General features: G+C 34.3%; 5 protein-coding genes and 1 pseudogene across 13 annotated transcripts; 2 read left to right on the forward strand and 4 right to left on the reverse strand.

Annotated features, from left to right (window-relative positions):
• Positions 1-294: 294 nt before the first annotated feature.
• On the forward strand, positions 295-1,129 carry LOC124831091 (uncharacterized). The gene is made up of 2 exons (XM_047304982.1): positions 295-357; positions 422-1,129. Exons 1-2 carry the CDS (start codon positions 295-297, stop codon positions 1,127-1,129), a joined length of 771 nt encoding a protein of 256 aa, XP_047160938.1.
• A 28,361-nt stretch (positions 1,130-29,490) lies between these two features.
• LOC124831086 (uncharacterized) lies at positions 29,491-38,047 on the reverse strand. Of its 9 annotated transcripts, none has more exons than XM_047304977.2 (14): positions 37,524-38,036; positions 36,465-36,600; positions 33,838-34,007; positions 33,469-33,562; positions 32,976-33,054; positions 32,788-32,825; positions 32,332-32,384; positions 32,138-32,240; positions 31,945-32,043; positions 31,782-31,844; positions 31,205-31,426; positions 31,049-31,096; positions 30,187-30,243; positions 29,491-30,106 (listed from the first exon to the last, which is right to left on the reverse strand). In XM_047304977.2, the coding sequence occupies exons 1-14, from the start codon at positions 37,928-37,930 to the stop codon at positions 30,020-30,022; spliced, it is 1,656 nt and encodes a 551-aa protein (XP_047160933.1). In that variant the 5' UTR covers positions 37,931-38,036; the 3' UTR covers positions 29,491-30,019. The 9 variants fall into 9 exon arrangements, 8 of the variants coding, with proteins under 8 accessions (XP_047160933.1, XP_087955702.1, XP_047160932.1 ...); XM_088099576.1 differs by having other exon boundaries at positions 31,797-31,844; positions 32,788-32,828; XM_047304976.2 differs by having other exon boundaries at positions 32,788-32,828.
• Positions 38,048-45,638: 7,591 nt separating this feature from the next.
• On the reverse strand, positions 45,639-48,302 carry LOC148192335 (21 kDa protein-like; annotated as a pseudogene).
• Positions 48,303-52,960: 4,658 nt separating this feature from the next.
• LOC124831093 (E3 ubiquitin-protein ligase RGLG4-like) lies at positions 52,961-71,090 on the reverse strand. The gene is made up of 11 exons (XM_088098943.1): positions 70,748-71,090; positions 65,294-65,378; positions 64,956-65,096; positions 64,756-64,869; positions 60,523-60,620; positions 60,374-60,447; positions 59,961-60,066; positions 59,755-59,882; positions 59,441-59,567; positions 53,656-53,712; positions 52,961-53,574 (listed from the first exon to the last, which is right to left on the reverse strand). Exons 1-11 carry the CDS (start codon positions 70,952-70,954, stop codon positions 53,488-53,490), a joined length of 1,224 nt encoding a protein of 407 aa, XP_087955069.1. The 5' UTR covers positions 70,955-71,090; the 3' UTR covers positions 52,961-53,487.
• Positions 71,091-101,924: 30,834 nt separating this feature from the next.
• Positions 101,925-107,179, reverse strand: LOC124831088 (uncharacterized). The gene is made up of 10 exons (XM_047304979.2): positions 106,806-107,179; positions 106,111-106,202; positions 105,844-105,951; positions 104,403-104,485; positions 103,815-103,948; positions 103,423-103,472; positions 103,086-103,178; positions 102,541-102,632; positions 102,210-102,316; positions 101,925-102,112 (listed from the first exon to the last, which is right to left on the reverse strand). The coding sequence occupies exons 1-10, from the start codon at positions 107,013-107,015 to the stop codon at positions 102,071-102,073; spliced, it is 1,011 nt and encodes a 336-aa protein (XP_047160935.1). The 5' UTR covers positions 107,016-107,179; the 3' UTR covers positions 101,925-102,070.
• Positions 107,180-108,413: 1,234 nt separating this feature from the next.
• LOC124848950 (uncharacterized) lies at positions 108,414-108,908 on the forward strand. The gene has a single exon (XM_088098384.1). It carries the CDS (start codon positions 108,504-108,506, stop codon positions 108,810-108,812), a length of 309 nt encoding a protein of 102 aa, XP_087954510.1. The 5' UTR covers positions 108,414-108,503; the 3' UTR covers positions 108,813-108,908.
• The last annotated feature ends 35,271 nt before the right edge of the window (positions 108,909-144,179 follow it).

The following is a 144,179-nucleotide window of genomic DNA, read 5'->3' on the forward strand; positions in this document are numbered from 1 at the left end:
AAGCAAAAACGAAAATTTGATGCTTTAATGAATAAACAAATAAGGCAAAATAAAAACCATTTAGTCTAATAAATAAATAGAATAAACTTATAAAACTTTCATCATTTTCAATTTCTATCATAACGATATTAAGGACTTGTGATTTCCGCCTATTTTTAGCATGCATCATTTTTTGCATTTTCACATATCTAGTTTTCATCTAATTCAAATTAATAAAAACAGTATAAAGTTAAATAAAAATCAACGGCGAGACTTCCACGACATCCTTATAGGACTCGAGCGAACTCTGAGGCTATGGAAGTTTGGGAAGAAGAACGTGAAGCTGTAAAGGCCGATATTAGCCAACTAAAGGATCAGGTCGGTCAAATCTTGGGAGGCTTTGAAAGCCATAAAAACTATAGGAGAGACTTCATTTGTAAAGGCAGATGATAATGCTCACCCTCCAGTACATAACGCTGTGGGAACACAATTCACATTTCCAATGTATGGTTTACCACTAGGTTACACACCGCCTATTGGAGATCATGCAGAGGCAGAGCACACTTCTTTGGTTTTTCCCACAACCAGCAGCGTACTCCAAATTAGTAGCCAGGGGCCTATCCACACGACCGAGACAAAGCCGAATGAAACGTCCAAGCTTCCCCACATAATTTTCGCACAAGATGCTGCTTTGCTCACAAATGTAGAAGGAACAAAAGGTAAACTTGTAATTCTAGAAGACAGACTAAGAGCCATAGAGGGGTTTGAAAGTTACGGGTTTGGTGACGTCGCAAGGTTGAGTCTGGCCCCAGGGATGACAATTCCACACAAGTTTAAGGTGTCAAAATTCGAGAAGTACAAGGGTAACACATGCCCTAAGAACCATTTGACCATGTATTGTCGAAAAATGGCTGCCTACGTTGACGACGATAAATTACTTATCCATTTCTTTCAAGATAGTTTGGCTGAAGCAGCGTTGAGTTGGTATACGCATCTGGAATCCTCTCATATCGGGTCTTGGACAAATTTGGCGGATGCCTTTGTAAACATGCATGTCGCGCCAGACAGGTTACAATTGCACCACATGCCAAAGAAAGAGGAAGAGTCTTTTAAAGAATACGCGCAACGATGGAGAGACCTGGCAGCGTAGGTTGAACCACCTCTATATGACAAGGAGATGGTTGCAATGTTTTTAAGCACACTACAACCACCTTTTTATGAGCATATGATTGGCAGTGTGTCTTCCAATTTCGCTGATATCATCATCATAGGCGAAATAATCGAAATCGAACTGAAAAGTGGGAAAATTATATCTCAAGCCACCACTCCGAAGAAATTTGTTTTTAATCCGAGGAAAGAGAAAGAAGGGGGAGTGCATGCAACATCAGCAATACCCATGTGGGGAGGTCAAACGCCTACACATGGCTATCAACCAAGCCCGAGTTATCCTCCTTATGTGAACAATACAATGTCTGGTCCCCAAATGAGACCTCGACAACCAGGATATTATCAACCACAACAGGCTTTGAATAATGCCAGGGGCACTGGATCCAGCTTAGGTCCAGATCAGAATGTTGGTCAAAGTGCTTATCCTAGGAGGAACCAATTGAAAATTTTCACTCTCATTCCTATGACATATACAGATTTGTTACCTCATCTCCTTAAGAAGGGTTTGGCCGCTATTCGTCCAATGAAACCCTTACAACCTCCATACCCTAAAAGTTTTGATGCAAGTGCGAGATGCGATTTTCACGGGGGAGCCATTGGCCATTTGACCGAAGGATGCACCTCTCTTAAATTCAAAGTACAATATCTAATTGATGCAGGATGGCTGAAGTTCCAAGAAGACAAACCAAGTGTTGAAGTCAATCCCCTTGCGGAGCATGGAAATACCTCAACAAATGCCATCGAGGTTGGACGACATTGTTGGTATCGGAGGGGGTATTTTTCGAAGAGTATAGCGCAGCGGAATTAAAACTCAGAGAGCGGAAAGCGTGTTCGATCACAATTAAAAATAATTTGGTCCTTTTAGTAAAAATAATTTTCTTTCAGAAAATTAATCAAACAGTTGATATACGTAAAATAATATGAGTGTAGAGAATAGAAAAATCACACAGATATTTTTATCCTGGTTCGATTCAACAGAATCTACGTCCAGTCGTTAATCACTATAAATAGTGATTAACAGTTCCACTAAAAAAGGTTTAACAGATTACAATCAAATGACCAGGAATAAAACGAAAAGAACTACTCTACCAACTTGAAGAGAACCGCTCCGGCAATCGACCAACGATTCGCAAGCTTCTCCTTACACAAGACCAGGCAGAGTACCTTGCTAACTTGAAGAGAGTCTGCTCCGACTATCGACACACGATACGCGAGCCTCTCCTTTCACAAGACCAAGCAAGGGAACAATGAACAAAAAGCTCTCTAAGAACGTTCCTCTGACACACAGTGTTCTAAGCTTTCTCAATTCAAAAAACGTTACCTTCTGATTTCTCCAAATCAAATTATATAGCCAAGTACACTGAATGCCAAAGGTCAGCTCCCAACTGCCATGAATAATCGATTATTGTAAGTGATAATCGATTATTCAAGTCCATTACAGAGTTTTTAAAAAAGTGATAATCGATTATATGAAGTGATAATCGATTATTCAAGTAATACTTGTGATAATCGATTATTGCTTAACCATAATCGATTATACTAGTAAAAATTACAATGTTTAACATTTTCCTACTACATTCAAAATCTACAAGTTGCTTTTTTAAATATTTTCCTACTACATCCAAAATCTATAAGTTGCAGCATCATCAAAACACATCTTCAGGTTTTACCAATACTCCTTATTGGTAACAGACATAGGCTAGTGAGGGATGTTAGTGAAATTCGTAGTTCTAAAAAGGTCATTTTTGAAACGCTGATAAGATTGGGTTTATTAAGGGGTGGAGATGGCCTCGGTGAGGCATGTGGAATTTGTCCAGGAGCCGAACATATTATTAATGAGTGTACCAGGTTTAGGAGCTTTCTCCAAGATCTGATTGAAAGATGTTTCCTACAAATATACAACGAGAATAAAGAAGAAGTATTTGCAAACCCAAGAACTAGAAGATAAGGAATTTTCCTGTGATGCTTATTGAAATGTAATCATTTTTAATTAACCCCACTACTTTGCCCGGAGCCTTGGGGTTCGTGCTTTACGGGTTGACACTTTCTTTTGCATTTGGTTTAACATTAAATCATGTTTGTTTCATTTTTTTTTATGATCTTGTGTCTTAAATTTTTTAACTCGAATAACAAGGATATGACAATGAATGTTTTGAAAACAATAATGTTGATTTTCCTAATTTTGAGCACCCTATCAATAACATGGAAGATGATTATGACTGACCAGAAACCCTCTCCCGAGTTAATGAGATTTGTGAAGCAAGATTCTAAAGAAATAAAACCCCATCAAGGAGAGGTTGAAATCTTTAAGAGAAGAAAGCGAGAGAGAAGAGGTAAAAGTCGACACTAGCATGAAGAAGAAGTTTAACACGAGTTACTACTCAATCCAGAATGTCTTCAGAATCAAAGATGAAATACGAAAGCAGTTCGATGCGAGATTCTTAGCTAGGGCAAAATACTCCCAATAGGTGGCAAGTATCGTATCGAAGAAGGACGATAATGAGCAAATGCATGTCGACTATCATGATTTAAAGACAATTTCTCATTGCAGCAAAACTGAACAATCAAGCTTCCCATCGTCGTCCAAAGATGAATGAGGCAGTCAAGGCCGCTAATAAAAAATATCAAGAGGATTTTACCTTCGCTTTACACGGTTACTGCACATCGGTACATATGTCGATTGGGGCAATACCTTTTTCTTTGGTATATGGAATGGAAACAGTACTACCCTTCGAGGTAGAAGTCCCATCAATACGAGTGTTAATGGAAACCCAGTTAAAAGAAGCGGATTGGGTTCAAACCCGATTGCATCAACTTAATCTCATTGAGGAGAAAAGATTAACCGCCGCATGCCATGGGAAACTATACCAGCAAATAATGAAAAAGGCATTTGACAAGAAAGTACATCCTAGGAAATTCCAAGAAAGTGAATTGGTCCTAAAAAAGATTTTGGCAATACAAAAGGATCACAGGGGCAAGTGGACTCCAAATTATGAAGGCCCGTATGTGGTAAAGAAGGCTTTTGGTGGTAGTGCACTTATTCTCACAAGAATGGATGGAGAGGAGTTACCTTTGCTAGTTAATTCTGACGCAGTAAAAAAATTATATGCATAATGATTCCATGAAGTGGAATTGACAATATTGTATTATGTTTTATTCAATAAATATTTTTTCATCTCTTTCATAAGGTCACTCTTAACTTTCAAAATGCCTCCCGAAAATGATGAGCATCACATGCAGATTGACTGGGTGCAAGTGTATTCTTAAAAGGATTTTGTGGAATTAGTTAAAGCGAAACGGGAAAGGTAATAAAAATATTTAGGTCTCACATGAATTTTCACTCATACATTCATACATGCATCATCATGCATGCATCCTCATGCATGCATCATCATAAATGCATCATCACAGAGGTTCAAAGAAAAGAAAAGAAAAATATAGCACACCATGCATCGCCAATTCCAACGAGAATTCATGGATTCGATAGAAAGCAAATCAAGAAGTACATCAGTAAAAAAGTTCAGAATTTTCAAAAAAAGGGCAAACAAGGGTCTCACACGAATTTCCACTCATACATCGGTACATCAACAAAATTCAAAAGAGAAAGTCCAAAGCTATATAAGAAGAAAAAAAAAAGAGCATCTGTTTCGAGCTTGTCAAAGCCCAGTTTTCATCCTAGCACCAAAGCCCAGTTCTCATCCTGGCACTCAAGCCCAGTTTTCATCTGGCACCAAATCCCTTTTCTTTTCAAAAAAAAGACGAGGTTTATACACCTCTCCAGCGAAACTCATAGGGTAAGTACACCTCTTAAGTGAAATCAAAGGTGATACCCCCTCCACGAGGTTCATACATCTCTCAAGCAAAATTCATAGGGCAAGTACACCTCTCAAGCGAAATCAAAGGTGATATCCCCTCCACGAGGTTCATACACCTCTCCAGCAAAATTCATAGGGCAAGTACCTCTTAAGCGAAATCAAAGGTGATACCCCTCCACGAGGTTTATACACCTCTCCAACGAAATTCATAGGGTAAGTACACCTCTTAAATGAAATCAAAGGTGATATCCCCTCCACAGCGAGATTCATAGGGCAAGTACACCTCTTAAGAGAAATCAAAGGTGACACCCCTCCACGGCGAGATTCATAGGGCAAGTACACCTCTTAAGCGAAATCAAAGGTGATACCCCATCCATAGCGAGATTCATAAGGCAAGTACACCTCTTAAGTGAAATCAAAGGTGGTACCCCCTACACGAGGTTCTTGCGCCTCTAAACAAAAGGGTTTCAATTCACGAGGTTCATACACCTCTCCAGCAAAGTTTATAGGGTATGACACACCCTCCACAAGTGTCACAACTCTTCAGAAAAATCCACAAAGTTGCTACACTTTCTACCAAGCATGCTTCGAGGTAATCTTTTTCCTTCTCTTTAGACCCGAACAAAATTAGTGTCTTTATATTTATTTAGCTTTTACTATGATAACACCAAAACTCTAAGGTTCATGTTATCTAGCAAAATCTAAATAAAGAGGGGCAGCTGTCAACACCCAATTTCGTCCGGGTAAATAAATAAAAAAAAGAGAATAATAATTAATGGTGGGTAAAAAGGATAATAACTATAATACCGGGCACAATATTTTTGAAATGTTAGTTTAATATAGTAATAATTTGAATCAATATTATGTTAATAATTATAAACAATAATTAAAATAGTATATTAATATAATTTGCTACGTCAGAGGAAAATATGATTTTAAAAATGGACAAACTTTCTGACAATAATTATAATCAATGTCTTGAATATTATTTGATTTCTTTTTCCCGGAACCAAGACATTTTATTTCCTTATTTTGTTCATTGTCATTTAATTTACAATTAAGGCAACATTACCATAATATTACAATATGTGTCTATAAATACACACTCTGTCATAGAAAAAGGGGGATGAAAAATAGAGAGAGACACACTATGAAATAATAGAGATAGAAAGAGTATGGGAGATTATAGAGAAAAGTAAGTTCTCATGCTAAAGGGACTCTGCCAAACTATCAAAGAAGAACTAGTGGAGTATTGAAAGCTGAAAAGGTATGTCATCTCTCCACCATTCTTTTTCTCTTTTTGTTGAAGGTCTTTCTAAAGGTATTATTTTTTTACTACACACCAATAATGTTTTTTTTTTAAAAAAAAAAGAATATCTTCTCTCATCTTTTTGATATTGGTTATATCTCCTGCATCACGTGATATTTATTTTTAATAAAAATAAATAATAAAGAAATATTTCTTATCATGTATTTTCCTATAAAAAAATAATAATAAGTCATAAAATAAATTCTATAAATACTCGTCCACCTGTAGCCGATTTCTTTCCTTTTTTCCCACCATTTTCAAAATAAAAGAATTTCTTCAAAATAAAAAAAAACGATGTCAATCCTAATCGAGTTCACTTTTCAAAAATCCAAAATAATCCATAATAGTGTTAAACAAACTCACAAACCTTTTTTCTAGATAAAGAACTACGTGATCCCTGATTGTCCATCATAAATGGGTATACGTAGGAGCAAGGTCAATCCTTGTCGGGTTCATAAAACAAAAAATATTTTTTTTCTTAATAATTTCTTTATTTTTTTTATTTTTGGGGAAAATTAAATATTTGGGAAAACCACGTCAACTTTATACATTTAACTAAAGGTACTGCCTTTGGGCAGACGCGATAGGGTGCTAACACCTTCTTTACGCGTAACCGATTCCCGAACCTAAAGTTTAGTTTTCGTAGACCATGTCTTATTTTATGGTTTTCCATAGTTTTTCCATAATAAATTATGGTGGCGACTACCAAAATCATTTCCAAACCCCGTTTTGTTTTTCGGCTCGCCGTCCCATCGCGATCCTGGTTGCGACAATATCAATTATAGAACCAATCATTATTGCAAAGAAAGGAAATAACATATTAGTTCGTTTGGAGTCAGTAACACAAAAATAACTTTTAGTGTGTGTTATTTTAAGTTTTTGATATCTGTTAAATGTTCGACGTCATAATGGAAGACGTTAAATTAACATATGTTGTCTTTTAACAGACATTAATTAAAGATAACATATGTTAATTAACGTCTATTGTTCTTTCAAATTTTTTGCCAATATTTTTCACCACTAAAACCATGAAAATAAATATACAATACAAGAATACACCACAAAAAATTTCTAGAATTTAGAAGTAATAACAACCAATGAAAACCAAAACAACCAATGAAAAGTGAAATAACTAATGAAAATGCAACCAATAATATACTTAGAAAACCAAAAATGGAACAAACCGTGAGGGTGAAGGAATAGACATGTGTCGTTGTAAGGGTGAGGAGAAGACAACCATCGTTGGAGAGGGAAAAAAGAGAACTCAACAGTGCTCCAAATAGTGTCTATGCACGAAACCAATCGATTAAAATGAAAAAAAATCATACATAAAGCCATCAATCAATGGATATGTGTTAGTGGAAGAAACAATACCTTTGGTGGTCATCGAAAGCTTCCCCAGAAACGTTCGACCAACAATGAAGAAAGTGCACACAAAAATATTGAAACAAGTATTCTTTCTTGCACTCTTAAAATATCTTCACACTCAATTTTTTATGAATTTGAACATCAATAGACGTCTGTTCTTTCAGTAACAGATGTAAAAAAGGAAATTAACGTATATTCTTGTAATCAACAAACGTCTAATGAGTGTCTTAAAATATCTTCGCACTTAAATTTTTATGAATTTGAACACCAATAAACTTATTGGACCAACAAACGTCAAAAATGCAATTAACGTTTGTTCCTCTAACTAATAAATATCTAATGAGTCTTTTAAAATATATTCACGCTCAAATTTTTATGAATTTGAACACTAATAGACGTCTGTTATTTTACCAACAGATGTCAAAAAGGAAATTAAGGTATGCTCATCTAACCAATCGACGTCAATTACATGATTTTATTTACGATATTGTCACCGGTCATTTTTAATGTTGGGTGCTTGGTTGTTAGACGTTGAACATTAGACATTGTACGCCCATTTTAAACTAGTGGGCGGATGAATAGATGAATAAATGTAATATCCTTTTGTTTTTAAAACAAATGAAAGATACTACATCGGTTGTGGGCAAAAATTGATGTAGTATCATATTTAAAAATTTTAAAATCAAAACAAGCTAGATACTACATCATTGAGTAAAATAAAAAATAGTGTGTCTTTGTCACTTTTGTGTTCTTATTTTTCGTATTTCATCTTCTTCGTTTGCCTTCTCTTTTGCATTGTTGATTCTAAAAATCAAAGCACTATAAGCACTATAGCCACCTATATTACATTTTCCAATAGCCCCACCATGGTACTCCAAGTACACTATTCATCTTCATCATCGCACATTGTTTTATTGAATGAGTCTTTGTATTTCTATGATATGGTTCTTCTAGGAAGACGGTTGTCTCAAACAAGAACCCAGGATGTAGGGAATCTAGGTAAGTAGAAAGGAACCCCGAACAAGAGTTTATTGATTTGGAAGAGTAAGAAGTTTCTTATTGAAAGCATTGATTATGAATTTACAGTATACAATTGTTTCTATAGCAAAAGACTATTAGAGTTTAGTTAATTCTGTAAACTAACAGAATTAACTAACCTTTTAATAACATCTTGTAACAATCCCCTCCTCTTAGAAAAGTCGTTGTCCTCAAGGAATGAAATTGGAAAACTTCTTCTTCAAATCATAATAGAATTCCCCTGTAGCATCTTTAGGCAGTTGATGCTTCCACTTGACCAGTACTTTGGTGGAAGCAATGTTACCTCTCTTCGTCGTTGTTCTATCAATGATAGCTTCAGGTTCTCTAATGACAACTTCTTTGTTGATAGGGAGAGCACATGTGATAGTTGAACCCAATCCCTGTTATGCTGTTTTTGGTGATGACAACACACTGATAATAACAACGCATGAATGTTGTCAAGTCATAACAAAAAGGAGTTTCTGTGCGTTATATCAATGCATATGCTGATTTGAAATTGCATATGTTGAACATATTAATGTGAATACATACTATCGTGTTTATGATGTGATTATATCCGTGTATGCACAATGTATGATTCTGTGCTATTAATACCACATGCACAAAAAGGATATCTGAATGACAAAATCGATTACAGCGTTGTAGTAATCAACTAAGGTCATCAGACAACTTATGATTTTGAACTATGACAAAACAACTAGTTTGAATCGATTGCAATAGTTGTTGAATCGATTCAAACTCATGTGTTTGCATGTGTTGTGATGAGTCTTTGGAAAGAAAAGTTTTTAAAATTCTGTTCAGTGTTGAAGCTTAATCGATTCCATGCTCTCTGTATTCAATTAATTATGTTATGTTTGAAAACTGACTTCTTGCTAGTCATAACTACTACAACGGTCATATTTTTAAATGTGTTTGACTAACATTTGATGAAAATCGATTACATTAATTGTGTATTCAATTAAGAACTAAGTTTGTTGTAATTATGTTACATTAGTTTAATGTAACCGATTACATAAGTTTACTAATCGATTGCTTTGCGTCAGGACTGATATAAACTATATATTGACGCATTGGTTGAAAATCTGAAAACGATTGATCATACTTACATTTTCATATCTGATTGATTTCATTTGAGAGGTTTTATAGATTACTCAAAAGCTCCAAGAATCAAGAACGAGAAGAATTGGATCATCTTGAAGCATTCTTGAGAAGCAATTGATTGGACTATATTAACTGATCGCTTTAGGACATTTGAAGGTGCATCTTGATTGATCAGGAGAGAAGACTTATGATCTTTAATTTGCTTTTTCCCTGGATGTGCGTGTCAGGAAGAAGAGTGAGGAGATCTTGACTTTGAGAGGGAATTCTCAAAGGGTTTTCTACAACACGGACGGGTGGTTTTATGTTTGCAGGTGTTGTTGTTTCTATATTTGATTGAGAGTTTGTGAGGTGTTTATATTTGAGAGTTGCTCTCTAAAGCCTTGGCTTTAATACTCTGATCAATATAGTGAATTACTCTCCGATTTAAGGTTGATTGGGAGGGTGATTGGATGTAGGCATTGAGGCCAAACCAATATAAAAATTGTGTTTGTTTTTCTCTCCTTTATCTCTGTACATTTTCATTGTAATTACATATACACGTATTGTTTCATTGCCCACATATTTGAGTACTGCACAAGAAAGATTTCAAGAACCTTATAGTTTGCAAAAAAGATTTAAAAAGTGCAAGTTTTTATAAAACACCAATTACCCCACCACCTCCCTTTTGGTGTTGAGAAACAAAGTCCATCAATTCTAACAATTGGCACGAGAGCTGGTTTTCAAAAGTTATTTGAAAAACAAATTGATTACTCTTTTTGTATAATGGATTACTCGATCCTGAAATGACTTATGTTTCTCAAACCTTCGGTGAAGGTGCATCCACAAATAGACCACCTCTATTTGCTGGCGAAAATTATGTTTTTTGGAAAATGAGAATGCAAATCTTTCTTGAGTCAGTAGACAAAGGTGTATGGGATGTTGTTCTGAATGGTCCCTTTGAACCCACTAAATTAATGGATGGAAAAAAATTTTTGAAAAACTTTTCTGAGTGGAGTCAAAAGGAAAACAGAATAGCATAGTATGATGTAAAAGCTAGAAATGTTATTGCTTCTGTTCTTACTATGGATGAGTTTTTTAGGGTTTCACAATGCAAGAGTGTCAAAGAGATGTGGGAAGTACTTGAAGTTACACATGAAGGCACGAATGTGGTAAAGAGAGCAAGAAAGAAATCATTGGTACAAGAGTACGAAATGTTCAGGATGAAGGCTGAAGAGACCATATATGACGTGGAAAAGAGGTTTACTCACTTTGTCAATCACTTGATGGCTCTCGGCAAAGCTTTTGAGAAGGAGGAAATCAACATCAAGATCTTAAAGAGTCTTAACAGGAGTTGGCAACCAAAGGTAAGAGCCATATTTGAATCTAAAGATTTAACTAACATGAATGTGGCTACATTGTTTGGTAAGCTCAAAGAACACGAGCTCGAGCTTGGTAGATTGAAAGAAGAAGAAGAAGAGATTGAACATAAGCAATCCATTCCACTCAAAGCTACTAGCAAGAAGACCTCTAGAAAGGTTGAATCTGATGCAGACTTAGATGTAGATATCTCAAAAAAAGAGGTTATGAATATGATGGTAAAGAAATTTACCAAATTTATAAAAATAGAAATGTTCCAACTCACTTTGCAGGTAACTCCAAAGGAGGCAGAATGAACTCAAAGATTAGTACTGTTACTTGTTATGAGTGTGGAAAAGATGGTCACATCAAACCAGAGTGTCCAGAATTGAAGAACAAACAAAAGGCTGATGCAAAGTATGCTCACAACAAGAGAAGAAGTAAGCAAAGGAAAGCTTACATTGCCTGGGAGAACAATGATGGTGATTCATCCAACGATGATGATCAGATTTTAGAAGAGGAAACAAATTTGTGCTTCATGGCTGATTCTGTATGCTCTAAAAGCAGTGATAGCGATTTCAAGAGTGAGCCAATTGAAGTCAAGTATGATCTGCTGCTGGACGCAGTTCAAAAATTGTATGTTAAAGCAATGAGGCTACAATACAAGGCTAATCGATTAAACTCTGAAAGAAAGGACTTTGAATATCGAATTAATAACCTTGTGGTTGATAATGATAAACTTAAAAAGGAAATTGATCTTGCTTTACAATATGCTAACTGTTAAAACTAAAATTAAGATTGTAGAAAAGGATCAATTGTCATGCTCATATTAAAAAAATAGAATATCTGACCAATACTATAGCAAAATTCACACTTGGTAGAGAGAATTTGGATGTTGTATTGAGGTCATAGAGAAGATCAATTAATAGGCAAGGAATTGGTTATAAGGCTAAGAGTGAAAGAATAAATTCTAAGAAATTTATTGACTTAAGCAAACCTGTAACCAATGCTTTTTTTTACTGCAATACAATTGGCCATACTATAAAGAATTCTTATTATAGGAAGGAAGGTATTTCTAGAGGAAGATACAAATGGGTTCCTAAAGAGCAACCTTCTATTACTAATAAAAAAGGCCCCAAGTTTATTTTGGTACCTGCAACAAAACCATTTGAATGTTTTGCAGGAAAATAAGTTGATCATACAGCAGACAAGTGCTCAATGATGAAATGCAAAAGGAATATATCAACATTTCTTGAGTAACACTGTGTAGTAACATGCACTGTTAAATCCATGCAATTCATGCATCGTTATATCTGTTTGTGAATGTACGTTATGTGTATGAATGATGTGTACTTGTCTGTTTGATAAGTTTGAATGAAAAATAGTTTTTCACGAATTTTAACCGATTACTTTATTAGTGAAATTGATTAGACTCTGTGTTTCTCTGTTTTGTGTGAAACTATGTTAAAAATGGAATCGATTTCAAGAGTAATAAAATCGATTAAAATGTTTTACCTCGGCTTTTTATTTCTGAAAATTTGAATGGGCTTGGTGATGAAAGGTTTTGATCCATGCCTATATAATTACCTTATTTGAAAATTCATTGTGAAATCTGTGCTCTGACTCTTAACCCTAACTAAGCTAAAAGTATTCCTAAAAACTCTAAATTCGTGATGGCCTCTTCATTTTCTCAACGAGGGAAACGTCCTGCAACTGTTGAATGGAAAGCAAATCCTGAAGGCTGGTTTAGTGATGAAGAGAAGCGTAAAGATTTTGTCTGCTTTTGGGGTTTCAAGGAATTAATAAGGCAGAAATACTTAAGCATTTAGTTCTTCCGCACTGAATGTTTCATATTTCAAGAATGGTTGGTCTACTCAGTTCTATCTAAGTTTGAGGAACTTGAAGGAGATTATTATCCCAATCTTGTGAAAGTGTTCTATGCAAACATAAAGGTTAATGGCAATATTATTCTTTTACGTATTAAGGGGGCTAACATCTGTATTGATGAATCCGTTTGGAGAACTGTCACAGGGTTTCATCCTGGTGGGATGAAATGTCATCTAGGAATATCTGGTGTTAACAAAATGGGAATCTACGAAGACTGTCTAAGGGATTCTGAAGAATCACGAGACAACAATCTCTTCAGCGTTGGTAATCTGAAAAAGGATGAAAGATTACGTGCTTTTGTTATTGCCTGGATTTTCCAGCCTAGAAGTGCAAATCACACACTGTTGACTATTGAGGATGTCTATTTACTACATGCCTTAAGGGCAAGATACAAACAGATTGGATATTTGTAGTAAGTGATCACATGACTGAGATCAATAGGCAGCAAGTATACCATCTACCTTATGGATTCTTCATTAGTAGAATTTTAAGACATTTTGGAGTGGACACTACAAATGAAGTTATCATGAAATGTTCAAAGACAAATATGATTGAAAAGATGTCTTTATATCATATGGGGTTTAGAAGAGGTGAACAAGGATGGTCATTTAAGGATGAACATATTCCAGAAGAAGAGGAAGTTGAACCTATTGATGTTGACCTATCCAAGTATAAATTCAAACCTCAATGAGAGTTTGAAAAGTCTGTGGTAGATGAATTTAAGAGACAAGATAACAGAATGTCAAAGCTGCAAAAATCTCTTTTTGAATTACATAGAAAAATGGAATATGCTCTAAGGATCAATGCTTTTGGTGGTACCTATGAGGATGAGGCTGAAAGTGAAGAGGACAAAACGGATGAAGAATTTATAGAAATATCAGACTTAGAATAGGGGTCTTAGAGTCCTAGATATGAAGTTTTTGTCTGTATCTACTTTATGATTTTGTTTTCTCTTGTTTTGATATAGTGGCTTTTAAGTCTTATCTTGTTGCTCTAGTTTGTGAGGTGTTTACATTTGAGAGTTGTTGTGTAAAGCCTTGGTTGCAATACTCTGATCATTATAGTGAATTACTCTCCGATCTAAGGTTTATTGGGAGGGTGACTGAATGTAGGAATTGAGGCCGAACCAGTATAAAAATTGTGTTTGTTTTACTCTTCTTTATCTCTGTACATTTTCATTGTCATTACATATACACATATTGTTTCATTACACACATACATGCTGTTTCATTACACATATTTGTGTACTGCACAAGAAAGATTTCAAGAACCTTAATGTTGATAGAACTTTATATAAATGAATCAAATGCTCTTTAAGGGATGTGCTATAAACTAAGATATCATAAAAAAATATGATAACAAGGACACTAGAATATTGTATTCAAAGGGCATAACTAAATATATAAACCTTAGAATATTGTATTCATGAGCCCTTGAAAACTGGCAGACGCATTGGTTAGTCCAAAGGGCATAACTAAATATTCATATTGCCCTGAGTGAGTCTTAAAGGTTGTCTTGTGTATATCTTCTTCCACCATTCAGACTTGATTATATCTAGACAGCAAATCCAGCTTTGACAAGAACTTCGAACCATGTAATTCATCCAATAAATCATCAACCAGGGGAATAGGAAACTAGTTTCTTACTGTCCTTTTATTCAATTCCCTGTAATCTATGCAAAGGCGCCATCCCCTATCCTTCTTCCCAACCAACACAATGGGACTGGAGTATGAACTACTGGAGTATGAGGCCATCAATGATGTCTTTTTGCTGCTCAGCATATCTAGAGGGCCGTTTATTTACCGGATTGGTGCCTTGAACCGAGGAATGTGATGATCATGAGCAACCCTTTTAGGAGGAAGTGTGGATGGTTCTTGAAACACATGATCAAAGTCTAGTAGTAACTTCTCAATGTTATCAAGGACAATGTTGGATTCTGCTTGGGTTGATAAGGAGTGTAATAAAGTAACTTCACCCTTATCACACATTTGTATCATTGAAATGTGGACTCCAGAGGAAAGAGTATTATGTAGCCTTTGTTTCCTAATAGTCTTAAGCGTTGGACCTACTATACCCCTCAAAACAAGTCTTCTTCCATGCACCGTATTTTCCATGGTCAATTTTTCAAAGTTCCAAGTGATATCCTATAAGGTAATCAACCATTCTATACCAAGAACCATGTCACAACATCCTAATGGTAACAGTAGCATATCAGATTTGAAGGGTGCATTATGTAATACCCAAGAAAAGCTTTTAACCATGTTGTTAATATGGACCTTAGCACCATCTGCCACCATGACATTCAAAGGGTCCATGTTCAAAATCTTGCATCTCAGTTTCTTGGCTGTGTGAAAATCCAAGAAATTATGAATGCTTCCACTATCAATGAGGATATGTAGAGGTTTCTTTTTCAAAAGACCCGTGACCCTCATAGTTCTGAAGCTAGCAACCCCCGTCAATGCATTCACTGAAATTAATGGTTCTCCCCCACTGGTTTCCTCTATTTCCACTGGAGGTGTGGTGTCTTCATCTGAATTATTGTCGTCCTCGAATTCCAGTATGTGAATCTGGAGTTTCTCGTGGGTTAAACTATGAGCGGTTGTGAATGATTCATAATAGAAATAGCAGAGACCTTTGGCCCTTCTTTCATTCATATAAGCAGGGGTTAAATTCTACGACAGTGGTTTTGGTCGATAATCTTCAGTGTGTTGGGTGGGGTTAGGTAACAAAGGTGGTTTGAGTTGTTTGTGGAATGGCTTTGCTTGAGAATTGGTGTTGCTGGCAGACTCATACATTTTGGCTAGTGAGAAAGCTTTCATCACAGAAGTAGGTTGAAACATACGAACCATCATCTGCACCTCTTGCTTCAACCCACCCAGAAAGCAACTTAATGGATTGGCTTTCGAGAGTTCTACTTGCGAGACTATTCGATCAAAGGCGTTATGGTAATCTTGGATAGAATTCTTTTGACGTAACCACATCAAATCAACCATAGGATCCTCGCATACCTCTTCGAATCTAGCAATCAAGATCCTGGTGTATGTCTCCCAAGAAGGAATATTTAATAACCCTATATTCTTGACATAGACATTATGTCATTGTAGAGCTTTTCCTTCAAAATGGACGACTGCTAAGCAGACCTTGTAATTATCCGGTGTACCATCAACCGAGAAGAATGTTTCACATTGAATTAACCATTGTTTCACACCATCCCCATTGAAGTGAGGAAAATCTAACCTAGCCAACCTTGTATTACAAGAATAAGGGCGAGATTGGTTATCGTTATTGGCGACAGAATGCGTTTCACTGTTACTAATTATCTCCACAAGATTGATCTTCAAAGATGCGCCAATCTCCATGAAGCGAGCCTCTAGCGAAGTTCCCAACTCCAAGAAGCGAGACTCCATTGAATCTTTGAAATGGTTAAAATCTTCACGTACAGAAGAACGGGTGTTGGCAGGCATCGGAAGGACGTGAGTGGAAGGTCACCTTCTGATACCAATTAATATGCTTCTTCTAGAAAGATAATTGTCTCGAATAAGAACCCAGGAAGTAGGAAATCCAGGTAAGTAGAAAGAAATTCGAACAAGAGTTTATTGATTTGGAAGAGTAAGAAGTTTCTGATTGAATGCATTGATTATGAATTTACAGTATATTGTTTTTATCGTAAAAGACTATCAGAGTTTAGTTAATTTTGTAAACTAACAGAATTAACTAACTTTTTAATAACATCATGTAACACTCTATCTCCATTCTCAATCATTGTTCTCCTAGCGCCACCCTCTCGTTGTTGTTACATGTCCTGGCTGTTGCTTCTATGGTCACACTCGTGTCTCCTGCGTACATGCACCGTTGATTTTTCGCGCCACCACTACTTTGTCCTGGGTTTCAATTACACGTTCCCACCAAGTCGCCACCACTTGCACCTACACCGTGGTGTTTTCCAAGTCACCCTCATGCACATCTCTACCTATTGTGATGGGCTCTAAGTCATGACCATAGTTTCTCTTCTTGCACCGATCATGTTTCCACTCACTATAAACGTTAATATTGTTTTAATTTTTATTTAATTTTAAAATTTTGGATTATTTAAAATAATTTTTCAAGTTTTATTAGAACTTATGATAATCAAAATAAACAAATATATATATATATATATAATTAATGATAGATGAACTTTAGGATGTCACCATAATTAAAATGTTAAAGTTTATAATGATGTGACTTTATTCAGAAAATATGTTTAAAATTAGTATTTAAGTTAGTTATATTATTGTTGTTTATTTAATTAAAAATTTACTAAACTTTGGTTTTGTTGATATTTTTTTTGTTATTCTTTCATATTATTGATTGTTATATGTTCAAGGTGTTGGTTTTGGGTCTTAAGACGTTCGACCTTTGACAATGTGTTTAGAAATTAATATTTGAAGTGTTATTGTATCAATGTTACAATATTACTGTGTTTTATGTCCCATTTAAGATTTAATATAATAGAATGAATTTTACTTCTAATTTTAAGGATTTATATATTTTCTTATATTTGGAAACGAAAGAAAGTAGTAATGATAATCACGAACTTGAATTGTCCATTAGTTAGTTTGGAAAGGTTGAACACTTTTTTTTTTATAGAAGGGAGATATATATGCATAAACGAAGTTATTAAATTGTATAATAATATCAAGTTGGTGAATGTTAGTTGAATTAATGATGTCTTTGAGAATGACGTTGAAATATTTTTACAATTTACTCAATCAAATGAAAAATATTATTGTTTCTATGTTAATTGTTATTGTTTCTATGTTAATTATTTGAGTGGGAGACAATTACAAATTGAATTTATATGATAACATCTAATTTGTGATGGTTTCTTAAATCATTCTATCTCAATGTTAAAAGTCCAATCTACATTACGAGGATTGAATTGAATATATGATAATGATATTCAAGAAGAAAATTTTCAACAAGAACACATGTATGTTCATTGAAAGATGATTCAGAACAAGCTTTATATCTTGATTGTGAAACTTTTACACATTTGTTAACAATATTAAGATTAATTAATATCAAGGAAAAAAATGGATGAACCAATAAAAACTTCACTGAATTGCTCGAATTGTTGCATGAATTTTTTTTCAACAGGTAGTACAATGTCAATTGCCACTATGAGGTGAAGAATATACTATGTACAATGGATATAGAGTGTCAGCTCATCAGCAAGTGTATCGAGTCGCACAAGTAACATAAAATTATAAGACCAAATATCATTTCCCAACAAACTTGTGTAATACTAAGTAATTATACGATTAATAACTCATTTAGACCAACGAATACAAGAATATATGCAAGAATATAAATTAACAAAGAATTAAAGGGTAGACTTAGAAGAATGGCAAGGTGAGGAATGAAATGGAATGACATGCTAAGGGTAGAATTCGCTGGCTTCAATCTCATGCACACCCAAATTCATCTCCTCTCCATCAAATACTAATGTCAACTTGCTAAAACAATCTAGTCCTAATCCCTTAGGTGAAAAAGCCTAGGTTTTCTTACTAAGTGTCAATCCATTGATCACTCAACAAGGAAACCCATATTAACATTTAGGGTTCAAAACAACAAATGGGTCATGTTCCATCTCAAGATACAAGCCCCCACTAGATCTCTTGTTTCAAGTTTAGGATTTACTAGATTGTTCCCATAATGTAGCAAATTCGCAAATCAAGCCATGAATGTCCCCATTACATGCAAGCATTAAGAATAAAAATAAGAAAGTAGTAGTTAAATGGAAGAGGCATATATATTCAAATAATTTACATAGTACAAGAGAGTTCAATGGCTACAAAATACCCTTTACAAGATGGGTTTAACTCTCCATTTCCATGAACCTCAAGCTTACGAAGTGGAAGATAAAAGAAGAAGGAGACACAAGAAGGAAGAATAGGATTGATGGAAGCAGCTCCAAGCTCCATGCACAAGCAGCTCCACGAACCAGAAGTGACGCAACGGATGAAAGAATGAGTGGAAAAGAAAGTGCACGCCAAGTGTTTGATGAATGGATCAGTGAAGGTTTGGTGAGTGTGTGAGGTTTCTCAAGTTCAGAAGGTCTTCCAAGAAGAAAGGAAGCTAGAAGAGAAGGTGTTGGATAAGCACAAGAAGATGAACTTAGAGAAAAACAAGTGTGGAGTAATCTCAACAACACTTCAATATCTTTTCTAAGTTGAATTTTACAAAGAGAAGAGCCTCTCTTTTATAGGTGAAGAAAGGACTCAGATTAGAGGCACAATTTCACTCTTTGGAGCCCAGCGGATGCGGTCCAGCTTTAAATGTTTTGCACATTTTTAATGTGTGCTTGGGTGAACCTTGCGTCCCAACCTCTTTATCTTCTCCAACACACTTCATTTGTGATTCTTAGAAGCTTTGTAGATCAGAAATGAAGTCCTTTCTTCACCTATAAAAGAGAGGCTCTTCTCTTTGTAAAATTCAACTTAGAAAAGATATTGAAGTGCTGTTGAGATTACTCCACACTTGTTTTTCTTTAAGCTCATCTTCTTGTGCTTATCCAACACCTTCTCTTCTAGCTTCCTTTCTTCTTGGAAGGGCTTCTGAACTTGAGAAACCTCACACACTCACCAAACCTTCACTGATCCATTCATCAAACACTTGGCGTGCACTTTCTTTTCCACTCATTCTTCCATCCGTTGCGTCACTTCTGGTTCGTGGAGCTGCTTGTGCATGGAGCTTGGAGTTGCTTCCATCAATCCTATTCTTCCTTCTTGTGTCTCCTTCTTCTTTTATCTTCCACTTCGTAAGCTTGAGGTTGTCCATGGAAATGGAGAGTTAAACCCATCTTGTAAAGGGTATTTTGTAGCCATTGAACGCTCTAAGTAGTCTCCATGAGCTCCAAAGAGTGAAATTGTGCCTCCAATCTATTAAAGACTCAGTTTCTTTTGAGAGAACTTAATTAAATAGGCAAATTTTGACACATCAACATGCCACCACTTAGCGCTAAGGCTTTGGCACTAGTGCAGTCAAGGGAAACGAAAGCGGATATTATCGCTTATAGGCAGCGGTTCCTAAACCAAGGCATATCCAGGTGAAGCAAAAAGTGGTAGACTTTTTGCCTCGGTTCTGAACCGAGGTAGTTTGTCCCCCTCTACTGCCTCGGTTGGACCCTGAATCGAGGCAGTAGGGTCCTTCTTCTTATTTTTCTTCTTTCGCCACCTTTATGCCTCAGTTTTGATTTCAATTCCAGATTCTAATTTCAAACTCCCAAACTGAAAAAAATCAAGATTGCAAAGACAAAAGCTCAAAAATTAATTTGAAATGAAATCCTTGTCTCCCAATTCACAAACTCAGATAACAAAGCTGGAACCCCAAAATCAAATGAATAGTTGAAACCCTAAGTCGCAAAAACAAGAACATAAACCCCAAATTTGAAAATGAAAAACCTAATTCCCCAATTCTCAATTTTAGAAACCCTAAAATGCCAAATCGAAAAACGATTCACTCTGCTGCCGCCTTCCTCGCAACGCGCCATCGCTGCCTTCGTCCGTCATCGCAACCTCATTCGCGCTCAACCCGCATTCTTATACGAAATAGGAAACCCCTAAAACTCAAACGAAAACAAAGGAAGAAGGAGGAGAAGGAAACTTGCGTCACGAATCAGAACGGCCAACGTCCTCGCGCAGTCGTCGCCATCGAAGAAGTCGGACGCGACCTCGCCACGCCTCGCCGCGTCTTCGCTAGCCACTCACCTCCATCACAACACTCTTGCTCCTCGTGCTCGCGAGAAGGAAAGAAAAGAAAGGGAAGAAGCTTCAGCCTCTAGCTAGCGCGTTCAAGGGAAGAAGTTGAACCCTTGATTAGGTCACTGGGGATTTCTTTTATCACTTTTTCACATGCAATGTTTTCATCTATTAAAAAATATGTGTTAATTAATTTTTTTTTGCTTTTTATTTTAGTTTTCATAATTTATATAATCTGTAATTTTTATTTTATAATCAATTTTATATATGTTTATTTTTTATTTTTATTATTTTTGTCATACATGAAATGAATATATCATATTTGCTTTCAGTAAAATAAAAGAAATAAAATATAAACAAAAAGTTGGGAATTAGATCAACAAGTCTTTTAAAATTTGAAAATCGAAAAGAATAAGAATAAGATCAAAATTATATATATTTTTTCAAAACTGTTAAATATTATAAATTTTCTTCGTTATATAATACCATTAGCTTGATATCATTATTAAAAACACCACAGATTAGAATAAATAATATTCTTTAACTTTTAAAACAACAAATTATTTAAAAAGAATTAAAACAAAATCGAATAAGAATTATTCATAAAGAGAGAAATATATACTACATTTCCATGTTCATTCAGTGCATTCAGTGTGTCAGTTTACCTATCCCATCATTATGTGTCATTTTACATACTTATCCCATCATTCACTGTCCGTTTAATATTATTTTATTACTATATGACTCGGTTGGAGCAAACCGATGCGATAGCGTGACCTTTATGCCTCGATTCTGATTGCTACCGAAGCAGTATGTATTTTTCAAAAAGTTTGTCAGTTTGTCAGTTTATCAGCTGATTTGCAGATGAGCAGAGGGTACGTGGCAAAACTTTATGCTTCGGTTTCGGCTTAACCGAGGTAGTAGACATCTTGCGCTTCAATTTCTTTTAAGCCGAGGCATATAACTTTCCTAAAACTACGAAAATGCCACTGTGCTTTTATACGCTTCGGTTTCAGTAAAACCGAGACGTATATAGTGCGTTAAAAAGGCGTTTTTTTACTAGTGTGGCGCTTAGTGCCAACCTTCGTGGTAGCCCTAGATGCTCTCTGCCAAAGTGGCGTTCAATGGCAGGTAGTGACGTTCAGTGTTGGAAGTCTTGGAAGCTCTCTGTAATGACTTCGCTCAACTCTAGGAGGTGGCGCTCAACACCACGTTAGTTTCTAAAACTTCACTTTTTTGTTGGTGTTCTTGCTTCTCTAGGTCACCGAGGTTCTTCAATTTAATGCCAGGTCTTCCTATCACCAAAATAGATATCAAAAGAGGAGATTAGAGTCATATTTACACAAGTGTAGCCTAGGATATAGATAAACATAAAAGCAAGATAAGAAAAGGATTTAAGAAAAGTAATAAGTTAAAGAATAACTGATTTTATCACTAAAATGACATTCAAATAATGATAAGAATTAGCATTATCAATGTACCTGAAAATGCCTACACATGTTCTAAAGATTGTATATTATACAAAAAAATAATTTGAAACATTGACTAAGTATCCAATATACGAACTATCACGATACAAAGTAAAAGAGAGTGACAATAATGAAGACCACATCCAGAAAAATCATCCTAGTGTTTTGGTATCTTTCAATCATATCTTGATTTAAACATTTATTCGTCAATGTTAATGATGAAAAAAAAATTATGACAATTTTTATGTATAACTACACTTTAGGTTTTTATTTTCTTAAATTATAATAATATTTAAATTTTATAAAAGGAAAATTGATTTAAAAAGAAAAGAATAAGATAAAGTCATAACCTATTACATCGGTTATTGATGTAATATATAGGTTTAATCCTTTCGGACATCCCTATTTGTGTAGGGTTGTCTCAAATAGGTCCTCGTATTTATTTTTATCTCAAGTAGGTCCCTATTTTTGTAAAATTGAGTCAATTAGAACCTTGCCGTTAATTTCAATAGACGGCATTAAATTTATTGAGTCTTGACATGCTGACGAAACAAATTTTAATGACGTGTCCCCGTGTCACGTTTGGATCCTATGACCTCTCTCACTCTCTCGGGTGCCATGGAATCAGTAGCCCCCCTTTATTTCTCTTCTTCCTCCTCCTTCGCTCCTCCCGCGCCGGATAATTTCTTCGTCGAACTCACAGTGGCCGGATAATAACAAGGGTGTTCTGTTTTTTGGATATAGGTTCACGTATTGCCCAGAGAAGTATTTGGAAAATCAACGTTTATATTTGCGGTGGCTGCCCAAAGAAGATTATCTTGTTGTTGGCATGGTTTCTTTTTGGGAACATGGACAAGTTGGGGCTGAAAAGGCCTTCGACGGGTCCTTTGGAGCTGAAGAACACAAAGGGAAAGACCCCGGTTTTGGATCTTGGTGCCGTGACGAAGATTAGATCCGGTGATATAAAAGTGGTGCCAGGAGTTAAGAGGTTCAATAGTGGAGAAGTTGAGCTTGTCAATGGTGAAAAGCTTTATGTCGATGCAGTGGTGCTGGCAACCAGTTACTACAGTAACGTGCCTTATTGGTGAGAATATGTTCTAGATCTTTTTTAAAAAAATGTTTTTTTTTCATCATAGAAGATTGTCAGACCAGAAAGGCTTTTGGGGTATGCCGGACTTTATGCTGTGGGGTTCATGAAGAGAAGGCTCTCTGGTGCTTCTTCTGATGCTGTGAAAATCGCTCAAGATTGAAATCCCTAAATTGGAAGATTGAAATCCCTAATTTAAGGAATTAAGGAATTCAATGGAAATCCTCTCATTTCGTCCTTGCAGCCATAACCTTGGCTGCCCTGGTTCCGTCGTCTCCCAAACACTCGACACCGTCGAGAGAAAATCAAGTCGGGTTATGAAATCAAGTCAGCTCCGGTCTGAGTTTTTAGGGAAGAAGGATGATGAGGAGGAGAACGATCCGCTTTTGGAAGAAAGGTAACAGGATCCAAACGGGACACTCCACATGTCAATAAAAATTCCACCACACTATGCCACATCATTAAAAATTGCACAGTCAGCAAGTCAAGTCACACAAATTTTAACGCCGTCCACTAAATTTAACGGCAAGGTTAAAATTGAGTCAATTTTACAAAAAAAAGAACCTAATTGAAATAAATAAAAATACGAGGACCTATTTGAGACAATTCTACCTAAATAGGGACATCTGAAATTATTAAACCTAATATATATTACATTACATTTGTTATGATCTTAACTGATTTTTTTTAATAATCATATATTAAATTGGATGTAAAATGTCTTTTAAATAAAAAAAACCTAAGTTTTCAATAACAACTAGTATATATACATTTAACATATACTAGCGGTATAATAACGGTTGTATTCACCAAATTTATAATGGATGTAATATATTCTATATAATTGATGTAAAATGTTTCTTTTTAAGTGATGAAGGTTAATTAAGACAATGTCCTTATCGGAGTGATGAAGGTTAGTTAAGACTAGGGATGGCAACGGGTCGGATCGGGCAAGTGTAGTGCCTACCTACAACCCGACCCACCGGATAAAATTGTACCCGTTATCCGACCTGCTATCTGTCGGATACCCGTTTAAAAAATACTCGCGAGTATTTTAAAATCCGCGGATACCCTAAAAAATAAAAAAGAAATATTTAATACATATTTAAAATAAAATTTAAATAAAATTACAAAAAAATATATATATATATAATATAATATAAATTAAATTAAATATAAATTAAAATTTAATTTTAATTAAATTTAACCTAATAAAATATAATTTTATTTTATTTTTAATTAATTTAATTAAAAAATATATAAATTATTTTTTTTTAATTTTTCGCGGATAGCGGGTAGTATACTACCCGTACCCGACCCGTTCAGAAGCGGGTATTAAAATACCCGCTATCCCGTTACCCGCGGGTAGTAAATATCTGCGATTAGTTACTATCCGTCGCGGATTTTACCGCAGATACCCGTGCCCGCGGGTAAAATTGTCATCCCTAGTTAAGTCGCAGTTAAAAGTATGACTTTTCACATTTACTTAATATCCAATATTAAAAACATAATTTTTTAACGTAATCAGTCATATTAACAACTAAAATAACAAATGTTATTAAAAGTATGATTTTTTTTTTTTTAAATAAAAAAGAGCTACCTGATTTTGATGTATGATACCTAAAAGCGATAAATTGCATGGAGTTGATATACACATAATCACATTTCCACCCAATACACATAATCATTAAATAAATATTGATACATTGTAAGTTTTATACAATTTTTTGTCTCAATTCATGATGGATTTCCTCGGTTTTTGGGAACGAAGGTTGAGAATATCTAAATATTTGCAAAGATTAAGAAAATAAAGTTAAATTTAATTTCATAAAAAAAAAAGCTTAAATAAAGTTGAATTTCTGTTTAATACCCGATTTTAAAAATGAAGACATTAGGTCCTTATGTTATAAAAAATATATGAATAATGTCCACAAAGAAAGAACAAGTTCAACAATTCAAAAAAGAAAAAACTGAACAAGAGAGAAAAAAAGCTGGAAAAACTGAACAAGAGAGAAAAAAAGCTGGATAGCGAGAAGAGAAAAAGTACGGCTACATCAGCATGGACTTAACGTCGTTGCTGTCAACTTAACGGACATGACGTTATTCATACATTTTTCATAACATAGAGATTCAATGTCTTCGTTTTTAAAATCGAGTACTAAACAGAAATCTACCCCTATTAACATGAAGACGAAGTAAGCATTTAAGCAAAAAAAAAAACTCATTCCATGTCAAATACATCATGTAAGTAGGGAAGGTAAGGAGGCTAGACGTGAGTTTAGTTATTTTATATTTACTTTCAATGAAAAAAACTCATTCTCATTTTTCATCCAAACTTTATTTGTATGAATTTTTCTTTCATCTTCGTTTTCATCTTATATACATCCATACTTGAATTTGTATCCACACATATTTTTTTTTTCTTTTACTGTTTCATTATCGTTAATTAACTTTTATAAATAATAATAATAAATTTACAAAAAAAAACCAAATATTTAATATCAAAATAATATAATTTTATTTATTTCACTAGTAAAAAATTGGGTTTTTACAGCGCACATTATACCACGGTTCAACGAAAACCGCAGCATAATGGTGCGCGGTGGCAGTTTTGTAAATAAATCGAACATATATGCCGCGGTTCTGCTCCAAACCGCGGCATATACTCCAATCAACCATTGCCTTTGACGCCACGTATGAATAAAAAATTAAATAACAGAGTATATGCCGCGGTTCTCTGAACAACCGCGGCATATACCCTGCCAATTTATTGCAGGTGCTGACTGGGTCAGAGAATTTGAAAAGTTACAGGGGGTATATGCCGCGGTTCTCTGGGCAACCGCGGCATATACCCCCTGTAACGTCTCAACTTCTCTGCCAGTCAGAGAATTTCAGAAGTTACAGGGGATATATGCCGCGGTTGCCCAGAGAACCGCGACATATACCCCCTGTAACTTCTGAAATTCCCCAGAAGGCAGTTGGGGAGACAGTTGTGTTGAGCACGTTACAGGGGTATATGCCGCGGTTCTACGAGCAACCGCGGCATATTCTCCCATCTGAAATTAATTTAATATTAATTTGAAATATTTCGAGGTATATACCGCGGTTGCCCGCTGAACCGCGGCATATAGTTTGAAAATAATTTCAAAAATGCCATTTAGGATAATTTTTTTAATCAGTATATGCCGCGGTTGGGGGTTAAACCGCGGCATATACCCCTATTATACCGCGGTTAAGTAGGGAACCGCGGTAGATTCCCCCGTTCAGAGTTAAAAAACAAAACTTGGAACAGTGTCGTCGTCTTCGCGCAAGCTCTCTGGAACGCGTTTTCTTCTTCCTCCGAGTCATCTCAGGTACGCGTTTCTGCACCGTTTAATCTCAAAATTATTGTTTCCTTTCTCATTTGTGACGCGTTTGAAACATTTCAGCCGATCAAAATCGTTTGAAAACGAGACATTCCATCTCTGCTGCGTTTTGGTTTTTGTTGCACCAAGCGTTTTCGCCGTTCCTCTTCCAGGTATTTATGCCCTTTTGCATCTTTAACGTGATTTCTTCATTAGTTTTTGCATAATGCTATAGTTTTGGTAATGTATGAAGTTTCTATAGTTTTGGTAATGTATGGTATAATTTTTGCTTTAATTTTGATAATGCATGAAATTGTTATAGTTTTGGTAATGTATGGTATGGTTTTTGCTATAGTTTTGGTAATGTGTGTTGTAGTTTTTGCTATATGTCTGGGGTCACTAATAAGTTGGGGCGTTCTGATGATTATGGATTCATTGATCCCCAAGACATTCATGAATCAAATGATTTTGATCATATCAACATGAGAATGATAAGCAGTTTTCGAAGGGGCAAGAAAATATACTTTTTGCCTTATATATCCGGGTAAGTGAACTTTGTTAACATAATAATGTTCCATATGTGATTTTAATATTTAATAGTTACGTTATTATGAATTTCAGGCGCCATTGGCAACTTCTTGTTATGTCTGTGCAAGACAACTATGCTTTGTGGTTCTGCTCATTGCACAGGCCTCCTCCCACACAACTCAGACAAGCAATTGATTGGTAAGAACCTCAATGTTTGGACTTTCTTTGTTATATAACTGAATGCTAAAACATTTTTTTATATACAGTTCTATTCCAGCAAGTATGATGATGGACGGGAGATCAATTGTTAAGAGTAGAAAGATTGCTTGGATTTCTCTCCAGGTTTGACATATGCTAAAGTCATACTTTGTTATAATTGTTTTATAACAAATGTTATTCACTAACTATTATCAACTGTGATGATATATTGTAGTGTAACAGACAAAATGGGTCATATGAGTGTGGATACTATGTAATGTATTGGATGACCCATATTGTTCGTTCTCACATCACAAGAAGCTGGGAAACGGTAATATTTAACTTTAACAAATTTTGATTTTTTAACAAATGTTGAATTCATATACACTAATTAAAATGAATTGTCTTTTGCAGAGATTCAAGACTACTACACCAGTTCCTGAGAAGTCACTACTATTCATTAGGAACGCTGCTGCGAAGTATATAGTTAGATTATACAATAGCTCTTAGATTTAGATTTAAACAATGCATTTGATTAGATAGAATTTTCTTAGACTCTCTACTTTATTTGATGTTGAAATACATTTGAACATGTGTTTGTTATGTTGAAATTGAATTTCTGTAAATGTTTTTATATGCAGGTCTGTTTTTGTGGTAGTGGATATCACAAAAACAGACCTGCAATTTTAAAAAACTGCAGGGGAATATGCCGCGGTTCTAACCACAACCGCGGCATATAGTGCTTCGTTTTTTTTTTAAAAACGAGACATATGGCCGCGGTTTTGACACTAACCGCGGCATACTCGTCGGCCTATATGCCGCGGTTCAACCGCGGCATATAGTGCATTTTTTAATTTTTTTTTTAATTTTTTTTTTAATTTTTTTTTTAAAAAAAAATGAATTTAGGCAGCGGTTCCCTAGACAACCGCGGCATATTCCGCAGCCTATATACCGCGGTTCGAACCGCGGCATAAAGTGTCTGACTTACTACCGCGGCTGAATATGCCGCGGTTCAAGAACCGCGACGTATAGTGAAAATCAACCGCGGTAAAAGCCCCTCGCTGCACTAGTGTTTAATATCAAATTTTTAAAAAGAAATTATAATCATATATATTTCAAATTATATCAAATAAAATTTCATAAGAATCAAAATATTTATACAAAAATAAAGTTGATAAAATTTCAAAAAAATTTAAAAAAATTACCAAAAGAAAATATATATTCAAATTTAAAAATATTTTAAATGTTTCTTTATTGTAAATTCTAATGAAATCTTTTTTTTTTTCAAACTAACAAAAATTATAATACATTATTTTGAATAAAATCACAACAAAGATTTAACTAATAATAATTTAAATTTATCATATCACCTTTTAAACTTCAGTATAAGTTGATGGTAATAAACAAGTTTGATAACAGTAACACTAAATTATTATATTATAGTAAATGAATTTCTTTTTATATTATTGTGATAAAATTACATTTATGACAATGAAATAGAAAATAAATAATATCAAAATAGTATTCTACGTGATAAAATAAACAACAAATAAAAGCATTAAAAAGTAAATATAATCAAATGTGTGTTTTAGAAACAATTCAATACATTCAAAGAAAAACTAGTGTATCATTAAATGTATAATAAGATGCAAAATATTTTAGAGATTTCAAAAAACTTTTCAAATATCAAGTTGAACAATTGAAAAATAATGAAAATTGTTTTAGCAAATAATAGAGTTTTTCATATAGAACAAAAATGAAGTATTAAAGAATAAAAGATAAATTTTTATATTACATAGTAAAAAAAGATTTAAGTTATTAAACACTTAAATTAAGAGTTAAAAAAATACACAATAAATAAAATATTAAAAAGAAATAAAAATATTTAAATTTCCGTTTATATCAATTTAAAGAAAAGGATTTTATTGATACAATTTATATTATATTGAATTTATATTATATTGAGATCAAATATGGAGAAAAAAAACAATTAAGCCTTATTTATAATTGAAGACAGCAACACATCGTCTTTAATTTTGAATGGTTAATATCAATGACGCCATTAAATTAACCTATGGTTTATAGTTATTAGCGAAATACAGAAAACTTACTGAACTCATAGGTAATAAAAGCAGTAGCAACAGGAGCAGAAAACTCTGCAGACTAGGGATTACACATTTATTCAGATGAAAAATTCACCCAGGCTATGTTAAATTCTTGCAGTGGAAATGTTGAAACAACCTGATCTATATTCAAGGGTCAGTTGAAAATATCATTATATACATGTTCCTTTTTGTCTGGGATAAAAGAAGACATGAGGAACTAGATGAGTACAACTGGTGCAAGGTTGCGAAGGTCATCTTCCATTTGACACCATATAACACTGCATGAGCCATGTCTGAGAGGCTTAGATTACTTCTGTTGACTATTTTCCAATGGCATATGGTGGTAACTTCACAATTCTAGTCAACAAACTTTGTAGTTGTACATTAAAGTATGTAATAGCAAGGTATGAGTAAACTGACTGTACACGAAGAACCATAAGAAAAGGTGTGAAAGGGATGTAACAGGTGAAAAACTGTTACAGGATTATTATATATACAGAATATATTTGGAGCACAGAGAAAATACTATATGAGCATCCAAACTTTGTCAACCAGGAAACAGCTTGATATAGTTTGTGATCTGCTCCCGGCATATAGGACACCTTGATAATTTTGATCCACAGTCTCTGCAAGTCTGCAGAAGAATTGATTACACGATAGTGATCATGTGTAAATGTGAAAAGAAAAAAGGGAGAACTGTTTTAAAGAACTCACCATGTGTCCACATCCAAAGGCCAAGTCCTTGTCATTGAAGAGGCATACAGAACAAATCTACATTTAAAATCAGAGATGACTTTAAACTTTAGAAAGACAGGTCTAGAAGAGTTTTAGATATAGCCATGCTAAAAACTGAGGACATACACTTTTCTAACTTCTTTCTCTCTTTAGTCATCTGAACAAAATTCCAGATATGGGTAAGTTGTGTCGTCTTGACACGACTTTATTGTGAAAAACTCGTGTTGCACAACTTCAATGCATAGCATTTGTAAGCTGAAGTCGTATCAAGGTAGCACAACTTTAGTTTAGCGCATTTTAAACTAAAGCCATTTCATGATGAGACGACTATAGTTTAATTTTAGTAGAATTCGTGTTAGAGTGACGCTAGTAAAGTATAATATTAGTAGAAGTCGTGTTAGGTAACATGACTTTAGTTTAAAGTCGTGTCACCTTAACACGACTTCAACTTTAGAAATGATTTAGAAATGATTTGAACTTGTCGTACCATCTTCTTTAGTGAAGTCGTGTCATCTTGGCATGTATACCCACTTTAGAAATTTTTTCCAAATCTCTCCATTTAGGTAATTTTTCTAAAAAAATTGTCCCAATTTCAAGTTAACTACTTGGTTTATTATCCAACATTATTGATGCCAATCTAATTGCAGACTCAATGACATTCATTTAGAATTTATACAGAGGAAAACCTGTAAAGCTTTGAGTCTACTTGAACATGATTCAACAATGAACATGACTGTCTAAAACACCTCCTTTATGTTAACATAGGCTATGCTAAGGTATGTAATAGGCAAGCCAAAAGGGCAAAGAAACACACATAATGCAAAGCGAAAGAGATGTTCACCTTATAATCTGACGTTCTGATTTTCCTATAAAGATCACTGAGTTTTTCCTGAGAACAATTCAGTAGTGAAAACTATAAGATCCAGACAATCTGCACCTAACTAAAATGCTTTGATTTGGAACCAACCAACGGAATAATTGACATATCAGTAAGTACCTCAGCAATTGCAGCTCTAGATTCAGCAAATACAAGATCTCTGCGAAAATTCTCCTTAAGATGTTGGGAATGCTCTCTCTCTTCTTGTATCTCCTGTCTTACTGCTTCAACTTCTTTCATGGCTATTTTTGCAGCTTCATGATTCTTGCCAGATTCCACTGTAAGACGTTGAGCACGTCTATACTCTTCTTGCAGTACTTTCTTCAAGTCAGCACATTCACTCTATACATAAACAATAACTATGAGCAATATTTTTGAACAAAGACATGTAGCTTTCGTTCATCAGTCAATGAAAACTACAGATAAGGAACTAGCAAGAGGATAAAATACAGAAACAATTTCTTAAGTGTTTTAGTACTATTCTTCTCCAATCAAATTTGCAGTTTCATCTTAGAAAATATATGTTGATATTTAATGAAATACCGTTATGTTTCAGATTATTGAAATGCAACTTCAGTTCTGATCAAAGAAACACCGAAGATGTTTAAGGAACTGCATACAAGTTATATTGGTTGAAACATTTTAAAAAGATCAACACAGAAAGAAAGAAAGAAAGAAAGAAAGAAAGAAAACAGGCCTCTAAACATTGTACATGTTCTTCTAGCTTTCTCTTCTCCGCATTGCTTTCTTGCACTTCATTCTGTGTGGTAGTTAAATTAACACAAATAGATTGATGCAGAAAAAAAATGCAAAACCATCAAGCACTCAAAAGTGAAAACTGAATTGGTCAAATCCAAGACCTGCAAGTGGTTTAGCCTTTTATATAAACTATGAATCACTTGGTAAGCTTTCTTTTCTGCATCTGATATTGATTCTTTTTCCTTCTTCAACACAAGCATCTGTAAAAGGGAAAAAGAAGGAAATGTTGTCCTAAAATGTCTCAATTGCTTGGACAATGCTCAATTTTCTTGGGACATGTCACCTATTAAGTACCTGGTAGTTTGATTGTTTTTTGAGGCTTTGAAATTTTTCTCTCTCAGAATTTGCTAGACTCTTCCACTCATCAACTTCTGATTGTAATAATAAAGTCTCATTCCTTACAATAGCCAACAAAAGAAAATACTAAGTTTGATGTTTTCATACAAGTAAAAAACAACAGACATCAAGAAGGAATGAAAAATATTTACCTAGACTTTGCTACTTCGTCCTCAAGATATAATAACACTCTGTTGGTAGGATCCTACATTATAACATACATTTTGTCACAACTAATTATTTCAGACACTCATTCACATTTTCTTTCAAGCACACTTTCTTCTATGGTTGAAATGCATGTAGGTCCCTCTAGAAAAGAGACCTGGTAAGACCCTGTTTGGATAAAATTCTTTATAAATTCTTAAAAGTGAATCTAAATGAAAAAGCTTTTATAAATCAACTTATATTATGAAAGAAAATTATTTTCATTTCATTTTTGTTTTTCTCCTTCTAAAGTTTATAAAGAAATTTATCTAAAGAGGGCTAAATGCAGAATTAGAGTTACATATTTACTGGCGCTTGGCATTAATCTCACCTTATAGGAGAAAGTGTGACAGAAATAGAGTAAGAGTTTTATTGTTATTTTTCCACAATTGTGTCAATGGTACCTCTGATACTTCAGTCGGAGACATCAAACTTTTGCTTCCTGCTGCAACAGCCAAATAAAGACAGAACTGTAACAATTGATGAAGGATTGGAATTGTACATACAATGTAATTAACCAATTTGGAAAATGTTTCTGATCAATCTTGGCAAAGTGAAGAAAAGTTAGTTTAAAAGGTGAAAGGAATTAAACCTGGATGACACTCCAAAGAAAGGGTACCAAATGATTGAATATTATCTTCTTCTTCATATGAATTCTGGAGCATTCCAACCTGTGAGGAAAGTGGCTACAATATCATCAACTGTAACATCATCATCAACGTTTGAGAATTATAAAATATCTATAAACATGATTACATAATTTCTTATCCTAATCTTCACATTATGAACATGTTAGATGAGAGACACTTTCATTGAACTAAGAATTACCTATTTCCCTACAACTTTATCCATTAAAAAATCTCATTACCATTATATATATAAAAACTGGGGGTTTGACACTTTTAACAAGTTGGACAGAGAAAAATATCAGTTAACCAAAAGTTCATATGACCAACCCCACCACCATCTCCAATATTTTTTTCGTCTCTAACAAAATGTTAACTTCATAAATCTTTCTCCATCACTTTTGTTTTCCATAATACTTAAGTTGACATCTCCATGTCGGCTTCAAGGAGTAAAATTACATGTTCGTGGGGTCTTTCTGTTGGAGCTGAATCCACCCTTGCATTGCAGTCCACTTTATGCCTTTTCCAGTCCATGATCAAGCACTTCACTGAGCTGAAAGAAAAAGAAAGGAAAAACAAAAAACTGATAACCCAGCAACTGCATGAAGCTGGAACTGGAATTAATGTAAACAGTTTTCCTGCATCCATGCAATCAGTGAATCAGAACTGTTAAATTATGTATGTGTTTGAAAATGTCAGACATTCTCTAATAAATAGTTATCTGTGTTCGTCATATGATGATTTTAGAATAAAAAACATCACAGGATTGATCAAAGTAACTACTAATGACATTACAGTGAGTTAAAAATTGGAAAGTTTAAGACTAACCAGTATTGCACAGCTTTGCATCGTGAACATCTTGTGGTACTTGGCTTAGCACATAGTTTACAGCCATTCAAATTGTTAACATGGTTACCACTGGAAACTTTCACTGCCATATCTGATTCTGGACTCCACAGAACTCCATCTTCAACAGTGGCAGCATTAGAGGCACTCTCCTGACAGAACTCTTATTAATTAGCACTAACATTCTTAACCAAAGATAAAATGGATATTTTTTTTTATAAATTACAAGTTTGAAATTGGAATTAAGTCTAGCTAAACACTATGAAGTGAGTTAACCTATTTATATGCTTCATTTTAGTTATATCTCTACCATGTTGGATTTCCAACACCCTTTGACACATTTTAAATTAGATATTTGTAATAAGCATAATAACTCTTCTTATTTCAATAATAATATTGTTAGGATAAAATCACCATACATTTAAAAATATTATTAGCTTTTTAAAATATGAAATTTCGTTACAATTCTATTTGGATGGTGGAAGAAGTATTTAAACATACTTCAACCCTTAAATGACGTGAAACTATTGAATAGAAATAATTAATAACCATTCATTCAATAGGGTGATAGCAAGGTTCCTCTAAATCTTCTTAGGACAAAATATTTTTGCATGAACTTAAAATTTTCACTTAAATGATTCATACATCATAAATCTTTTATAAAAGGTGCTGTATAAATTTTATTTACATATTTTATTTTAATGATATTTCCATGCCTGAGATCTCATACATATTATATATATTTACACACACAAACTTCTAATCACAATTTCTCTTCTATATAATGTGGTAGAGTTTATAGAGAATTGCTTTAATTAGAATTTTTAATATTTTATAAAACATTTTTTTTTTCAAATATTTCATGAAATTTTAAAAATTTATAGAAAGATTCACACAAAACTCATTTTATTATAATATTTTTATAGAAAATTCACAAAAGAAAGTCCACAAAATAACAAAAACATAATAATATTTGAATTTCGACACACCCAAAAGTGAAATTTTAAATGACTCCGACAACATATTATATTTAAGTCAATTCTCCAACGTGGAACAACAGGGTTCTAATAATATATAAAAGTTTATGTCTTAAAAATTCAACTTATGTAAAGTTAATTTTGCATCATACTAATATATAATATAATTTGAACTCATCTATAGGAGATGTCGAAATTTCAATAGTCTACAAATTGAAACTTTAATTACAATAATTATTAAAACAAACTTTAAACTTGCATCGTTAGTTTCTTTTGTCATTAATACAAGTTATTTACATTTTTTTTTAAAAGTATGATTAATAAATCTAGTTCAAGACTCTGAATCAGAAGTATGATTTAAATTTAATTGAGTCTTTTTAACTTTATTTGTTTAGTTTATGGTTTAAATGAGTCTTAGATCTTCTTTTTAAAGTTATAATAATTATAGTTTAAAAAATAGAAGTGCAAATGTTTTAAATATTATTAGAGTTACTAGATTTGATTTAACATATGGTTCATTTTGGAGTTTTAAAATAGTTTTAATACATTTTTTGTCGTTACAAGATATAAACTCTATCGATTATAAATCTTTCTTTATTCTCTTGGATTCAATTTTAAAGAAGAATTTTTCTTTTTAATTATATTTATAATATTATCTTCAGAGTGAGTATGATTAGTTAAAATTGTCTCACTATTTTAATTTTAATCAGACAAAAAATTTCAATCGAAATAATTATATTCTCTCTTCTTCCATATTTCACCTATTTTTCACATGGTTGGTTTCAAATCATTTATGCCAATTTTTATAAAACACACTCATTCATGACTTTGTGTCTAACCTATATTATAGATATACAAAATGTGCAATTATAAATTATGAAAAATAAATAGATATAATCAAATGAATTAACCACTTTTTATTTTATTCTTCCACTTTGTCATTTTTTTTTTTGTATTATTTCTACCTTTATGATGACGTATGCAGTATGGTTGTACTCATTTTTATTTTAAACTACAAGTCATTTGGTTGACTTGCTTTGTTTTCCTTACCGATTAATTAGTAATACTGGAATATGCAAGTTGAATAATTGTTAGGGAAGTTTTTCAACTTGACTCATCATTTAACATTATTGAGGAGGACAAATACTACTAATTAAGATAGGATTTTTTTTTTTTTTAACTTCCAATTATTCTAATTATTTCTGCATTTTTAAGGTATAAACACTTCTAAAAATGAACAATGAATGTTAATAATAAATATGTGTGTAAAGGGTATTTTTCATGATTTATGTGAAATTAACTAATATATTTGAATTTTTTTTTTGAATTTTTGATAAGGTTCATATATTGTTACTTTAAAATACACTGGTTTTGACGTTTTAAAATATATTTAAGAGCATCATCATTGTATTTTAAATGATGAGCAAAAGAAAACATCAAAAAATCAACAGGGAATCTGGACGCTTAATCTATCTATAAACTTCTCTCTTTTTGAAATTATTTTAGTTTGATATGCAATTTGTGAGCTGTGAATTCAACTTGCATTTATAACAATATTATATATAACGATCTAACCAAACAAAGCCGTTGAAAATTGACATTAAACACAAACAGTTCTGAAAGAAACCTTACCATTTCAGAATTCTCAACAACCTCCTCTGAGGTTCTTTCATTATCAGTTGTTTTTGCTTTATCTGCTGCAATCTTTGATTCATAGCATTCATATTTATGAATTGATCTCCAATGTATAATTTGGCATTCCATAGAGCTAACGAAGAATTAAAAAAATCACTTCAGATGCAGATTCATAAAATCTTATAATTTATTAACATTTTTTTTGTGGGCTAATTTCTGCAGACAATTTTTTTTTATTAAATTGTCACATATATATGTAGTCTATCAATTACATGTTGTATTGTTAAATTTGCAAACTCTAACTTGCTAACCAAGAACCATCCTTATTAATTAAAAAATATAATTTAACTGTTAATCACTAAACTACTTTTTGTATTAAAATCACTGAATCTGCAACTAAGATATTGTGACGTGGTCTTTAGTTAAAAATCTTATAAATAAATCAGTTTAATTTCTTGTGTATCCAGTCTAAAGATTTTTACATTTCTATGAGAATTAGAATTAGTCTTAAATATAATTTAAAAATATTTAATCCTCTAACTATCAATTTTTGAATTAAGGTTGTTTTTTTTTTCAAAACAATGTGATTTAATCTAATGTTTAAACAAAATAATAATGATAATAATAAAGATGCTGAGAATAGCATAATTAAAAAAATAAGTCTTACAACATCATAACATATAAGAGAATTTGATATATATTTTCTAGTTCTTGATCATGTGCCACTTACTATACTTCATTCAACTATTTATTGAGTTCCACAGGTTTCATATATCTAAACCTATCTGGAAAAGTATCACTTGAATTTACTAAAACGGTTCAAAATAAAATTGAAAACTATCTCTGCATCAAAGGGAGAATATATATACTAAATTAACAAAGTTACTGTTGAAAGACAAAATGAACATTTAAAAAGATAAATGGCCAAAATATATTTTAACCAAACTTTAATGAATTTATCATATTGTGAGATACTAGATGATATAGGAAAAAAAATTAGAATATTGAAATTTAATTAAAAAAAAAAAACAGATGTAACCATTTGACAGTTCTTACCAATATCTAGCAGACTTGCAGCGAGAGCACCTTGTGGTAGTGAAATTTCCACAAAAGGCACAGCCACCGTGTCTCCTCCCATCACCGCCGCCGGACACGGTGGTCCGGTGAGAATCCTCCTGATCAAAGTAACGGTCTAACTGACCATTGGGGTGTTCCTGCTCTCTCTCCCAGGACTCATAAAAGTTGTCGAATTCATCCAACTCATCAACCTCATTTACACTGTGATTGCTTTCTCTGTCTTCGGCTAACTGATACAACAGACAACAGAATCCAATCACAAGTGTGAGGAACAATATCTGAAGCCAAGTTTTGATATTATGATCAGAAATTGATGCTCCCTTTTCTCCCAAACCAAGCAACCCCAGAAGCCAATTCCGGTCCAATGATGCACCAGAAGCAGGCATCTACCCAAATTCCAAAACTTGTTGGAGAGGGTGAAAGCAAAAACCAAAAGGGCTAATTAGCTATATGATGAGAAGAAATGGAAGGAGCCTTGTAATGTTGGATGAATAGGAAGACCTTTTATAAGTCATTTTGTTTACCTTTCTTTACTTGCATGATTTTCCATGTTGTTTCAGGGAGTTGTTTACTTTGATTTGTTTAATGCTGAAAGTGTAATTACGTAGAAGAAAGAATAGAGAGTGGGAAGTATAAAAATGAATAATATGAGTTAAGTGTATTTGAAAGTGAAAATTTTCTGAGGTTGAATTGGGGTGCATGTGGGGACCACAGACCAAAGACCAAATCCAAAATCCTATTTTAACTTGGTTTGGAAGCTAAAGGGGAAATTGAGAAGGCAATTGTGGTGATTCAACTTTGACTCAAACTGCATAATAATATAGCAGTTGTCTTCACCTAGAGTTTTGTATTTATGGCATTTGTCTTCATGGACAATTTCTTGGCATACTCTTGTTTTGTGATAGATAAGGTATACTTTAAGATTTGGAACCACTATGTGTCATGTCTTCGTTACTAACTGCAGTGTGGTCCCTCTTTTGTTTTCTTATTCTTTTCAAATTGAAAGGGATGAAACCAACCAAAATTAGCTACAGCAGCACAGCAAGATGTGAAAGAGAGAAATTGTAGCATTCAACAAAAACATTTTACTTTTCTTTTTTTCATCTTAAAGCTTCGCCTGAAGTCTTTTAGTAGACTCAATAGTTTCGGTTTGTTTTAAAGATTCTTTTTTTCTTTAATACGTGTCACTTCACAATTAATTTTGAAAGCTATTTTGTGTTAGGATTATCTACGAAAAGATTTATTTGGAGACAAATATCAAAATGAGACATGTATCCAAAATATTAAAATAATCACTTAACGAGTCTTTAATCTCTATACACTACTTAATTTTTTATTTTTATCTAATGTAAAATTTATACTAACATTTTCAATATTTTATCAATAAAAAAATAAATTTTATATTTGTATAAAGAGATAAAGATTAAAAAATAAAATAATGATAAAAGTGTTGATCTATAACGTATAGATCAACATATAGAATGGTTTTCGTATAGATAATTATAATTTTTTTTAAGTACGATAAAATTTTAATATAAATTTAGTGTAATTATCCCATAATTTATTTTATTTTATTTTATAAACATCAATGTTTAACATAAACTTATTTAAAGTATAAAGTATAAATAAAACATTTTTGGGTGATAAAATAATAATACCTAAAGAAAGACATGAAATATACAAGTTTAAATATCATTTAATTTTTTAACTTTAAACATTGCATATGAGAGTGGGTTACAAATGTAAGAACTGAAAATGAATTAGAAAGTTAATAGGGTAATTAAGTTAATGAAACCAGAAATTTTACATTTAAAATCTCATTTTCAGACATCATCACTAGTACAAAATGTGTTTTTAAACTCGCACAATAGACTTCTCTTTACACCAAACCGCGGTCTATTCAGACACGGTGGCAGTTCCGTAATTAACGAGACCTTATATGCCTCGGTTCAGACTAGACCGATGCCAAAAGGGCTACTACTTCGATTGTGAAAGCAACCGGTGCCTAATTAGTGGTTTCTGACACGATTTCTGACGCGGTTAAGAGAAACCCGAGGTGGAAGGGGTATACTACATCGGTTGGTAAGAAGGACCGAAGCGTATAAGCGTCTACTACCTCAGGCCCAAGAAGGACCGAGGCATATAAGCCTCTTATTTCCCCAAATTTTTTCCCCAAATTGAAGGAAAACCTAGCCCCCTCGCTCTCGCTCTCGCCTCCCTCCCCTCACTCTCGCCTCCCTCGCTCTCGCCTCCCTCCCCTCGGTCTTGCCTCCCTCGCTCTCGCCTCCCTCCCCTCGATCTCGCCTCCCTCGTTGTCGCCTCCCTCCCCTTGGTCTCGCCTCCCTCGCTGTCGCCTCCCTCCCCTCGGTCTCGCCTCCCTCGCTGTCGCCTCCCCTCGCTGTCGCCTCCCGTCGCTCTCGCCTCCCGTCGCTCTCTCGCTGGCTTTCTCTCTCGCTCCGTCGCTCTCTCGCTGGCTTTCTCTCTCGCTCCGTTGCTCTCTCGCTGGCTCGCTCCGTCGCTCTCTCGGTCTCGCTCTCTCGCTCTCTCGCTCTCTCGCTCTCTCGCTCTCTCGCTCTCTCGCTCTCTCGCTCCGTCGCTCTCTCGCTCTCTTGCTCCGTCAATGGTGGCGGCGGTGATAGTGGTGGTGGTGGTGGTCAGATTAGGGTTTTTCTGATGTTGATGGTGGTGGTGCGAATTAGGGTTTGAATCTAAGATTTTGTTTTGATTTGTTTTACTTGCTTCCTTTGTACGTTTGTTTGGTCTGGTTTTGAATCTGGTTTTGATCAAGTTCATTGGAGGTGCCCTTAACTTTGTCAAGGAGACCGACCCCGAGGCACCAAAATTAAAATCCTGTGTTAATTTGCCATCATTTTCAAACCAAGCTAATGTGCTCAGATCTGCAAAAGGGGTGAGGGTTGTGGAGAAAAATGAAGAGCTGGTTTTGCTTAATCGAGTTCTCTCCTTGTTCAAAGTTTCTTATTTGTGTAATTTGCAACGAAGATGTGAACTCTCTGGGCAAGTTAGTGTGTAATGTGTTAGTGAAAATTAACTAAGGTAGATTATTTGTGTGCATGTTTTCAGTCTTTGAAATTACGTTGAGCATAATAACGCTCGTTTGTGATTATTATCTGTGCTACTGCTAGAATACTCTATGACAGTCTAGGAAAATCATAACGAAAAAAAATAAAAAAAAGACCCTATTGCCTCGGTTCAGCCTCCAACAGAGGCAGTAGAGGGAGAGGAACAATTTTGGTTCTAATAACCGAGGCCGAATCATACCATTTTTTGTCTCGTTTCGAAACCGAGGCAAAAAGTCTACCACTTTTTACCTCGCCTGAATATGCCTCGGTTCAGCAACCGGTGCCTATCAGCGAAAATAACCGGTGCCATTTCCTTTAACTGTACTAGTGCATGGTTCATTAACCAAACCCCATTCTCTCTCTAAAAACTCAGCTCTTCTTTTTCTTTGCCTTCTCTCTACCACATCTCTGCCTTCTCTCTTTAATCTCTTTTCACTGAGCCAGTGGATTTCTGATTAGGTGACGCTCAAACGTCCGCGACGTAGAGGGCTTCACAATTGTCCGATTCATTTTGGGTCCTAGGCTAGTAAGTCCCTGCATGCACTTCTTCTTTGTTCTTGAACCTAACACATGCAATCTCTGTTAGTTGCATGTAATTAGAAGCGTACTTCTTCCTATTTCTGTCAAACTCTAGCTCTAAGAGCTGTTCTTAATCACTAAGTGGTGGTGTGTAGGGTGTTATCTAGGTTTCTCACAACTCGAGGTACTGTTAGGGCATTCCAGTGAGTTGTGCTATTCAACTCCAAGGTAAGGGGAGCTAGGTTTTCTTAAAATTTATTGTTATGAAATGTGAAAATGTGTTGATCTTTGTGTCACCATGTTGTTTGGGTTGAAATTATTTTTTTTTTAGATTTTCTGTATGAACTGAACTGTATGCTGGAAATTTGTGACTGTGGATTTGGTTGGGCTGAGGTGATATTTGAAATTTGATATGTTTAAGGTGTGGGTCATATTAAAAAGAGGGTTCAGATGGAAGGTAAGGGAGTATACACTGTGTTGAGTGAACTATTAGGATTTTAGGTCATTTTGAGAGGAAATGAGGTAGTAATTTTTGGCACTAGAGGTCTTGTGTGTTCTTGTGCTGTTTGAATAACTCAGATAGGTTAATTTTGACTTGTTAAGAACCTCAAACTGGTCTAAAACGAGTTACAAGTACTAGAATTGGATTTGGGTCCCTAAGTTGTTGATTTTGGTGTTCTAGAGTAGAAATTGAGTCTAAATCACCTTAGAATCGTAGTAGGAACGTTTATAATCATCTAAACAAGTTCAATTAGGTGTAAAACAAGAATTAAGGGTGTTAGAAATGGGGAAAAGGCCTAGAAATGATTCTGTAGAATTTGCGTTCTACAAATGACGTAGAGTCGCTATGCGAGCTGTCTCGCATAGCGAGTCCATGTAGAGAGTGTTCATTGTCTGGGTCATTCGTTGTGTGAGCTGGTGCGCTATGCGAATGACTGGAGAGTGTTGCTCTTTGTCTGGTGATTCGCATAGCGAATCTAGTCACTGTGCTACTGGTGGTGGCCTGGAGTCACTGCCATTTTAATTCAAAAGGCGAGAGGGGCACAAAGCGAAGAGGTTTGAGGGTGTGCTCTCTATTTAAGCCCTCACATAGTGATATGGGTGCGCTATGCGAGAAGACCTTAGGCTTGTAGCCTCAGCGAGTTAATTCGCCTTGCGAATTAATTGGGTGTGTTGTGCGAGGGACATGAGGTATAACACCACAGCGAATTAATTCGCCTTGCGAGCGAGGGTGCGCTATGCGAGGAGATCCTGTCTCACCTTGGGAATGGTGTGTGCTGAGCGAATCCTTTGAGTCCAAATTTCTCTTTTGCTCTTGTTTTTGTTGAATTAAGTGTGTGGAATGATTGGAATGCATAGTATGATGGTGGTAATGTAATTATAGTGAAAGTATGTGAATGTATGAGACATGTTTGGTGGTTGAAAATAACAAGTGTGGTTATTGGACGTAATTCCATGATCTTCAAGGAGAGGATCCATGGTGGTGCCCTTGGTGTGTTTTAGAATGATTTGCATGGTAGTTCAGTCTTGGGAGTTATCCTAAAACTACAATGGTCAATCATTCTCAGGTAGAGAGGATTGAACCATGTCGTGAGTAGTAGCAGGAGGTCTTAGTCTTGGGTGCTTCCAGTATGACCCAAGGTGAGTGATAACAGACTAACCTCGTGAGTGTGGTAGGGTGAAACCCATTGGTAATGACTTTGCAAAGCAGTAGAAGCCACCATGAGTGCATGACCCGTCATAGCTCGACAATCATTCTAAGTCTGGACGAGTCAAGTGTAAAGTGTAAAGTGTAAAAAGTGGTGTTGTATGGTTCATTTGATTTTGAATTAAACTTGCACGTTGTATGTGATTGTTATAACATGATTTTTGTATATCTAGCTCACCCTTGCTTCTATGTTTGCGTTTTGCTTGGGTATGATTTTCTTTTGCAATGATCATCCACTTGGATGTGAGCAAAGGTGGATGAGGTGCCTCTGGAGCAGGCTTTGGAGGAGATGATGTTGCTGCTTAGTTTGTTTAGGAATTTCTTAATTAAGTTCTATTGTTTTGAAATACTCTGTTAAATAGGAAGTTTTTAAATTATGACTTATTTTAAATGACTATAAGCTTAACAACTTATTTGCAAGTCTACTCTAACTGTTCTCTTATATTAAAATATGGACCTACTACATTATATTTTTATATAATCTGGGGCGTTACAACAAAAACAATTGAAATGTTATACTTGCACACACTAAATATAATATCGTACTATAAATATGTAAGTTATATTTAAAAAAATATATTGTTATTTTATTTTAATTTTTCTTTAAATTCTTATTTCTTGTTATTTTATAAATATTTATATCAAATTTTGTGCATGTTAGTATTTTAATTTAATTTGGTAATTTTACAAGATTTTTAAATATATGACTAGAGAATGTGAATAGACTATATAAATTTAAACAAATCAACCAAATAACATAATTTCTCTCCTTTTTTATATACATATGTAGCCTCTTCTTGCATCTTTCTTATTCAAAAATTTATCGTTTCATATTTTTTGAATTGTACAATTTAATATTTAAGAATCATCTTCGAATTGTGCACAAGTCAAAATAACTTATAAAAATTGAAGAGATTAAGAAAAAAAAACTGTTTTTGAATTGCACCATCAAAAGTATTTTTGACTTTCAAATTATATAATCCAAAAGTTTTTTTTAAAGAAAAAAGTTACTTTCATATAAATATAAAGAAAAAAATATTTTTGTTTTTCAGCTTCCACATTCTATAAATCAATTTCGATTTTTGGACGGTATAATTTGGAAGTTATTTTTTATTTCTAGATCATATAATTTAAAATTCAAAAATAATTTTTAACTGTCAAATTAAACCATCACTAGTGAAAAATTGGTGAATTACATCATATGATTTACATCCAATTAAAAAGAATCATATTTTAAAAAAATACAGGAACATTTTTAAACATATAGTTGTTTTACGTCTGACTTTTTTATAGTTAGACATAAAAAAATCTTATTTACATTGGAGGTGTAGGTATGATGTAAATAATATTTTTACGTTTGACAACAATAAGTTTGACATAAACAAATTCTTAATTCTTAAAATTGTTCAGTACAACTTTTCTTTCTCATTTCTTTTGTCCTAATACGTTTTGAACTTATTTACAAGTTTATTATTGTATTTTATATTATGATTGATGTTCATAACTCCGTCATAATACGTTTTGAAATTATTTACAAGTTTGTCACCTCGTTGCATATTATGACTAGTTTTCATAACTATGTCATAATATGTCTTAAGTTTATTACAATTTTGTCACCGGTCAACCTATTATGACTGGTGGTTAACTTTGCATAATAGGTCGTCATAGAATGTTATTTTTCCACTAGTGTTACTTCCTCGAGAACCTACATGAGACTTATTTATTTTTCGATTATGATCCTCGGTGTGGTGAGACTTCATTGGTGAGCAAAACAATTTATTTCTTCATGTTTTGAGGGTGGTTTCTAGTGGAGAGTGGTTATCTTCGATCATTTGTGTTTTGCATTATGGTTAGTTGTCTAAACCTCCACTTTGTTCACATTGGAATCGTGATTATTTTTCAAGGATTTCATAATATATTTGTTTGTTATTGGTGGTTTTTTGTGGTAGTTACTCCGATTGCATTAAAGTTTTTGTTGGTCAAGTGGGTCATTGAGATATGTGTTTTATATGTTCATGGTTATTGTTAAGATCATAATCATGAGAATATAATAATGTCTCCCTCATTTTACATGTTATTGTCATTTATATCTCAAATATGTAAAACAAAATCATTACAATTTATATTTTTCTATATTTTAAGTTCTACCTTTAAATCAAAATCAGTTATTTTTTAAAATAAACACCAAACTTTTACACAACATAAATTTATGTGATCTACTGAAATAAGAAACTAAAAATATAAAACATAAATAATATCTTCTATAATAATAAATCTAGAAAAATCATTTCTAACTTTAGAATTACACAAAAAATTATCACTAGTGCAGAAAAGAATTTTTATATCGATTTAAAAAGGCTTTCTATACAAGTTTCAGAACCAATATAGGAGCATGAGATATAAAAAGTTTTTACCTTTCTATACCAGTTCCAGAACTTGTATAAAAAATGTCACTTTCCATACTTGTTCCAACCACAATCGACATAAAAAAGTGTCACCTTCTTGTATTCTCACATTCTCCATCCAGAGATAATCCATTAACTCACTTCTTACATCAATCTCCAAAGTAATCGACAAAAAACTATGTATTTGACAAATCCCCAAAATAATCCATGAAAAGCAATCTATATGAGAATCGAGAAGAGGAAGAAGAAGTAGCATCATCATTTTAACAATATTTATATTTCTATTTATCCTTTTAAATAGGCTTACTTGGTTTTACATACACATGGATGAAACACAAAAAAGAAGTAGCCGATGAAACCACACAAAATAATTTTGTTTTTTTTATTTAAGAACAATAGAAGAAAAAAAAAAGAAAAACTTGGTCTGGTATTTGGCAACATATTGGTTGATGAGAGAGAGGGCATTGTTGGTGACCTAAGCAACATTTTATGTCCTTGATGTTTCCATTCAGTGCCTTTTCGGCAAAGCCTCGCCTCACGTACTCTCATCAGTAACCACAAAGCTCACCCAAGTCTCCCACAAGTACCTGAAGTCCTACCCATTCACTATGCAGAACTTCAACTCTTTCAGCTACCATGACAACCGATTCATGTTATCTTAGATTTCCTCTACCCAGTCTTCTAGGCGTCCTCGTAGACGATAACGAAGCTCTTCATGAATGATAGTGGCGTACACCGAGAGCCACTCCATGTAGAGGGCGAGATATTGGGTGGCACTACATGAGGGCTTTATGAAGTTGGTGAGGTTGAAGGCGCTAAAGAAACTCTGGAGGGTGTAAAGGAAAACCCAAAAGTTCGCCAAAATGGTTGGGAAGAAGTTAGAATTTAGGGATTGAAGTTAAAAAATGGTGAAATTGGATTGAAAAAGGAAAGTTATAGAAAATAATGATAAGCAATCTTAAAGTGGTACTAATTTTAGAACAAATTCACTTCAAGAAGAAGGGTATGATACAAGACTATCTCTTGAACATAAATGAGAAGAGCTTGAAAAAGAACATTTGCAATTCAAAGGATATATGACAAAGTCAAAGATCAAGACACATCTCCTTAAATCTTATAATGTTCCATGAAGGAGAAAACCTAAAGATCATGAAGATCATGAGCATAATTGAAGAATAATTTAGGAAATTAAATAAACTGTAATTTTATTTTAATTTTACATAATGTTAAATTCGCTAGACAAGTCAGTTTGTGTTTGTTGTGTGAATGGGTCTCGCTAAACGAAAGTCTGCGTCTCTAATTTTCGTTATCTGTTATTTTTATATGTTTTGGGCTTTGGGATTTATTTTTAGGGTTTATAAGTTTTCTTAAACTTATGTATGTATTTATAGAGGTACCAAAAGATTATGTAAACACTTTTGAGTCATATTATATGCATTTACATTCTTTGATAAATGATTATCTTGGTTATTGGATTAAAACTCTGATTCTTATCAAAGATTAATATCTTTGTGATGAATCTTCACTTGACTTATCAATCTATTAGTGAGTTCCCATCCTTGTCTTGCATTATTCTCTTATTTATTTTTGTTGTACCTCTTGAGGATTCAAATTCACAAGTGATCGTACTCTTTTCTAAACAAGATCGTATCAACTCTAAGCTCCAATTGAATTGTAACATCTTGCAATGTTATTGTGCATTCAATAGTGATTAAATGAAATGTATGGGTCACGGGCCTCCACCCCTCCACCAAAGTTGTGACTAACCCATAGTCTACCTTTAAATTTCTCAACTTCGCAACACCTCTAAACCCGACTTCCTCTATTACGACAACTACCAGAGGGTGTGGTTTCAAGCATGGAATGACAAGACAACGAAACAATGCTTCCCTTTGCATCCTAAATATTCAATTAACAATACCATTTAATTTAAATATCATAACTTAAAATATAATACCAATGGAATTAACATACCATCAAAGCAATATAGAAAGCTCAGTGTTGTTCTTGTCTCCATAACAACATTTTCATAACTATCTTTGTTGAATTCAAATTCATACTATTGCAGATAATGTCTTCTCTGATTTTGGTAACAATTATGTAACAACCTTGTACATATACAGACATTCATTAGGTGTGTCAAATCTCAATCATGGACATTCATCGTCACTAGACCCATTTAGTGAGGATGAGAATGACATCTTCACCCGAGACACAGATGATGAAGAATAAAACTTAGACTTCTTCCTCATACAACAAAAACAAAATCTTCATGTGTCTCTTCCATACAACTCGCCCCAACACTTCCAACTCTGTGAAAATTTTCCCCAACATTTACACCAGCAGTATCTTAATGCATATGACCATTATTCATTCCAGCATGACACATTCGAGCATGCACCTAGTACATTAACCCAGGGAATGAGGTTCTAAACAAAGGAACAAGTCATAGGTTGTTTAAACATATTTCACATCACAAACCATTGCACATACAAAACCACACAATTGAAAACAACAAGATTAAGGGTGCAATGTGTCCACCATCAATGTCTGTTGAAGTGTCAAGCGATCCTTCGAATAAGAGATCAAGTATGAGAAATAAGAAAAATCAAAAGGGCTCACACTTGTGCCATACAACTCATTACATAAAATCACAACAACTTGGGATCACACATCATTTCCCAACACATTTGTGAGATGATTGAATCTGATCCATCCACAACAATTGCAATAATCATTGCTTCCATCATGACCTCAATGGGCTACAGAACAACGTACATAAAGGCTTAGTTGTCCAAACAACAAGCAATTGAACATGCATACGAGAACCAAAAGAATTGTTCAATAAATTAACATGAGTAATGTAAGAAACACAAAAGTTTCTTCCCGGTTTCATATACTGACTCAAAACACAGTCAATTACTGATGGAGAGAAGGTATTGCAAAACCAACAACATTTTATAAGACTTTTCTAGACCTTCAAACCATGCATTGATGGATTTCCCCATTGCAAACTGTTGGTGCAATTGTACAAACCTTCCTCCATGGCAAATATAGGGGCATTCTTCTAGTGGTTGTAGCACAAGATGAGCAGAACAACATTCTCCCTATTACTTTTGCAATAATTGAAGGTGAAACAACATAAAATTCTTTTTTTTTCTTAAAACCTTAAGAGACATGTTACACGTTAACAAAACTTGTGCTTAACTTTGGATCGTCACAACTCCATCAATGCAACATTCAATAGACCGAAAAGTAGATGGACTAAAGAATATTGTGTGCACATGTATTGTTTCGACACATTGCACAATATTTCACCCATAGATTTAGGAGTCCATTTCTAAAAAAAGAACTTGTGAAATGGATAAGAACTTCAAATTCTAAAGTATTTTATTCAACTTTATGTCATCTTTCATTATTCTTCATCCAATTTAACAAGTATTATTTTTTTAATTACATTTCTAACATACGCAATAACAGAGCCGTGATGAAACTATTACTACAATATCATAAAGGAATTTGGCCAAATTCCAAGATATCAATTGCACTTGCGTATGATCAAGGTAGAAAATAGGGTCACATCACAACTAATCTGGCTAAATCAATTAATTCAGTCTTGAAGAAAACAAGAAAGTTATCAATCTCCTCCATAGTATTGGCCCCACACACCAAATGCAACAACTTCTTCACAGAAAGAGCAAAGCACATAACTACAATGATAATTGTTGGTCGTGTATATTATGAAAATGCCATCAAGGTCCTAAGAGATGGTTATTCAAAATCAAACACCCATAGGATAATTGAATTTGATAGAAATACGACAAGATTTGAACTAGAGGAGACCCCAAGAGAAATACATTCTACGGGTAAATTTTTAGTCAAGTTGGATGAATTTTGGTATGATTGTGGAAAGTTTCAAAAAATTCATCTATTGTGTTCTCGTGTCTTAGCAGCTTGCAAACATGCTCATCACAACTTCAACATGTACATTAATCCACTATATAAGTTGGATGTTGTCATGCAAGTGTATGATCATATGTTTGGGGAGCTAAGTTATGAATGATATTGGCCATCATACCCAGACCCACAACTTTGGCCAAATTTAGCCACAAGAAGGAGCGCAAAGGATTGGCCCAAATCATCTAAAATCAGGATTTAGATGAACATCAAGGAAGAAAGACACCTAGGAAAATGCTCATATTGTTAAACACCAGGTCACACAAGAAATCATTATCCTCGTAACCCTGACATTAAAGGGTCTACATCTCATCATTAATTGTATTAAACCTTTTTATTATCTTTCATCCATTCAATTGAATTTTTTTCACTTTTACCTTCTGAATTTGAATAGACTTATCTAAATAAATTAATAACAAAATTTGATAAAAATACTTTTCTATTCAAAATTTTAATACCATTATTTTCTAATAAAGAAACACTACTTAATTTTTAATAATTAATTTGTAAAATAATCCAAAACTTTATTTTTTTTCGTAGAAAACTAACAACTATTTTTTACCAACATTTCTTAAGTTTTAATTCTTTAAATTTTTTCAAAAACTGAAAATATGGAAAATGTATAAGTTTATGGTTAAATAATTTCTATGTTTTAACATTTTTATTTCTTTCGTATTCAAATTTTATCAAATATCCTTATACACTTATTTTTTAGTTAAATATGTTTTTGGTTCCTCAATTTTCAATAAAAATTAGAATTAGTTCTTCTTCGAAACTTTGAATTAATTTACTTTTCCATTTTTAGAAATAGGTGCATTTAGTCTTCCATAGCTAGAATTGTGAATTGTATGTATTTAGTCATTTAACCCAATTTTGTTAAGTTTATTTGATGATTCAAACGCGTTTCTCAATTAACATTAAAATGAAAATGTTAATTGAGAAACACATTTAAAATACCAAATAAACTTAACAAAATTTAATTAAAATGATTAAATCCTCATTTTTCTAAAGTTGAATGATAAAATTGAGTCAAAGTTTTAAAAAAAATCATTGTAATTTTCATTTAACCAAAAGCATATTTAACCCTTTATTTTTTTTTTCATTCTTTCATATTTCAATTGTTTCTTGTTGAAAGTTTCACATCGACTAGAGATAAGGTGATCACGGTTGATTTACCGTTATCTGTGATGCAATTTTGATACTAAATCAACTCTCTTTGAATGTGAAGCTTGTTTAAACTTTTGTTTTTGCTTGAATTTTGTGAATAAGTTAGTCAAGGTTATACTTAATGATTTTTTTTACTAATTGCCTCAATTTTGTAGGTTATTGGCATGTTTTGGAAGAGGAGCAAAGTATCAAGAAGTTGGAACCCAAAAAGGACAGTAGAAGCACTAGAATAGAAGATTGCAGAAGGCTCAAGGACGCTTGGTTGCCCTTTTTTAGGGCCTTGGGCGCTTGTTGCCACGCAATCACGCCTGGTTGCCCTCTTCAGGGGCCTTCAGCGCTAGTGGTCACGCAAGGACGCTTGCTTGCCCTCTTTTAGGGCGCTCAACGGAGAAGGTCACGCAACCATGCTTGGTTGCCCTTCTCTAGGGCGCTGAGCGCTAGTTACACTCATCGCAGGACGCCTGGTTGCCCTCAACCAGGGCGCTGAGCGCCACTCTTCCCGCAGTTCCTCCTGCTTGCCCTTATTTAGGGCGCTGAGCACTGGCGACGTGGGCCTATGTGATACTTTGGATCTATTTAAGGGTTTTAACACATTAGGGTTCACATAAACACTATTTTCGACCCTTTGGAGGAAGATTGGGCATGCGAGAGCTTTCCTTTTCTCTTTCTAGGGTTTCCATCTCATTTACATTCTTCCATTGTAAGCCAAGGTTCCCCATGACAATGGAGAGCTAAATTCATTTGTTGTTGGAGAAAGATGTAACCTCTGAACTTCATGTATTTAAACATGTTTTATAAATATTTTATGCTTCTTTCATTGAATGTTAGTGATTTTCTCCTATTCTTAATGCTTGTTATGTTTTGGACATTCATAGCTTGATGATTGAATTTCTTTGTTATTGGGAAATACTTAGGAACCATGATCTGGAGGATTTCACCTAAAGGAAATATTATCTAGGGATAGAAATAGGACGTTTAGTTGTTTTAAGCTTCTTTTCTTAATGCGAAATTGGTTATTAAGGTTTTCAAGGGATTGTTGTCTAATAATCAAGGCTAGGCTTTTTATGCCAAGAGATTGGGTTCTAAGTAATTTTGAAAGTGACATTAGCATTCCAATGAAGAAGTTAAGTTCTAATATGCATGAAAGTAAAATAGGTGAAATCTAACCCCAACAACATCATCATCTCAATACCATTCATACATTCTTGTTTTAGCTTCAAAAGATCAATTTTTCATTCAAGTTATTATGTTTACTTTTATTGTATTCAAATTTCATTGAATGGAATCATTCTTTAGTCTTAATTAGTTAAGGTATTATACGATTGTTTAGTGTCACGATTTGGAAAACGATACTTGGTTTTACCATTTTATATTACTTGATACGATTTGGTAAACTTGCCAATGAGTTAACATAAGGTCAATTTATAATATATAAGTGGGTGCAAACCTTACCTTACAAGTCAGTTTTGTGGGGTTGAGTTAGGCTTAAAGTCCACTTCTTAACATGATATCAGAGTTTGATTTAGAGCCTATCCTTGCAATATTAGTTGTTTGTTGGGCATTATTCCACCTGTTATCGGACCGCTATCAGACCACCCATTAAGACCAATTTAAAATATATAAGTGGGTGCAAACCTCACCTTACAAGGCGATTTTGTGTGGTTGAGTTAGGTTTAATTAAAGTCCATTTCTTAACATTTCTTTCATATACTTATACATTTTTCATTTCTTAATTTTTTTATATATTATTGTCTTTAATAATTGAAAATAAAAATTTAATTTAAAAAGTATAATTTAACAAAATATAAACATAAAAATAAAGACTTTTTTAATTGAAAAACATATAATTTTTTATTTTCCCCTTTTTTTAAAATTGAAATGCAAAAAGAAAATCAATAAAATTCAGCTCTCCAATAACCAAATTTTGACTATTTTTCAGCCAGAATATATTACATATAAGGTTCAGAAACCAAATTCTCACCTGAAAGTAAAAGTGCCCTATTGCGATATATATACAGCACACTGTAGCATCTTGAAAATTGAAAAAGCAACTGCTGTGCAGAAAAAAAAGTCTAATAGTATAGGAAAAGTATAGAGATCCAGGAAAAAAATTGCCTTACTTAGATCAAATGATTGAGATATTGGCTAAACAATTTTCTTTTATTCATGGTATAATCAAAAGGAAAATGGTTTATATACGCAGGTATACATCCAAAGAGACAGAATTATAAATTGATAAGGGGATGTGATAGGAGAAGAAATAATAAGAATAAAAGTGTTTAATAGATTAAATACATGTATATGATTATGAAAACCCAAAGAGTATTTTCATCTATCCCTTCAGAATTTTTGCATATTATATAAAATAAATGTCATTTGGAATTCTTTGAATTCACCTACGACTTTTCAAAGATGCATCCTAACTTTCTAATTTAAATGAAAAGATAGTATATTTGACCTGCCCTGTAATTGAGGAAACTCTATCACAGACTTACATACACGTATCATGAAGGTCTATGTGGCTTCTTATAAGATATGGTCAACATGATCACATGGCTACATGGCCTCTTCGAATGGATATCTTGCACAATCCTCTAACCATGCATAAAATTTCAACATAAACAATATGTACATTGTACAACAACTAAAGTTTCTTCAAATTCAGAAGACATTCATGCGCAAATTGAACAACTAACAAGACATGAACAATTTTGTTAACACCTAAACCATCACCACAATGTGAAACCAAACCACCTTTTCTGTGCAACACCATGATCATTCTTGGGCACTCTTCAAAACCAAGCCATCAATGTTCAAAAGACAGTTTTCTTCTTAACCCTATTCAGACAAATATTTCCATACACAAAAGATTGAGTTTCTTTCCTATGTTACATCAACTTACCTACTTTAACTCTTCTACAAGTTCTCTTATCCAACTTTGTCAGGAGTTGAAGAGATAAGTTGATTTTAGTTAAAAGAAACTCAATTCTTTTTGCTTTCTTATTTTTCTTATGGAAAAATTTATCTAAACAAACAATTAAGAAAGAAATTTGTCCAAACATATCTTTAGTTAAAATACATATTGTACATGGTTTTCCATTCTGCAGTCAGCCAGAAAACACTCTCAGACGATTGGTGATCCTCTGACGGCATATTGGACAGTTAGTTAACCTGGATCCACAGTCTCTGCAAGTCTGCATTCCAAAATTGTTAAAAATCATATATAAACTATTTAACAGCAGATGAGAAAGTGACCAAGAATTAATGAGGCTCACCATGTGACCACATCCAAAGGCCAAATCCTTTCTACTTGTCAGACAAATGGCACATGCCTACAGAGGAAAAAAAAATGTATCATTGTGCTACTATCTAACACAACAAATAAATTGTCTTTAAGCATTTTATGGGCTTCCTTTCAGGTCTGTTACTACTAATGGACAAAGAAAATTACTGAAGAGATAACACTAATTGTTAGGAAGTTACGTGTATATGAGAGGAGAAAGAGAAGTAAGTAGAAGTTAGTTAGCCTAACTGCAATAACAGTTAGGAAAGGCGGGAAGTGAGTATAAGAGAGGGAATAATTGATTAGAGAGAGGGGGGTTGTTTTGGTGAGTGATACAGGAAGCGTGAAGCCTGTAGGGGGAGGTTAAGCTCTCTAACTGTATCCCGAATTTGGATTCGTGCTTGTGAATAATACAACGAGAGTTATACAGTAATTTCGGATGTGTTGTGTGTGCGTTTATCTTAGGTTCTTGAATTAGGAACCTAACATTTGGTCCGACCTGCCGGATCAAAAGAGAGGTTGACGGAGATGGAGAGCAAAACGGAGGGAAGGTTGGAGAACCTTGAAATTACGGTAGAAGGGATTAAGGCGGAAACCGCTGCGATACGACGGGACATGCAGCAGATGATGCGGCTCATGGGAGGAGGAGCGAACAGTCAAGATGGAAGGTCTGACGGAAGCAGTAATTCAGTGAACGATAATCAAGTGAGACGTGATCAAGGTAGCTTCCAACAGAATTGGCGGAAACGGGTGGACCTACCGGCGTTTGAGGGAACGGAGCCGCACAGTTGGATTAATCGGGCAGAACGGTTCTTCGACATCCAGAAGGTAGCGGAGGAGGACAAGGTGGAACTTGCCTACATTAGCATGGAAGGTAGTGCGAGTTATTGGTTTAAGGTCTGGAAAGATAAGGCAACAGATCGTTCGTGGACTGGTTTGAAGTTGGCTTTGTTGAATCGGTTTGGAGGAGTTTTTAGAGGAACCGTGTTCGAACAGATGGCGACACTACGGCAGGAGGGGACGGTGGAGGAATACGTCAGAAATTTCGAAATCTTGCTGGGCCAAACCCAGGGATTGGCGGAAGAGTTAGTATTGGGGTTTTTCCTGGCAGGTTTACGAGAGGACGTGAAGGGACAGGTTCGTATCCAAGATCCCCAAGAATTCATGGTGGCGGTGAGAATTGCGCGGGACGTAGAGGATGCAATGTTCAAAGCGCAGGGGGGGGTGTGGAATGGCTTTAGGCCGAACACCACGAGTACGCGGGTTTCGTCGGCGGTCGTTCGAGGAGATGCCGATCGGTCGTCGGTGAATCGACCAGGGGGGACGGCGAACAGTGGCGCGAACAGACGAGAAGGGGGGACGACAAGTGGTAGTGTAAGGGGAAGTACCTTCGGAGGTGGTGATAACAGAGCGCGAACGGTGCGCAACTTACCTTACCCCGAATATCTGAAGAGGAGGGAAGAAGGACGTTGTTTCCGATGTGGGGGTCCTTTTGCGCCGGGCCATCGTTGTGCCGAAGGGAGCTTGAGAGTTTTATTGCTGGCGGAAGATGAGGAGGACGGCGGAGATGATGAAACCAACCAAGAAGTCAAACCGATGGAATTATCTGCATGCTCAGCGGGGGGTTTAACTCAACCTCGAACAATGAAGGTGAAGGGGAAGATCAGAGACCGAGAGGTGTTGGTCCTCATTGATAGCGGGGCCAGCCACAACTTCATAAATCGAAGGTTGGCGGAGGAGTTGGAACTAACTGTTACAGAAACGGCCCCTTATACTGTCAGTCTAGGGGATGGACAGAGGAAGATAACGAGGGGTTGCTGTGAGAGAGTCGGCGTTGTGCTGGGAGAGGCGGAGGTTGAAGAGAAGTTCCATCTTTTTGAGTTAGGCGGAGTCGATGCCATATTGGGGGTAGAATGGTTAGAAAAATTGGGTGAAGTAGTATTAAATTGGAGGGCAATGACCATGGAGTATTGCACGGGGGGTAAAAGGGTGGTGATACAAGGAGATCCTGCTCTAACCCGACAGCTGGTGGAGCCACACGCTTTGCTGAAAATGACAGATGCTGAGTCATGGCTGATTATTTGGGAGTTGGGCCGAGTGGAGAATGAGCTGGACCGGGAAGAAGAGGTGGATTTGACAGAAGCGCAGAGGGCAGAGATGGGGACGCTTTTGCAGAAGCACTACCGTGTTTTTCGAGACGTGCAGGGGTTACCACCGACTAGAAACTTGGTGCACCGGATACCATTAAAAGAAGGGGAAGACCCACGTCCGCCCCTATCGTTACCCACATCTGTTAAAAGGCGAAATCGAGAGGCAAGTGGCTGATATGCTGCAAGCGGGAATAATACGTCCCAGTTCGAGTCCGTATTCCAGTCCGGTGATACTGGTACAGAAGAGAGACAAAAGCTGGCGCTTTTGCGTGGACTATCGGGCGTTAAACCGAGCGACTATTCCAAACAAATTTCCCATCCCTGTCATCGAAGAACTATTGGACGAATTGAGAGGGGCTGCTTATTTTTCGAAGATCGACCTTAAAAGCGGCTATCACCAGGTCAGAATGGGGGAAGAAGACATACACAAAACAGCATTTAGAACTCATCAGGGCCACTACGAGTTCCTCGTAATGCCTTTCGGTCTCACGAATGCACCGTCAACGTTCCAGAATGCGATGAATGAAATGTTACAAAGGTACTTACGAAAATTTGTATTGGTCTTCTTCGATGATATTTTAGTTTATAGTGCCAGCTGGGAGGAGCACCTGGGACATGTAAATCTGGTGTTGGAAGTATTAGAAGGAAATGACTGGATAGCCAACAAAAAGAAATGTGAGTTTGGGAAAAAGAAGATAGCGTACTTGGGACATCAAATTTCAGAGGCAGGAGTTGAAATGGATGGGGACAAAGTTAAGGCCGTGGTAGAATGGAAAGAACCGAAGACTCTGAAAGCACTAAGGGGATTCCTGGGTCTAACGGGGTATTACAGGCGATTTGTGAGAGGATATGGAAAAATAGCTAAACCTCTGACGGAGTTGTTGAAGAAAGGCAAATTTTTATGGTCAGAACAAGCCAGTCAAGCCATGGCAGAACTGAAGAAGGCGGTCACTACAGCACCAGTGTTAACTTTGCCTGATTTTAATCAGGAGTTCCACGTTGAATGCGATGCTTCAGGAGGGGGAATAGGAGCTGTACTCACTCAAGGCAAGAAACCCATTGCGTTTTTTAGCAAAGCACTATCCGAGACTTCCATGAACAAATCGGTATACGAAAAAGAGTTAATGGCGTTGGTGTTGGCTATCCAACATTGGAGACCTTATCTACTAGGGAGGAAGTTTGTGGTGCATACTGATCAACGCAGTCTAAAGTATCTGTTGGAGCAAAGGATTACTACATACAGCCAACAAAACTGGATAGCCAAGTTGATGGGCTATGAGTTCGAAATCATGTATAAGAAGGGAAGTTCCAATACGGTGGCTGATGCCTTATCAAGGAAGGAAGCAGGAGAAATGGAGGAGCCAGAGTTACGGGTAATGTCCAGGTCCTACTGGCAGGATTTTCAGGAGGTATTAAGGGAGGTGGAAGAAGATGAGACGTTAAAAAGGGTAATAGCTGACATTCAAAGGGATCCCGACTGCCATGCAGCGTATACTCTAGAAAATGACCGACTGCACTACAAGGGGAGGCTTGTAATATCCGAAACATCGACCTGGATTCCCAAACTTTTGGCTGAGTTTCACGTAACGAATACTGGAGGACATTCTGGGGTATTTAGAACATATAGAAGGATAGCCCAGTCGCTTTATTGGAAGGGAATGAAGAAAGCTGTCACCGATTTTGTGGCAGGGTGCGTAATTTGTCAGCAGCACAAGTATATGGCAGCTTCCCCACAAGGGTTGTTGCAACCTCTACCGATACCGCAAGCAATATGGGAGGAGATCACCATGGATTTTATTGTTAAGCTACCTAAATCACACGGTTATGATGCTATATTGGTTGTGGTGGATAGGCTGAGCAAATACGCACACTTTATGGCACTTAGACATCCTTATTCGGCTAAAACGGTGGCGGAAGTGTTTATCCGAGAGGTTGTCAGGTTACATGGTGTTCCTGTCTCAATTGTGAGTGATCGAGATCCTTTGTTCTTGAGTACGTTTTGGAGGGAGCTTTTTAAACTACAGGGGACACAGCTCAATATGAGTACTGCTTACCACCCGGCTACGGATGGACAGACTGAGGTAATTAATCGGATTTTGGAGGGATATCTGAGATGTTTTTGCCCAGAGCAGCCCAAGAACTGGCATGCAGTGTTACCATGGGCTGAGTACTGGTACAACACCAGCTACCAAGGAGCTGCGAGATGCACGCCGTTTGAAACGGTCTATGGAAGAGCTCCTCCGTCGTTGAACAGATTTGTGCCGGGGGAGTCAGTGGTAGAGGCAGTCGCACAAGATCTTATGACAAGGGACGAGGCTTTGAGGCAACTGAAATTTCACCTAAGTCGTGCTCAAGATTTAATGGTGAACCAAGCGAATAGGAAGAGAAGAGATGTGGACATTAAAGTGGGTGACTGGGTCTATCTTAAAATTAGACCCCATAAACAAGCATCTATACCAATTCGTTTACATCCTAAACTGGCAGCTCGATACTTTGGTCCTTTCCAGGTGCTCCAGCAAGTGGGCCCAGTGGCATTCAGACTACAGCTGCCAGAAAATGCACGTATACATGCAGTCTTTCATGTGTCACAACTTAAGAAAGCGGTGGGACAAAAGAAGGTTGAGAAAGACCTACCAGCTGAGCTACAAGCAGAGGGGCCTACATATTGGCCAGTGGGAGTGTTGGGGACGAGACAACGAGAGCAAGGGAATGAGAAAATACAACAGATCCTGGTTCAGTGGCAGGAGGGGGGCAGCGAAGGAGCTACGTGGGAAGACGTGTTGACTATCCAAGATCAGTATCCTGATTTTAAGTTCAACCTTGAGGACAAGGTTGCTGAAGAAGGGGAGGGTAATGTTAGGAAGTTACGTGTATATGAGAGGAGAAAGAGAAGTAAGTAGAAGTTAGTTAGCCTAACTGCAATAACAGTTAGGAAAGGCGGGAAGTGAGTATAAGAGAGGGAATAATTGATTAGAGAGAGGGGGGTTGTTTTGGTGAGTGATACAGGAAGCGTGAAGCCTGTAGGGGGAGGTTAAGCTCTCTAACTGTATCCCGAATTTGGATTCGTGCTTGTGAATAATACAACGAGAGTTATACAGTAATTTCGGATGTGTTGTGTGTGCGTTTATCTTAGGTTCTTGAATTAGGAACCTAACACTAATGAAATGAATGAAACCCATATATAAAGAATTGATACCACTTTTAATTCAAAATCCTAAGACAATGATTTTATAGGTCTTCGTCCTTATATAATGTTTAACTTTTTCACCTTTATCCAATATAAAACTTAGACTTACACTTGGATTCCCAATCGCTATATCTACATACATTCATACATACATATATGTATATATACACATATATAAGGCATAAATTACAGTTTGTAACCTTTTTTCAGCCTACCCACAAAAGTTTTTGTCACAAGCATAAAATAAAAATTGTGGCTATAACATGTGATCCCTTCAACTCAAAATTTAGAGGTTTAGTGACACAAAGGTTTAGATAAGTTGAAAAAGTGTTAACTACAGGGGAGTAACCAAAACATATTACTTTGTTTAATAGTTTGACAAACTAGAAAGTGATAAAAGAGAATATAATGAATCTTCTAGGTTTCAATCTTATGTGTACCATTTGATTTCTCTCATCATCCATGGAAGTTGGCATATTGCTGAGAACACGAGCTGGTGGCACAAGCCTAGAATAAGGAGCTGGAGGAGGTCTCGGAACAATTTTATTTGACCTTCCTGTTACTCGACTTTGTCCAAAAAAAAAAACAGAGAGAACAAAAAAAAAAACAATAAATATCCATAAAACAGACATTGTAACAAATAGTCACCTGAAAGAAAACCACTTTGCTTCTGAGAAATCTGTCTCCAAAATGGACCAAAATATGCTGCAAATGTTTTCACTTTTCATGTAATGAAAGTATATAAGGGACCAACCCTAGTAGTCCTAGTTCAATGGCTGCTTTATATTGGAAAGGTATCTCCATTAGAGCAGCCAGAGCAAAAGCAGCTTCTTTTTCAGAGGAGCTTGATTTCTTAGACATTATGTCAGTGAAGTTAACAAACTGCAATAAAAGGGAGATTATTTTACTATTACAAACAAAGAAATTGCTGCCATTCACAATTTCGTGTTGATTCCATACCTGAAAATTGTCAAAGTCGCGAACCGGAATCTTGTCATCGAACTTCTTCATGTCATCCCAAGGTCCATCACCAACTCCGACCAGAATAATAGACAGGGGATATGAACTGACATCAGAAAAAAGTAGAAAATAGAAATTTATGGAATTGGTCAAGTAAAACACTAGGAAGATTCCTATGAATAGGCTACAAGCAATTAACATAACAAATTTGATTACACATTCAATCTAAAAGTTTAAGGTATAAAGTTCTCAGATCCTTCAGAAATATATGTTGCTGAACATCCATGTTGTCAACAAAATACTTCTCTTATATTGGAAAGAAGATGATAATAGTTCTTGTAGATGAGGCTAACTTCCATTTTTCTATGACTTTTTGAATTTGCTTTTAGAGATATTTCTTCTGTTACATGTACCTTGCATCAGCTATTGCTTTGATAGTTCTTGCTTCTTGTGGACTTAGTTCTCCATCGTCACCGCTTGTCGTAACCTTCAATATTTGAACAATATCAAATAAAGATAGGAATAGTATAACATGCTTACAAATACAATTAATATTAGTTACCTGGCCATCTGCAACAATAACTAACACATGGAATTGGCCATGACTTTGCTCAACTATGTCTATTGCAGCCTCAATCACTGGAGCGTAAGAAGTTGGTCCTTCAAACAAAAACATAGATATTTCTTCAGCCATGGCTATAGCCTTAAGATTACCAGTGTTATGTTTTATATTAGTAACTAATGATGATTCCATTCGATGATTTGTCCATAACATGAGCATTCTTGCTTTGTCAACACAAACACAATTCTTCTCCGCAATTCATTACATTAAACTATGAATCATCATTGCTTTAGGTTCCACTTCTCCTAATTAAAATGTACCACGTTTAAACTTGATGTCTTATGCTTCGGAATAGCCGCAACAAACTCACTTCAAAAGCATCTACCAACACAACCACTAATTCATTAAAAGAGATGAGACCGCAAACATAAACCTTAGAAGATAGACGAAGGAAAAATCACTCAAAAAATAACATGGTTTGATTGAAATGTAAATGAATTTCAACATACGTTTACGACAGAATTCGCCATACACAAATATTAGTATTACATGAAGTTAGTTATTAACTTTCGTTACATGTTCCTGTATATAGCATAGTTATCATAACTAATTTTTGTTAAATGTGCCTAAAAAAGCAGAGAAGTAACGTGAACAAAGTTTTCTACTTCTGAGTGAAAGGTCACATGGTTGCAAAAGTTTCAATAGATGCTAAAGCGCTTGATGCATATCTCCTAGTAGATGCTATAAAAGAAGGTAGACTATCTAAGCACCTGAACAAGATATTACAGAACCAATCTTCACGAATCCCCACCTTGGTTCAACATAAAACCTGAGTGAGACTCACCTGTCTTCTCTTACGAAGTGCAATTTGATATCAACATGTTTCGTTTTATCACGGTAGACTTGGTTTTTGGATAACTGTATTACATTGTTCTTTGCACAATAGACAGTGACTACCATGTCTTGCACCTTCAGTTCTCTACTATACTCCATAGGAAGAAAGACTTCTTTCACGCTTCTATCATGACAACATACTCTGTTTTAGAGGTTGACAAAGCCACTACCTTTTATAGATTGGACTTCCATCTAATCGAAGTACCATACGCAATAAACACATAACCTTCTATTGGAGCCTTTCTGGCATATTGTCTAGCTCCACCATAAATTAAAACTCTTCCAAACGACCCCTTCAAACATAAGAGGATCCACTTAGGATCATGTTAGTTAGCTCGTTCATGCCTTGGCGTGCACCTGCAATAACACTCACAGCATAGGTCATGTCAGGTCAAGTGCAATCATTGCATACACCATAGAACCAACAACATTTGCATATGGAATATCATTCATATAACTTGATTCCTCCAACATCTTAGAAGATTGTTCATTACTCAACTTATAAAGTGACACAAGAGGCGTGGAAACAAGCTGAATTTGTCATCCCAAACTTGTCAAGGATTTTTTTTAGGTAGGTCTCCTGAAATTTCAAACCACTTCGTTTAATGATCTCAATTCCGAAAATCTTTGCAGTAGCTCCAAGATCCTACATATCGAACATATTTATAGTGCTTTACTTTCTCATTTCTATCTAAAATGGGACTTAGACTCACTTGAATTTCTAACAGGCTCATCTCCTAACATCTCACATGCAGCTACTAAGGAATATGCAATAAACTTTGCAAATCCATACCTTTTCCAAGTTCTAATCGTTCACCTTGTTCTATATCCGGCAATACTATATCCATTAACACGTCTATCTTCATTAAAAGCTCATTGTTTGTCTTCTTCCAAATCATCTAAATCTTCACTTTGTAAGAAACCAAATGCTTTATCTTTGTCAGGCCCCAAGTTTTCCCTCTCACCATTACAACGACACTCACTTCCATATTTTAAAACCCTTGGCTTATGATCCATCTATGTTTCATTGAAGACAACGTCACAACTGATGATATACTTCTTAACCAAAATTCTTCATTAAAGTGTCGTTGGGGGACATTTATTAACTAGATAGGCAACCGTCGATGTAGCTCCAGCCCAAAATACCTTTAAAACTCCAACACTTAGAACTGTACATCTCACTCGGTCCAGTATAATCCTATTGAATCTCTCGGCTAAACCATTTTGTTGAGTATCAACTACCATTTGATCATTAATATGCTTGACACCATGAGGACCTTTGATGATTTGTAATCGTCTCCAAGTATAGTTATTTCACTTGACATAGACAGTCTATCAAAACTAGACAGTCTACCAGATCCAAATGATCTATCAGAGTTGTTAGTTTTCTTCTGTCTCCCAGAACAGAACCTTCTGGTAGAACCTTCCTTTTTGCGATAGAAACATTTGATATATGATGTGCCTCTACCATTGTGTGACCTTGACTTCGGATCTCCTTCTATCTCATCTATCATCACTTGTAGATATTCTTCCCTTTAATAGAAGGTCGTCTCTAACACTAGACACCTTAACATCAAATTTATCGTTACTCTATCGAACTCAAGTTTCTGAATTTCCTCAAGAGAGAGAGTATCTCTTCCATGCAACAAGATTTCCTAGAAATGATCAAGTGTCTCGGGCAACAAACACAACACCAACAATGCCTAATCCTCACCATCAATATTCTTCGGATAAGAATCAACTTATTGAATTCATCCAATTGTTTGCTAATTTCCTTTTCACTACTCATCTTATATAAGTGCAACGTTTACTTCAAATATAAATAATTTACCAAAAACTTCATAAGTACAAACTCTCAAGCTTTGTCCATAGTCATATTGCAGTCTTCTACTTCGAGACTTACCTCAACACTTTGTCATCGAGACCAAGAACAATCACATTGTGAGCCTGCTCCAATAACATTTTCTTGTCCTTTTTGTGTCATCGCTATGTAAAGTTTAGATTCACCTTTTAGAGCTTCCAGGAGACCTTGCCAAATAAAAAGAACATGCATCTTACACTATCACAATCTGAAATCACTCAAACCAGTTAATCTTTAAACCTCAAACTTTTTGAAAGTCATAATGATTGAAATCCACATTCACCACACCAATGGAATAACCTGAATAAATTCACTACAAAAGCATCTACCAACACAAACACTAATTCGATAACATAGATGATATTGCAAACATAAATGTAGAAGATAGACAATGAAGAATAAGAAAAAATCACAGAAAAAAAAAATGTGGTTCAATAGAAGTGACAAACTTTAATCTACATCCATAACAAAATTCATTATGCTGATAGATTACAACTTAAATTTAGTTATTCATTGTCGTTACAGGTTCCTATATATAACAATATAACTCCTGTAACTAACTTCTGTGAAATGCACTAAACAAGCACAAAAGTTATGCGAACAGCGTTTCACGCTTTAGACTCGGTAGATGTTAAAGCAGTAGACACTTTACTCTCTACATCATTGAAAGAAGCATTTCTTATACCAAATGCTCTAGAAAAAAGTTAGACGGACTAGGAACCTAAACAAGATTATACTAAACCAATCTTCATATATTATTATGCTCTTTCCAAAATGTAACAGACTCTCGTTGGACAACCACAAACATCTAATCTCACAATCAAGATGTTCATTCCTCAACATGATGGAATGTATTGAAGATTCCACATCAAGATAAGACGAAATTATAAACAGATTTTGATGTTGAATTGCATATAGACTTGTTTACTAATATGGTATCGCAGCCATATCAAAAATATTATCCTAACAAGATTCGTGGGGCTTGTTGGACCACCCACGAATATTTAATTTCACGTTCAATACTCCTTCCTCAATGTGAGAGTGCATCGAAGAACCCACGTACAGAGATAAAGCCAAATCAAAATATATAAATGGGATGTAAACCTCGGCATTATTCTTTCGAGGATGTGTCATTTTTTTACACAAGGAAATAGTTGTAACTTTCTAGTGACAATAATAAAAAATGATGAGAGAAGTAATTTTCATAGTTTTCTGAAATGTACCATTAATTTCATTGAGATAAATTTTGATTCCATTGTCAAACAATTAAATAGCCTGGAAATCTACTACAGTAAAAAATTGCAAGACTATGGATTGTGACCAGATAACTTATTGACTTCTAAATGTATTTCAACACTTAGCGTCTGAAATATATTTCAACAGGTATAACAGTCTTTAATCAGCAAGTAGTAAATTACTTACTTCATATTGAGGTAAGTGGTTGAAATAAGAACGCAATAAGCTGAGATGAAAATCACCTGAAAGTCTTAAGTTTGGAACAACTTTGTGATAACAAGCCAAAACTTCCTCAAATCCATGGCAAGATGAATGATCACTGTGAAAGCTAAACACTTCTTGATCATGAGTGGTGGCTGTTTAGATACAGAAGTTGAACCATTTTCATATTGGAAAACTAAATTTCTTCTATACATGTTCAGCAATAAGGATTAGGCCTTACCATCACCAAAGCCAAAACAAGGAATCAAGTTGTCATCATCAAACGGAGCCAGAGTCTTGCCAATGATAGAGATGGCTTTCTCATACGGGTTAGGTGTACTTCCAATAGCATGTAGGCTTTTATTGTTGAATGAGATACTTCCTTCAATAACAACATGAATGCATTGGCTTTGTAGGCAAACAGTCAAAAAGCAATCATTCCAAAAGGAAATAATAACCAAATTCAATGTAAAACAGAAACCATACATTTTCATGCCAGTTTTAGTTTTCAATTATGTCTTCATTTCATCTTAAACGGTATAAAATTTCTAAGTTGATTTTTGTTTATATTCTACTTACCAGTCCATTCATTACTTTTCGTAAAATCAATTCCAAGAACAAGATTTGATGATTCTAAACCTTCGTTCCTCAAGGCAGTTGTAACCTACATATATAATGAACCGTGTGAGATTGGTTCAGTAAATATGCATTATAAATTAAATATGATAAAAAATCAAATAAAATCATACATAGTTTCGGTCAATAAATATAATAATTTAAAAACTTGTCAAAATAGTTATTTTCTTTTTTTCTTAAACTTTACAAAATAATAATGTTTAATCCTTTTCGACATCCCTATTTATGTACGAATGTGCTCCTCGTTTTTTAAAATGTATCAAAATGGTCCTTAATTTTGAAAATTGATATCAATTGAGTCCTTTCCGTTAAGTTGGCTGGACGGCGTTAAAAAAATTGATGAGTGGATGCTGAGATGACGAACGAACGCTCGTCCACCAGCGAACGAACGCTCGTCCACCAGCGAACGCTCGTCCACTAGAGAACGAACGCTCGTCGACCTCTTACTGCTGGACGACCGTTCGTTCCACACTGGAATACCGTTCGTTCGGTGGTCGACGAGCGTTCGTTCGCTGATGGACGAGCGTTCGTTCGCTGGTGGACGAGCATTCGTTCGTCATCTCAGCATCCACTCATCAATTTTTTTAACGCCGTCCAGCCAACTTAACGGAAAGGACTCAATTGATATCAATTTTCAAAATTAAGAACCATTTTGATACACTATAAAAAAACGAGGACCCAATTGAGACATTCGTACATAAATAGGGATGTCGAAAAGGATTAAACCAAATAATAAAGACAAAGACAACCAAGGTAATGCACCTTCCACTAAGTCAGAAGTGGTCCCATTTAAAAAAGACTATAAAGTCTCGCATCTAACCACGTGAGTCACCACCAAATATAACTATTCACATTAAATAATACCTATCAAATTTAAGTCAATTTTAAGTAATTGATAGATATGTTTATTGAAAAAAAGTTAATATTAACATGTAATTAATTTTAAAAATAATTTTTTATCTTTTATTTTTTATTTTCTAAATTTATATTTAATCATATATTAATATTCATTTTTCTTTATTAAACATATACGAGAATTATTTAACATTGAATACACATTTAATTATATTAATTTAAATAAATTTAAGAAAATTAGAATTAATTTTTAAACATTAAATACTCATTTTTATCATTTGTCCTTCCTACAACATTAAATACTCAATGACCTTTTTTTTATTTGAATTTAATGGAAACATACATTGAAGATAACTACAGCACTTTTTTTCCTTTTTTATTTGCACGTATCAGTGATGTAATCTGAATAAATACATCATGTAGTTATTTTTTAAATATTAGTTCCTCCCTTAAGTTTTCCATGATTCATTAAAAAATACTTTAGATAATAACGGAAAAAATATTTACCAATAATTTATTTTAGCTAAAATTTTAGTTCTTATCATCCCAAGCAAACAACATTTATGGAAATCGTAATTTGAAGTTGTATTTCATTTTATAGCTCCAAAAGTAGTTTTCACTTTTCAGTCCATTATGGGTAGTGAAATTTGTAGTTCTTTCTTGGTTTAATCATTCACTAAGTCCCTATTTTCGCATGGAATCTCAATTTCGTCCCTTTCTTTCTGAAAATATCAACTGGGTCCCAATTTTATGAAAATTGCAACAAATCGATCCTTTCCGTTAAATTGGCTGGACGGCGTTAAAAAAATTGATGAGTGGATGCTGTGATGACGAACGAACGCTCGTCCACCAGCGAACGAACGCTCGTCCACCAGCGAACGAACGCTCGTTCACCAGCGAACGAACGCTCGTCCACCAGCGAACGAACGCTCGTGGACCTCTTACTACTGGACGACCGTTCGTTCGGTGGTCGACGAGTGTTCGTTCGCTGGTGGACGAGCGTTCGTTCGCTGGTGAACGAGCGTTCGTTCGCTGGTGGACGAGCGTTCGTTCGTCATCTCAACATCCACTCATAAATTTTTTTAACGCCGTTTGACACTATTTAACGGAAAGGATCGATTTGTTGCAATTTTCATAAAATTGAGACCCAATTGATATTTTCAGAAAGAAAGGGACGAAATTGAGATTTCATGCGAAAATAGGAACTTAGTGAATGATTAAACCTTCTTTTTTTTTTTCATGTTATGGTTTTCAACACTACTTTGCCAGTGCACAGGTTATCATTATTTTTTTACTTTCCAATGATGAAAACGCGTTTCTCCACCTCTCAAACATATTCTAGCTAGTGGATATTGAGATTGGATTACCTTTCGAATACGTCTGGGAAAAAATCGGTATCCAAATCCAGATAATTATCATTGTATTCGAATATCAGAATATAATTTGTATGAATATTTACTCAATTTAAATTTATATTTTAATATCAATAAATTTGTAAATATGCTATAAATTTGATTTTTCATACGATATTATTTTATTAAAATTTAATAATAAATTATATAAAATTATTATTCATTTTAATAATTATTATTAAAATTATACATATCTTTTTTAGAGAAATTAATTATTTTTTTTTATGACACTTACTTGTGATAAAAATTACTATTTTAATAAAATATTTAATTTAATATAAATTTACAATTTAAAAAATCTAACCGAACAAACTCACAATACAAATAAATTAAATCTAATTAATCTAATAAATTAAATAGATAAATATAAATTTTAAAATATTAAATTTAGATTATATTGTTGGATTCAAATCCAAACCAACCAGACTTAATAAAGCTATTTTAATAGTAGAATAAAACTTAGATATAGTTTATAGTTTTTTTCTTAGTTTATTAAAATTAGAATTTTAGTTCTTATCCAATTAAAAAATATTTTTAATTTTAGAAAAATTATAAATCTATAAAATAAAATTTTAAAAAGTGACTATTAATATTATTGTCATCAATAACGCTGCTACGTAATTTAAAAACAAAATATTCTATAAAAAATTACTGATAAAAAAATACTGATCATAAGATCAAATATTCACAAATATTATACTTTTAAAGAAGAGCTGTCAACAGATCACTCGGCCCAGTTTAATAGTCACTCAGTGATTCATTTGTTATGGAATTCAAAAAAATTCAAATTAATTTGACTCATTACAAATTACTGGTTAAATAGATTAATTTATTTGATTTTTTAATTTAAAAAATTATAAATATATTTTAATTAAAATTTAATTTAAATATAATTTTAAATGATATTAAATAAAAAAGTACAATATAATCTAAACATATTTAAAAATTAGAAAATATTTAAATTTTTATTTTTTTTAATATAATTTAATATTTAAAATTTATGAATTAATTTATAAACTAATCCGATTTAGCACTAATTCAATTTAGATCAACTGAATTTTTAGTAAATTAAATTTATTTTTAGTCCTATTTTTAATATGTATTCTTTTTCAATCCAATCCGAGTGATACACGTTATCCTTATCCATTTTAATTCATTTGGACTCTTTTTAAAGTAATATAAAAGCCATGATCAACTCACATTAAATACTAGGTACACCTCCATTTATAATGAAAGAGACAGAACTACAATGAAAGATGGGGCCATAAAGAAGGATTTTTTATGCAATAAAAAAAGTTTACAAAGTAATTTAAAATTTATTTGCAATAGAATTATTTTTTTAAAATTGATTTCAATTAAAATTAATTTGAAACTTAAAGGATTTATGTTTGAGTTGAGTGTTCAAATTTTCAGAAAATAGTAAAAATAAATTATTTTATCTAAATTAATTTCTAAATGCGCATGCCTTTGCAAATTTCTTAAACTATACTACATTTCTCATTTTATGAATTAATATTGCTTTAGGTCACTTCACGTGAGCATTTAAAATAATTAATGCTTAAAAATTATACAAAGTGGTAGATAATAACTATGTATAGCTTTTTAAATCATATGACAAGGATATTAATATTCTTTAAGATGGTGGTTTAAAAAAAATCCTTCATAAACCGGGGCCCGAAATTATATTCTTTTAAATTAAACAAAAGTCATTTTGTTTGAGAATAACAAATGGGTTAAATCATAAATGCATGGTTGTACTGATTTATTTATAAATAATTAAATTATTTTAAATTTTTAAAAGGTTAAATGAAAACAAGAATATATTTTAATTTTTAAATTACTCATTAAAAAGATAATTTCTAAATTAGAAAATTAAAAATTATACTTTTAAAATGCTGAATATTTTTTTCTTTAATATTACTAAGAAAAACAATGGACCAACCTGCCAAACTTTCTTTTTAGCTTAAAAAATATATTATCCTCAAAACATGCGTTTCGACCTTAATTAGCTTTTGCCTAACTTTTCTTCATTTGTAGGATGCTTTTTTTTCCTTATTTTCAATTTTATGTATAAAATAAAATAAATAAATTGATTATTTTTCAAGAAAATTGAAGATCACACATTTTATATGACACTTTCTATTATTATGTTTTATTTAAAAATTTTAATTTATTTATTTATATACATACGTAAATATATATATACATATATATATATATATATATATATATATATATATATATATAATCTACTTTATTTTCAGTTTTTAAAAAATAACTTTATTTATTTTAATTGTAATAAAACTTACATTTTAAAAAATAACTTTATTTATTATTAAATAGTAATTTAAGAAATACTATCGATTAACATTTCTGATAATAAAAAATATACAAAAAATCGTAATTTATAAAAGAATAAACAATATAAAATAGATTTTGTGTCTAATAACTAAAAGCATGTTTAAAATTCTTGATTACAGACTAGTTTAAATTTACTAACCTAATGTGAAAAAACTAATTCACTTTGAATAACTTTTTATTTTAAATTTACTTTTTAGTTGATAGTTTTAAATCAAAGCTTAAATTAATTTGGAAATTCTTTTACCTCAAAATAAATTCAGAAAATAATAGGGCAGGGAAGAGAAAAAGAAAAGAAAATAGAAATCAAGAAAAGAAATTATATATTGAGAGGTATATCACAAAATCTATGACACATTTGGATTCAATTCTTTTATATATATATATATATATATATATATATATATATATATATAACGATAAAGTGTTATTTAGTTTTAAAAAAATAGTCCACTACTAATAATAATATTTAAATTTACTATTTAAAGCGTAATAAGAGGAGAACGGATCTAGATTTTGACCCAAAAATATCTGTTATGATAATATCCACTTCAGGGCAAACTTTTCTTCTTCAGCCAACGCCCAAATTTGATTTGAGTTGACAAAATAAAATTAGAATTTTTTGTTTGAAAAGATATTTATGAAATATAAATTAAAAACTTTCAAAAACTTAGTTTTGTTTTGCAATTAATCAACAAGATTTCGAACAAATAGCATAATTTGAAACTATTAACTGAAAGAAGAAGAAGAAGAGTATGTAAAGGCAAAGAACCTGTTCAAGCGTAGTGAAGTTATCAGGAATCAGAGCGTATTTCTCTTTCGCAGATAGTTTTCCAGAACCATGATGTTGCACCGGGGGTGGCTCTCGCGGTGGTTTTCTTGATGATTCCGGCGATGACGACGGTCGTGGTTGTGGTGACAAGTTTCTGGTTACGGTGGGAGAGGGAATGTGACGCTTTTTGGCTTGCGAGTTTCCCATGGAAGCTTGAACTAGGGATTCAACAATCAATTTGAATACATATGCAACAATGAATAGAGTAAGAAATAATTGTAAGCTAAATAATAAAATAAAATAAGTGTAAAGAAAGACTTGGTGGGTGGAGGGAGACTATCAAATATTATGGATACATGTGTGGATTTTTTTTTTAAATGTCTTTGTCAATTTTATCTGGTACCTTTTAAACTTTAAGGGTATCTTCTCATAGGGATGAATTTGAGCAAGAGAGAATAAATTAATTTGAGAATAAATAAGTGTTGTTTATTTTTAAGGAATTTAGAAGTGAGTGAAATTAAATTTGAAAATAAAATTTGTAAAAGTTAAGTAGGATTTGACCCATGTGATAAAAAAAGGATATTTTAATGGATAAAAAAATTAATTTGTTTTTGGTAGTAAAAGTAATATAAAATTATATTTTAAAATTATGTATTTTTTTGATAAAATTCATTAAAAATGGTATAAAAGTAAATAAATAATTAATACAAGAATCTTTATTATGGAATAAAAGATATCTACTTAGCAAATAAATAAAGTACGAGTGTTAGATCAAGAAAATTGGGAATAAATTATAATTTATTTTATGTTTACAAATAGAAATAATTTTTAAATTATTTTATGTGTAGAAATGTGTGATAGATGCATTTTAGTAAATTATAGGGGTTTGTATTAGGCAATGAAACTATAATCAAGTAAATCGAAAATCATGATTGATCAAATCATAATAAGCTTTAAGTGAAAGAATTAAACCCTAACAATCAATGAAAGAAGCTTATAATCATTAAGGACAGTTGCATTTACATAAGAGATTCGTGGTTACATCAATCTCCCAATAAAAATAGAGTTAGCTCTCCATTGTCATAGAGAGTTCAAGCTTATAATGGAAGAAAATGGAAGAGGTGGAGACTCAAGAAAGAAGAAGGAAGAACTCTCACAAATCTAAGCTAGCCTCCAAGTGCTCTAAGAAGGTTTTGGGTATTTTTATTTTTTTAATAAACAAAGAAATGCAAAACTTTAGTTTTTTATGCAAACCAAAATGCAGGTGACAAAGGGGATACATGCATAAAAGGGTGGTTTTGAAAAGAGAAAAAAAAGGATTTGGTAATAGAAGATAAAAACAAATTTTGAAATTCTATCACGAAGGATTTGGGGGATTTGTTGTAGATAAACGTGGTATATTGTTAGGGTTATATTAGAGGAAGCAAAGAGGAAAAAAAGAAGAAAGAAGAAGAGAAATGAGAGGAACCGTGAGGGAGTTTTGGGAGAAAGAGAGAGTTTGGAAATCTTTGTACCAAGGACATCAACTTGGACTTAGAAGAAGAGGTTAGGGGAGAGGTTTTGGCTTAGATAAGAGGTAAGGGGAGTTAACAATTTACATGTATGATTGGTTTGTTTATGTGCAATCTATTGTTTGTTCCACTTTTGGTAAATGTTGTGAAGTTGTGGTGGTTGTTCACATGCATGTCAAGATAGATTATAACCTAACATATAGTGGTTCCATGTAGCGTTATATACTGTGTTGTATGTGTGGTTACAAAGCAGCTTCATATAGTTTTCATATGTAGCTTAGGGTTGTATAGTTCTAAGTGATGTTTTAATCGTATTTAATGCTACACCATTGTTAGGACTTCGACAAGTGTACCAAATCGTTCAAGTAATAAAATGGTAAGATCAGATATCGTTTCCCAAGAAACTCGTGCAACACCAAACAATCGTTTCCAACTAATATAGACTAAAGAATGATTCCATTAAGTGAGATTTAGGTGCAATTACAATAAACATAATGCTTCAATAGTAAAATGAACTTTTGTACCTAAAACACTTAGAAATGGAAAGATTAGAAATGATATGAATTGGTATTATTGGTATATGATTTCACCTACTTCACTCTTATGCAAGTACAAAATACGTCTTCTTCATTAATATGCTAATGTTAATCTACTAACTTACTCAAATCCAATCCCTTGGTAGAGAGAGTCTAGACTTACTTATTAAACTTCAATCCCTTGGAGAACCTAACAAGTTCATTCGCTTTAAGAATTGAGATTTAAGACAACCAAAGGTCCAAGTTCTATTCTTAGAAACAATTTCCTTTAGGTGTTTAATCTAGTTCTAGATTCACACAATATTTTTCAATATCAAGCAAACCAAAAATCATGCTATGGTTGATCAAATCATATCAAGATTTAAGTGAATGAATTAAACACTAACAATCAAACAAAGAAGCTTATAATAATTAAGAACAGTTGCATTTACATAAGAGATTCAGGGTTACATCAATCCCCCATCAAAAATGGAGTTAGCTATCGATTGTCATAAAGAGCTCAAGCTTACAATGGAAGAAAATGGAAGAGGTGGATGTAGAAAGTAGTAGGCCAAGTTTCTCAACCAAGAGGGGGGTGAATTGTTTTTGATTTATAAAAATTGTTCTTTTAAAACTCTTTTCAAAATCTTTGAACCTTTCTTGGAATGAAAGCAAATAAAGAAAGAAAGGAAATGTAAAAGTGAAAGGGTAGAAAGATCAACACCACAATTTATACTGGTTCGACCTCAACTACCTACATTCAGTTTTCTTTCAATTAACCTGAGATTGGAAGGATTCCATTATGTAGATTGAGTTCTATATCAAGAAATACAGTGAAACTCTCTCAATGTACTCTCCTCTCTAACTCCAAATCTACTATAATATACACCCAGAAAGAACAATCATCTTTTTGTCAACCCCTTTTAGATACCACATTGAAAGTAACCAGAACTTCACATGTTCTCTTCCTGGCCTCAACAATAGGGAACCACAATCACAACAGATTGCAAATGATTATGATCTTCCAGAAGAACAACATAATGTGCAGATTGATCAAACTTTGAAAGCAGAACAACTCTTCAAGAATTCTTGATTTGATTTCTTTCCAAATGAAATTCTTCTTGATTTTTGGAAAACAGATGCTCCTACCATTAAGAACTCAACAAACTTTATCAGATATGAAAGTTATGATTCAAAAAGTTGTTTAATGCAAAGACCTATGCGTCTATTTATAGATATAACAACACTAACGCAAATTAATCGATTACATTATTAATGTAATCACTTTAGCAATTAATACTTCCTTAACAAAATTACATTTAACAGATTAATCATTGCATGTAATCGATTATGTAATTAATGTAAGTCATAACATTTAAAAATATGACCGTTATGACTTATCAAAAAACAAGTTTCCAAAGCATACATGTTTTAACCAATTAAGAAAAGAGTTTAATCGGTTAAGCAAATTTGAAAACTTTTTCATTTAAAACTCATCAATGCACTTAGTAATGAAGTATAAGCAAAGACACAAGTTTTAATCGATTATCCACATAATGTAATCGGTTAAAACTAGCAGTTTGCCACAATTAATCATGTATTGATATCAGATGAATTCATACAAATTTTATAAACTGTTTAAACAATTTATTCATCCAGATATACAGGGTGCAAAGAGTTTTATGAATCTTAACCAATGAATATGCATATCATAGATATAATTACATATATAATCACAATGAATATGCATAACATATAGTTCAAGCACAATCAAATATATAAGCAGCAACTTTGCTTAATGTGTGCAAGAAACTATTAAAACATTTATGTTGTTATCTTCATCCAAAACGCATATGGGATATATGGGTTTAGCTTTAACATAGCTCCCCTATCAACAATCTCTCCAATTTTTTATGATGCACAACTAGAAATTGTTTTCCAGTTACTTCTCCCCTTTGGGCATTAGCAAAAAAGAGCAATACCAGTAACACGAAAACAAAGTGCATATAAGAGATACATCAAGAAGTTCTTACAGACCATTTCAAGAATGTGATGTTCCCCCTATCATATTGCAGTAGCACTTTTAAACATTTTGAGTAATAAATTGATACCAGAATCAGAGCTCAAAAGATCATATGAACACAATCTAACAGTATAATCAATGTATCAGAGTATGAATATCATAGTGTATACTGAGTTTAGGATAATCTATCAAGTAGTAACAAATTTAAGAACTTGTATCAGAGTAAAACAATGCTTGATGCGATTATGCTATCAAGTGTAATTTTCAAAATGCTCAATATTATTATGCAGGATATATGAAGCAAGGAGTATAATGAATGCATGATATCAATTTAAACAGTATGTATGATACCAGTAGCAAAATGAATTATATCAGAGTAAATGATTTTGCAACATAAGGTACAATGTTAAAAAATGATGCATATGTAATAGTTTTCAAAATAGTTATGAATCATAATGCAACATATTGAATCCACTAAATGTTTAAGATAAATAAAGAACTGTTATAACATGTTTAGTAGATATGAATCAGTAGAAATGAGTATAAAACCATGTGCTCGACTTTTAATCGATTTCATTGAGAAGATAACTGATTAACTCTGTTGAACAACTTTCATGTTTATGATCAAACTGCACAGTTATGAACATTTAAACCTGTCAAGATCGGTAATAAACCTGCAAACCACAAATTTCTCAACATTGTTGAGTGTTAGTCGAGTAATACAAAGTAGTTGTGGTGCTATTTGAAATATCAAATAAGTATGAAAAGGCAATGAAGTATATGACAGTGAAATAACATATTGCATTCATACATCAAATTCATTCAACCGGATTCAACTAATCAAGGATATGAAAATGAACGTAAGCGTAATATTTCATTCAACTCAGAAAATATCAAAGTAATAGAGTTTAAACGATTAAGGCCTTATGGCCAAAAATTACATTTAACCAAAAAGTATAAACCAAAAAGAAAATCAAATTAGATCACTGTTGAGAGGGTCGCACCTCACACAAAAGTTGATTGCAAAGTTAATGCAGTATAAACTAGGAAGTAACTCCTAGGTCGTCTCTCAAGGACCAATTGTGGTTCAGGTAATAGGTCGAACACATTAGAGGGGGGTTTGTGAAAGGTTTGTGAATGCAATTGAACTAAAAAAAATGAAAATTAAACACAACCGAATATAAATAAAAGCATTAAAATGGAAACTACAACAGATAAATATCCAAACACAATTCAAGCTGTAAAAATGCAACGGTTACACTAAAACATTAAATGCACAATATTGTCATCTATCCTACACATTCACCACCACGAAGAAGAAAATCAATTCAACATATAATATAAAATGTTTTAAGGCAAAAGAAATAAAAGAAAAAAAACTTCTCTAGCGTGACTCATTCATCTATCAAAAGAAATTGGAAGTTGCCATTGCTTCTAAAAAAATACTCCTTGGCCGTGACTCTTCCATTCCATTCAAAAAAAATTGAAATAATTGAAATGCTTCCCTTTATTCCTCTTTGGCCGTGACACCTTCTCTTAAATTACAACTACTACTCCCATTTAGTCTTCATTCTCAAAGAATTAAAAGAAACGCAACAAGTGAGCCACTTCTTCTTCTTTCACGTGAATCACCATCCAAATTAGATCACGTGACAGCAGCAACACCATTTCTCCATGCCAAACCGTGACAGCTATTCTATCTAATCACTCTACTACTATTCTCTAAAGAAAGAAAGGGAGAATTAAATAAAAGCAAGGCTACTAAATTAAGAGTACTTATACCAATTGAAACTGAATAAAGCTTGATAGAAAACGGAAATAAGCTTGGAAGAAAAATGCTACTGAATGAAACACATCAATAAATTTAAGCACCATGAAATGGAATAAAATAAAATAAACAAGGAAGCTGAACATTGATGTAAATGAGAATAAATGTGACAATTGCAATGAAAATGTTGGAAGTGGAAGTAGCTTTTTCGAATAAAGTAAAAGAAAATTCCTTTCCAGCTCCTAGCTAAGACACCCTTTCTCCTACATTCTCCTAAGTGAGAAAAAGAAATGCCTCCTCCAAGTTGGCTGCTCCAACACGTCCCAGCCCAAGAAAAACCGAGTAAATGTGGCGGCTGGAGCACATCTTCTACTTGCCCCCCATCCACCCATCCACCTAGACCTCTCAGCTATGTGCTTCCATTAAAATCAAAGATAAAAACCACCCCAAATCCCACGTGTTGTTGCCCTAATGAACCAGACCCCTTTTCTCCTTTCAGCTGTGTGCCTCTCTTCTCTGTTGGGCCGTGGAATGTTGCTGCCTTCCGTGCACTCCCACCTTTGCTGGACTCAACCCCAAGTTGCTGTTGTGCGTCCTCAAAGCTTGCTGAACTCGTGAAGGCTGCTGGATGCTTCTTCTTTTCTTTGCTGGGCGTGATGTGCAACCGTGAGCTCCAAAGCTGCTGGACTCTTCATTCCATCCAGCACACCCTTTTTCATTGTAGGCGGTGACACCAAAGCTCCAGCCCGTGAGCGTGCACCTCTCCAATTCAAGAAAAACAATATCAATTCCCCTATTTCACGTGTTGGACGTTAGCTGGGCCATGGAATTCTTTTCCCAGCCAACTGGACGCGCTGCTTCTGCTGCCACATGTACGGACGTAGCACTACATCTTTGCTGGACGTCACCCTTTGATTAAAAACAAATGAAATCAGCACTTCCTCATTCCAGCACCACTCTAATTAATTTCCATGGGCCGGGTGTGTTGCTGCCTTTTTCTTTGTGCACACCTCCTTTTCCATTTGAAGCACCCAAAAATGAAATTCACACATCCTCTCATTTTAGCTTAAAATATAATTGATGTGGCATTTCTCTTTAAGTCCCAAAATATTATCCAACAATTTCCCTACAATTAACGATGCAAATAATTAGCTCAAATAATTCAAATTAATTAAAATAAGAATTTTTGGTCAAATTAAGCAAATTAGCAAAAACGGAAAAATATCGAACTTTTAAGCACAATTCCCTGATTAAATCTAGCACAATAAGCTAAGTGAAATTGAGAAAATATTGACTCATCAATCACGTCCCTGATGAGTGCATATTTATGCCCACATTTATGCTTTAAAATTCAAATTTTTTATGGGATAATTGTGCTTAAATGGTTGATTTTAAGTGAATTTGTGATGATGGGAATTGTTGGGTTTAGGAAATAAAGAGACGTAAAAAGTGAGTTTTAGCGCATAAATTATTCTTGGACGTTCTAATGTTTATTTGTGCAGCTGAGAATATAAGTTTTATTGGTCCAAATGGCAATTCAAGGTCCAAAATCAGATTTTATTTGGAAAATTCAGAAGGGGCTAAATTGCAGATAGAAGAAATTTCAGGGCATTTGTGCAATTTTGGAAAGTCAGAAAAGCTAAAAGATAAAATTCAGTTGTTGAATTAATGTAATTTGGGAATATCAACAGAAAATATCTTCCAAATAATGTTATAATTATCTAAATCTTTTAGTTATTTGAAAGATATAAGATAAAAGATTTTGTCAACTGAATATTCAGAGTCCAAGCCCAATCAAGCCCTATATAAAGAGACCCAGGAGGGACTTCACTTCATTCATTCATTCACCACTTCTCTCTCTCTTATTTCATCTTGTATTCAACTCCATTCATGGAGAGCTAAGCATCTAAGGCTATTATGCTGTAATTCCATTATGGATTCTAAGGTTAGATTGAGTTAATGCAATTGTTTATTTTGATTATTGATTTAAGTTATTCTCTCTCTATGTCTTTCATCTCTCTATCAAATTAAAAGCAAAGATTTTTGCATCATAATGTGTTTGAATCTACATGCATATTGATTATATGAGTTCTAGGGTTTCTAAGTTTAATTGAGAATCTACTTTGATTTAATTTAGGAACTTTCATATGATTAAATGATTTTACTATCAATTGAGAATGTACTTTGATTGATTAGTAATAATTTCAACTATAATCAATTGAGAATTTACTTTGATTGATTAGCTTTTAATTTGGTTAGGAGATTTAAGAATAGACATGATTAAGCATAATAGAATTTGATTGAGAATGTACTTTGGTTGAATTTATTGTGAATAATCTAGTAAGGTTTTGCATTTGATTGAGAATTTACTTTGGTTAAGTGCATGATCGCCCTGAAATTAATTAAGAATGTACTTTAATTAATTTGAAACTTAAATAATAATCAATTGAACAATTATCTGTGAATAACCGATGATGAATCTATCTTGGAAAAGGAGTGGAATTAGCCTATTTCATCATAACTGTTTTTAAGTTTCTTATTTATTCTTTCTTCAACCATTACTTTTATTCATAAGCATTGCATAACATTCATAAGAGTCAGATATTCGAAAGCAATTCCGTGTTCGTTGGGAGACGACTCAGGGTTACGTTAACCCTATCTACTTTCTTAAATACTACTTGGCAATACTGAAGTTGCCTTGAAAAGTAGTATTAATTTGATAGCCTCAATGACAACGTATCAAATTTGGCGTCGTTGTCGGGGAATACGGTTAGTATTTTGAATATTTTGATTCTTATTTTTACTTTTATTTTTATTTTTATTTTTTTTTATTTTTTTTATTTTTATTTAACGCACATACATTTAATTTAATTTGAGTTATTTTGTAGTCTTTAGTCATTCTTGTTTTAGCAAAAATCTTTGTTCTGAGTCATTTTATTCCATATTTGCATTTGGATCAAAAGAATGAGTAGCACTAGACATAGATCAATCATCTAGACATTACTTTGTCATGGACATGCAAATGAAATCACTCTATTCTTCACACATAAGTTGACCTTTTTGAATTCCCAAGAAAAAAAAATATGAAAGATTACACTCAAGTCAATATGTATCTATTCCTCTCCAACTCTCTCAAGTGTTTTTGGCTTGTGTTTACACTCAAGTCAATATGTATCTATTCCTCTCCAGCCTTGTTACCTTAAGCATATTTTCAAAGATGCCTGTAGCCCAATCAATTTGTATATTTTCCTTGAGGGCATGAAGCAAACAAAGATCCTCTGTCGTTACTTGAGCGTGATTACTGCTCCTTGGCTGAAGAATCCATGTAATAATGAAGGCACAAAGATGATCATCCTTTTCCATTCCACCAGTTTTATAGTGCAAGTAATCCCTTGGTTCGTTTGGATTTCTAAGGCTATCCTAATACACAAAAAAATTGTGAAATCCATCAATTCCAAGATGACATTTCTAACCTTCAGGTCGGAATCCTGCTATGGTGGTCCATACATCATCAGTCAGCTTAGTGTCCACTCATTTAACTCTGGACAACAATGTTCCATCATTGATCTTCAAGTTTGAATAGAAAACTTTCACAAGCTCAAGATACCATGGATCAGTCATTTCAACAAATGTCTTCAATCCCTGCCTTTTAAGTCAATCTTAAAATGCAAAACCTTCTCTCCTAAAGAAGTTTATTTGTGTGTATTTGTGTGGAATGATTTTCCTTAATCTCCAACGGTCAATAGAATTTGCCTGAGCTTCATCATTACTGATCCAACCATCTAGATTGGGACCTCGATATACATTTCTTCGCCCGAGTGTCTTGATTTGCTTCCTCTGAGAAAAGGACGCCATTTCACAAAATTTGATGAGTGATTTGAAGAAGAATAACTTTGAGATAGAGTATATGAGTGATTCAGAGCGAAAGTGTGAAGAACGATTTAACCGATTAGGGTTTTAGTTGAATGGTTTAAGTTTGGAGGGAAACCCAAATTCAAATTTCAAAATCACTAAGTTTAATTGATTACATTACTTATATAATGTTAAGACCTTGGCAAATGTACCGAATCGTATCAAGTAATAATAAAAGGTAAGACCACGTATCATTTTCCAAGAGACTCTCGACACTAAACAATCATGTAATTACTTAACTAATTAAGACTTTGAAGAACAATTTAGAGTTTTTAAATGTAAAAATAAGAAAGTAAATAGGAATTCAATTTTTGATCAATTGAAGAGAAACGCAAAAGTTAATGATGATGTTGGTATTATGCGATGAAGATCTTGTTGGGGTTTAGATTTCACCTAATCACTCTCATGCATATAAGAATTCTTCTTCTTTATTAATTGTCAATGTCACTTTCTAAATTACTTAGAACCCGATGTCTCGGCGAAAGAATCCTATCCTTAATTACTAGACCACAATGTCTTGCATCCCTAATAATTAATTTTGCATTACGAACGGAAGCTTAAGACAACCAAGTGTTCTATCCCTATGTCTAGGCAATAGTTCCCTTGGGAGAAATTCCCTAGTTCTAGGTTTCCAGGTATTTGTCAATAACAAAGAAAATAAAAAATCATGCCATGAATGAGTGAAACATAACAAGCATAAAGCAAAGGAGAATAACCCTAACAATTAATGAAAGAAGCATATATAAATCAAAATCAATTCAAATACATGAGAGTTTAGATGTTACATCTTCCCCAACAACAAATGAATTTAGTTCCCCCTTGTCATGGAGAAACTAGATGTACAATGGAATGAGAATGAAAGATAAACCCTAAAAACCGAAGAGGAGAGCTTCAGCATCCAATTGTGCCTGTAGAGAGCTGAAAAAGTCTAAATTTCCTTCCCTTCTGTCAAAAGATACCCCCTCTAGGACGTGCAAGTCCTTATATACAGCTGAATTGGATCATGGGCCAACGTCGCTAGCGTTAAATGCCCCTACTTAGGGCGCCCAGGCGAGCTTGCGAGAGAAGTGGCGCTTAGCGCCCCAAGAAGGGTGCCCAGGCGTGAAACGGTACTTGAAGATTGGCGCTCAGCATCCCTGAAAGGGCGCTCAGGCATGAATGCAAGACATCCTACGCTGAGGGCCCCAAAAAAGGGCGCCCAAGCGTCCTGCGACCTTCTGCAACCTTCTCTTCTGGTACTCTTTCTGTCCTTTCTGGGTTTCAACTTCTTGATATTTTAACTCCTCTTCCAATTTATCCCAATTTCCTACAAAATTAAGGGAATTTAGTGATAAAATCCTCAAGTATAACCTCAACTCTCTTATTCACAAAAATAAGCTAAAAACAAGAGAACAAGCAAGTTTCTAAGTCAAAAGAGGTTCATTTATCATCAAAATTGAATCCAAAATAACGGTGAAATCAACTGTTATCACAACCCCAAACTTGAAACTTTGCTTGTCCTCAAGCAAAACAAAACCTGGCTTAACAACATAACCAAACTACAATGGTCTAACACACCAAAAAGCATTTTTTCTCTAGGACAAGTAAATCACTCGTGTATTCTCCTCATAGAAAGATTAGTCAAGATATAACAATGCTTTAACCAATCAAGCTCAACTATGGTGCTTACATAATCAAAACATACACAATAGATGCCAAATTCATTAACAATTAGCAACCAAGCAAGAATGTTATCATAAAGTGCATGGAACAATTCCTCACACAAGATAGTGTTTCACTCTAACTCAAAGGTGTATAGTGAGGTGCCACTCTTACACTCTACCATCACAATGTCACAAGAATCAACGTTTCCTTTCATTTAAACACATCAAACACACTCACAAGAAAGTTATCATCACAAGGACTTTTTCTAGGCTTGTAACATGGCCGGGCTAAGAAGAAAATTGGTTTTTCTAGACAACAAAATTCCTTGAGTTAAGAGAGTGAACAATTTACTTCATGATATAACATTAATCTCTCTTTATCCTTGTTTAGATTGTTGATAGGGGGAGCACAGGTTTAGCTTAACCCACAATCTCAGTAATATCTGAGTTTTTGATGATGACAACACATAATTAATAGCACATGTATATTTTGTGTTACATGTTCCATGTTTACATGTTATATGCTTTTCTTTATTGTGTTTAATCTGTTAAAGCATATATGAGATCATGTTTGAGCATGATTGTGTTGTTCATTGCATATCACTGTATTACATATGTGTTTTTATATGTGAATGCATGACATATGATGTTGAAAAGGAAAACCACAAGCACTTATGTTGAACTTTAAATGAGTGGCAAAACAATAGTTTTAAGTTGATTTCATTATGGGGTGAATCGATTAAAACTCGTGTCTTTGCACAAACTATTTTGAAGTGTGCTATGAGATTTTTTCAAAGGGAAAGTTTTTCAAAACTATGCTTAACACTGTTGCATAATTTATTGCATGTGTGCTGTATTTGATTAAGTTAGTTATTGTTTTGAAATTTTGTTAATGCTTGACATAACTGTCTAATGATCATATTTTTAATTGTGTTGACCAAGCATTAAATGTTAGTCAACTGCATTAATTGAAAATTCAATTAATTGTCGTGATTGCTGCTAACTGTTATACCATAATTGTTGTATTCGAATGCATTAGTAACTAAGTCGATTAAAATGCGTTTGAGATGAGTTATTCTATAAATTGACACATATTTGATTTCTGTAAGAACTTTTGGAATTCTAACATTTTCATATATTTTTGCAGAAATTTGTGATCTTACAAAAAAAGGAAAAAAGCTCCAAGAAACAAGAGTGACCGTGTGATCAACTACTTGTGATTTCTTGAAGAGCAAGACTGCTGTGTTTTTCAAAGGTTGATCAACTTGCACATTTGGGTGTCATTGAGAGATTAGATTCTACAATCTTTTGAAGATTGGTTTGAGGTTCCCTGTTGTGATTACAAGACGAAGAGCGTGCGACGTTCTTGGCTTTGAGAGTGTCTCAAAGGGTTTAAACAGCAGAAGAGTGGATTCTTGTTGCTGGTCTTGTTGTGTACTGCCTATATTTTGATTTAAGGGTTAGAGAGGTGTTTGATATTTTTAACGTGTGATCGCTATAAAAGCCTTGTTGTAAAAACCTTGATCATTATAGTGCATTGACTTCCTGTGGTTGGAAGGAGACTGGATGTAGGCTTGGCCGAACCAGTATGAAAGCACAGTGCTTGAATTTTCTCATCCCTACTATCTTTATTAAATCTATTACGTTTTGCATTCATTCGATTAAGTTTTTGCTGCATTGAAAATCTTTTACCTTGCGATTCAAGAAAAGTATCAAGGCATCATTTTTCTGAAAAAGATTTTTAAAAGATTTTATTTTTACATTTCACCAATTGGTAGAAATCCATTTAGGGCATTCCATTCAAAGGAGTATAAACTTAATCTAAGGCTAAGAAAGGGAAGTTAAGAAGGAGTTTTAAAGACTCTTTCTTAATTTTCTTTCTCTAAGTCTTAGAGGGATTCTCTAAAATACTTATATTGTTGTTTTGTAGGGTCTAATAAGGCTTGGAGATTGTTAAGATGTCGACAAGTGTACCGAATCGTATCAAGTAATATTGTTCTCAATTTGATGTAACCGGCTCCCAATGAGCACTCTCACGAGTGAGAGGATGAGTCATATTGTTCTCAATGTAGAAATCAGCATGAGAACCATAATCAGAATAACATACATAAGGAGAATCATAATTATAGCCACAGGCAGAAGAAGCACTATTCGTATAACCAAAATAGGTATACATGGTGAAAGAAGGGGAAAAAGAAGAATGCAGTAAAAATATACAACTAAAGCTATCTAAATGCAACACACATGACAACACACATAAAACACAGTCACAACACAAAACACAAGACAGAACACAACACAAGACAAAACAGAACAACACACACTAACACAACAAAAACCCTAAGACCGAACCGTTGGTCCTCGGCAACGGTGCCAAAATTTAATTTGATGTGCAAATAAGAATGCAATATAGTACTAGGAAGTGACTCCTAGGTCGTCTCTCAAGGACCAAATGTGGTTCGAGACTTAGGTCAAACACGTAGTGGGGGGGTTTTGGAAATGTTTTCGCAAGGAAAATTAAACTAAATTAAAAATGGAAATTAAAGACAACCAAAAAAAATGGAAAGCAATAAGGTTAATGAAATCAGAAAACCAAACGGTGCTATGAAGGATCTAACGCTCTAAAGTAGTGACCGAACGATGAGAGGCAAATTGAATAGCAGATGTAAAAGCCGAACGGTCCTTCACAAGGTCGAACGATCCCGTTTACAATGCCGAACGGTTCCAACAACAAGTGTGTTAGAGACCGAACGGTTCTGCTCACAAGGTCGAACGGTCTTGACGAGGAAACCGAACGGTATGAAGACAACAAGCAATTGAAGTGAGAATGGATAACTAAATAGGAAAAAAATGAGGACAAGCCGAGCGGTCTCTAACAATGAGACATGTTAGAGATCGAACGGTATCAGTAAACAAAAACAAACGGTGTGCAGTAAAGTCAGAAACAGTAAACGTACAAAATTCAAAACGCAGCAGAAATTTCAAATGTGAAATGCACCAGAAACAGAAACATAATTAACGAAGGGATCCGAAATGTAAATTCACAAACGAGAAGAACTTGGAGAACGTAATTGAATAGTGAAAACTGAATGGCAGAAGCAAACAACTAGATAAAAGGGAATGAAGATGAAAAGTGCATTGCAAAAAACGTAAACGAAGAAGAAACTTGAGTGCAGCAACAAATTCAACCATGAAATTGTAAAGAGAATGAGTTCAATGGATAAAAAGTAAAGAAAACAACACCTAAACCTCCCCCAAGGGGGAGGAAGAAGAAGAAGCTCCCCCAAAAATCTAGAACCCTAGCAGAGAACGTAAAGTGGCGGAGGGAGAAGTTTTCAAGTGAAACTGATTTTGGGTTATATAGACCCCAAAAGACCAAACTACCCTTCTAATGGGCTTGTCTTACAAAATGACCTTAAATTTGGGCCCAAAGTCCTAAGGTTTGACCCAATGGTATTCTAAAACGAAATTAGACTCTAACATTGACGTGGCCACACTCTTGAAGTCCCAGAATATGCTTCCAACACTGCTGCTAAGTTCCTCTGGTCACCTCATCTGACCGATTGATCATGAAGAGATCAGACCGGTCAGTTCAGCGAGGCTCTGCAGGCTCAGGAACTTATTCGTGCAGACTTCATCAGACCTTTCGGTCATGAAGGGCTCAAACAAGTTGTATGTCGTTCGGTCATCAAGCTCTGCATGTTTTTCTGACCATTCGGTGCAACACTATGATAAACAAATTTTTAATCCCCGAAAACGGAGTCTAAAACTTGTTAAGACCTCGGCAAGTGTAACCGAATCGCATTAAGTAATAATAAATGGTAAGACCAAGTATCGTTTCTCAAGAGACTCGCGACACTAAACAGTTATGTGATTACTCAACTAATTAAGACTCTAAAGAAATATTTTGGGGTTTTGAATGCAAATGCAATAAAATAAACATGATTGCAATTTAATCAATTGAGGCTAAACACAAGAATGAATGAATGAAGTTGATGATATTGTTGTTGGGGTTTAGATTTCACCTAATTTACTCTCATGTATTGATGAATTCGTCTTTCTTCATTAAAGTTAATGCCACTTTCTAAATTACCTTAAACCCAATGTCTTGGTGAAGAAAGCCTACTCACAATTACTAGTTTACAATGTCTTGTCTCCCTAGCAATTATTCATGCATTATTTCGCACAGAAGCTTGAAGGCAACCAACCATCATATTCCTATGTCTAGGTTTATACTACTATTGGGAGAATTCCCCAGATCGTGATTTGTAAGATATCTCTCAATAACAATCCTAGGGAGAGAAGAAAAGAGTTGTCACATCCCAAAATTGTCCAACCCTAGGAGTACGAAATCTTCTATTACTTACAAATCATAAGATTTATGCCATACATGAATAAAACATCACAAGCATTTGAGCAAAGAAGAATATCTCAAACAATGAATGAAAGAAGCATATATGAATAATAAGAATCAATTCAAATACAAGAGAGTTTAAGAGGTTACATCTTTTCCAACAACAAATAAGGTTTAGTTTCTCATCGTCATGGAAGAACTAGATGAATAATGGAATGAAAGAATGAAAGAATGAAAGAGATAGAAAAACCCTAGAAAGAGAAGAGGAGAGCCGTCACCATCCCCAAATCTACCCCCAAGGGGTGAAAAGTGTGTTTATGTACTTAAGCCATCAAAAGATACCAAACCTAGGACGTGCAAGTCCTTAAATAGAACATAAAAATAATAGAAAATCGGTCCAAGCCCATAAAAATAACAGAAAACAGGTCCAAACCCACTTAAAATGGTGCTTAGTGGAATTTGGCTCTCAGTGGTAAGTGCAGCATTGGTGCTCAGCGGAATTTGATGCTCAACGGTGATTTCAGCACTTCAAAACTAACGCTCAGTGGAAATTACCGCTCAGTGCAACTTTTTCTGCACTCTAGTTGACTTTTATGCATTCTGGTTGGCTAGTTGACTTTTCTGGTTGACTGGTTGACTTTTCTGGTTCTGATTGACTTTTCTACATTCCAACCATTTGGTACTTTAACTCTTCTTTCAAATCAATCCAATAACCTACAAAATCAAAGGAATCTAGCACAAAACCATTAAATTCACCTTCAACTCTCTTATTCACAAAACTAAAGCAAAAACATGAGTTAAAGTAAGTTTCTAAGTCAAAAAGGGTTGATTGATTATCAAAATTAAGTATAAAAATAATGATTTTTCAACCGTTATCACAACCCCAAACTTGAAACTTTGCTTGTCCTCAAGCAAAATGTAACTTGGCTTAAACAAAATACTCATACTACAATGGTTTAGCAAACGAAAAAGAATTTTCCATTAGGACAAGTAAATCACTCATGAATGCTCATCATAGAAAGATTAGTCAAGATATAATGATGCTTTAGCCAATCAAGCTTCAACTATGGTGCTCACATAATCAAGACATACGCAACAAATGCAAGCCTCATCAACAACCAAGCAAGAATGTTATCATAAAGTGCATGGAACTATTCCTCACCAAAAATAGTGTTTCACTCAAGCACTCAAAAGTATTTCACTCAAGCACTCAAAAGTGTTTCACTCAACTCAAAGGTATATAGTGAGGTGACACTCTTACACTCTACTATAACAATGTCACATGAATCAACTTTGTCTTTCATTTAACCACATATCAAACACATTTACAAGCAAGTTATCATCACAAGGGCTTTTCAAGGCTTGTATTGAGGCTGGGCTAAGAAGAAAAGTGGTTTTTCTAGACAACAAAATTCCTTGAGTTAAAAGAGTGCATAATTCATTCATTCACATTAACAATAATCTCTCTTTCTCCTTTTTTATGTGAGAAACCAATATTCAACTCATTCCCAAACTTTACTTGTATTGAGCTTAACCTTTTCTTTTCTCTCTTTTGCTTTTTGCTTTTCCCCAATGCTCTTTAATGAATTTCACAAAGTTCTTTTTGGTTTCTCACCACCCCAAACTTGAACCGTTCTCCATTACCACAAAACATACTCTACATAACTTAAGGTGAGGATTTCAAAAAGGGTTTTTCCACTTTTCAAATTTAGGCTCAAGGTGCAAAGGATAAAGAGAAACATTGTTCTTTTTTGGGTTCACCTATTGGCATTGGCTCTAAGGGAGAAGAAAACATGGTATTGATCATATGTAACAAGAATGCAAGTGGTTCAATCATAGAAAATTAGGCAAAATCAATCATGCTTCCAAAGTAATAGTATTCAATCAATCAAACTCTGGAGCCCAATCTCTCACAGTTTAACTCAAGTTCCAATTTTTTAAACATCCTGCCTAACATCACAACTGAAATCATGCATCTATTTTTAACAATACTATGAGCAACCACCATCTATGCTTAAAAGCCTCACCAATCATTAACTTACATCATAAAACAATAGAGCAAACACAAGAATATTACTCATCACAAACAATTTATCACATCTTACCAAACCATTGCAGCACAACTCATTAAACCAAGTACATAAGCAAAAATAAAAATAAAACAAAATTCAAATAAAATAAAGCAAAAACATAAAAATCCTGATCCAGCAGTATCCATCAATAGATGCTGTCAGTAACATCCATCAGTAGATGTCTAGTAGCATAGCATCCATCAGTAGATGCTAATCCTTCTCATCAGCATCCATCAGTAGATGCTAATCTTTCTCCTCTTCATCGGCATCCATCAGTAGACGCCTTCAGTAGCATCTATCAGTAGACGCTATCATTCATCACCCTCATCACAGCAGCATCCATCAGTAGATGCTATCATTCCTGCAAAGTAAATTCAAATCCAAAAGAAAAAGTCAGAAATTGGTTTGCCTCCCAATAAGCACTTGTTTAACGTCCCGAGCCTGACTCAAAGTCCTCCAGCATCCTTCAGTAGACGCATATCTTTATCACCAACACCCATCAGTAGGTGTATATAAACATAGTATCCTTTAGTAGATACTCTTCCACTAACATCCATCAGTAGATGCAAATCCTTTTCATCAACACTCATCAGTAAGTGTCTGATAGCATAGTATCCTTCAGTAGATACTCAATCACCTAGCATCCATCAGTAGATGTTGTGCTTCTTCTCTTGATGATCTTTTGCTCCTAGTATAGATTTTTGAATTTGATCCTGCAAACACTAAAGAACACTGCACAACACCCAATTAGCACAAATAGATAAAAAAGTAAAAAAAGAAAAAAATGAAGAGATAGAAAGATAAAAAGGATAAATAGATAAAAATATAGAAACATAGAAAGATAGAAGGATAGAAAGAAAAATAATAAAAAGATATAAGAAAGATAGAAGGATAAAAAGATAGAAAGAAAAAATAAAAAAGTCAAAAGATAAAAAGATAAAAGTATATAAAAATAAAAATAAAAAGATAAACAGAAAAAGATAAACAAAACTAAAAAGAAAAAAAATAAAAAGATAAAAAAGAAAAAGAGAAAAAGATAAAAAGATAAAAATAAAAAATAAAAAGAGAAAAAGATAAAAGGATGAAAATATAGAAAGATAGAAAGATAAAAAGACAAAAAGAAGAAAAAACAAAAATATAATAAGATAGAAAGATGAAAAGATAAAAAGATAAGATAGAAAGATGAAAAGATAGAAAGATATAAAGAAAATTAAAATAAAGTATAATCGGTTAAGAATCACACAAATAGAATAGTTATACCACGAGTCCTCGCCAACGGTGCCAAAAACTTGATAAACAAATTTTTAATCCCCAAAAACAAAGTCAAAAGCTTATTAAGACCTCAGTAAGTGTAACCGAATCGCATCAAGTAATAATAAATGGTAAGACCAAGTATCGTTCTCCAAGATACTCACGACACTAAACAATTATGTGATTACTCAACTAATTAAGACTCTAAAGAAATATTTTGGGGTTTTTGAATGCAAATGCAATAAAATAAACATGAATGCAATTTGATCAATTGAGGCTAAACACAAGTATGAATGAATGAAGTTGATGATATTGTTGTTGGGGTTTAGATTTCACCTAATTTACTCTCATGTATTTATGAATTCGTCTTTCTTCATTAATATTAATGTCACTTTCTAAATTACCTTAAACTCAATGTCTTGGTGAAGAAAGCCTACTCATAATTACTAGTTTACAATGTCTTGTCTCCCTAGCAATTATTCATGCATTATTTCGCACAGAAGCTTGAAGGCAACCAACCATCATATTCCTATGTCTAGGTTTATACTACTATTGGGAGAATTCCCCAGATCGTGATTTGTAAGATATCTCTCAATAACAATCCTAGGGAGAGAAGAGAAGAGCTGTCACATCCCCAAATCGTCCAACCCTAGGAGTACGAAATCTTCTGATACTTACAAATCATAAGATTTATGCCATACATGAATAAAACATCGCAAACATTTGAGCAAAGAAGAATATCTCTAACAATTAATGAAAGAAGCATAGACGAATAATAAGAATCAATTCAAATACAAGAGAGTTTAAGAGGTTACATTTTTCCCAACAACAAATAAGGTTTAGTTCCTCATCGTCATGGAAGAACTAGATGAATAATGGAATGAAAGAATGAAAGGGATAGAAAAACCCTAGAAAGAGAAGAGGGGAGCCGTCACCATCTCCACATCTACCCCCAAGGGGTGAAAAGTGTGTTTATGTGCTTAAGCCATCAAAAGATACAAAACCTAGGACGTGCAAGTCCTTAAATAGAACATACAAATAACAGAAAACCGGTCCAAGCCCATAAAAATAACAGAAAATAGGTCCAAGCCCACTTAAAATTGCGCTCAACAGAATTTGGCGCTCAACGGTAAGTGTGGCACTGGTGTTCAGCGAAATTTGGCGCTCAACAGTGATTTTCGCACTTCAAAACTACTGATCAACGCAACTTTTTCTGCACTCTGGTTGACTTTTCTGCATTATGGTTGGCTGGTTGACTTTTCTGGTTGACTAGTTGACTTTTTTGGTTTCTGATTGACTTTTCTGCATTCCAACCATTCGGTACTTTAACTCTTGTTTCAAATCAATCCAATAACCTATAAAATCAAAGGAATCTAGCACAAAACCATTAAATTCACCTTCAACTCTCTTATTCACAAAACTAAAGCAAAAACATGAGTTAAAGCAAGTTTCTAAGTCAAAAAGGGTTGATTGATTATTAAAATTAAGTATAAAAATAACGGTTTTTCAACCGTTATCACACTGCTCAGACCGTTCGATTCTCTGGTGCTCACCCATTCAGTGCAGTGTTCAGCAGATCGTTCGGTGTAGGATTCCATAAATCGTTCGGTGCATGATTTAGCAGACCGTACGGTCATCAGACAATAATTGATTGTCGTTCGGTCATTATTGCTCAATTATTCATTGCAAGCTTTAACAGACCGTTCGGTCACAACTTTGTGAGACCACTCGGTTCGTAGTGCTAGGCCATTTGGTGCAGGCTTGCAATAAACTATTCGGTATTGTACAATATGTTCAGACCCTTTTCTCAACCTTCTAAAAGTGGTTGTCCTGCAAATAGTAATTAAAATAATTAAGCCTAAATAATTCAAATTAATTTAAAATAAGAATTAGTCTTGAAATTAAGCCCAAATAGTGAAAATGCAACAATAATTGAGAATTAAGCACAATTCACTAACAAAGTATGGTGTGGAAAGCTAAGTGTACAGTGAAAAGTGGTGACTCATCAAAATAGACCACACTTAGTCTTTTGCACTCTTGGGCAAAATCAAGACGCAGAACAAGAAATCATTCTAAACACATCAAGAGTTTGACACAACCTTTAGGAAACAAAAAGAAAAAGATACCAAAGACACAAATCAAATTTACACAATCCTCAATGATCCTAGAAAAAGATAAGGAATAGACAACATCCTTCACACAGATACTCAGAGAATGCAAATACTCATAGAACTCATCCAAGCAATTCTAAAACATGGCAAAATAATCAATTAGCTCAAGAGGTGAATCCAAAAGCAACAAAACCTCACAGATGCACTATCGTGTTTCTCTCAAGTGTATAAGGTAAGCAATGTTAACTCAATGCACTCAAGAAAGCAAACACAAACAGAATTGGCAAGCCTCTAATATCAACACTCAAAACATATGCATGTTCAAATCAAAAGGTCTTTTATGGATGAAATGGGGCCAAGGACAAGGGAGGATAACATATGGATGAGAAACTATAAACCAAAAGAAATAGAGGAGCAATGGGGAACAAGTGTAAACACAGTTAAATCACACCGAAAACCTCTAATTCAATCCTCTTCTTGACTCCATTATTCACAAATTTTTTATTTTTCTCATTTTTCTCTATCTATTTTTTTCTTTTCTCATCTTGTCTCTTTTATTTTCTCTCTTTTTAGGACACAATTGTAAGAGACAAGATACACAACAAATTTACAAAAACAAAACAAGAAGAGGAACCAACTAGCCAATTCATCAAAATCCCGAGAAAGACCACACTTGTTCCCAAAACACTTCCAAAGCTCCAAAATACCCTAAGGTTAAGGTAATCATGGTTTTTGACTTAGGGCTAGTGTATGAGCTTCAAAACAAAGAAAAAGGGAAATCATAGGCTCAAAGGGGTTATCAAAGGATCAAAACAAGGTAAGATTATTTGGCTAGAGAGGCTCAAGAACAAAATTGCCTTTATCACTTCCAAACATGCATATCCATCAAGAGTTATAAAAAAAAGTCAAGCCAAGGCATATGTGCAAGCAATCAAGAGTCATATCACACAAGAAAGAACATAAAGTGGCTCAAATCTCACACAAGGTAATTGCCAGAATCAAATCAACCTCTCAAACATCATAATCATCTTCCGAGGCAAAGAAAAGCAAGGATTTCAAACCATAAGAGTATCAATGAAGTGAAGGACACATCTACAACCTAATCAAAGTCCATAAATAAAGAGAATCTGCAAAACTGTACAGAAGACACAATAAATAAACAACCTAGAAAAGAAAAAATTTAACAAAGAAAAAAAAACTAACAAAGAAAAATCAAAATCTCCCCCAATAGACCATACTTAAACTACACAGTGTCCTCAATGTGTCATAAGCATAAGATCAGAAATTAGAACAGTGAACAGATCATGGACAAGTGCAATAAAAGTAGAGAAAAAGGGAGAAGGGAAAAAGAAAACTCCCCTGGTCATGGTGGCAGTTGCCAATTTGGGACTATATCAGGGAGATGTTTTCCACCATAAGATCCAGCAAGGAAGTTTTGAGGAAGAATTGCTTCATCCTCCAAATTTGATGTAGCAGGGAAATGTCTTCCACAACTGGATCTAAGAAGGAAGGATTGTTGATGAACGGGTTCACCCGGTGCCTATTAATCTTCAAGTTGTTTTGTAAGCTCGCACCTTTGTCTTCCACTTTGGGTGTTTGCTGGTCAAATTCATGTGTACCTCCTACAATAAGGTTAGTGCATGGTGGCTCCAAAGAATCTATAAGCAGTGGTACAACACCCAATCCCAATGTATCAAACTGAACCTCAAATATACTCTTACAACATGAATCAATTTCAAATTTAGAAGCAATATCAAGCACAGGCTCATATTCATGTTCAGTGCATGGAGAATAAACATTTAGATGTGATAGCAATAAGTGGTTCTCATCATATAGAGAGGGAGAATTAAAAACATGCTCATCAACAATATAATCATCAACATACCTATCAATAGCATAATCAATCTGAGGTATGTTTACCTCCACTTCCCTAGAGGTGGCTAAAGTGGTGGAAGATGAAGTTGGTCTACCTGGCTCAAAAGTGTTGCTTAGACCTGCCTGGTCCTCCAATTCTTCATCAGTCTCCTTAGGTGCAAGAGTAGAGTCATAGGAAGATGGGAAAGTAGGTGGCACGGTGAGTACATGACTCTGGTTCCCATCTCCTAGGTCAATGGCACTAACATCATCTCGAATCTAAATAGTCTGAATTGGTAACTCTGAATCTTGAGACTGTTCCTCCGTGAGTTGAGTGGCCATTTGCCCGATCTGGTCATTCAAGATTTGAATTGAGGCTCTGGTCTCTTGCATGAACTGAATGTTCTACATGGCCATCTGCCTCAATAACTCCTCCAATGTAGGCTCAGAAGTAGAAGGTTGAGGAGCTATTTGGGTAGGAGCATCATGTTGCTGATTCTGGTATGGCTGGACTAGTGTAGGAGGCATGCAAGAATTCTGGAATGGTGGTTCTTAATATTTATATTACTGCCGTGGAGTACCATACCATCCCAAGTTAGGATCATTCCATCTAGTATCGTTGCTATAACCATACTGATCAAAATAATGTTGAGTAGGGAAGAACTCATCCAAGAACAGTCGCTTAAAATCTTCCCATAAATCGATATATCCTGGAGTAAGACCATAAAGCCATTCCCTTGCTGCTCCTTGTAATGAGTGCGAAAATGCCTTTAAGATCATGTAATCGTCCGGGACATGTGAAGGTTTCATTGAAGAGCAAAAGATGTGGAACTCCTCCAAATGTTTATGTGGGCATTCACCTGCAAAACCATGAAACTTAGGCAGCCAATGTATCAGTCCAGTGGTGAGAACGCAATGAACTTCATCCTCATTTGATGTAATCGGCTCCCAATGAGCACTCTCACGAGTGGGAGGATGAGTCATATTGTTCTCAACATAGAGATCAACATAAGAACCATAATCAGAGTAACATACATAAAGAGAATCATAATTATAGGCACAGGCAGAAGAAACACTATTCGTGTAACCAAAATAGGTAGACATGGTGAAAGAAGGGGAAAAGGAATAATGCAGTAAAAATATGCAACTAAAGTTATCTAAATGCAACACACATGACAGCACACACAAAACACACTCACAACACAAAATACAAGACAAAACACAACACAACACAAAACAGAACAACACACCGTAACACAACAAAAGACCTAAGACCGAATTGTTGGTCCTCGACAACGGTGCAAAAATTTCATGAATGTCGCACCCCATGCAAATTTGATGTGCAAATAAGAATGCAGTATAGTACTAGGAAGTGACTCCTAGGTCGTCTCTCAAGGACCAAATGTGGTTCGAGACTTAGGTCAAACACGTAGTGGGAGGGTTTTGGAAGTGCTTTCGCAAGGAAAATTAAACTAAATTAAAACTGGAAATTAAAGTCAACCAAAGAAATGGAAAGCATTAAGGTTAATGAAATTAGAAAACTGAACGGTGATATGAAGGACCGAACGGTCTAAAGCAGTGACCGAACGATGGGAGGTAAATTGAATAGCAGAAGTAAAAGCCGAACGGTCCTTCATAAGGTCGAACGATCCTGTTCACAATGCCGAACGATTCCAACAACAAGTGTGTTAGAGACCGAACGGTTCTGCTCACAAGGCCGAACGGTCCTGACGAGGAAATCGAACGGTACGAAGACAATAAGCAATGGAAATGAGAATAGAAAACTAAACAGGAAACAAACGAAGACAAGCCAAACGGTCTCTAACAATGAGACATGTTAGAGATCGAACGACATCAATAAAAAAAATAATGGTGTGTAGTAAAGTCAGAAACAGTAAACGTGCAGAATTCCAAACGCAGCAGAAATAATAGCAAAAACGAAATAGCATAGTAGAAACAAAACTTAATTAACAAAACGTGAAATTTCAAATGAGAAATGCACCAGAAATAGAAACGTAATTAACGAAGGGATCCAAAATGTAAATTCACAAACGAGAAGAACTTGGAGAACGCAATTGAAAAGTGAAAACTGAATGGCAGAAGAAAACAACTAGATAAAAGGGAATGAAGATGAAAAGTGCATTGTAGAAAACGTAAATGAAGAAGAAACTTGAGTGAGTTCAACCATGGAATTGTAAAGAGAATGAGTTCAATGCATAAAAAGTAAAGAAAGCAACACCTAAACCTCCCCCAAGGGGGAGGAAGAAGAAGAAGCTCCCCCAAAAAGCTGAAACCCTGGCAGAGAACGTAAAGTGGCGGAGGGAGAAGTTTTCAAGTGAAACTGATTTTGGGGTATACAGACCCGAAAAGACCAAACTGCCCTTCTAATGGGCTTGTCCTAAAAAATGACCTAAAATTTGGGCCTAAAGTTCTAAGGTTTGACCCAATGGCATTCTAAAACGAAATTAGACTCTAACACTAACGTGGCCACACTCTTGAAGTCCCATGTGCTTCCAACACTACTGCTAAGTTCCTCTGGTCACCTCATCTGACCGATCGATCATTAAGAGATCAGACCGTTCGATCATGACGGGCTTAGACAAGTTGTATGTCGTTCGGTCATCAAGTTCTGCATGTTTCTCTGACCATTCGGTGCAACACTGCTCAGATCATTCGGTTTCTGGTGCTCGCCCATTCAGTGCAGTCTTCAGCAAGTCGTTCGGTATAGGATTCCACAGATCGTTCGGTGCATGATTCAGCAGACTATAAGGTCATCAGGCAACAGTTGATTGTCATACGGTCATTAATTCTCAACCATTCAGTGCAAGCTTTAACAGACCGTTCGGTCACAACTTCGTGAGACCGCTCGGTTCGTAGTGCTCGACCATTTGGTGCAGGCTTGCAACAAACTGTTCGGTACTGTACAATATGTTCATACCCTTTTCTCAACCTTCTAACAGTGATTGTCCTGCAAATAGTAATTAAAATAATTAAACCTAAATAATTCAAATTAATTTAAAATAATAATTAGTCTTGAAATTAAGCCTAAATAGTGAAAATGCAACAATAATTGAGAATTAACAACAATTCACTAACAAAGTATGGTGCATAAATCTAAGCGTATAGTGAAAAATGGTGACTCATCACTTGGGCGCCCTTTTTGGAGGCTTAAGCGCAGAAGAGTGTTGCTCACCGCCCGGGTGTAACACCCCTAACGAAATGCCACTTGTAAATAATAAAATCCAAAATTTTTGCCAATATTTTTTTTTTGTTAAATACCATCGCTTATAAACGTTTGTATAAAACCGCGAAAGCAAATAAAACATTAAATGTCCAAACGTATTACAACTAAAATTCAAACCTTACAAATATTCAAATCCGTTGTTTGAAAACATAGAATGTCTTTAAAACATAAATAATCCCATCAATAAAATTTCGCATTCTCTCATCGCGCTACTCTTGCCTTGCCTTATCTAGATCGTCATCTACTCCCGTACAGGTACGATCATCGTAGGTGGAACCACAACCACAAAAGGAAAGGGTGAGTAACTAAGAATTTTCAAACAACAGATTTCAATATTTGTAAGGTTTGAATTTTAGTTGTAATACGTTCAGACGTTTAATGTTTTATTTGCTTCCACGGTTTTATACAAACGTTTATAAGAGATGGTATTTAACAAAAAAAAGATTGGCGTAAATTTTGCATTTTATTATTTAGAAGTGGCATTCCGTTACAAGTGTTACACCGGGCGCCCCTTTTGGGACGCTTGAGCGCCAGAAGCATGAAGCTTGGGCGCCCCTTGCTGAAGCTTAAGCGCCCTAAACCACTGTTGACCACCCGGGCGCCCTAAGTGGGGCGCTTGAGCGCCAGCAACATGGGCCTGGGCCTTGTTTGTGTTTTTTGTCGCTCTATTTAAACTACCCAGATGTCCTAGGTTCTGTATCTTTGGCTGGAGGAGCACAACAACACATTCCTTCACCCTCTGAAGGCGGATTTGGATGCAGAAGCTTCCATCTTCTACTTTTAGGGTTTTTCTATCTCATTCTTCTCCATTGTTCATCTAGTTTATGGTGAACTAAACTCTATTTGTTGTTGGGGGATGATGTAACCTTGTGAACTCTCATGTATTTGTATTAATGCCTAATAACACATGCTTTTTCATTAATTGTTAGAGTAATTCATCTGTTACAACGCTTGCTTTGTTTAACTCGTTCATTAGCATGATTTATGAATTGTATGAGTGTTGGGAGGTTCCTTATAATTCAAGTTCTTGTTGAATTTCTCCCAAGAGTAATATTTCTCAGCGATAAGGGTATGAGTCTTGGTCGTCTTAAAGCTCTTGATCTTCACATTTAATTACTAGGAATGCTAGGAATTGCATGAACTGGTGAATAAGAACAGGCTTATTTCACTGAGGGATCGGGTTTAAGTGATTTAGTGAGTGACATTAACATTAATGCATAAAGAAGAATTCTTACATACATGAGAGGGAACTTGGTGAAATATAACCCCAACAACATACTCATCTCATATTAAAAACAACATTCGTTCATCATTGTGCTATTATGCTATTTATCAAACTGCATTCATATTTAATTTTCTGTCTTTGCATCTGAAACCAATGATCTCGTTTTCTTTAAGTCTTAATTAATCGAGTTATCGCACGACTGTTTAGTGTCGAGAGTCCTCTGGGATACGATACTTGGTCTTACCATTTTATATTACTTGTGCGATTCGGTACACCGTCTGATCCATTAACAAGTTTTTGGCACCGTTGCCGAGGACTCATGGTTTAAACTATTCTATTTATGTGATTCTTGATTAACTTTGACTTTATTTTTATTTTTCTTATTTTTATTTTTATTTTTATTTTTTTATTTTATTTTTAATTTGTGTTTGGTGTCGTTTGTTTTTGTTTTTGTGCTAACAGTGTTTTCTAGGGTTTTGTGTCTAGTGCTTGCAAGATGCAATTCGGACAAGAAGTTAACTATATGGACACTCAATTCCACCAAGGTAATTTCAACCACTGGTGGAAACCTCACTTAAACATGGGTCAAAGTCAATTTGGGAAAGCTTCCGAACAATTTGATAGGCTTCTACAACAACAATGACAACAACAACCCTCTCTCTCAAAAAGAATGGCTAAGATGGACGGAACACTTCAACAGTTAATGCGGATGTCAGATTGTCATCACAAAAGCACTGAAGCGACACTCAGAAAAATGGAGATGGAGCTTGGTCACATACTTCAGAAGCTGGATGATTTTGGGGGCAATATGGAAGTTAACCCTCAGGAGGAATGTCAAGCTATTATCACTAGAAGAGACAAAGTATTAGATGAGAGAAAAATAGAGAAAAAAAGAAGAAAGGTTGAGTGAAAAAGAGAAAGATGTAAAGGAAGAGGAAGAAAAAGAAGAGAGAAAAAGTGAGGTTGAGAGAAAAGAAACAAAAGAGGCTAAGAGAGAAAAGAAAAAAATTGAGAAAAATATTTTATACCCCAAGGAGGAAAAAGAGAGGGAAGAAAAGAAAAAGAAAGAGAAGGAGAATGAGAGAAAAAAGAAAGAATCATATGAAAAACCCCTTCCTCACCAAAAGAAGTATTATAGGAAGCAGAAGGAAAAAAAGTTTGAGCGTTTCATGGATATCTTCAAGAAATTGGAGATTAAAATTCCTATGATTGGGACACTGCAATAGGTTCCTGGTTATATTAAATTCCTGAAAAAATTCAACAAAAAGAAAAAAATATCCAAAAAAGGGAATAATTGAGGCACAGGGAAATTGTAGTGGGTCAAGCTAGTGATGTTAAAGAAGAGCTTGCTGGGAGGCAACCCGGTTTCTGATTTTTTTTTTATTTAGTTGCGTGGTGTGGATTTGATTTTTTTTTTGCAGTAATGACAGGATCTGCTGATGGATGCTGGACAACATCTACTGAGGGATGCTAAGAGGATTCAGATAACAACATCTACTGATGGATGCTGCTACGATGAATGATAGCCCAATTTTCTGAAGTTTTCTTTTTAGTTGATTTAATTGTGTGTGTTTGAGTTTGTTTTAGGTTAAATGTTGCTTCTGATAGCAGTAATTACAATATCTACTGATGGATGCTTCTACAACATCTACTGATGGATGTTGCTATGATGAGGATGATGAATGACAACATCAACTAATGGATGTTGTTATGGAAGAGGACGGTAACTAGACATCTACTGATGGATGTTAGGTGATTAGGCATCTACTAATGGATGCCGATGAAGATGAGAAAGATTGGTGTCTACTGAGGATCCGCTAGATTTCGTTTTGACTTTACATAATCAATGCAAATAGTTCCATTCTTTAGTATTTGCTTCACCAAATTGTGTCTTAATTGTATATGTCTATTCTTTCCATTGTAATTCTTGTTTTTAGCTATAGTTATTGTCGATTGGAAATCACAGTGTATTGACATTGATAGGTGTTAACTCATTGACAAGTGTACCAAATCGTATCAAGTAATATAAAATAGTAAGACCAAGTACCGTTTCCCAAGAGACTCGTGCTCCTAAACAATCATGTAATATCTTAACTAATTAACACTAAAGAACGATTCCAATGATTTAAATTGCAAACTTGAATGTAAAATTTGATCAATTGAGGCTAAACACAAGAGTGAATGGATGATGTTGATAATATAAGATGATAATGTTGTTGGGGTTCAGATCTCACCGTCCTTACTTTCATGCATATAAAAATTCATCTTCTTCATTAAATTGTTAATGTCACTCTCTAAATTCACCTAGGTGTACAATGATGGAAGAATGAGATAAAATCCCTAGAAAGAGAAGAGGATAGCTCCTGCATGCCAAATCTGCCTCCAAAGGGTCAAAATGTATGTTTTAGAGCTTCAGTCGTCAAAAGATGTGAACCCTAGGGCGTGCAAATCCTTAAATAGATCAAAAATAAGTTCAAAGGCCCAACATGCTGGCATTCAGCGCCCCTACTTAGGGCAACCGGGCGATCTTGCGAGAGAAGTGACGCTGAGGATCCTGAAAGAGGCAACCAACCTCAGGGGGCAAGCAGGCGCTGGTGCGTGACATTTGCTAACAAAAATTGAACGTTACATTGCAATTATGAATGTTAATGAGAAAGTAAAAATGTGTACCTATGAACGTTAATGAGAAAATAAAAAATTGTGCAATTATGAATGTTAATGAGAAAGTAAAAATGTGTACCTATAATGAGAAAATAAAAAATTGTTGATCAACGTTTGAAAACTAACATTTTTTTTTCAATAAATTCTTATTTTACAACCAATGGACTGATTCTACAATATAATGTAGAAAGCAAAATCTAGAAGGTCTAACATTTTTAATTGATTATTAATTGATTATTAATTAATTATCATAAGAGTGTGCTTATATGTTATTTTCTTTTCTATCCTAGGTATCTTTATGTGTAATCTTAATGTTTGATTCTTATTTTGGAATGTTTTTGTAAAAGGTTTGGAACACCCTGAATGTTCTCAATTAATATATTCCTTGATGCTTATAAAAAAAATAATATTGAATTATTGAATTAGTATGTTGCTTATAAATATTAATTTTTTTCATTCTTTCTGTTCTACGTCAGATTACTTTCATTCTTCTATAAGAGTTTGAAAATAATATACAACAAGAAATATAGGGTCTCTACTTGATTATCTGATAATATCTTAATAATTGAAAGGTCAAACTAAATCATTCATTACATGCTTCTACAGTAGCCTAAGAGAAGTTTGTATAACTAGATTATGAAGGTCATGGCTATACTCTCACACTTTATACTCTTAACTTTTGCAAACACTAATATGGGTATCAGATTCTATGCATAAACATCACCATAAATTAATGCTGAGCATGATATAGGATGAAAGAAACAATTTTTAGAATATGTATTTTGTATTTTATAAACCATTATTCATTTTTAACTAAGTAGGTTCAGTGAAAGATAAAGAGAAGCAAAATACCAAAACAGATGTTTAAAAAATGCATCTATGACATCTATGTTTGAGAGTTATTGAGATTAATACAACCTGGCCTGCTGAAAATTCCAAAGTTCATAGTATATATATATATATATATATATATATATATATATATATATATATATATATATATATATATATATATATATATATATTAACTGCCTGATCAAATAAATTTTCCTTCACTGTTTGAAGCAAAAATCTGATTATGTTTTACAACAGGGAATGGGAGAAGATAAGCAAGAAATGGATTTGTATTTTATACTGTACATGATGCTCTACATTCACGAAAGGAAGAGAATGCTTCCATCAAGTTGCCTGCAACAATTCTCTGATATCGTACCCTTGAAGCTATACAGACAAACAGCAGAAGAAGCATTCTTATTGTTGAATAAAAGTTGATGGTAAAAACTAACAGAATTTGCAAACATAGAGTTACAATAAATACCTGCAGAAAAGTAAGAAATAATATCACTCCCGAATTCCAGAAGGCATGGATAGTGATTGGAGTGAGAAGGTTGTGAGTTTGAGCATATGAAAACCCCAAAGCAGTCCCTATGTATGTCACAAGTTTCTGTTATTTTCTTCACAGTATGTGGAAGAACAATATCATCATTCAAGAATAAAACAACTTCTGAAATTAAAAGACCCTTCTTTTTTTCACTTTTCCCCCTTGTTCAAATTAAATTATTGTGTATTCAATATCTACCTAAACATTGTAATAGAAAATTTCCTTGTTTCCATTTCTGAAGATCAACTTGTCATGAATTACACCATACCTAGAACAAACAACTGTGGAAATTCTCCAGGAGTGAGATGTGCAAGGGCAAACACACTGGCGCTAATGACAACAGCAACTGGTGTAGGAACCCTGGTGAATGAGAAAAATTGCACCGGTAACAATCAATTCACAAAATCATGCTTCAGCAATTGAGTTGAGGCATCCATGAATGCATCTCATTAAGCTAAATCTACAAATTTTGCATACAAGTATATTCACTTATATAAATAATTTTTCACAAAGAAAGCATAAGAGAAATTTCAAGCTTTGATTCTGCCTAACATTGCTAATCCAAATAACTCAGACCAACACAATTGTTGAAGCCTGCACTTGTTGAAGCCTTATCTGTTCAATTATCTTGCCATTGTATATCTAATTCAAAAAGGGAAAAGTCCCATTTTCAAGGCAAGCTGTAGTTTCTTTAACATGACCTATTATGGTATATGGAAATGAAAGAACGGTAAAATTGAAAAGGGGAAAAAACTTAATCAACAAATCAACAGGTCTCAAATAGAAAGGAAAAGATATGAAGGTAACCAATACCACTTAGTCAGAGAAGTCATAAAAAATCCTCTAAATACAGTCTCCTCAAGGAGTGGAGCAAGAACACCTGTGATGCCCACTAAGCAGACAGTACTACAATGAAAAGAAACAGAATCAATCACTTGCTTGAAAATCTGGCATACAGAACCTAGATGGAAACCTTTGAAAAATTCCTTTCATTGATAGGAGGGACTATGAAATTCCAGTCCACAACCACAATATTGTGGTTTTAAATAGCTCTGCAACTACAATTTGGCTCACTTTACTGCAAGTTATCAAAGCATAACTGAAGCAGCAACTGCAATTTTAAATAAGGGAACGGAATATCTTAAATTACCTTAGATTTGAAGATCCAATTAATGGAAGCAAGCGAACAAGAGCATCAGTCTGAAAAGCAGTTTATAGAAGCATATAAGAGATACCCACATGGTTTAAAGTCCAGAAAAAGAATTAAACACTGTTATAAAAGGAAAACTTTAACAGCACAAAGTAATACTCCTATCAAGACAGATTAATTCTGCTAAGGTACAAGAGCAAGATATAGTCGACAACATACTATAAACTGCTATGATGTAATTCTAAGATCAGTGGTTCAATACTGATGCTATTGGAAATCAGTGAACCTAAATTGCCTCCTCCCATGCTACAAAGAAAATAGTTGAACATATAGAAGGAAACTAATAATTACATGTGCATCGGCCAGTAAAATTTGAAAAATAGAGCATACACCTCTCTTTGTGGGGTTTCTCCACTGAAGAAAGACACGGCAACTCCGGTCAATGCAATGGCAATTATGGCACTAACAAGTCCAACCCCAGCCCAAAAAAGCCAACCCTTTTGAAGATTGAAAGGTTCCCTCAAATCTGTAACAATGTTTTTACCATTGAATGGAAAAGCATCAGCGTGTAACAAGTTCTAATTCTTCCAAATAGAAGCCAATTGCAAACTAGATATCGGATTAAAATGAGATCTAAACCAACATACAGAGATAAGCATGCACAAACTGGTTTGTATTGGTTGTAGTGAACCTCAGTAAATGCATAATACTTTTTCTAGTCTTAAGGTTTGATGCCAGCCATTAATATAAACATCGAGGAATAACTTTTGCATGAGCACAGTGTCTATAAGTGCAGTCAATAAACAGCTCTGGATGTATTAAAATAATAATCAAGCTTGTACTGAAATCCATGTTGAAGTTATCTTAATATTATTTTGAGCTTTAGATGCACCATACTCAGCCTCACACAAATATTGCTCACACTGAAAACCTTTTTGTCCATATCTAGACGTAATTGAAAGGCTCTTAAATGATAATACCGTATTTGAACAAGTCTTCAGGAAGTGGCTGGAAAGTGTTGGCAACACTATATATGATTCCAAGTATAACAGCAGTTGTTATTCTGCCAAGACAAATAATAGGAGAAACTAAGAAAGTAATCCAAAACCTTACATACTTCTTTAGCACCAGAAAGAAAATTGGAATAATTATTATGTACAGACAGTAGAAAGGCCAAAGGTGTTTCATACTTTTATTACTTACAGATTGATCTAGTAGACCGTACTAAAGTTTAAAGCTAATTGGAAATAATGATGATAATAACAGTTAATGCACTTAGAAACAGTATGTTCACATATCACATGATAAAATGCATTTAGTAATCATGAGTATTATTGTCTACAGAGTGCACTCTATTAATCTTTCCTAATATTTGGGCTCAAGACCAAAGTCAATCTATGAAATCGGCTTATAAGGTAAGGATTGTCAAAGCTTTATGTGAAACTAAACCACTATTTAGTTGCAATTAAGGCAACCCCAAAGAGGCACAACTAAGGAAGGCCAAGGGTCAACAAAATTAAGGTGGCCTCCCAACACTCCCCCTCTCACACAAGGTTGCTAAAGTGTGGCAAATGCAAGTGACCCAATAATGGATATAGAATAGGCTTTGATACATTATAGAATTTGGGATTACGACCTAATTCAACCCCCATGATGTCCACTTGCAAGGTGAGGGTTGGCCAAGCTGTATAAGCTCTACAATCATATTGTGAATGTGAGACTAAAACTCCACCCTTGAGAAAAATTAAAGCGGCCCCCAAAAAAGTCACAACCAAGGTAGGGCATGGATGACCGTAATTAAGGTGGTTTTCCAACAATATTAGCCTACGAAATAGAAACTTTTAGTTTCCTGGAAAACTGAGATTGGGAAAGTATGTTTACCTTTTAAAAAATAACATCCTCAAGGAACTATGTTTCGTGGGAATGGCTTTTAGCCAAGTTTATCACAAAAAATTTGTCATGGAGGAGGTGGGAATCTAACTTTCCCAATTTAAAATAAAAAATTTACTAAAAAAATGACCATATTACTAACTAATTCATTCTAAGGTATGAACAAATTTTCCGCCAACCAAACGTTCCCTAAGTCTATCAAGAACCTACATATGTGGATTATATGCAGAACCCTCTCTCCTCCCTTTTCAAATCCCCCTCTAAAATTCAATAAAACCAAACTTTACAAAGTAAGCCAGCCTTCAAACATTTCAGTAGGATGCAAGTTTTGAGCAAGAAGTAATTGAATCATAGGATGTAGATTCCAAGAACACCAAGTGATCTTCCTAAGTAAAATGTAGCTTCACATCTTTTCAGCAAATCAATGACTCATCCAAGAAAAATCATTAGCAAAAAAGTGGAAGTAGTTTCAAAATTTACCAACCAACTTTATGAATTACGAAGGTATGAGAGTCCAAAGGAATAACATACCCCTGATCTAACAAAAGTATCTCTGCCTTATCATCTAAACTTAGCACATCAAGTTTGATCCCAAGATATGGAAGAGCAATTGCTTCAGTCAAACCTGTCAACACAAAACTGCCTGGGAATAAATTAATGGCCCAAAATACACCACAAACAGTAACACAGAAATAAATTATAACTTGTGTAGGTAAGAAGTCCCCAGATGACATTTTCTCAGTAGATTTACATTATTTCAACTTTGATATGAAATCATAACAGCTATTCAAAACACACCCCAATCCACAAGCAAGGGAGGTCAATGAAACTGTTTGCCATTCCCAAGGCACCTCCCATCGCCTCAGAATAGGCCATTCCAATCCCGATTCCTGAAAAACAGACAAATACAAAGAACAATACAAGTAATTTATACAATTATTTATAAAGAATATGATTAGAATCTATTGATAATATAAAAGGTGTTTACATCATCAATCAATAGTACATTATCATGCATGCAAAGATTACTGACAAAAGTAATAATTACTTAAATAATACATGAGAGATCCATAATTGATGAACAGTGCAAAAATCTTCATAAGCAATGTGTGAAACTAAATTCTTTCATATGTTTATTGTAAACAAAAACAAATAACATAAAGACCTATAACTCAGGTGAAACTGAAATGCACTCACATTCACTCATGCAAAGGGAATCATATCATCATAGTAGATTTAAATTTGGTATTGAATAAACTGAAAAACCAATCACCAGATACCCACATTAAAAAAATATGTTTTTTCTCCTTCATTTTCTTAGCTTGTCACAAGTAGCATAGAAAAGTCAAACACTTCTTAATCATGAAGCATCGGAAATGATATAGCATCAAACAACAATTCCCACGATAACTTATATAAACTGAAATTCCGGGAAAGTAATTGCATAGGAAAAAAATAGAAAAATAAAAAACAAAGATGAGAAAACAGAGTGCCTTGTCTCCAGCGTTGGAGAAGCAAACTGAAGAGAGTGCCCTTTTTGAACCCAAATTCAAGTGGTGCAGGAAAAAGGGGTTCCTGTGGAGAAATACGTGGCTTTGTTTTGAGATGGTTTTGAAGGAAGAACAAATCTTGTGGGAACCAAAGAGGGTGGAAGGTGGTGGCGAAAACACAGAAGAAGCAATGAACATTGAATTTGAAAGCATTATGTAAAGTTGAGATTTTGGAAGTTGGATTCGCGAAAGAAGATCTTTGAATTAAAGCTTTGGATGATTTGCCCACCAGCAGAACAGAAGACAGAAGAGTGGATAAGGGTCGACACTACTCTTCCAGTTTCATTACCTGAACTGCTTCAAAAATTATCGATGAAATGATGTTTGACCTTTGTATACTATTGTTTTTTTTTTCTTTTACGATAAGATTTTGTTGAAAGTACAAATAATTTATATAAACTAACTAAAAATGTTTAAGAAGTTATTATAAAAAATATATGCTAATGTGTGATTAGATATTAATATAAAAATAGTTGTACTATAATGATGCCACTCGCACAAGCTACACAATAAAATTCATAATGTGTAATTTCAACTTGCACTTAGTATAAAGTTGAACATTCCAATTTATATTTTGGTTTAGGATTCATTTTCTGTTCTGGACTGTTAATCACAAGGGCTTTCATAATATATAATTCAGAATGTAAAACTTTATTCTAAAATGTTTGTATTAAAATACAAATTTATATTATTAAAATATAAAAAATATATTTTAAAATATACCATCAAAAATATAAAATATAAAATTTCTTTTAAATTATACCATTCAAAATACAAAATATATATTCCAAACTATACATTTCAAAATATAATACTCGCAAATTAAAATACAGTATATTTCAAATTCTACAATTCTTAGTTTTAATAAAATAATATATAAAGCTGTAATTTTGACATTTGAGAGCAAGAGGAAACTATGTCTAAGAAACAATGTCTAAAAAGAAATAGCTCAAATCATCTTATTGTGTTAGCCATTTCTTCATGCAGCTTGAAGTTTTCTCTTTACACCTCATAGCATAGTGAAATGTCTTTAACACCCTCTATTAAAAAATTATTAAAATCCTAATCTTTCTCCTTCATCTCCTTTACCGGGTCGTGAGGCGTTCTTCCTCCTTCCTCCACACCATAGGGACTACATCCGTGGGAAGAAATATAATATAAAAAAGTGTGACACATGATGCATCTCAATGCATATTCAATGGTTGCATAAACTAAGGATGAATGAAAAAGACATAATGGTTTTAGATTCCTCATTATGTAAGTATTTTATATTTAACATTCTTAAATGTATTTTTGAATTGGCTTAATTACCTACTTAGTCCCCATGTTAAGAGGTGAATTGCTGTTTAGTACCCGGTTTTAAAAATGAAGACATTAGGTCCCTATATTATGAAAAGTGTATGAATTTAGTCCTGTCCGTTAAGTTGGTAATAACGGTGTTAACTCCGCGCTGACGTGGCCACGCTTCTTTTCTCTCTCCTCTGCTCTTCCTGACACCTTCTGATTTTCTCTCTCTCCTCTCCTCTGCTCCTATTATTAATTTAGTCTAGAATCTTAAACAAAAAAGATTAGGTTAGGAGCAGGCATTACACATAACACAGCCCAAGTTCTAGAGAAGACAACCTTAGCCAAAAACAAAGCATGGGTTTACTGTGGTGGCGAAAGGGGAATAAACCCCAACAAAATTCCCAATCCTCCTCAATTCCCAAATCCAATGCCGCAGACACAACCAAACCCCTCGCTGAGGCCCCAGGCATGAACGGCGCCGTCGAGGTTCCCCGACCACCCAACGCCACCGTGTCGGTTTTCGAGTTCGGCACCGTCGCCGCCTCCAACGACAAGGTCACGCTAGCCGGCTACTGCCCCGTATCTGAAGACTTCGAGCCGTGCCGCTGGGAGATACTCCCAGCAACTCAGTCCAACGCGCCTCAGTTTCGCGTAGTTTTTTGATCTCATCTCTCTCTTCTACTTGTTCTGCTTATGCTTATGGGATTCAATTTTATCTACTTTTGCTATAAAATCACCTTCGAGTTGCTTTTAGCGAAATTCTCCTCTCTCTTGTGTGCTTTTTCTAATCTCTCTTTTCTTTTCGTCTTGTCAATTTGTTTACATTGAATCCATGTGATGTTCACAGTTTCTTGAATTGGCACTTTGTCATTTTGGGTTAAATGTTTCTGTATCAAAGTCCCAATGGGTTCAAATTACCTAATAACTAGTCTGGGAGTTAGAACACTCAGAATAATAACTATCTTGTTTTACTTTGAGTGCTGTTTAAGTTATTTAGCAACTTTTTTCCAAATTCGGCATTAGGATCGATGATTTTGGTGATGAATCACGCTTTTAAATGGATTTGAAAACTAAACTTATATGGTAGATGTTTTTTAGGAGGATATTGCAGTGATCATGTTCCTCTGATAGGTCATGGCGTTCATAGACACCAGTTTCCTCAGAACTTATTCTGCAGTGATTCATTCTCTAAATTTTAGTTTACTCATTTTCTTCTGTGTTTTCTGAATATATTTGCATCATTTGGTGCAGTACTCTGTGTTTGGTGTTTGGATTTAGACAATCGTTGCATTAAGAAAATATTTTTATCTTTACTTCCAAATCCTTTAGAACAGGATTAAACCTAATCAATTTGTAAACTTTCATCAAACACTCACCCAAAAGTTTGTCTTTATGGCATCACAAATGGATTCACATGCTGATAATACAGAGGACACAACTCAAAATCAAGAACAAGCAAGTCAAACACTTATTTAGGAATCTAATACCCCTTTAACATCTTCGTACAAGCCAAGCCATATCTCATAAATTTAGAAACGATCTAATGACCAGGATCCTGGCTTCTCATAATTTATTTATTTTCTCGGTTATATTTTAATTTTTTTTAATATGGTAATAATAATGCTTTGAAATTTTCATCCTAAGGACTTGTTAATTTTTTTATAATAATTTTACAAAAATGTAAAAGTAAAAAAATGTATATTGAAAAAAAATTATTTCATGTTTTGTACTTTTTCGAAAGTATGTTTATCATCGACAAATTTGGTTCTTAAAAAGAAGTATGTTTTATCAATGTTTTGTATGGTTATTGATATTTTTCGTTTTATTTATTTATTTCACTTTCAGTTTAAAAAAAAAAGTTAAACTTTGAGTCAGAAAAATAAAATTCATACTCAGATTATTCATAAGAATTAAAAATATTTGTTGGTGCTAAAAGCATTTATACACGTTTTTTAAAATTAAGTAATTTATTTTTATTGAAAATTAATCATTGTAACATTAAATAATCTAGCAAAAGTAAATTATAATTTTCATCTGAAAAAGTTAAATGTTTGTTAAAAAATATTATTATTATATTTAAAAATAATAAAAAGAAACCCACAAGAGAGTCATGTCTTTGGTATTGTGTTTTAATTAGTGATAAAAGTACAGTAAAATATAATAGAATGAGATGGATAGAAGGAAATATAATAATAATTCATTTGAAATAAACATAAACAGAATTAAATATGTCTTCTCTAGAACTTGGGCTGTGTTATGTGTAATGCCTGCTCCTAACCTAATCTTTTTTGTTTAAGATTCTAGACTAAATTAATAATAGGAGCAGAGGAGAGGAGAGAGAGAAAATCAGAAGGTGTCAGGAAGAGCAGAGGAGAGAGAAAAGAAGCGTGGCCACGTCAGCGCGGAGTTAACACCGTTATTACCAACTTAACGGACAGGACTAAATTCATACACTTTTCATAATATAGGGACCTAATGTCTTCATTTTTAAAATCGGGTACTAAACAGCAATTCACCTCTTAACATGGGGACTAAGTAGGTAATTAAGCCTTTTGAATTTTGGATTGGACAATCTAAAGATTATATCTAAGTCTGAATTAGTTAATCCAAAATATATTGTAGTATTTGAAAATATATTTCAAATTAACTAATTTAGTGAATTTGAGAATCATCCATCTAAAATATATTTTTGAGGAATATATTTTAAATTAATTGATCCAAATATATTCTTCAAAAATATATCTTGGATTAATAATGAACTCACATTCTCAACATATAAGTTTCAATTAGTAATTTATATTTATGCTAATAAAGATAAATATTATCCTAAACTAATGCTTATGAATTATTATAATAATTAATGTAATGAAATAAATAAAAACTGATATGAGTAGTCAAAATTAAGAGTCATGATAGAATATTAAACAAAATATTTGATTTTGTTTAACTCTTCTTTCAAATCAGTGGTGACATGGTGCTAGCAATCTCCTTGGCTAGGTTGGGCCAAAGCTAGAAGATATGCATGTAGGTGTATTTTCTTGGATGAATGGTGCGAAAATGTGGTGGTAAATGGTCCAAGAATGATGAGCTAAGGTAAGGACGAGGTAGAAGCGCAAAGCCTCTTGGAGATATGGTGGCGGTGGTGTAGTGTTTGGTGGCTCCAAGAGAGGTTAGGCCAACTCAATGAGAAAGGTGACTAGAGGGGCCTATGGGTTGCTCTAGTCTTGATCTAAGATGAGTAGTATGGCTAAAAATGGGCAGCACAACATTACTCAACATCAAAGATGAAATACAAGGGTGGAGACACCTCTATTTATAGGCCAAGGGAGTCTCCTTCTAACCATAAAAGCATGATCTCCCACCTTTGCTCTCATTGGCAAAAAATGAGGCCTTCAAAGGAGTGGACAAGTGTCCACAAATCCTCTCCAATGATGGGAGGACATGTGGCCACTCACAAAACACAATCATTTCCATTCCTAGAGTGCCATGTGACCACTACTAAAAGCAAAAACTCTCCACTCCTAAGGTGTCATGTGACTACCTTTTAAAAAGTAAATCCTCTCCAATGGAAGCATGACACATAGAACAAACTTTTCACTTGGTTTGGATGTCTAACTTTTAAGGAAAATCCTATGCTACTTAAGCCTTAATACAAGCCTTAAACAAACCTACACTACATGGCCTAATACAATGGCCTAAATTCCTACACTACTCTTCAATCCATGCTCCATGATGGCTCCAAAGATGGCTCACAAGGTAGAGTTGATGTCATCTTCATGGATGGCTTCCACTCTCTTGAAAGTGCTTGACAATGGCTAGGGGATTTGCCACCATTCCCTCCCTCTTGAAAATGATTTTCCCTCAAATCTTCAACGTGGAAAAGGCAAACTTCCTTATCTTTTGTGGAGTTTCTTTTGTGTGCTTCTCCACCAAGGTCAAATACCCACTTTATAACACAAGTTAGAACAAATGTTATAATAGTGAGTAAATGAAGAATATAGCTCCCAACAATGATACACCTTAAATCAAATGAATGATCAAGGTCTTGAAGAGTAAGAGAATTTTTGAAGCTTTTATTTGTCTTGTGTTGGATATATATGTTTGAAAGACTATCAATTCCAACACAAGAGTTAATTTTAGGGATAATGTCATCATACCCTCCCTTTTGACAATGATTTGTCCTTAAATCTTCTTGTTTTTTTATGACAAAAACATTTTTTCTTATTATTGGTTAATTTGTGTATCTTTCCACCAGGATCAAAGATCCATATGCAAGTGTCATTAAACTCAAAACCAATAATCTTATTACCCACAAATAACATGTATCTAGATGAAAGATTTAAATAAGATCTTGTGCTAATTTTAAAAGAATTTACTTGAAAACTTTGAAGGTCTCCACAAAATTGTTTGTGTTTACTTTGAGTTAATTGTATCTTAGAAGGTAACATCAACTTAATGTTTGATTTGGAAAAATTTGAGGAGTTAAAAATAGTGGGAGGTGAAAAAGAAGTTGAAAATTTTTCAAAAGTAAAAGTTGGAGTTATGAAAGATGGTTGGATGTAATGAGAAAAGTTCAAGGATTGGAAAAATCTCTTCATCGTCTTAGTCTCAATCATAATTGTGGGAGTGGTAGGGGGCTTTAGAAACCCTTCCTTTTCTTCTCCTATCTCAATCTCTTCTTTTACTCTCTTTTCTTTCTCATTCCTTTCTTTTACCTCTTTTTCTTCATACTCTCTTCTTCTTTCCTCCTCATTTTTCTCTCTTCTTACTTACTCCTCTTTCTTTCTTTGTTCTATCTCCCTTTTCTCATGCTCCTCATTCTCTCTTTGTTTTTTCTTCCTTGTTTTGTCTTCCTCTCTTCTTCTCTTAATCCTCCTTAAATCCTTTTGGAATTTTTCTTGTTTTTCATTAAGGATTCTAAGCTCTTTTTCTAAGGTAGCAAGATATTGTTTTCTTTCAACTCTTCCTTTCTTTTCTATCTCTCTCATTTGTTCATCTCTTATTCTTTGAATCTCTCTTTTTCTCTTGTCACTCAAGAGCTTTCTCACTTTTTCTTCAAACTCATCTTCTCTTTCAAAGAACCTTTCTACACTTTTTAGAAAAGTTTTTCCTCTTTTAATGAGTTCTCTCATCTCACATATTTGGTTTTGGTTTAATATAAGGGAAGAAGGAACAAATTTTCTTCTCATGCATGCTCTCAAGTCACACCAATCTTTAATTGAAGATTTTCTACCTTTCTCAACCTTAGATTGCCTTTGATTCCACCATTCACTTGCATGTGCTACAAGCCTAGAGATGCATAAACTAAGTATATGATATTTACCATGCCTAATTAGGAATGGATAAAGTTCTTCTATTCTTTTCTCCCATGCTAGGTATGATAATGCACTAGTATTCTCACCAAAGAATGGAAGGTCACTCTTAACTTTATAATGTTGCTCATCCTCACCATGACTTAAATGCAAGCTACTATAAAAACTCATTTGTTTTAAAAGAATTAAAACAAAATCACAAATAATTCTAGACACTTTTAAGATTTTCAAAATGGCTTATGCAAACAAACTTAGTATTTCAAATAAAATTCCTTAAGAGACTTAAGGAGACAAGAGAAGCTTAAGTTTACTTCTAGGAAAGAGAGGTGAATCACTATGGATTGCTTAGAAACCAAATCTTTCCTAGCCAAAGCTTACCTCAAGTTCTCTTGTACCAAACTTCTCAAAGGGATTTAAACTTGAAATAAAAGTTGACACACACTAGACTATCACTATTAAAGAAAGCAATTAAAGCTAATCTATGCGACCTAATGGTGAAGTTAGAAGGAACTTTGCTCCCTCACACTTACCAACTACAAAACGCAATATTAATCAAAGTCCAATGTTCTTGTTAGGACACATCCTAACAAGGCCAAATATTACAACTCCAAAAAGGAAAAAAACTACAATTTTACAATTCAAAGAAAATACACATAAATCTCTCTTTCTCACCAAGTGTATACTCTCCCGTATTGTCTTTTAGACCAAGACTTCAAGCTTCCCTTTGAGGCCTCCTCACCTTTGGATGTACCCTACTATTTTGGGTTGTTATCCCAATGATCCTCACGTTCTTTTACCATCCAAAGACCCACACCACAAATTAACACTACTAAAGCCAAAAGGAGTCCAAGGAAAAAGCAAGAAAAAGTCTAAAACGAACAAAGGCTCTTCAAAAGGAATTTTACTTTGACAAAAACATGAATGTTTAGAAGACAAACAACCAATTAAATGGTAAGAAAGAAAAGTTCACACAGCAAAAGGAGTTACCTAAAGAAAGGCACTAGAATAGATCACAAAAAACCAAAACTACTAGAAAATCATAAGGTGCTTTTTTCCTTTGGCAAGCTAGATCAAATGGTGCACTAAGGCAACCTTTTTTTAGATCATCATGGTTGCTGGAATAGAAGCTTGAGGACATAAAAATAAGCTCCAAATCAACATCACAGTGCTCACACAAAGTTGGTTAAATATGGTACATGCATGTACTTTTACTTTTACTCTTTTTGCTTTTGCTTTTTGTACTTTTTGTCTGCTTTTCTTTTGTACCTTTTGTCTCTTTTATTTTTTTTTTTTGAAATTTTTTAACACAAACACACACCAAATCAGATCTCAAATATGGAATGTTACAAGGAGTTTCAAGTTCATACAAGCTTATAGCACCAAAATGAAGAAAACCTACTAGAATAAAATATAGCATGAAACACAAAAAGTGACATAATGAAACCCTAACTCTATGAACTTGTTCATGATCTAACAACAATATTGTTGTAATTTGAGATAATATCTTTAGAATATTTCTAATTAGAGGAAATAGATACATAATCTTTTATTTTATTTTAGTTTTCCTAGTTTCCATATTTCCCTTTTTACGAGAACCAGATTATTACAAATAAAGGGTATGGGAATGTATTTTTAATGATTTGAGAATAATAAAATAAGTCTAATTTTCAACTTGGTGTCAAAGCTCTTGATCTCGGGGCTCGATTTCGCTGTAACAAGTCGCACTGCCGCAGTTGTCGCCGTCGCCGATTTGGGTCATTCATAGGGCAGAAAGGTGCGCCCAACACCAGCGATCACAACGCCGGAAGTCGCTCTGTGAGAGGAGCCGCCACGCGCCACCACCGTTGCCGGCGCGTGTAGCCCACGCGCCCACCTCCGGTGAGACCCACTCGCCGCCACCGTCATAGACAGGGTCGCCGGAGCCCCCTGAGTCTATTCCTAGGGTCGTGACGACTCGTTTTGATTGTATTTGAGTAGATCTGAGTTTTAAGTTTTGCTCTTTTTTTCTCGGTGTGACCCACTCGTCGTCGCCGCCACAGAAGAGTCGCCTGAACCTCCTGAGTCTGTTTTTAGGTTTAGTGATGACCCGTTTGGCATATATTTGAGAAAATCTGAGTTTTAACTTCTGCTCCTTTTTTCTCAGTGTGACTCATATGTCGTCATCGTCTTAGAGACTCCTAGTTGCGTTCTACGGGATGTCTGAAGTAAAAATTATTCCTTTGAAAGCAATGGATGAATCAATGAGTAAGCCCTTTGGATCATGTACTCTGTCCATAAAAGGTAAGATTTTCCTCAATACTGTTGATCATGTGTCTCAAGGTATTTGGATCCTTGATTCAGGTGCAACTGATCATATGACACCTTTCAATGTGTCCTTCGACTCATATGGTAAAAGAAATAAAGAACAACTTATTACAGTTGAGAATGGTCAGGGTATACCTATATGCAGCTCTGGGAATATAATTTTAGACTCATCTATTGTATTAAAGGATGTTTTACATATTCCTCAATTAGCTAATAGTCTTATCTCTGTGCAAAAACTCACAAAGGAATTAAATTGTTCAGTAACATTTTTTCCCACTTATTGTGTTTTTCAGGACCTTGGCACGGGGAAGACAATTTTAACTGCTAAAGAGCAGAGTGGGTTGTATTTTTTAGTGTTTAATGACCAAAGCAACACAAAAATCATGAGTCAAAAGGCTACATCTGAGACATGGGCAAAATCTCAAATATGGTTACATCATCAAAGGCTTGGGCATCCTTCATTTACTCTTATCAAGTCCTTGTTTCCCCACTTGTTACCGAAGAGTCTGTTGAGTCTTTTAAAAGTGATATTTGTCAATTGTCAAAACATCATCGTGCATCTTATCCTATTAGTCACAAAAAGATTAGTTCTCCAATTGATTTAATTCACTCTGATGTTTGGGGTCCTGTCATAGATTCTATTTCCGAAGCCAAATGGTCCATCACCTTTATTGACGATTGTACCCCGTGTCACGTGGACATACCTTATGAAAAATAAATCCGAAGTTTTTCAAATTTTTGTTAATTTTTTCCATCTTGTCCAAAATCAATTTGGAAAAAATATCAAAAGAATCAGGTCTAATAATGGTACTGAATATGTGAATCATGAATTTCTCAATTTTTTGTCTCATAATGGTATTGTTCAGGAACTAACTTGTGTTAACACCCCTGAAAAGAATGGGGTTGCAGAAATAAAGAATCGTCATCTTCTTAAAGTAACTAGTGCTCTTCTTATTCAAATGTCTATTCCAAAAAATTACTAAGGAGAAGCTGTGTTAACTGCCACATATCTCATCAATAGGTTACCCACTCGTATCTTAAATGGCATTAGTCCTATAGAGCCTCTATTGTCTTTTCTTCCTTATTGTTCCCTACTAATGAGTCTACCTAGTCGAGTCTTTAGATGTGTTGTTTTTGTTCATTCTCATCATCCTAACCGTGGTAAATTAGATCTCAGAGCTCTTAAATATGTCTTTATTGGGTATCCTTCTAATAAAAAAGGGTACAAATGTTATCATCCTTAGAGTCGTCGCGTCTTTATCACCACACCAAGGCCCTAAATTTTGTCACTTTGGTGAGTCACATGGTTGTTGGCTCCACTATCAAAATATCATTCATAATCATGACCTTGATAAGGTGAAGCTATGAATGCACTATGTGTTCCTTGTTTTCACAATCAATAGAGGAAGTTTTAACTGTATAGGACTTATCAAATCGGTAATAACATTGTATAACAATATGGTCAATGCTTCTGCATACCTGACATATTGGTTTAGACATCCTACCTCTTCATATGTCACCTCGTACTTATGAAATTAGAGCCTCTCTCATCACTTTGGGATCCAAATATGTTATCTCTGGACTCATTCTTCGTAACAAAGTTTGTAGAGGCATTCAGATTAAAGCTGCTAAAATTATTGAGTTGATCTAATAATTAGCTTTTCAAAGGTTAACATTTAGGTTTGTAATTCAACCTAACTGATTTTAATCTGATGAGACAGTTTGATAACCACTAGACTCTAATCAGAATCCAAACCATTTAGTGTCTAAAACACTAAATCAGAGTTAGAAATTGGTGAACCTATCAGCAAGGTTTTTCATTTTGTCGAGATATTTCTCCATCTTCTATTAAGACAAAATCGTCAAAACAATAGATTGTTTAGGCAACCCAGGTCTTGAAGTTTAACAAAGAGCATTAAACGAAATTATATGAAAAGAAGTTTAAAATAGTAAGGTCTAACAAAGAAACATTTTCATAACATCTAGAGCAAAGTTTTGTAAATAATTATTTTTAGACAAAATGAAGGTGTATTTAAAGCAGAGTTTATCAAAAAGTTGCATGAAAATGTTAAAAACCAAATTGAAAAGCAAAATTAAAAATATTTTTAATACAACAAGGGGAGAAAGAAAATAATGTTTAAAGAAGAAGACTTAGTTTGGCTTCACTTGAGAAAGGAAAGGTTTTCATCTCAAAGAAAGTCCAAACTTAGTCCAAAAGGAGATGGTCCTTTCAAGGGGGTCAAGAAAATAAATGACAATGCATATAGGTTAGACCTTCCTGATGATTATGGTGTCACTCCTACTTTTAATGTATGTGACTTAATTCCTTTCATAGGAGATGAGCAACAGGATGAAGAAGATATGACGACAGATCCTTTTCAAGAGGGATGGAAGACCATCTAGGGCTCATATAGGACCGCTAATAAGAGTTTTGTCAAAAAGAATTCAAGAGGAAGAAGGATTGCAAAGAAAACTACTTCTATGGAAGATTAATTATTAATTCTTTCCTTCTCTGCTTTGTACGATTCAAAGCAATAGAACACATTAAAATAGGACCTTGGACCACCAGTCAACTAGAATTTTGGAGCATTTTTGAGTTTGGCAGTGGCGCGGGTGCCCAGAGCCAATCCAAGGGGTGCTCAGCGTGTTCAAGCGCCAGCGGAGCTGCTTATTGCATGTTTTTGAAGCATTTTTCATGTGAATTGGCATGTAATGTATGACTCTTTATAGCTAGCCTTTCCAGGTGGTTCTTATTTGAATTTTGAAGGGAAATTAGATCATATAGAGGCTCTTCTTCACCTATAAATACGAGAGCCCATTCATTGTATTTTCTCACTCTACAAAATTCTTTTCAGCTCCTTTGCTCTCTAGTCAACCTTTAATTCTGAATTATCTCATTATCTTCTAGCTTCCTTCCTTAGTCATACACACACCATTTTCTCATCTAAAGTTCATCAAACACCTTCATTCATGTTGTTTTTCACTACACCAACTTCAATTCCGCTGCATATCTGATTTGGAACCTCTTCTTTGATGTTAAATGCTTGGAGAAGCTTAACTTATCCTAAATGTGCTAATTAACAAAATAATAATAATGTGACATTTTCTATGATTTGCCAAATATTCTGTAAATATATGATATTAAGAAATATTACGGTGTAAACTAACTATCGAGATTTGATCACATATACCATTAATATATGAATATTTATAAATATATATATATATATATATATATATATATATATATATATATATATATATATATATATATATATATATATATATATATATATATATATATATATATATATATATATGAACAAACTCTAACAGGTTAGTACAACTAAAAATGAGTCTTGTTCGAGTGTATGACTTAAGGTGAAAACTTATTAAAAATTTGTATTTCAATGGTCTATTTTTTCTTCGCTTATGGAGTGGCTTCCCAAAGTTTTGAAAAGTTGCCATATGTACGTTGGATAAAGACGCACTAACTTCAAATTTAGAATTCTTTTGCCGTTTCTTTGATTTACAATTGTACACGTTCCTCGAATAAAACAAGAACCAGAAACAAAAAGAAATTGAACAACACTTGAAAAATCCGAACCTTGCAATTACAGCCAGTTCTTCATTTTATTTCTTTCTAGTTCGTAGCACCCTTATGTATATATATATAGATAGTTATATATTCTCTCTATTTCTAACTTCTAAGAGAAATCTATGCTTTACAACAGCAAGTTAATTGACATGGCTATCTGCATTCCTCGGTTCACTTTCCTTGCCTTCTTTTGGTTTGCTATTCTTTTTTCTGTTCCAGGTTAGATTCTTCCCTCCTAATTTGACTTGTCAACACAAAATCAAACGACTTTAATTTTTCTGCAGTCTCAATGTAAAATTTTATACGGTCAACCGATAAAAACTTATATATAGTAGATAGATATAACCTTTAAAATGGTTATTTAAAAATTTAAATTTATTTATTATATATGATCATTTTTATCGAAAACAATATAAAAATATTTTTTATTATACGATTTTCCCAATCAACTTATCGCCCATGTCTTATTCTTTTCAAATAACCCTAATATGAAATCTAATTACCAACATTTAATGAATTATTTTTCTTAATGTTATTCTTTTCTCCATCTATATGGTTGAAACCTAGTGTGAAGTTAGAGTGTACAAGGCACCTCTCATTATAAGTATATATACAGAGTTTTTTATATACATTTCATTTCATATTTTATTATATCCTACATAATAATACTACTGACTATAATAATTAATGTGCCTTTGACTTTAGATCCTAGATTCGCGACTAATGCAAGGATAATTTTTTTTATTAATTTATGAAAAAATAAGGAATTAATTTATATAGCTGCATTTTATTATCTTGGTTTGTATTGCAGAGGTTAGTCTTGGTGCAGCAATCTGTGGGAGGCCAAGTGGAACATGGAGAGGGCCTTGTATAATCTCTAGCATATGCAACAAACAGTGCAGAGAGAGGGAAAACGCTCAGGGAGGATCCTGCTGGGTTTTAGCTTGTTACTGCACATATTTATGTAACAACTGAGACTGAAACATTACACCCTCGTTACCAAAGTTACGAAACTTGAAAGTTTAGTAAATTTGTGAAAATCATAAACTTCGTAGACTCGGTTCGTAAACTCGATTCATAAACTCGGTTCGTAAACTCGGTTCGTAAACTCGTTAATTACATATAATAAACACTGAAACTATCCGTTTCAGTTGCAGCTGCTATGCTACGGTTTTCCTGTTACACCTTTCTGAGTTGTTATTTTTTCAATTGTGTGTTTGAAGGAGTGTGTAAAATTGAATTTAAATGAAATTGATCTGTGCATTCGGTCAACGAATCTTATCTGTGTGGTATATGACTTATTTATTAGAGACAGAGTAGCAAGTGTAGAATAAATTAGGGAACTTGAGAAATCATAAGAAAATAGTTTACTTGAAATACTTAAGTCAAAGAAATCTAAATTCAAAATACATATGAGAAGGAATAATTATCTCAGAATAAAATGCACTTGAGAAAATTCAATTAATTGAAGGTAAATTAACTTAAGAAAAATTTAAATATAAAGATCGAAGTGGTTACAAGCACATAAGTTCTCTTCAAATATTAATGACATAATTATAAATTTTTAACCATGAAGTGATGGAATTTTTTATTTTTCAAAATGTTTATTGCCATACTTTACATAATAAATAGGATGTATAGTACAAAGAAGATTATATATATATATATATATATATATATATATATATATATATATATATATATATATATATATATATATATATATATATATATATTTTGGGTATTTTTAAGTCCGTCAAAGATTATATGTAATCGTGAGAAACATAAACTTATGTCGAAGTATTTCTCTGACGTAAATTTCTATTGGATTGTCATCCTGATTTAAATTTATGTTGGAGTTTCTCACTTTTATGTAAATTTGGAGTAGTCAGACATAAATTCATGTTTGAAAAGTGCACGGAAGAGATAAACTTACATTTGACAATGTACATTCAAATTATAAATTTACTTTTAGTAATGCATAGTTAGATGCAAATTTACGTTTGATATGGTACATGGTTAAATGAAAATTTACGTCTGATGATGCATAGTTAAAAGTAAATTTACATTACATGGTCAGACATAAATCTTTGTATGTTTATGTGTTTTAAATTAAATTAGTTTTCACTAAAAAAAATGTGTTAAATATGACGGTTATTTTGTTTTTATAACGGTGTTTATAATCACCAATTTTTACACGTACCATCTTATACAAACTATCGCAACACTTTCCACCTGTATAAAGAGACATTTGAAACTTTATCGCAACACTTTCCATTTAATACCCTTTATAAAGAGACATTTGAAACTTTAAAATAATGAAAGTTAAAATTATCATAACTTTTTATTTTTTATTTTCAAAACGATTCCAATAGAAGGAGTCTTTGTTGCAAAGGGTGTTGAGCTGAAGAGGTTGATTCTTGAGGAAGAGTATCAGAGTCGTTTTGGCATGCATTTTGACATGACTAAAATGTATCAAGACCTCAAGAAATCATTTTAGTGATCCGGGATGAAGAGAGATGTAACACAATTTGTAGCGGCGTGTTTGACCTGTCAGCGAGCTAAGGTAGAGCATAAGTGACCTAGTGCTTTGTTGCAGTAGTTTGATGTGCCTAAGTGAAAATGGGATAGTATTTCCATTGACTTTGTTACTCATTTACCACAAACAGTCAAAGGTCATGATGTTATTTGGGTTGCGGTGGACACATTGACCAAGAGTGCTCATTTCTATGTAGTAAACTTGAAGATGTCTATGGCGAAGGTTACACAGTTATACATCAAAGAGATATTCAAACTACATGGTGTACCTTTGAGCATTATATCAGACAAGGACCAGAGATTCACATCAAGGTTTTGGCATACTCTACAGAGTGAGTTGAGCAGCATATTACACATGAGTTTTGCATATCATCCTCAAACATATGGTCAGTCAAAAAGGACGATCCAATCATTTGAAGATCTGTTGAGGACGTGAGTGTTAGATCACTTGGGAGCTTGGGATGAAGTGTTGCCTCTTGTCGAATTCACCTACAATAATAGCTTCTAAGCGAGTATCGGTATGACACTATTTGAAGCACTGTATGACAAAAGATGTAGGACACCTCTGTGTTGGTTTTAGGATGGAGAAGCAGTGTTGGTGGGGCTAGACTTGATTCAGCAGATCATAAAGAATGTGAAGCTGATACAAAAGAGGATGAAGGAATCTCAGATAAGGCAGAAGTCCTATACTAATCAGAGATGGAGACCTCTTGAGTTTGCAATTGGGAATCATGTCTTCCTTCGAGTGACTCCTACCACTGGTGTGGGAAAATTCATTCTAGGAAGTTGTTTCCTAGGTTCATTGGTCCATATCAGGTTCTACGTCGAGTGGGACTATTGAACAGTTTTTTAGTCGTTATAAACCAACAAACCTAAATTCCCCACTAATGTAGTATAAAGGTACCCTAGGGTCTAATCCAAGGACTTGGTACTTATTAAGAATAGAATTATAGAATTTAACCTAATTATTTATTTACTAAAAGTAAAATTAGGTGGGGAAATAAAATGAATTATTAAAAACAAAAGAAACTGAATGCAAATGCATGATTCAATCTATCTGAATGATGTATGAAAAACAAATAAAGAAAACAAATGCCTAATATTAGAAAGCATATGCAATGAAGAAAGAATGTATAAAATCTAATAAGCTAAAACCTGAATATGGAAAACCTGAATCAGTAAACGTATGATTATGAATTGAAAATGCAAAGAGTAATTGTTAAGACCTCGGCAAGTGTACCGAATCGTATCAAGTAATAATAAATGGTAAGACTAAGTATCGTTTCCCAAGAGACTCGCGGCACTAAACAATTATGTAATTACTTAACTAATTAAGATAGAAAAGATATTTTGTTGGTTTTCAAATGCAAATGCAACAAAAGTAAATATGAATGCAAATTGATCAATTGAGGCTAAACACTAGAATGAATGGTGAAGTTGATAATATGAGATGATAATGTTGTTGGGGTTTAGACTTCACCTAGTCACTCTCATGCATATAAGAATTATTCTTCTTTATTAAATGTCAATGTCACTTTCAAAATTACTCAGAACCCAATGTCTCGACAAAAGAAGTCTATCCTTAATTACTAGACCACAATGTCTTGCATCCCTAATAGTTACCTTGTGAGAAATTCCCCAGATCATGAATTATAAAATATCTGTCGATACTCAGACAAATCGAATATCATGTCGTGAATGAGTTAAACATAACAAGCATTGAGCAAAGAAGAATAACCCTAACAATTAAAGAAAGAAGCATATATAAATAAGAATCGATTCAAATACATGAGAGTTTAGAGGTTAAATCTTCCCCCAACAACGAATAAGGTTTATTTCTCCATTATCATGGAGAAACTAGATGAACAAAGGAATGGAAGAGATAGAAAAACCCTAGAAACTGAAGAGGAGAGTTCCCACATCCCCAAATCTGCCTCCAAGGGGCGAAAAGTGTGTTTTTATGCTCAAGCCATCAAGAGATATCAATCTTAGGTCGTGCAAGTCCTTAAATAGATCAAAATTGGATCATGGGTCAACGTTGCTGGCGCTCAACGCCCTAAGTGGGGGCAAGCAAGCGAAACTGCGAGAAAACTAGCGTTCAAGGCCCTTGGAAGGGCGCCTAGGCAGTGTGCAATACATGAAACTGGCGCTCAAGGACCCTGGCTGGAGCTCAGGGCCCATTAGAGGGCCCTCAGCTTCAACTTGACTTTTTTGCACTGCGTCTTTTTCTCTTTTTCTGCATTCCAACTCCTTGGTTTTTTAACTCCTCTTTCAAGTCATTCTAAGTGGGGCGCTTGAGCGCCACTAACTCAGGCCTGGGCTTTGTTTTTGTTCTGTTGTCGCTCTATTTAAAAGACCCAAACGTCCTAGGTTTTGTATCTCTGGCTGGAGCAACACAACAGCACACACTTCCACTCTCTGAAGGCAGATTTGGATGCGAAAGCTTCCATCCTCTACTTTTAGGGTTTTGCTATCTTATGTTTTTCTATTATTCATCTAGTTTCATCATGTATATGGTGAACTAAACTCTATTTGTTGTTGGAGATTATGTAACCTTGTGAACTCTCATGTATTTGAATTGATTCTTAATAACACATGTTTTTTCATTAATTGTTAGAGTAATTCATTTATGCTTATTACATTCTTTGTTTAACTCATTCATAGCATGATGTATGAATTGCATGAGTGCCGGGAGGTTCCTTACAATTCAGGTTCTTGTTGAATTCTCCCAAGAGTAATATTTCTCAAGGATGAGGATATTCGTCTTGGTCGTCTTAAAGCTCTTGATCTTCACATTTAATTGCTAGAAAATGCATGAACTGGTAATTAAGGACAAACTTATTTCACCGAGGGATCGGGTTTAAGTGATTTAGTGAGTGAGGTTAACATTAATGCATAAAGAATAATTCTTGCATACATGAGAGGAAACTTGGTCAAATCTAGCCCCAACAACATACTCATCTCATTTAAACAACATTTGTTTATCACTGTGCTCTTCTTATAATGATCAAACTACATTCATATTTAATTTTCTGTCTTTGCATCTAAAACTAATGATCTTGTTTTATTTAAGTCTTAATTAATCGAGTTATCACATCTAAAACTGCATTCATATTCAACCGTTATCAGTAATAAGTAAAAAAAATCAAAAACTAATTGGTAAATGTTAAGCTAAATATCAAAGTTGAATTGACAAAATAAAAGAAGAAGAACCAGGGAATAATGGGAGGTTGAAATCAAAATTTAATATGTAAATGATGTAGAAATATGTAAAACTAAGTAAAAGCATTTAAAATCAAAGGCTCAAAACAAAACAACTCCATAATTGATTTCTTGACCTATTAGATAATTGAATGAGAATCCACTTTGGGGTCTTGCAGACTCTAATATAGAGACTGAATATTGGAGATTCTCATTCACCTTACCAAATAGATTAAGCAATCAACCTGAAATTTTATAAAATCAAAACTTTTATACGTTGTAACATAATATGGCTAATATCTATTTAATGAGAACCTAACTCTAAAAGGAAAGAGACAACTTCAACACAATATCAAATTCAAAATCATCAATTAAAAAAATTGGAAACCTAAAGGGAACGAAACATGCTCCTAAAACAATCATCTAAATGTAATAAAATGCAAAAGACTTTAAAAACAATGTTTAAAAATCAATACAAGAAACAGAGATCCAAACTCACAATGTAGAATTAACAAAATAAAAGTGTTATAACAGTAAACACAAGTGCAGGAAATGTAAATGGAATTAATGAATAAAGCTGTAAACTGAACCAAATTTAAATTCTCATTACAAGAACATGAAATTGGAAATACATAATACCAGAGTTTCTCAGAATTCCACTGCCTGTCACTCAATGGAAATGATTCAAGATTTCCAATGAAGCAAAGATTGTATATACTTCTACGAAAGCTTTGAAAAATCTAAACTAAAGCAATAGAATGAAAACCATAAGCTAAGTACATTATCTGTCACCCAATATACGTATATTTCTATTTTACAAAACTTCTTTATATAGGAGAAAACAAAAAAAAAACAGAAAAGAAGGAAAAATGGGAAAGAACTGGTAACTAACTCTGGAAGCTTTGTGAAGCATCTTCAACTAACTTTTTCTGAATCACAACCGCCTCAGTCTTCTCAGCCATCCGATCAACTTCTATCTTCCTGCTGGTTCAAGCTCCACGTGTAATGGATTAGCTTTTCTGAGTAGCGACAAGAGCTCCTCTCTTCACTTGTTTTCTCGAAACGAAACCCTAGCACAAGAGTGTTATTCTGCCTCAAATGAAATACTCGAATGAATCACGAATGCCAGCTATTCCTAGTGCATCAGCTTCAGCCTCCAAAACTATGTCGTTCCAGTTAAGTTCAGCTAAAGCAGGCTTCAGCAAATTAAACCTTAATATTTGATGCTCAACCTAATATAATAAACTCCAGATCAGCATTGGCCCATTTACTCTACCCAGTTCAGCCCAATTTTCAATTCATTTAGCATCAGTCCCCTTCCTTTATTTATTCCTGCAAACATTAACAAAGGAAATTAAAAAATAAACTAGCAAAAGAAAATGAAAAATAAAGCCTTAAAAGAAATGAAGTTCTATTTTAAATTTTTTGAATATTTTTCTAAAAGAGAAAATACCTAATTATTTAAAAACCTATTTTATTTAACTAAAAAGGGAAAATTAACACTATTTTTACAAAAACTTATTTTTATCCTAATTACTCTAAACTATATTATTTCTAACGAATTAAAAACTAAAATATCCTAAAAGAAGAGTATTAACAAAAAAAAATGGGGAAAAATAGAGAGTTAACACACCCGCACACTTAAGGAATTGCCTTCCTAGGTAGGGAAAACTAAAATGAAAGAGGAAACCATAGACTCAAACTAAAGAGGAAATACTCAAAATGAAAGCCAAGAAACTCTATCACAGCTCACTCAACCCTGCTCATTCAATCAATTCCTAGTTATTTCTTCAATCAAGAACTACATAATATAATTCCCAACCTTAAATCTCAATATCAGCAATCCAACAAGTGATAAACAACCAAATTCAGCCAATTTTAGCAATGAACACATTCAGAAAGGCACAAGTCAGCTTCAGCCTCACAAGAACAAGTGTTTGCACTCAGATTCACTCAAGTGTTTATGGTTATCCTGTTTCACTCACTCATAACATGTCAACTTCCATTCTTAACTTTGAAAAGACTCTAAGTGAAGGTGCTCAACTCATGGTTTCATCTAGATCAAAAGGTCTTTAATGGCTTGTAGTGTAAATGGTATGAAAGGTCAGAAAAAAGGCTAAATGGAAATAGAGAAACTGTGAAGAAGAGTAAGGAACTTAGAACTCAGTGCATTGTTTTTTATATTTTGGCTAGTCCAATTATATTTTTCTCTCTCTCTCTGATTTTCAACTCTGTTCAGGTCTCATTTTTCAATTTTTTTTGCTATTTTTTCTCTTTTCCAAACATGTTCTTTCTTCTTTAACCAGATTCCATTTTTCTTTTCCTTTTTCTTTTCCACTTTTCACCTTTCTTTTCTCTTGCCCTCACCAAGTTCTAGCTTCCCCTATTCTCACTGGTCTCTACAGGTTACGTATTTAGTAGGAAAAGGCTTGTAATGAGTGGAAAAAAAAATAGGCTATGGCTCAAAAGAAAGGTACAAAGGTCAGAAACTGTAATGGTTAAGCTAAATGGCTAGGGATGAATAGAAAGAATGCCTAAATCATATCTAAAGTCTACTAAGAGCAAGCTTATCACATAGAATCAACGCAACATCAAAATTAAAATCAAACATGCATGAAATCACATAAGAAATACAAAAATAGGGTCCAAAATCTCTCCAGGGTTAAGAATTTACCAAAATTGACTTGCTACCCTCTTTTATGCAAAAATTGCTTTATTGGACTGAAATTAGATGCAAAAATAATGCTACGACTACTTCTACTTGAATCTAAAGCAGAAAACTATATGAACAGTTCTAACTAAGGGAAATGAAACTAAGGAATTGAACAAATTAGCAAAGAATTGAGAAAACCATGTCAAACAGAACCTACAAGAACCTAAAAACATGCCTAACAGATTTACTAACTTTATATACAACATGAACCAAACCTAAACAAAACAATATGCAACTAATAAGAACCTAAACTAAACTAAAATAGACATACTAATGAAAACATCAAAAGAAGACCTAAGAAGATCATAAACAATAACAATGAATGGAAGAGATCCTAGAAAATTACTAAAAACCAAAACAGGACTCATAAATTAAAATCTCAGAATAGAACCTATAAGGGAAAAAACCTGAAACAAATGCCTATTTACAAAAACTAAAACAGAACATGAAAATGAAAAACACCTAAGACAATTGCTAATGCTAAAACAAAAATTAAAGAATATCCAATACGTGAAATAGAAGGCAAGAATATAAGAAGAGAAAGAAAATCCTAATAAGAATTCTAATTACAGAAACTATAAGCAAAAATAAAGTCTAATTCTACAACCTAAAACAGATTTTAAAAGCATAAAAAACTAAGTATTTACAAACTGAAAGTATTTAAAAACTGAAACAAAACTACAATCAAATTAGAGAAGAAAAAAAAATTTACTCCTATTTTAACTACAAAACTCATACTATCACATGCATATTAAACGAAAAACAACATTTAAAATTATACCTTCTCACCCCATACTTAAGAGGCACATTGTCCTCGATGTGTGAATAAGAATGGTTTCCTAAACAACACAGGTCATATGTACAAAACTGTTAAGATTGTTGATAGGGGGAGCACAGGTTTAGTTGAACCCACAATCTTAGTGATATCTGTGTTTTTGATGATGACAACACATAATTAATAAAAACACATGTGGTTGTATTATGTTACATGTTACATGTTACATGCTTATATGCTTACTGTGTTGTATTTGTTAAAGTGTGTATGTGAACATATTATGTTGATCAATGCATAGCACAATGATTGATATGTGATTTTATCTGTGTATGCATAACATAAGGTTTCAAAAATGAAAAACCACAAGCACTTAAGTTGAACTTTAAAGTGGCAAAACAACGGTTTCAAGTCGATTACATTTTTGTGAAATCGATTAAAATTCGTGTGTTTGCACAAATATTTTTCAAGTGTGCTCTGAAAAATTTCTAAAGAAAAGTTTTCAAAAATGTGCTAAGTGTTTTTACTTAATCGAATGCATGCAACTTGTATTCGACTAAGTTAGTTGTTGTTTTAAAAACTGGTTAAATGCTTGACATAATTGTCACAACGGTCATATTTTTGAATATGTTGACCAAGCATTTATTATAAATTGATTATATTAAATGCACTTTCAATTAATGCATTTGACTGCTAATATTCTGGTATAACTGAGAAATGTATTTGATTACATTAATAGCTAAATCGATTAAAACACGTTTGTTTGGTTAAAAACTATATATTGACGCATGACTTGATTTTTGTAAGAAGAAAAACATTTGATTCGAACACTTTCATATCTTTCAATATATTGTGAAATATTTACAGAAGAGGAAAAAGCTCCAAGAACCACGAACAACCATGGTGACCGCAATCTTGATGGATTCTTGAGCTGCAAGGTTTATTGGATTTGAACGTCTGATCACTCTACACAACAAGGTGTATATTTCTCGATCAGGAACTTCTGCAATCGTGAAGATTGGTTGGTACCCTGTGGTGTTTGAAGGAAGAAGAACCGTGTTCTTGACTTTGAGGGTGGTTCAAAGGGTTTGACAACAGAAGAGAGTGTTCTTGATGCGTGTCTTGTTTGCTGTATTGCTTATATTATATTAGAGGGTTAGAGAGATGTTTTACATTTTTGACGTGAGGTCGCTGTAAAAACCTTGGTGTAAAAACCTTGATCTCTATAGTGCATTCGCTTCCTGTGGTTGGAAGGACACTGGATGTAGGCTTGGCCAAACCATTATAAAAACCAGTGTTTGAATTTTCTGATCCCAACACTTTTCATTACAGTCGATTAATTTGTTTCTGTATTCGATTAAGTGAACTGCTGCATTACATACCATTTAACTTGCGATTCAAGAAATAGTAAAAACATCCTATTTTGTGAAAAAGATTTTGAAAGCTTATATTTTTGCTTCACCAATTCAAAACACCCCCCTCTCTTGGTGTGAGAATCTAAGCCTTTCTTTTTTTAACAAAAACCAACTATAAATTTATACAAAAATGGAATTGATAAAGAACACAAACTGACAAGAAATGTACAAAACAGAAACTAAAAAAATAGAAAAGCTAAAACTATAAGGCTAAAAGAAAAGGAAAACTTGTTCAAATGGGCCACACATCAAAATTGATCTCTTTAATTTTTATATAAAAGAGCATATTTTCTATTCTATTATTTACTATACTACCTAGGATTATACAAGCTATTAACAAAAACATATTACTACAAAAGAAAAGAAAAGGAAAGAAAGGGCTTATTAGTTTTTTTCCCAGTGCTCTCTACTTTAGCATCATCAACTCTCCATCAAAGGCCGGCAGCTGCTTTTGTACTTTCCAAACTCCTTGCTGCAGCAGCTAGGGCCCCTCTTGCATTTTCTGTTCAGTCTGTGTGGTCCAGGTTCTTTGAGCATCATTGGTACCATCTTCTGCTTCCACTAGAACAACCTTTTTGCCTTCAAAGTCTACAACTTCTTCTTCATTTAATCATGCAAAGCAAACACTACATTCAAAGTCAGTATACGTCTCCATCATAACCTATGTAGTTATATTAGAGCCATTAAACAGGTTCTCAAATAGGATGTCAGAAAACAAATTCCTTAAAGCCAAAGCACCCATCAGTAGGTGCATTGATATGATTTACAACAAAAATGGTTTCTGGCATTTTAGAATTATCAAAAGTATCAGGCACATCAGGTAAAGCATGCAAGATTTTAAAAGCAATGCTCATTTCAACCAAACCAGTGATAAGATGAAAGTTAGATTCAACCTGGACTGATTCCTCAAAAACAACCTCATCAATCTCAACAGATTCATCAGCTGCATCATCCAAGGTTCTCTGTTCACCAGCTGCCTCATTAGGGTCATTTCCATCCAACTTGCACATAATGAACTCTTCCTTGGCACCTGCAAATCAATTAGAAGCAAAACATATGGCAGAACTAATTTCTTCACAAATTTCACAACCACCCTCAAGACATGTGCAACCAGTGAGTTTTTCATTGCTCAGTTCTAAAGAATTTAAGAACCCAACAAACTCAAGTTCAAGCTCTAATCCTAAATCAGTACAAGCATTTTCAAAATCAGCCATTTCAACTTTCACATCATCAAAAACTGCATATCTATCATCATGAGCATTTGAGTCATCATCAATAAGTGCATTTAAATCTATGCAATCATCAAAAACACTAGAAGCAGCTATATGAACTCTATCAATGGTAAATGCTGAATTTATGATATTAGAATTATTAAAGCAAGGACTAAAATCAACAACTCCTATAGACACATCATGCATATGATCAAATACAGTGAAATCAGTTTCAGGATCACATAAATCAGCATCAAAATCCATTTCATAGTACTGAAGCACCAACCATGGTTCGCAGCTTCCCTCATTTTTTTCAAATAGTCTTTAGACTTTCTGAAATTAGTTTGTACTTCAAGCACAGTAGGTTCAGCTTTAAAATCAGAATTTAAATCAGCAATATGTTGGTATCGGAGGGGGTATTTTTCGAAGAGTATAGCGCAGCAGAATTAAAACTCAGAGAGCGGAAAGCGTGTTCGATCACAATTAAAATTAATTTGGTCCTTTTAGTAAAAATAATTTTCTTTCAGAAAATTAATCAAACAGTTGATATACGTAAAATAATATGAGTGTAGGGACTAGAAAAATCACACAGATATTTTTATACTGGTTCGATTCAACAGAATCTACATCCAGTCGTTAATCACTATAAATAGTGATTAACAGTTCCACTAAAAATGGTTTAACAAATTACAATCAAATGAACAGGAATAAAACGAAAAGAACCACTCTACCAACTTGAAGAGAACCGCTCCAGCAATCGACCAACGATTCGCAAGCTTCTCCTTTCACAATACCAGGCAGAGTACCTTACTAACTTGAAGAGAGTCTGCTCCGACTATCGACACACGATACGCGAGCCTCTCCTTTCACAAGACCAAGCAAGGGAACAATGAACAAAAAGCTCTCTAAGAACGTTCCTCTGACACACAGTGTTCTAAGCTTTCTCAGTTAAAAAAAACGTTTTCTTCTGATTTCTCCAAATCAAATTATATAGCCAAGTACACTGAATGCCAAAGGTCAACTCCCAACTGCCATGAATAATCGATTATTGTAAGTGATAATCGATTATTCAAGTCCATTACAGAGTTTTCAAAAAAGTGATAATCGATTATTCAAGTATGACTTGTGATAATCGATTATTGCTTAACCATAATCGATTATACTAGTAAAAATTACAATGTTTAACATTTTCCTACTACATTCAAAATCTACAAGTTACTTTTTTTAAATATTTTCCTACTACATCCAAAATCTATAAGTTGCAGCATCATCAAAACACATCTTCAGGTTTTACCAATACTCCTTATTGGTAACAATCTCCCCCTTTTTGATGATGATCAAAAACTCTCTTTTTAAAAGCAACTCAGGTTTACCTGCAACATATATAAACTAATGGACAACCACAGAGTTAGCAGTACCTGTACAATTAAAAACTTTTTTTTTTAATCCTCCCCTTATATTTCTTCTCCCCCTTTTTGATCATAAGCAAAAAGAATAATGTAATAACCTCCCCCTTAATATGAGCTCCCCCTCAAAAATGGAATATATGCACAAAATAAAAGCTCATTATATTAAGAACAGAAAGGAATTACATGAAATTCATAAAGATTAAGAAACTAAATACCATAAAGAAAATAACATAACAATCAAACTTAGAGGCCTAAAACCTAGAATTCAGGACTAGGAGAACGTTCAGGAGGTGGGATATTAAGATGACCCTCGATGTTAGATAGGCGAACATCAAGATCAAGAAATTGATCAACCATGTACTCATCAACAGATCGCTGACACTCATAAATCTCCTCAAAGTGAGTCTTTTGTGCAAGACTCATATCCTCCAACTGTTCAGATAACCTTGCAAAATGTTCTTCCATAGAAGTTGAGGAAGAGGAGGGTATGTTGGATGGTCCACCATCAGACGGAGCAGCAGCACTTACTGGGTCAGCCATATGAGTGTCCATGTCATCATCTTCATCTACATCAGGATGGTCATCATCTTTGTGAATAAGGACTCTGCCTCTAGTAATGAATCCCATTTGACAAAAGGTAGTATCTTCAATTTCTGATCCCACAGCTTCAATAGTTTGAACGAGTTCTCCTTCAACAGGTACACCTTTGAATTCTAAAATCCTAGAAATAAGAAGAGCATAGGGAAATTGATATGAATGGGATTTCTTGGCTTTTACCATTGTGTCAGCAATGAGAGCAGGCCAGTCGATGTGTATGTGATTTAGAATCCCATACAACAGAAGTAAATCCTGCTCAGAGCATTGAGCATGGTTGGTTGCTCTAGGACATAAAATCCAGACAATCAAGTAGTGGATCATCCTTTCTTCAACTTTAAAACCTCCAACCAGTAATTGCCTTCTATTGGTTTGCCGTTCAGGATGACGCAGGAAAGATTGAAAAGTCATCATCCTGTTGAAATCTTCAAGTCCTAAATGGACTTTGACAGCATCATCCCAGATGGGAAGTTGAGCAACATTGGTCCATACGTCATCATCTAAAATGATGCGTACTCCCTTGACCTTAGTAGATATTATCCCATCTCGATAGCGCAAGTTGAAGTAGAAGACTCTTATAAGATCAGGATAAATGCATCCTTTTTGTTCTAACAGATGCGTTAACCCCTGCTCAGCAAAAGTGTTTGGAAATTGAAAGCCATAGAAGCGGAAAAAGTCAAGACGAATAAACTTTACCGCCATGATCTTCCTTTCTTGCCAAGAATTAACAAAGTCTGCATGTTTCCCTTGATCTGAAATCCATCCATCTATGTTTGCAAGACGTGGTTGAGAAGAAGAGGAGGCTCCAGCTGTTCTGCGACGGTGCCTTCTTCAGTCAACCATGGAGGAAGAATGGGAAAATGAGATTTTGAGAAGGTGAAGAGAAATGAAGAAGATTTGAGCTCTAGATTTGATTTCAACAGTATTTGGGTGCAAAGGAGTGTCTAATAATCAATTATGGGGGACTATTTATAAGAAAAATGGAAAAACTAGCCATTTATGACCGTTTATAGCCGTTATGGGATGCTCCAACGGCTCTATTTTTGAAACTGTCAGCGCGATAATCGATTATGGCTCGTGATAATCGATTATCAGTTCAATAATTACTGCCCAGAATTACATGATAATCGATTATGCATAATGATAATCGATTATCTGCTCAAGATTTTCCAAAATTGAATTTTATGCATGAATAATCGATTATAACTTAGTGATAATCGATTATGAAGCGTTAAGTTTACGAAAAATGCAAAAAATTGCATAGATTTTGATTCTAAGATATGTCTAACACTCCTAACTTTCTTCTAAGCTCAAAAAATCTATCTTTAGGTAGAGCCTTGGTAAAGATATCAACTAATTGATTTAAGGTATCAACATATTCAATTTGACAATCCTCCTTTTGAATATGATCTCTTAAGAAATGGTGCCTAATTTCTATATGCTTAGTTCTTGAATGCATTATGGGGTTCTTGGTCAAATTTATCGCACTAGTATTGTCACATTTTAGAGGAATTTTGTCAAGGAAGATATCAAAGTCTTCCAATTGTTGTTTCATCCACAAAATTTGGGCACAACAGTTTCCAGCTACAATATATTCAGCTTTGGTGGTAGACAAAGCTACACATGCTTGTTTCTTTGAGTGCCATGACACTAAAGAACATCCCAAGAAATGACAGGTTCCACTAGTACTTTTTCTATCAATTTTACAGCCACCATAATCTGCATTAGAGTATCCTATTAAACTAGGTGAGGCATCAGAGGGATACCAAAGTCCAAATGAAGTAGTTCCCTTAAGATATTTTAGAATTCTCTTAACTCCAGTCAAATGAGATTCTTTAGGATTGGCTTGGTATCTAGCACATACACAAACACTCTGCATAATATTTGGTCTACTAGCAGTTAAGTATAGCAAGGATCCTATCATGCCTCTAAACATGGTTTCATTCACTCCTTTTCCAATTTCATCCTTATCTAAATAACATGAAGTACCCATGGGTGTACTAGCTTCCTTGTAGCTATCCATACCAAATTTCCTAAGAATTTCTCTACAGTATTTAGTTTGGGAGATGAATGTTCCACCATTCATTTGTTTTATCTGTAGTCCTAAGAAAAAGTTTAACTCACCCATCATAGACATCTCAAATTCACCTTGCATTATTTTTGCAAACTCTTCACACAAAGAATCATCAGTTGACCCAAAAATGATATCATCTACATAAACTTGCACGATTAAAATGTGTTTTCCTACTTTCTTAATGAATAAGGTTGAATCAACCTTTCCTCTAGAAAATTCATTTTCAATTAAAAAGGTACTAAGTCTTTCATACCCAGACCTAGGTGCTTGTTTAAGACCATAAAGGGCCTTTTTCAACTTGTAAACATGATCAGAAAATTTAAAATCTTCAAAGCCAGGAGGTTGACTAACATACACTTCTTCTTTTATAAAACCATTTAAGAAAGCACTTTTTACATCCATTTGATATAGTTTAAATTTCATCAAAGATGCATATGCAAGTAATAATCTAATTGCTTCTAACCTGGCTACCGGTGCATACGTTTCATCATAATTTATACCTTCCTCTTGACAGTATCCCTTAGCTACTAGCCTTGCTTTATTCTTTGTGATGTTTCCATCCTCATCAAGCTTGTTCCTGAATACCCATTTTTTCCTATGACTTGGAATTCTTCTTGTTTTGGAATAAGTTCCCAAACTTCATTCCTTTCAAATTGATTTAGCTCTTCTTGCATAGCAATGCACCACTTGTCATCTTGAAGAGCTTCCTTTATATTTTTAGGTTCTACCTAAGACACAAAAGCAACAGTTAGACAAAAATTATTTAAATTATGTCTGGTAGTTACCCCTTTTCATATATCTCCTATGATGTTGTCCAAAGATAGTCCTCTTGGTTGTTGATAGCTTTTGGAATCAACGACTTGGGGTGTTTCTTGAAGCTCCGGAGGATAATTTTCATTTAGATACATCTCCTCAAGGGCTTCTTGAAACCTTTGTCGCATAGTTGGCTTATGCTTAGAAGATTATGTTTGAGGCCTTCAACGTATAAGACGTCTTTTATTGTCAAAGTGTTTCCTCCTCCAATGTTTCCAGTACCCATTATTCTGCCTTTATTGTTATCCCCATAGGTTACAAATGCTTGCTTCTTCTTCTCAAAAGAGATGAATCTTTTCTTGTCACCAGTCATGTGTCTTGAGCAACCACTGTCAAGATACCACAGTGACTTCTTGGACTTAGATTGATCCTACAAAACAAGTTAGCAAGAATTTTAGGTCCCCAATCTCAATATGGGTCCTTGGGGTTAGTTTTTGCAAGTTTACATCATCTCACAGCTTTAACCCAAGCATATTTCCCACTTGGAACACCAACATGTTTGATATTGCATTTGTTTGATGTGTGACCATGCTTCATACAGAAAAAGCAACATACATCACTAATTTTATTTTTAATAAAAGTTCCTTTAACAACCCAAATTTTTCGAGTTCTTCTTACCTTGGATTTAAAATTTTGATGCATGTTTCCATTGATCTTATTAAGGTTTGTTTTAGCATGTGAATTAGCTTTAGTTGCCTTAGCAAGTAAGTTTTCAAGTATATCAATATCAAACATATAACTTTTGCATGACAAGCATTCAACAGGTTCAACAGTAGCATTTGCATCTGATAATTTAATTTCTATAGTATTAACTCTATTTCTTAGAACAACTTCATCATCAAGCAGTTTATCATATTTTAATTTCAATTCATTATGTTCCTTTTTTAAATTTTTATGAGCAGCATTAAGTTTCTCAGATTCATTCATCAATTCAAAGAAAGTTTTTGTAAATCTAATTCACTAGATTCAAAGCTGGAATCACTTACTTGACTTCCAATTTCTTCAGAATCTGCCATAAGGCATAGATTGGCTTCTTCTTCTGTGTCACTTGAACTCATTGAGCTAAAGGCATTATCCTCCCAAGCTATGTATGCTTTCTTTTTCCTTTGAAATTTTCTTTCCTTCTTGTCTTCACTTTTCTTGCTTTTTGGACACTCAGATTTTACGTGCCCTCTTTCTCCACAACCGAAGTACTTTACGTTTGATGGAGATTCTTGACTTTCTTTCCTATCTTTGTGAAACTTGTCCTTTCCCTTTGCTTTCATGAACTTTGCAAATTTCTTTATCATCAAGCTCATGTTTTCTTCATCATCAGAATCATCTTCTTCGATCCTCTTAGAGCTTTTTCCTTTAGATATTTCAGACTTGAAAGCTAGAGTTTTCCTTTTGCCTTGATCCTCTACAGTAGTCAATCTCCTCAGCTCAAGTTCATGCTCACGGAGCTTTCCAAACAAGATTGGCATTGACATCTGAGTAAGATTTTGAGATTCCGAGATGGCAGTCGCCTTTGGTTGCCAAGACCTGTCCAGAGATTTCAGAATTTTCACATTAAGTTCATCAGTATCAAAAGTCTTACCCAACCCTGTTAAATGATTCACAATATGAGTGAATCATTTCTGAACGTCAGAGATCGTTTCTCCAGGTTGCATTCTGAACATCTCATATTCCTGAATGAGAGTGTTCTTCCTAGCGCGCTTTACGTCCTCTGTTCCTTCATGAGTGACTTTGAGGACTTCCCACATTTCCTGTGCTGTCTTACACACTGAAATTCTATAAAATTCATCAAGTACAACAGCAGATGAAATTATATTGCGAGCTTTAATATCAAACTGAGCTCGTCTATTTTCTTCAGCAGTCCAATTAAAATAAGGTTTTTCAGTCTCTACACCATCAACAGTATTCATAGGAATATAAGGGCCATTTTGTACAGCTTCCCAGATACCTCTATCCACAGACCCCATAAAAATCTCCATTCTCACTTTCCAAAAAGCATAGTTATCACCAGTAAATAATGGAGGTCTGTTAATGGAAGCACCCTCAGCATATACATGGTTTTGATTGTGACCGGCCATTTTCGGAAATTTTTTTTTTGAAAGACTATCAAAGCAAGCTCAGATACCAATTGTTGGTATCGGAGGGGGTATTTTTCGAAGAGTATAGCGCAGCGGAATTAAAACTCAGAGAGCGGAAAGCGTGTTCGATCACAATTAAAATTAATTTGGTCCTTTTAGTAAAAATAATTTTCTTTCAGAAAATTAATCAAACAGTTGATATACGTAAAATAATATGAGTGTAGGGAATAGAAAAATCACACAGATATTTTTATACTGGTTCGATTCAACAGAATCTACATCCAGTCGTTAATCACTATAAATAGTGATTAACAGTTCCACTAAAAATGGTTTAACAGATTACAATCAAATGAACAGGAATAAAACGAAAAGAACCACTTTACCAACTTGAAGAGAACCGCTCCGACAATCGACCAACGATTCGCAAGCCTCTCCTTTCACAAGACCAAGCAAGGAAACAATGAACAAAAAGCTCTCTAAGAACGTTCCTCTGACACACGGTGTTCTAAGCTTTCTCAGTTAAAAAAAACGTTTTCTTCTGATTTCTCCAAATCAAATTATATAGCCAAGTACACTGAATGCCAAAGGTCAGCTCCCAACTGCCATGAATAATCGATTATTGTAAGTGATAATCGATTATTCAAGTCCATTACAGAGTTTTCAAAAAAGTGATAATCGATTATATGAAGTGATAATCGATTATTCAAGTATGACTTGTGATAATCGATTATTGCTTAACCATAATCGATTATACTAGTAAAAATTACAATGTTTAATATTTTCCTACTACATTCAAAATCTATAAGTTGCAGCATCATCAAAACACATCTTCAGGTTTTACCAATACTCCTTATTGGTAACACAATACAATCAATTTCAAAATGAGGTTCAATATTATCACCATTATAATACACATTTTCACTCAATTAAGCACTAGCAGTGGTAAAATCATATATAGGGGCAGCAACAAAACTATTACAATCATGAATCACAACCAACTCCCTAAAACCATCAACTAGCTTTTCAAAATCATCATTAGTGTAATTATGGTCATAAGGTTCACATACACATTCAGAAATATCAACAGATGCATCCATACAATCATCACTCATCAGAGAATTGGAATTAATATTAACAGGAGGTGGTTGGACACTTTATCACTTGAAACTCTAGGGCAGCAACTACCATCAGTGGTGCTTCATTAGTTACTCCCCCTTTCTTCTCTTCAGCTCTCCCTGTCAGCTTGCTGACAGCAGCTACTAACTAAGCCACTTGAGTGGTCAATCCTTGAAGTTAAATGGCATGCCCTCCTGTACTTGATCACATAATTGATCCTGCCATGGCTGCACTGATTGGAGTTCCTCCAGCTATGGTTCATAATATTGGTCCAGAGGTGGCTGCTCACAAGTCGCATGAAAATAGGGTGGGGGTTGCTGCAAGGAATGCTCAATAAGAGGCTCACAAAACATGTCAAATCTTTGTGGTTGAGCATTGTAAGGAAACAAACAATTATCATAAGCAAAAGAATAATTCATGCTTACCAAAGCACACTAGAAGAACACAAATCAGATCACTAAGACCTCTAAGACATAACTAAAGCAAAAACCAAAGAAAAGAAAAACTATACAAACTATATGAATGCAAGGACTATATCTACAATCTAAACTTAAGTCGCCCAAGTACCCGGCAACGGCGCCATTTGTTGAACAACTTTTTAGTCGCTTTAAAACCAACAAACCTAAATTCCCCACTAATGTACTATAGGGGCAACCTAGGGTCTAATCCAAGGACTTGGTACTTATTAAGAATAGAATTATAGAATTTAACCTAATTATTTATTTACTAAAAACTAAAACTAGGTGGGGAAATAAAATGAATTATTAAAAACAAAAGAAACTGAATGCAAATGCATGATTGAATCTATCTTAATGATGTATGAAAAACAAATAAAGAAAACAAATACTTAATCCTAGAAAGCATATGCAGTGAAGAAAGAATGTATAAAATCTAATAACCTAAAACTTGAATATGGAAAACCTGAATCAGTAAACGTATGATTATGAATTGAAAATGCAAAGAGTAATATGTTAAAAAAAATCAAAATCTAATTGGTAAATGCTATTCTAAAGATCAAAACATAATTGACAAAATACAAGAAGAAGAACCAGGGAATAATGGGCAAAGGTTGAAATCAAAATTTAATATGTAAATGATGTAGAAATTTGTAAAACTAAGTAAAAGAATTTAAAATCAAAGGCTCAAAACAAAACAACTCTAGAATTGACTTCTTGACCTATTATATACATGTGAATCTCAATCTGTCTCAAGAAGACATCTTGGTTAAACAAGCCCACTTTGGGGTCTTGCAGACTCTAATATAGAGACTGAATATTGTAGATTCTCATTCACACTACCAAATAGATTAAGCAATCAACCTGAAATTTTCCAAAATCAAAACGTTTATACGTTATAACATAATATGACTATTATCTATTTAATGAGAACCTAACTATAAAGGGAAAGAGACAACTTCAACACAATATCAAATTCAGAATCATCAATCAAAAACACCGGAAACCTAAAGGGAAGGAAACATGCTCCTAAAACAATCATCTAAATGTAATAAAATGTAAAAGACTTTAAAAACAATGTTTAAAAATCAATACAAGAAACAAAGATCCGAACTCGCAATGTAGAATTAACAAAATAAAAGTGCTATAACAGTAAACACAAGTGCAGGAAATGTAAATGGAATTAATGAACAAGTAAAGTTGTAAATTGAATCAAATTTAAAATTCTCATTGCAAGAACATGAAATTAGAAATACATAATATTAGAGTTTCTCATAATTCAATTGCTTGTCACCCAATGGAAATGATCCAAGAACTCCAATGAAGCAAAGATTGTATCTACTTCTACGAAAGCTTTGAAAAATCTAAACTAAAGCAGGAGAATGAAAACCATAAGCTAAGTACATTGTATGTCACCCAATGCACGTACATTTCCATTTTACGAAACTCCTTTATATAGGAGAAAACAAAAAAAAACATAAAAGAGGGAAAAAGGGGAAAGGGGGAAAGAATCGGTAACTAACTCCAGAAGCTTTGCGAAGCATCTTCAACTAACTTTTTATGAATCACAACCGCCTCAGTCTTCTAAGCCCTCCGATCAACTTCTATATTCATGCTGGTTCAAGCTCCGCACGTGTAGTGGATTAGCTTTTCTGAGCAGCGACAAGAGCTCCTCTCTTCACTTGTTTTCTCAAAAAGAAACCTTAGCACAAGAGTGTTATTCTGCCCAAATGAAGGCTCAAATGAATCACGAATGCCAGTTATTCCCAGTGCATCAACTTTGGCCTCCACAACTACGTCGTTCCACTTAAGTTCAGCTAAAGCGGGCTTCAGCAAATTAAACCTTAATACTTTATGCTCAGCCTAATCTAATAAGGGTGTTGCTCCCTCCACCACCCCACGTGCTTCCTCCACCTCTCCCCTATTTGTTTTATTTCAAAAATACCCTCCATCTTTCTACTATTTTTTTTTATTTCAAAAACACTCTAAACCTTCCCACTATCTCCATTGCTATTTTGCCTCCACCAAGATTTCCTTATCAAGCTTAATCGCAATCTCAATAAGCAATTGTTACACTGTTCGTCACGACAATCATGGAGCCCAAAGCCCGTGATCTTTGCCACCAAATTGCGGTCTAGGAGGACTGTGGATGGGGTCAAATGTCAGTGAATGACGAAGAAGACGACGCCGCAGACGCAGAGAGGGAGGAGGGTGAGGATGAGGGAGAGCAAGATGAGGGTGGTGTGGCCCTTGCGTTCGAAGAGGTTGAGTTCGGAGAGCTTAGAGTGGAGCTTCCGGAGTCGGAGGAGGCGACATAGACAGCGTAGTCAGAGAGGAGGAGGCCAATGGAGAATGCGGGGAGGAGGGAGGCGGCAGCGGAGGGCGGGTGGAAGGCGAGGAAGGCGTTAGTGGCGTCTGTGCTGGCAACGGTAAGAAGCGGAAGGGCGCCGTCGGGATGGTGGTGAAGCCAGGAGGAGACGTCGTAGATTTTGCCATGGATTAAGATCCACGCGTCGTTGCGCAAGTTGTGTTTGCGGAGTTCGGAGGAGGAAATGTAGGTTGCGGGAGGGTCCATGGTGTGAGAGCAGAGTGAATGATACTCTTGATGTCAGTTGTTCTGCTTGGATGGATTGGTTTCACGGTGACCTGCAGTTTCAAGTGGAGCATCATTTTTTCCCCGACTATCGCGCTGCCATTGGTAACTTTGGCCTAATATTACAGTTTTGGATCACAACTGCAGAATTGCCAAAGATTAAATCAATTGTGGCATTGATGTTACATTCTCTGTAGAATTGACAGTTGGAATAAGCATAGAGAGTATCGTGATATGCATCAATGCAACACCTATAGAAAACTGCTTGATCCACACTTGTCATTACTGCTTTATGCTTATGTGGACCAGCACTGTTCCTTAAACCCATATCTCTAACACCCAAAAAAATATTTCCTAGTCATCCAAAGTGTGTTTATAAAATGACAAATAAACGGATGACGGATGTCAACATCCACACAAAATATTGCAATACTACGGTTGGACAGATGTCAACATCCGTGGACGGAGATTGACATCTGTTGACATCTGTTTATCTTTCAACGGAGGTCCATGTCCATCCACGGATGTTGATATCCATTTAATTTACATTTGTTTAAATATTATTGAAGGGCAAAAGAGGAATTGGGAGGTGCAGGAAGTAACGTGTGGTGGTGGAGGGAGTAACACCCATCTAATAAACTCCAGATCAACATTGGCCCATTTACTCTACCCAATTCAGCCCAATTTTCAATTCATTTAGCACCAGTCCCCTTCCTTTATTTATTCCTGCAAATATTAACAAAGCAATTTAAAAAATAAACTAGCAAAAGAAAATGAAAAATAAAGCCTTAAAAGAAATGAAGTTTTATTTTAAATTTTCTAAATATTTTTCTAAAAGAAAAAATACCTAATTATTTAAAACCCAATTTTATTTAACTAAAAAGGGAAAATTAACACTATTTTTACAAAAACCTATTTTTATCCTAATTACTCTAAACTATACTATTTCTAAGGAATGAAAAACTAAAATATCCTAAAAGAAGAGTATTAACACAGAAAAATGGGGAAAAATAAAGATTTAACAAGGACCAATAGCTATGAGATAGTTATGTCTCCTCAGTTGTCAAATCTTCATCCAGTGTTCCATGTTTCACAGCATAGGCTGTATGTGTAAGACCCCTCTCATGTGCTTGAAGTTAATGATGTTCAGGTTAGAGATGATCTTTTAGTGGATGTTCAGCCTGTGGGGATTGTGGCGAGCTAGACGAAGCAGCTTAGAGGAAAGATCATCAGTCTAGTTAAAGTTGTCTAGGATGGAAAAACAGGAGACTCTATGTGGGAGTTAGAGGGAGTCATGAGAGAGTCTTATCCTCACATGTTTTCTGATAAGTCTAATTTTTTATGTCGAAAATTTTTGTTGTTGGGGAGAATGTAAGAATCTAGAAATATGAGTATTAGAGTTTATAGGTGTTTTGAAATAATAAGACCGGGTATTTTAGTTTTGAAATAATTCAATAATATAAATAGAATTTCTTAAACTCATCTTATTACTTAAAACACAAACCATCTCTCTAAAAACTCTTCTCTTGAATTCTCTACCTTATTTTTACCTTTTTTAACCTTTGTATCATATCTTTGATGATCATGAGGTGCCTAAATGACCACAGTAATAAGGTCTGCATTTCTAACCGATCATATTCTTGTATAGAGCAAATAAGTTTCTCCTCATTTTTCCTTTCGCTGTTATGTTCCAAAAATTTCTAGTTTAGGGGTGACGCATGAGTCATCCACTTATCTTTTCTTGGTCCCTGTTGATTAGTGGTCCTAAGGACTCACTTTGATTTCAATTCCAAGGTTTTTAGGCATTTCTGGAGTTTTTTACATTTGAAGCAATTGTTGG

Source organism: Vigna umbellata, chromosome 9 (assembly GCF_029865625.1).
Source record: "Vigna umbellata cultivar VRB3 chromosome 9, Vumbellata_1.0, whole genome shotgun sequence".
Classification (NCBI taxonomy): domain Eukaryota; kingdom Viridiplantae; phylum Streptophyta; class Magnoliopsida; order Fabales; family Fabaceae; genus Vigna; species Vigna umbellata.

Excerpts from the sequence above, each read along its gene's own strand:
- LOC124831091 (XM_047304982.1), top strand. The coding sequence starts at position 295 with ATGGAAGTTTGGGAAGAAGAACGTGAAGCTGTAAAGGCCGATATTAGC. Across the intron at positions 358-421 it reads TTAGCCAACTAAAGGATCAG|GCAGATGATAATGCTCACCC; the intron begins GTCGGTCAAATC and ends TCATTTGTAAAG.
- LOC124831086 (XM_047304976.2), bottom strand. The coding sequence starts at position 37,930 with ATGCCTGCTTCTGGTGCATCATTGGACCGGAATTGGCTTCTGGGGTTG. Across the intron at positions 34,008-36,464 it reads TTGTTGAGAATTCTGAAATG|GAGAGTGCCTCTAATGCTGC; the intron begins GTAAGGTTTCTT and ends GAGTTCTGTCAG. Across the intron at positions 31,845-31,944 it reads AAAGGCTAAACCACTTGCAG|AATGAAGTGCAAGAAAGCAA; the intron begins GTCTTGGATTTG and ends ACTACCACACAG.
- LOC124831093 (XM_088098943.1), bottom strand. The coding sequence starts at position 70,954 with ATGGGAAACTCGCAAGCCAAAAAGCGTCACATTCCCTCTCCCACCGTA. Across the intron at positions 64,870-64,955 it reads TTGTTTTGGCTTTGGTGATG|CCACCACTCATGATCAAGAA; the intron begins GTAAGGCCTAAT and ends GTATCTAAACAG. Across the intron at positions 59,568-59,754 it reads ATTGAACTAGGACTACTAGG|TCGAGTAACAGGAAGGTCAA; the intron begins GTTGGTCCCTTA and ends TTTTGGACAAAG.
- LOC124831088 (XM_047304979.2), bottom strand. The coding sequence starts at position 107,015 with ATGCTTTCAAATTCAATGTTCATTGCTTCTTCTGTGTTTTCGCCACCA. Across the intron at positions 106,203-106,805 it reads TCTCCAACGCTGGAGACAAG|GAATCGGGATTGGAATGGCC; the intron begins GCACTCTGTTTT and ends TCTGTTTTTCAG. Across the intron at positions 104,486-105,843 it reads ATACTTTTGTTAGATCAGGG|AATAACAACTGCTGTTATAC; the intron begins GTATGTTATTCC and ends TTGTCTTGGCAG.
- LOC124848950 (XM_088098384.1), top strand. The coding sequence starts at position 108,504 with ATGGGTTTACTGTGGTGGCGAAAGGGGAATAAACCCCAACAAAATTCC.